The following is a 144179-nucleotide window of genomic DNA, read 5'->3' on the forward strand; positions in this document are numbered from 1 at the left end:
CTGTGTTAGACTGGATACTAATATTTCATACTACTAGTTAAACTGCAACATAATAATTATATTTAAAAGTTTTCTGTTCATTACAAACTGCAAATAAATGTGCATTTATTCTATGCTTCTTTGAAATAATTTGTGAGACAAACACAGTGTGGTTTATATTAAAACCTCTGTAAGCAATGATAGACATCATTAAATAAATACCAAAATATCATTGCATCTAACATTGTCAAATCTGTACACTAAAATGTTATTAGGTAGGCTGTTTTTGACTAATGTCAATAAATATTGTACAATTTTGGACTGTTCCAGATGGTTAAGGGCTAATGTATAACAATCAAAGTGATTTCTTGGTCATGGTTCCTAAATGATAGTCCTATATTGCACTATAAGAGGGGTTCAAAGACAGCCAGTGTCATGGTCTTGCGACCAAAGATAGACTGTGTCAGAAATTCCACAAATTGTTTCTATTGACTAGCTGATAAAAATGCAATATAATTGCATCACAGCCTGTCATATCCATCAATAGGTGTCATTACTGTAATTCTGCATACATCAAAACGAGGTTTATTAGAGCCACAGCGTGATTAATAATAATCTTATGAAATTTGTTGAAATCACAGTCTGTAGAAGACAAATAACACAGCTAAAACATCTTCTATAAGAGATTGCCATCATTCCCAGGTCTATTACTCTATTAAACTATGAGTCAGGTTATCTAGCAGGCTAATATAATCTTTTAAACTAAGCTAAAATAGTCTAGGCTACTAAATTGTGTAAACTGTTATCACTAGCAAGCTCTGCAATATTAGAGTACATACTAAATAAATCAAATATTAATGCATAAACAACCAACAATTAGTAGGTGAAGAAAACTCTCAACATGCTGAAAGATCCAGGTTGTTTTGACCAGCTACCACCTACCAAAACACTGAGCTAATTAAACAAGTAGAATGCCTTTGCTTTCATTTCCAGCGTCCATCTTATTATTAACACATTTTTTTGTTTAGATTTCTACTTTACTTTCCTGAGATTTTCTACCAAAAAAAACCCTAAAATAATTCTGTCTGTATTGCGCCTTTGGGTAACTCAAAAACTGGTTCGGTTTCCAAACACTTACTAGCTACTAAAGATGGTGTACCAGTTTGACTAGCTTGGTCTGGATAGCTGCAAAAACAGAGACCTATCTGATCAAACTGGTAAACATCTTTAGACTTTTCTTTACAGCTAATCAACTAGCATTTTGCTAACTATAACTTATTTTAAATAATAATATCTAGTAGGTTTGATAACAAGCTAACTATTATGTTGTGTGATATAAGTAGCTTAGTTTGCTATTTCAATTTAGAAGCAAATAGTGTTCCATTGTATTTGTAAACACTGACAATAAATACATGTTTATTTTCTGAGTATGTATCTAAAAATGCACATTTTCACTTTATTTTACTGCACAATTTTTTTAAATATTAATTTCTTAAATGGAGGGCTTTGTGTAATGATTGTGAAAAATGGCACATACAAGGTAAACAGGTGATGTGATCTTAAGTTAAAATAAAATATGAAAACATTCTCAGTTCCAAGCAAGACACTCCTATGCTTGGAACTGAGAATGTTTTCATATTTTAATTAACTTGTTTCTAAAGCAGAGGTAATTATTATGAAGAAGTAAACAGAATAGTGTTCAATAATTATATATGATTAATCAAGTTATTGTTTTAACACGATATTCAAATGTTCTAACTAAGATTTATATATTTATTTATATATAGATTTTAAAAAAATGTGTCGCTGTATGTTGAAATTGATATTATACTGAAATATACAGCATAATTCTGATACTGTACAGCCATGTATATTTGATTGCACTACATAAACAGACAAAACTATTTTACATGAACTAGTATGAATTTCAAGTTAAGGGCGTGTTTTCTTGGACTTTTTAAGGTTAAGAATTGCAAATTGCTACTTTAAATCTAATGCATCATTTGCTCAAACAATTACTAGTACTGTCCCATATAACAAGAAGAACAAACCAAGGGAAAGGAAATATTAATGTGGTGGTATTACATAGTGCAAAAATACTAAAGTCCTGCTCCTGTTTTTGCCCTTTCACTATTTTTCTAAGTCTGTACCAATAAAATAAATAAATAAATAAATAAATAAATAAATAAATAAATAAATAAATAAATTGCATCATTTTTTAGTTGTGGTCTGTATTGCCCTGCTTTTGCTTCACTATATGCTTATACTAAACCTCCATACAAGATCAGATATATTAACAATATATATATATATATATATATATATATATATATATATATATATATATATATATATATATATATATATATATATATATATATGCTAATGGCCAAGAAATCAATAATTCCAAAATGCCTTCCTACCACAAAACCCTGGCACACAACAGGAAAGTAAAACTGCCTGGGCCATTTTAAAGCTTTATTATTCCCAGAGCCCTGAAGGATGAGATGTGATAGAAGCCGCTGGCACTCATGACATGTTTACTACTGGTGGAAGACCTGGGGGAATGTAATGCTAGGAGCCCATTAGTAGACACAGGAGAAGTGTGCAATGTCTCCAGGAGGGCTTAGACTCTCTGGAAACTCTCAGGAGAAATGAGATCCTACTCACTATCTATTCACTATCAATTCAAACTCAGACACTAGTCACCAAACATGACAAACTGTCACTCGTGCTGATTCTAACTTTGTGGAATTAAAAGGCATGTGTTGCAATATAAATGTCTGGTTTATAAAAGGTAATAAACTATATACTTTGGTGGATTGTATATTTAGTAAAGAGAGCATGTGTTTGCATGTGTGATTGTATGTTCTTGTGTTTGTGTTTGTGTGTGTGAGAGTGTGTGTTTAGCCTTTTACCAGGTAGGTAAGAAGTGTGTCCAAACATTGAGAGTCTCATTGGTGAGCTGGAACAGGCTAAGGATGCAGTCGGTAGCAGAACTCCGAGGATGACGATACCCAGAAATAATAGAGTCCTCCTGGAAAGCCTGCAAAGCACACACGCTTCCCTTAAAATCACAGCAACCATCACAGAACATTTTATATTTACACCCTTTTTTGTTTCAAATATATATTTAGGTTTGATATGCAAACCCAATACATGTGTAATGGGATTTAATTTTACAGACAATTCTTCATTAAAGCAGTTGGTCAGATAGAAAATTTGTAGTTCTAATGTTTTTCTATACAGTCTCACTGAACACTTTTCTAGGAACACTAACATACTAATTCTAAGTGAAACAATCATTTATTCCCAAAACATAGATTTTTGGAATGGATTCAAAAGTATGTTAGAAACATTTTAACAAACAAACTTTAAGGCTCTGGTGCATGTCGACATGTTTGCATCACACAATTTCTGCTGAATTTTTTCAGGTGCACGTTCATGCTGCGCATCATCTATCTTACACACTCCAAAGGTGTTCTATAGAATTTATAACCAATGACTGGGAACAATGCTGAAGAGCTCATGGCCATATTCTGAAACCAGGTTAAGACACTACGTTTGATTTGTGATTTAGCGCATGATCATGCTTTAGGTAGCCATTGGAAGATAGTAAATTGTGGTTATATAAGCATTTACTAACATGTAAACTAAATGTTACTTTATTATGAACTAATAATGAGATAAGGCATATACTAATCAAGAACTAACCTTAACTATACCATGAATTATATGGATTCATGTGTGAACAACGGCAACTTTAAATACATGTTGTACATGTTTTTAATTAATGTATTAAATAAGCACTTTAGGTAAAGCTAAATTATTAATTATTAAAAGTGCACTATTTAAAATACATGACAAACACCATTGTTTGGTGCTGAATTATTCTCCTCATGAAACCCACAAGGGCATAATAATAAACATCTGTTTTCACCTGATTGTTCATACCTTTCTCATCAAATCTACCCACTGTGAGTGGTTACAGTGGCCTGGGCTCCAAGGCACTGCTGCATTGTTCTCATGGGTGAAGTACCACACTAACTTGATCAGTACTGACACAATAAACCAAACCACAGAATATGCCACAGTAAAGCAGGAGAAAACCATCATCTGTAGGCAAAAGCTGATTTGTAGTTTGGAAAGTAACGTCTGCTTCATAAATACATGTTAGTGATTGACTGAAGATAATTGAATGAACAGTTTGTCATTATTCTATTCATTCTATTTACATCCCTTTGTGTTAAAAAAAAAAAAACACGAAACACTTCATAACATGCTTTTGTAAAGAAAATTGTCTGTTGTTTGTGTTTATTCTGTAGCAAGATAAAACACAGCACCAAGATATACCGGCTCGAAACTTTAATCTTTTTATTATCACATTATCACAATCACCGTTTCTGCCACAGACAAATAAATATGACACAACATATGCACTCAATCAGAAATTTCAATTATTACAGGCTATAAACTATCACACTCAGATCTTGAGAGATCTCTCAGTGAGTGCTTTATTATGATAGTAGGTTTAATTGGCATGTAAAACCATTAAGCGTATAGCTAAAGGATTAACTGTAACATGTAAATGTGGTGTGCCGAGGAAATCATTTTACAGTCTAATTTGTATTATAATATTCTAAATGATTACATTTAATTCATTTTAATTAATGCATTGAATTTGAAATTATTTTGTTTGTATATTTTCCTAACAGGGTAAAATGTTCGAATCTGATAAAAAAAAAAAAATTGCTTAAAATTTAAGCCCAGGTAAATTCATTATTGTTACAACTTTGTATTTCTTATAAACTTCATAAATTTATTGAGGACCCATGGACACCCATGGAAGCCCCATTTCCTATGTGAAGGGGCACAACTGTATACCCTATGACCTGGACCAGACACATTTTAACTCCCACCTTTTTTATTCCCATGCTACAGTGACCTGCGATTTCCCTGAGTTAATGTTGAACATTTTAGTGTATCTGAAATCATCCCCATTCTCAGGGCTATGTTTAAACAATCACTCACATCTGAACAGAGGTTTATTTTGTTCTGCTTGGAAAAATACACTATAGCATTTGTCTACTGAAGGTCATGCAGATTATTTAATACCATGTTCAAAGATTTCTACGCCAAAATGAAATCTAATATCTTGTTCGTTTTCAGGAAAGAACTGTAGTGGAAATAGATAAATGAAAGGACTTACTTTAGGTACTTGGTGTACACTGAAGACAGGAGGCAGTTTGACTACACTCAACATGTTCTACAGGTTCCTGGCTGCTGGTGCCACCGCCACAGGTTACTGAGTTTAAGTGTAGAAAAAGACCAAGGTCTGGAAGACCAAGTTCAGCCTGGCCTGCCTTTTAACCCCACCCATTCTTAAAGCACACACCTTCTCACACACAGTCATTCAGCCATTCAGGAAACTATCTTGTAATCCGAATTGGCAATCTAAAGATGCCTAATTAGCCCACACACACACACCACACACACACACTCAAAAATATATGACTGCTTAGACTAATGCTGGGCAATATGACATTGGATAATGACTGCAAGGATGCATTGTCTTGTCCTGTCTGATACTCACAAGTCTCTACTAAAAAAAAAAAGATCTACATTTTTGACTTATCAAAGTTTTTAAGTGCATTAAACGTAAGTAGCTGATTTTTACAAAGATAGATTGTTTTACTTTCCCTCATTGTACTTGTTTAGGTATTCAATAACAGTTGCAAAATTCAACTAAATATAAGCACATAATTTTTATTCTACAATATTATAATAATGTCACAGAACAGATGGAGTTTCTTTACTCTCATGGGGGCAGGAGCAGGTTTTAGATGAGGGAGTGGAAAGAAACTCATAGGACAATAAAACATCACGTTCATTAACATGAGAATGTACAGAGAATGCGCTTGTGTGGAGCACTTCTGTGTTTCTGTTATTGGTTTTCAGGAGCTGCTTTCTCCAAGTCGAAGAACACTGTGCTTTAAAAATCTTAACCTTTGCTTTAAACGAGGGTCAATAAATCGTTAAGGCTTTCAAAACACTTTTCAAATATGATGTTATTTTTGTGGATTCTGGTGGATCTCTTTCACCCATTATAATGCGTATTGTGAAAATGTGCTCAGTTTTCTTCTATGTTCACCTTTATCTTAGTCTGGATTCAGAACCTACATCATTAAGGTGGTTAAGGCGCTGGATTACTGATCGGAAGGTCGGGGGTTCAAGCCCCGGTATTGCCAAGCTGCCACTCTTGGGCCCTTGAGCAAGGCCCTTAACCCTCTGTGTGCTCCAGGGGCGCCGTACTATGGCCGACCCTGCGCTCTGACCCCAGCTTCCAAGCAAGCTGGGATATGCGAAGAACAACATTTCACTGTGCTGTAATGTATATGTGACAAATAAAGGCTATTCTATTCTATTCTATTCTATTCTGGCTATTCCATCCTTTGACACCTATGCGCACCCGCTCTCCAACACACACCTAGGGGCAAGTTAGAGTACCACTTACAGGTGCAAGTTTTTGGGAGGTGGAATGAAACCAGAACACCTAGAGAAAAACATATTTGGCCACTCCTACTTTACAAACATGATACACTTTCTTACTTTGGCCTAAATAGTTGTAACTGCAAAAACACTGGCTACAGATGAAACACTGGTTTTTACAACAAACCTGAAAAGTTATTTTTTACTCAAGTTCACCTGGTCTTCATGCTCCTTCAGCTGACCTGGCCGTTTAAAGGGCTGTGGCCTTATCAGTTTCACTCAGCCCACAGAGAGTGATGTAAGAATAGAGGGTGTGAATGAAGCAAATGAATGACAGTAAAAAGTAAACAAATCATTCACTTTTCTAGCAACTCTCTCTCTCTCTCTCTCTCTCTCTCTCTCTCTCTCTCTCTCTCTCTCTCTCTCTCACACACACACACACACACACACACACACACACAGACACACACACACACACACACACACACACACTTTCGTGTGGCACGTGCTCTAGGTGCTGATTCAAACACTGGGAATGCAACACATGGGTCACGTTGCTGTAGAGATGTGTTATCTTGTGCACACTATATATTCATGCAAGCAAACCAGAAGAACGTATAATACATAAAATCTTCTATTGGCTGATTTTTTGTTTTTGTTTTTGTATCCTAAAAGACAACACATACTGTACACTGGGATAATTGTAAAATGTGTGCCAAAATCATTCAAGTAAAAGGGCACAGAGTAGTGTGTTATATAACCGGAGTGCTTTTATTTATGATTACAATATTAAATTAGGGTGATAAGTGGAGCCTCAACGAACATCAGAGGGCATGTTTAATCATGCATGGCAATTACTTTTTACATTACATTCATTCCTGTATTTTTTTTAATGATTAGGAAATATGGTTGGGCCTAAAAACCTAAACATATATATATATATATATATATATATATATATATATATATATATATATATATATATATATATATATATATATATATATATATATATATATATATATATATAAAACATTTTCATTTAATGAGGCTTTAATATTTTTTGAAACATGCAGCTTGTTTTGTTTTATACAGCATGTACAGTGAACATGTACAGTAGAAGTAAACAGGTGCCGGTTTCACAGGTCTAAGAGCAGGTGCACATTCCTAATGTAATTAACAACATAACCACACGATGTCAGTGTTCTCAAACACAACCATACAGAAATACCACGTCTATTCTCGACCTAAGTTTCTTTCTGTGACAATGTGTTTTTAATACATTGTTTAGTTAGAATACTTTTTGTAGTAATTGAAATGAAATGGGCTCATTTAAACCTTAATATCTTATTAAATCTACATCTGGATTATTGAAAAGCTCTGGAATAATGTTTTAATGCCTCCATTCCAGAAACCCCCGGTAAATCCATCCATCCATCCTCTTATCCATTCATCTATTGTTCATTCATTAAACAATGCTAGGACTTTATTTATATACAGTACATGCACACACATTATTAAAAAAATGGTTTGCATACTTATTTAAATTTGCACTTAGCTTTTAAATATTTTAAGTATCACTAAAAGATCATAAATTTTACATTTTCTTTTTTTATTATTTTTTTCTAGCATATGATTTGTACTTTCATGTTTCTCCATTTAAAGACATCCAAGTGTGAATTTGTTTTACAGATCGCTGCAATGGTTTGTGGCTACAGTAAGTGTGGCTAAGTCCATTGTTAAAAGTGCTATACAAATAAATAAAATGTAATTAAATAAGTGGTAAAACTAATTTAAGTATGGATACAAATTTTGTAAGCATACATACTGATTTTGCAGAAAATATTTTAGTATGTATAATTATTTAGTATTATGTAATCTGTATACATGACATGAACAACGGTATTGGATCACCTTACTTTTCCAGCCATAGGTTTCTCCCCAAACTGTTACCACAAAGTTGGAGGCATACAATTCAATAGCATGTCTTTCTGATGCAGTAGCATAAAATGTTTCCTTAAATTAAGAGACCCAAACTTGTTCGGAAAGACAATGCCCCTGTGCACAAAGCCAGCACAATCCAAAATCTAGTGGAACATCTTCCCAGAAGAGTGGAGAGCATTATAACAGGAAATGGGAACTACATGTGGAATGAGATGTTAAAAAAAAGTACACACATTTTATTTACACTGTCTAAACATTTAAACATTAACGTTTATACAATCATTTTCTAATGAGGACAAATCATAAAGCTGACTGATATGCAAGTCATTGTATTTTCCACACTAACCACAAGATGGCGATGATTTCAAATGAACCACAGCGTCAAAGGCGAACACAGACTGTCAAAATGAAACCAAAAAAAATATTTTGTAAGAAAAAATGAGAAAAATATAATTTTAATATAATTTTGCTATTAACCCTACACAGAATCTCTTTCAGACAACATGAATCTCGTAACAATGACCTTTTAGTTCAAGTGTTCATCGAGCAAATATTTAAGTGAAAGGTGGGCCTCACTTTAAATCTCCAAACCCATAAAACTGTCTGAATAGTGTGTGTGCAGCAGCCTAAAGCACTCGAACCCAAATAAAGCAGGGTGTTGCTGTGAGCAAATATTTGAGAAACAGTTTCATGTCAGTGAGGCATTGATTTCCTAAACACACACACACACACACACACACACACACACACACACACACACCTTTCTTCCTTAGTGGAGCAACCCAAGCTGAGCTGGACAGCAGGAAACACCAAGCCTAAAGGATCACACAGCTGTTGTTACTCATGCAAAGAGATGTGAAATCAAGTCAAGCCACCTTACTTGTCCCCTCTTTTCACACTCACAATGAAAAAGTACCTTTGGACAAAATAAAACAAGTGATCCAATCAAATATTTACTATGCAATTATCTGTAGAGAATTCTGTCATAATGACTGATTTTAAACAACTTTTACTTTGTTATTCACTTCAATTCTAAATGGGTTGAAGAACTGATTCAGAAATACATTATATATACAGATGTCCTGAATGTGGAACTTCCTAAGCTGCTGTCAGCACATGGTTATGCTTGTATGCTGTGGGCTTACAGTTTCCCTTCATCGAATATTAGAAAACTAAACTTGTTCCAGCATGACAACCCTCCTGTACACAGATTAAAGTCTATAGAAAAAATTGTGTTAATATTTTAACCCTAAAATCCAGTAAAAAAAAAAAAAAAACCTACCCAGAAGTGTATATTTTATAATATGTGTAATGGTCATTGAGTCATTGAGTGTAAATTCATGTTTGTAAACAGTTTTTGTACATTCTTGATATTAGAGAGCTTTGTAAATTTTTGGAAATGTGCTCTTTTCTACTTTTACACTAATACTTTCACACAGAAGACATGAAAAAAATCCACAGTGTCTTAGACATTTACAAAACAATACTACTGTGTTTGACTTTTCATCAATAGTATAATTGAAATTCTGTAATTTTATAAAATACAAAAAAAGTAAATCTCCCCTATTTCTACTTATAATTTTTTTTTTTTACTAAATTTTGTCTTATACTGTCTAAAAATTTACTTTCCATTAAACAATTGTTTGAAAAATGTTATAGCAAATGGAAAATTTCCATGCGTTTCCATTCCTAACGCAACCATCCCAATTTATCCGGTCTTGGAGCCGGCACTAAGAGTGGCTGGAGATGGTTCCCGGACCGGGGATCGAACCCGAGCCACAGCAGTGAGAGCTCCGCATCCTAACCACTAGACCACCAAGTTTACAATAGAATACAAAAAGTATACAGTTATCAATACATTCTCTTTGAAACGACTGAATGGTGAACAAATTCATGTATAATTTGTTCTGTATAAGATTTTTACTCATCATCCAGTTAAGAGGTAATGTATACATGTACATTACACTCAAACCAATGTTTATCACATGCATGCCTTTTAATATATTTTTTTATGTAAGGAAAATATCTAAACTATATAAGGGGGAATAATTGATTTCAACTTATAAATAAATAAATAACAGGTGCACACCTTAAAGGTCTGACTATCATGGATGAAATTGCAGAGAGCAATTGAGTTGATAAAATGTGCCATGAGCAGGAAAAGGCTAAGAGCCATATGCAGTAGTGTACTGACTTCAGACTGATTGAGCAAACAATCCTCTCTTTCTCTCTTTTCCACACACACACACACACACACACACACACACACACACACACACACACACACACACACACACACACACACACACACACACACAATACTTTAAAGGTAAAGTTCAACAATTTTTCAAAATTCCATTAAATTGTCACTCCAGAATGGAAGCATGAAGTTTAAAGCTGGGAATTGGAGCTGTAGTGGGAGTCAATCGACTCGTGTCAGATTTATCAGGAAGTATGTTTACTGCATTTCCTCCCTCTGCATTCTCACTGCGTCCTTGCCTACAGTGTTTAGTCTGCTCTCTGGAGTGTGTGTGTTTACTGCATATGCTGCAAGGTGAGAACGCTCAGGCAGTGTGAGAGTGTGTGAAAGTGTGAGTGTGTCTGTGTGTGTGTGTGTGTGTGTGTGTGTGTGAGAGAGCCTGTGCGTTTGGCTTGGTGAGGTCTCAGCCTGATGCATAATTAAGCAGCAGTAGTTTGGAGGCCAGACACAGACGAGTGAAAGGCGCTGAGGACTGAGGGCACAGCCTGCCTGGAACACACACACATTCGCACAATACACACTACACCCATCTCATATACAGCCTCTCAGGTACAATATGGCACGCTCCATTGCCAGTGCCACCCCTCCCACTGCCACATTCTGGAACCTCTCTGTTTCTTACAGAACGAGAAAAAAGATCATACAGAAAGAGAAAATACCCATCAGGAGGCAGCAGAGAAACTTTCTGTTCTGAACAGAAGAATTATTGGCATCCATAAAAAAAATGGGCAAAAAATACACAAAATTCTCTTTGATTCATATTTTCAACTTATAACTAAAAAAAAATGGGACTTTAGAAAGTTAAATTAAAAGGAATGAAGGATGAAAGCAAAAAATACTTAAAAAAAAAAAAAAAAAAAAAAGAATAAATAATATTTTCATCTTCTACCGCTTATCCGTAATTCGGGTTGCAGGGGCAGTAATCTAAGCAGATTCCCCAGACACTTCTCCGTGTCCAGGGATTGGGCTTTCAAGGCCCCCGCCTTCGACTGCTGCCCAATCCTCTCAGCACCGGTCCCTTACGGTCCCTCCTGCAGGTGGTGAGCCCACAGGAAGGCAGCCCCACGTCGCTCCAACGTCACGGTCCTTGATTTATTTTTCCCGTAAGGGGCCCCTGGAGCATAGAGGGTTAAGGGCCTTGCTCAAGGGCTCAAGAGTGGCAGCTTGGCGATACCGGGGCTTGAACCCCCGACCTTCCGATCGGTAACCCAGCGCCTTAACCGCTGGAGCCACCACTCCCCCATAATAATAATAATAATAATAATAATAATAATAATAATAATAATAATAATAATAATAATAATAATAATAATAATAATAATAATAATAATAATAATAATAATAATAATAATAATACCCCATTAATCATACAGGTGCCTTTGAAAAAAAAACATGACTTTCAAAGATCTGTCATGAATCATCACAGTTTTAAAAATTAAAGACAACAATATTTGTTGACCTGCACAATCATCCAACAAAAATCATTTTTCACGGAAGAACCATTCTTGATTTCCCAAAGAACCTTTCATTAAAATGTTAAAAGAACCACTTTTTTTTCTTTTTCCAAATCAATTTTCATGGTTCTTGAGTTTAACCCTTTAACAGTAACCTCATGGATCTTTAGACTGTTAATGTCGAGTGGTCTTCAATTAAAGAGCACTGTATCCAGAGGTAGGGCATCAGGATCAATCAGGCAGGTCCAGAAAGACGAAAGTGATACCTTAGGACCATGTCTTCTTCTCTCTCTCTCTCTCTCTCTCTCTCTCTCTGCCCCTATTGTTACATAATAATAAAGGCATATGAAATAATAATAAAAGCCGACATATGTGTGCTTCATCAGTCAGCTGTTTTTCAGTTTAAACTGCTTTATACAAGATTAGATTTAATCAGCATTAGAGATTATTGTGTGTGAAGAGCCTTTACGCTGAAGAACCTTTTCAAACATTAACAACCTTTTTCTGCAATGGAAAGGTTCAATGGATTTAAAATTTTCTTTACAGAACCAAACACCTTGACACAGGACCATATACGAACATTTAGAGTGTGATGCATAGAAAACTACATTCTTGAAATGGGAGTATAATAAAAGAAAAAAAAGAAAAAAGAAATACAAAGATTTATTATGAATTTATGAATTCACATTCAGTTCATTTCAAAATCACCTTTCTTCTGCTTCCTAAATGGTTTGCTTGACAGTGACAAGTTGCTGGTCTTCAGCAATCATAAGTGGAATTACAACAGGAAGTGTGCCTCATATTCGGATTAGTTTGAAATCCACATTATTGAACCTGCACACACCAACAAGAAGCTTTAAAAACAAAGAAACAGACAAAAAAAAAAAAGCATACACATCATGGCTTTAAGATGCTGGGTTTCTGATTCTGAAGGTTGTGAGTTCAAATCCCAACCAAGCTGCCAAAACCACCACCAAGCTGCCACTACTGGATCTTTGAGCAACACCTCAACTGCTTAGTTTATACATAAGATAATTGTAATTCGCTCTGGATAAAGGTGTGTGCCAAATGCCATAAATGTAAATATACTAACTATAAGGTGGTAGAGCATTCTCACATTTAGCCCCTAAATTTTGGAATAGGCTTCCTGATAGTGTTCAGGACTCAGACACACTCTCCCAGTTTAAGTGCAGATTAGTCCTACACATAACACATCACATGTCATAACCTTGTGCTCCAGTACATCTGATCACATGCACATTATCAACTTGTGCTTGTTAATATCATAATCAGCAGCTACGCTAATTCCTCTCCAAGGCTTCTCTTTCTCTACCCATCCCGAAGCATTCTGAGGTTGCTCCAGCCCCAGTCGTGTCCCACCTCATGAAGATCGAAAGGTGGACCTTTAAAGAAGTGGATGCCGACCACGCAAACATCTCGAACCATTTAGAGACTTACCAGCGCCAGTTGGATTCCACGTCATGTGGAGTTTGGACATTGGACCTGGAGAAGCTGGTGTCTCAAATGTTGAGCTATTTTATAAGTTGCTCAGTAGCTCTTGGTTTCATAACCTCAAATGACTGTATAAGACTGTAGAAATGACATTACTCACAATCTTACACTTCAGTGTTAATGTTAGTTCTCACTCTCCAGTGTTCTGTATTGTTTAAAGACTATAATCACACTCTTGATGTCACCCAGATGAGGATGGGTTCCCCTTTTGAGTCTGGGTCCTCTCGAGGTTTCTTCCTCATAACATCTAAGGGAGTTTTTCCTTGCCACAGTCGCCATGGCTGCTCATCAGGGATAAATGCACACATCGTTCACCTTCACTGTCAAATTCTGTAAAGCCGCTTTGAGAAAATGTCCGTTGTTAAAAGTGCTATAGATATAAACTTAGACATAAATGAAGCTTGAAGACACCATACAACGAAATGTACCTGAACATAAAATCTGTTGCATTAAAGAGGACAGTCCTTAAAAGTGAAACTAAGAATATAAGAGTGGTCAGGGATCTTCTATAAGTGTAGAGAAAGCTTTTATTTTTATTAACCATTATTTGTATTCACAAAATATTCATAACAGAGCACATGATCAGGGTTAAAAAAAAAAGTGTACTTTTTTGGGAAGGCAAAACATTAAATGAAAACAAGACTGCTTTCTTTACATTATTCAATTCTGCTTCTTTTATTTACAGCAATTGGCAGATGCCTTTATTCAGAACGATTATCTCATTCATACAACGAGCAGCTATGATATTAAGGGCCTTGCTCAGGGGCCCAGGTGCAGCAGCTTGGTGTAGCTGGGATTTGAACTTTTAACCTTCGGATGTAAAGTTCAACATCTTAACCACTAAGATACCACCTTCCCCTGTTTATTAAAGGGTACAGATTTTTCTGATGTTTAATGCAACATACTATCAAATAATTCATATAAAACAAAATTATCGTCAGAATAAAAAATGTTTGACAAATCTGTTGAATGGTGAGGGCAGGGTGTAGTGCGTTTCGCCTGGACGGTGTGAAGTGCTGCAATCCTGACGAGTTGAGATGTGATAAATCCACTTAACACGCTGCATGAACACCACCTCAGCTCCTTGATCCTGCTCTGGCTGATTTCTGCTGCCTCTGACACACACGCACACACACACACACGATGTTGGGGCTGGGCAGGTGATAATCTGATCAGTTAGTCATTAATCCGAGTCCCACGGGGTCAGTTCAGCTTCAGATCGGAGGAGAGCGGCGCCATGAACTACACTAATGTCCTGAAATAGAATGTAGTGGCTGGAGAAGACAGGTACTGATAAATAGCAGGAATGCAGGAGATGAGCACAGAGCAGATCGAATGAAGAACAAAAAGTGTCACGGTTTGATAAAGGAGATAAAGAGGGGGAAAGAAGAAAAGAGGAAGGTTAATCATGTGAAAGAAAGACAGAAAAAAAGGGCAGAGAAGAATACAGGCAGAAATACAATAGTCAGTGAGAATGGGACAAGAAAAGACAGTCTGAAGGTAAACACAAAAATAGAAAAAAAAAAAAAAAAAACAGAACAGGCGAGGTGTGAAAAGAGCAGCGAAGGCGAGAAGATGGACAGGTGAGGTGACAGCAAGAAAGGTTAAAAAGTGGCCAATGAGGAATTGAGGTGAAAACATTAGCAGGTGCCTTCCCGTGGGCTCACCACCTGCAGGAGGGACCGTAAGGGACGGTGCTGTGAGGATTGGGCAGCAGTCGAAGGCGGGGGCCTGCTTAGACTGCTGCCCCCGCGACCCGAATTACGGATAAGCGGGAAAAAATGAATGAATGAATGACATTAGCAGGTGAGATGAGATGCTGAGGTGAAGAATGCAGGTCAGGTGTTTAGGTATGGAGATTAGTTAAGATGTTGAACTGGAGATGGGCAGATGAAGAGAGGTGTTGAACTAGAGATGGGTAGGTTAGGTATTGAGAAATAGGTAGGCAGATGAGGTGTTGAGGTAGAAATGAGAAGGCAAGTTATGATGTTGAGGTAGAGAGGGGCAAGGTGAGGTGCTAAGGTAGAGAGGGGCAAGGTGAGGTGCTAAGGTAGAGAGGGGCAAGGTGAGGTGCTGAGGTAGAGAGGGGCAGGCGAGGCGTTGAGGTAGAGAGGGGCAGACGAGTTTTTAAGGTAGAGGGGGGGGCAGGCGAGGCGTTGAGGTAGAAGGGGGGCAGGCGAGGCGTTGAGGTAGAGGGGGGCAGAAGAGGTGTTAAGGTAGAGGGGGGCAGAAGAGGTGTTAAGGTAGAGAGGGGCAGAAGAGGTGTTGAGGTAAAGAGGGGCAGGCAAGGCGTTGACGTAGAGAGGGGAAGAAGAGATGTTAAGGTAGAGAGGGGCAGGAGATGCGTTGAGGTAGAGAGGGGCAGGAGATGCGTTGAGGAAGAGAGGGGCAGGTAGAGAGGGGCAGAAGAGGGGGTAGAAAGGGACAGGTGAGGTGTTGAGGTAGAAAGGGGCAGGTGAGGTGTTGAGGTAGAAAGGGGCAGGTGAGGTGTTGAGGTAGAAAGGGGCAGGTGAGGTGTTGAGGTAGAGAGGGGCAGGTGAGGTGTTGAGGTAGAGAGGGGCAGGTGAGGTGTTGAGGTAGAGAGGGGCAGGTGAGGTGTTGAGGTAGAGAGGGGCAGGAGATGTGTTGAGGTAGAGAGGGGCAGGAGAGGGGGTAGAGAGGGGCAGATGAGGTAAGAAGAGGGTTCAAACTGTGACTTGTTTGGGAAAAAAATAAAATAAAATACACTGAGGGTGACAGATTAAAAGCTAACAGCAAAAACAAGGAACCACACTATTCACTCCTTCCTATTAACTGCACAGTGATGAAGTGAGAGAACAGACACAGCACATTTAACAGGCACGAGAAGGTTTTAAGAAAAAAAAAAATGCCTTTATTTTACAACTTTAAAAAGCAATTTAAAGCACAAAGATTGAACTTTTTTAATATAAACATTTTTTTTTCCTGCATAAAAATGGTGGAGTGTGCACGTTGTGCTTGCATTGCAAACCGTGTCCAGCCTCTCGGGGCTCTCGCCGTCTCGCCTTTTTTATTGCATACGTCACATGTAACCGACTCCTCGTGGATCTGCTTCCAGTTCAGGACTGTGCAGAAGAGAAGGAAGAGGAGGAGATGACAAAAAAAACAAAAACATACACACGAAAAAAAACCAAAAAACAAAAAGACAAATGTACACAGCGAACACAGTAGCAGCTCTCTGATTAAGATCTTGCACATTGTCCAGAGGGGGAAAATAAACAATAATTATTAAAAGAAAAAATGATTAGAATAAATTAACAGACTGACAGTGTTTGTGCTTTACTGCTGTTTATACCAACAGCAACCATAATTCAAACCCCAAAGCAACTCAGGATATGAAACTGAGATTCCTGTGACAGATCGTCTGCCCCAAGTTTCTCATTATTTAGCGCATAATGCTAGCAGAACAGTTGCACACATCCCCATAGACGGCTGTGATTATTATAGTCTCTCCTCTGGATCTCTCTCTACTCTATAGAAATCTACTCTTACAAAACTAAACAGCATTACAAGGCCTTATAAAGGTAATCAGATTCACACTATTATTTATATCGCCACCATTCATCACATAACAATATACAAAAACAAAAAAGAACAAAATAATCTTTAAAGACTTTGGTATGAACAAAATAAGATTTTCGGATCCTTCTAGTGACAATGTTATTTCCCTTTTAAGACCGAAGTCCTGTTATTATGCCAAGTATGAAATGTGCATAGAAATCTTCGTAAGATGAATGTTTAAACCCGAACACTGATACAAAATTAATGTTTGAGGAAAAGACAGTCTAAAAAAAAAAAAAATATATATGTCCAACGATAAATCTGTCATGAGTTGACAAGTCTCTTGGTCTAAACTCCACCTAGCAAGCAGCGACACAATCCCAAGATCCCGAGTAAGACAGCTTCGCGTTTTCTCTAATAATAATAGTGTGTGCTGAGTGAAATGGCCAACAGGCAGCGCGTTGAGATGGGCAGAATACTGTACATGTCTGTGTCTTGGCTGAGACTGGATCGGATCGGGGAAAAGTGACCGAGCTCTCCAGGGTAAAGGTTTTGCTACTGAGCTTGAGACATCTGTGCTTCTGAGGAGCACAAGGTGATCGGGTCAAATGCTTCTACACACACTCTCGCACACACAAAACATCTCAATTGAAGCCGGAGCTATGGCGCACTGGGGAAGGCTTTACACATGGTATATTTATTCCAATAGCTTGCGTTTTCAGCTTTTTTTTTTTTTTTTTATTTATAGAAGAGAAAATCTTTCAGATACAAGACTTGAATTATAAATTCTCTGGCTTTTTTATATAATAATTGTGTACACAAAAAAAATAATTGCTCTCACGAGTTCTGGAAATATTAAACTTTCTTACAACTTTGGTAACTCCGATATTTTACCAGTAGATTAGGGCTAGATAAAACCTACAGAAGCCTATAAAAACAAAAATACGTTTAATAAAACGTATTTTCTATCAGGTGTCAGCTGTCGAAAACTGCGTTAATGTTGATATCAAGCTGACACTCAGTTTTTATTGACATACGGTTGTTCTGAAGAGAACGCCCAAACATCACTCATTCATAACTTTGGAGTTCAGAGTATGAGTATGTCAGAGTAAGTGTATATAACATTGATGTGAAGTCTGGGGAATTACAAAAAACTGACAATTATGGTGCTGAGACCATAATTAAAAAAATCTCAAACTGTAAAAGACTAAAGAACTGACAAGGGGGAAGAAATGATTAGTAGTGACAATGCAATGACATGCCAGAAGTATTTTTAAATATCTTATGAAAATAGTAACAGTGGGTTCAATGAGCTGAGTCAGTTGTCATGATGATCTCAAACAACCAAACCAACGAAAAATCTGCGACTTGAAACATTGCACCTGATTACACTGCATATGGGGTCATAAAGGGTTTTATGTAGGTTTCATATAGCCCTATAATAAGTTACCAAACTTTAAACACACTGTATAGCTTATGAGAATCAGTTGTTCTCTTCTGCTCCACTGAACACATTCAGTGCAGGCTGTACAGTCTGATGTACAGACAATATGCTTCACTTATATGAAGTATGAATTCAAGCCAGATGTTCTGTCAATCTGCATCCCCACGGGACGTTCATTCGGTTTAAGACTCAAACAGACGTCAAAACTAAAGTAATGGATTAAGAAAAGAAAAAAAAGAGAAGAGGAAAAGGAAAATCAATCAAGCTACAATGCTGCAATCAACAACCCAGCTGATTGCCTTATATGTTCAATTCAAACCTGTTAAACAGAATTAAGCCCACACACAGTTATGTGAAGGAACGCAATGATTCAATTACTTATAGGACGTGAATGAACAGAAAGTGACCGGCACCTAGTGCGGTTCAGACCATCAGCATTTAGGACTGTTTTATGACGACGACTTTTACGTCCTTGCACCTTTTAGCTTTTGGTTAAGGTTTACGGTTTGAGATGATGGGCAATGACAGCAAATGGTCAGTCATGCTACTGAAAAGTTTCCATAGAACTGCAGAGTCTGCAGTAAGCTGTTCTCAGTCACCCTTCCCCAGAGGAGCTCTGGGTAATTCATTGGCTCACGTTGCTGCTACATGCGGTTCACAAATCAATAAAAAAATAAAAAAAAAGAAAAAAAAAAAGAAAAACTTGTTATAAATTTTAAAACCTAATCAAGGACAACTTTCAGCCTGGCTAGCCTTTTATTTGATTAGAAAGTCATTCAAATGGCTATGTCTGTGGTGTGATATTCCTCAGGGTGGTAATGTTTAATATTGGTTCCTGTGTGCCTTTTGGCAAGCATGCAAAGATTGTGATTGTTATGTTCCCACATAATTCATCCTAAATTTCTGCCCATGATGTATCCAAACCCTACTGCAGGAACAGAGATGTACTTTAAGAGATAGCCCGCTTTTCAAATTCAGACACTTTCATTTCATTTCTAGAAACCACTTCTCCTACCAATTCACACAGATTAACTAATATGAAAGGTTGTGTTCAAACTCTTAGCATTAATCGAATTTCATCATAAGTAATTTGTATGAAATTGATTGAAATCCAACTACATCTTCCTCAATTGATTGTATTTAACAAATTTAATGAGAATGGGTTGAGAAAATATTTACTATATAGCCGAATGCTTCGAGACATCTGACCACACCCATGTGAGCCTTCCCACAGTCTGAATCCCACAAGTGTTTAGAAGAGTACTATCAATAAATACTTCTGTGTATTATACAACAGCAAACTTCTCTTCAATTGCACCAATAGTCCCAAACCTGTTCCAATGCCACTGTGGTTACTGTTGAAGATTTCAAGCCTACACAGAGAACTCACTGAACACTTTAGTGATGAACTAGACAGCAGACTGTGTGCCAGACCTTCTCGTTTAACACCAGTACCTGACCTCAATATTGCTATTGTGGCTAAATGAGCAAATCCTCAGACCCATGCGGCAAATATCTAGTAAAAGCATTTCCAGAATATATTATTATATAACAGGAAAGCGGTAAACAAATCTGGAATGGGAAGTTCAGTAAGCACCCATGGGTGTGATTGGTAAAGTGTTCACCTACTTGTCTCTATAGACTTATCATTTCTGCAAATCGACTGTTGAATTGTTTTTTATTTTTGTTATTATTCTTTATTTAACTTTAACTAACAAACTTTCTTTATTCAATCAGTAGTTTATTATAAGACTGGTCAGTGTATCTAGGCTTGTTTAAACATTTTAAGCCAAGCTCTAGGATCAATCTATAAGTTATATTATCTTTATTTTATTTTAAAAAAGACTCTGGTTTTAGAAATACACAGAGGTTTTAAAAGCCTGGAATTGCATTGGAAATAGGGTTTCCATCTTTACCAAACACACCAAGTGCAGTGGAGCACTCAAGCAGGGTAAGGAAGGGCACTAATTAAATTGGGGGCCTGAGGTTTGCTACTGACCTAAGCTAAAATTAGGGAGACAGGAAAAGGTTGGAAGCATTTGCCAGGCTACCTTTTCTTTTGACCAAAAGACTTATAGTGAGGATGCCTAAGAAGGCATTTGGTGTTGTATTTTCCCAATTATTAGTACTATTGTTATTATTAATGAGACTGATGTCTACACAAATAGCAAGAAAGAATTTTGGAAGAAAGTGATATCCCCGTGGCCAAGTGTGTGCGAACATATCTAATCATGCTGGATCCCTCACTGCCAGATTCAAGTCAAGCAAATCCCCACCCCATTAAAACCACACACACTTTTGCCATAAACACTTAATTTGTACTTAGTTAGGAGCTTCCAGTACAAATTAGTTTCAAGCCCAAACTCCCCGAGAGGTTAGCCATGGCCACTCTGGGCTTTCCTCTCAGTTTTTTCTTCATGGGCTAATTCAGCTTCCCTTTAGGGATTGAGGCGTTTATGCCGGCAGGTTTTTGTCCACCGTTGCCTCCAGCTCTAGTTGTGCTTGGCTCGCCCTCCCTTCATGTAGCTTTTCCAGCGCTTGGCAAAGTCCCTGAAGATCGGCGAGTCATCGATGGAAGCCAGCAGCTGCAACTGATTTATGTGCGTAGTGTGGTAGTCCCATCGTGCTAGGTTGGGTGCTGTGCCCAGCATGAAATGACGTAGATCATAAATAGTGCCTGAACCAGTGTCGTAAAGTGGCACCATTGCCTTGAGCGATTCCATGCCCTTGTCGTATAGTCGTGCTGCCTCGCGTCTGTCCCCTTCTTTTGCTGTCTGTGCCAGGTCATAGAGCCCAATCAGAGAGTAGATAAAGCCGTTGAGGACGAATGAACTTGGTGAGGTTGGATACTCTTCATACCAATCGTACTTGTTCATAAAGACGGCTTTTACGCCATGTTTTTCAGACGGTACTTTATAAGGCCCAGTGGCACTCACTGCTGCTTTCAGGTATGTCTCGTCTTTGGTGAGCAGATATGCCCTTACCAGGGTAGACATGGCCTGGCCTTGCGCCATTGCAGAGTACCAGCCAGGCTCCAGGGCCCGGAAGCCGTCGCCAAGTTTGCGGGTTACCAGTATTGGCCAGCCACCATGTTCATCTTGGTTCTTCACTAGCCAATCACTTGCAGCAAAAAAAGCAGCCATGTGGGCCGTAGTGGAGATGGTCACGTTGTCGATGGCACCTCGACCGTGCAAAATCATTTTGACCACACGCCGTGGCATGGTTTTGGTGGCCTTGACAGCCTTAGTGTTGGACAGGCCAATGCCCTTGCGCAGATCTGTGAGGAGGTCCCGAGTCACCGTGGTCCAGGCTGAACGAGGCCCAATGCCGTAAGTGATAGAGCGGTCTTTAAAGGCAATGAGCTGATTGCTAGTGACGTAGTGAATCACAAATGGTGGACCCTTCTCCGTCGTCTCTAGTATGACAGACACGCTGCCATTGGATGCAAATTTTAAATCAAAGGAGATAATGAAATCCTTTGTGTTGCCAAGAAAAAGAGAGATGCCCTCAGAGTTCTCTATAGAATAAAAGAAAAAAAGAAATCAAGGAGTTAAAGAGGTCTGCCCTCAGAATAAATGTCGTAGCAGTCAGTTTTTTGCTTGCTTTTAAAAAAGGACACACACACACACACACACACACACACACCTGCACTTTTTAATTGTATCAGAATGAAGTCTTTATGGTGCAGGGTTCACATATGTTACTGCTCCAAGGAGCTAATTAGATAGAAAGGTAGAACCGTGAAAAAATATCCACTTGGCCACGACCCTAATATGATAAGGAAAAAAAATTTCAGCAAACACTACTGGTGCAGGAGATTGAGGCAATTTTCTTTGGCTGAGTCTCCATTTTCCTGCCATCTCATCTGGGCGGCAAAAATTAGTCAAAACTTTTTCCAATAATCTGCTTTCTTTATTAAACATGATTTATATTAAAATGTGATTCTTCCTCTAATAACAAGCAGTAAAAGCTTTTTAAAAAAATGCCAATTTCCTAAGATAGGTAGGAAACGTGATAAAAGAAACAAACAAAGCGAGAAGAACTAAGGAGGAAAGGCCGAGAGAAATAAACCAGATCGTTGTGGTGAGATACTGGACAATCAGCCTCACAGTGTTTATTTGTTTTAGTATTCAATACACTTATACAGCTATTACTTAGGGCAATAAATAGATGTGTACCACTCTCCTCTGATTAGCTCCCAGTCAATAATAGATGAGTGGAGACTCCTGACAGTGAAGAAGGAGAGTGTGAGTGATATAAGAGACACAAAAGAAAGGGCAAGAGTCACTAAAACAAATGGGTCGAGCAGAAAATGAGTGAGAAACGAGTGACGAAGGGCAAAAAATCTAACGCTGGAGTGCTAGATCCTGTGCATCCCAGCAGGCTTTGTTCAAATCAATGCTTTAGGTGATGACACCAATTACAGTTTGCCTGCGCAACAGCCCGGCTAATTCTAACGCCTATTGATTAGATTAGTGCTAAAAAGCCACACTGTGTTATTACCAGCAAAATACATATTGCTGACCAGAGGGCTGTGTCTCCAGAGGTTCTGCCTGGTGTCTAGCTTTGTGTGCGTTCACTTTAATAGGGTACAGGTATTGATTTTGTGGAACAGACTACAAGATGCAATGCAAAGCTGCTGATTGGAGAATTAAACGAGGACAAGAATGAAAGTGCTCAGAGAGAGGAATTAAAAATAGGAAGAGTAAGAAAAGAACATCATTAAGTTTATGGACGGCTGGATGATAATAATTGTCATGAAAGGCACAATTAGGCGCGAATAAATATGCTGTCATAGTATGCGACCAAACAGGCGATGCAAATGTCAAGCTTTTGGGGGTGAGGGAGTGTTTTTAATTAAGATAATCCAAACTTCTCAGTCGTAATTAAAACGGATGACTTGTGGAAGGAAAAATGAACCAGAGAACAGGGAAGAGACACAATCTTCAACTGTCTGACAACCGTTTTAGTTTTCTGGGAAATGGTAGGAAGACAGACATGGAGAAAAATAATACTGAGGGCTTGAAATTCCCCCAGGGTTGGTACCTGGAGCGTTAAACAGATGGACGGTGGAGGCACGGGTCTTGTCGTAGCTTGTGATGAGAGTGCAGCCCTTGGGAATGCTCCATGAGTTCGGCTTGTTGTTGTGCTCCTCGGCCGTGTCATAGACCTCCACATGGGGGGCTCGCTCAGTCAGGTTTTTACTGTAGTGACTCAGACCATACTGCGCTATCTGAATGGCATAGAAATAACCCTGAGGACCCCACTGTGTTGACAGAGGCACTCCTGCAGAGAAGACAGAGGGAGACAACGTGAAATCAAGCTTATACATTCCATTGCAATTAAAGGATATGACGACGGTAACCATCTATTTTCATAGAGAATATAAGGTAAAGTGTTTTTTTTTTCTTCTTCAAATGGTCACATGTACTTCACATATCCCACCGATGTTAGGAATGGAGGTCGACCGATTCATCGGTTTTGCCCGATTAATTGCCACTAATTGTTGACAGATTGCAGGAACTAAAAAAATACATACCGCTAGGTTTTACGGATAGCATCTGTTGCTGAACCTTTTGAGAAGATCCGCTTTCGTAACGAGAGGGACCTCTAGGGTTGAATCACTGACAGCATGTGCTGTATGTTTATACACTGCACAGAATGAGTACTGTTGAGATTTAGCCATAGAAAGTGTTTATACATGCCTTATCCAATACAGCCAAAGGTTTGTGGACACCTCACCAGAACACTCAAATCTGCTTGTTTGAACTTATTCCATATTTAAGACAGATATATGCCGGAATTGTTTGTGGACCATCTGACCATCACACCGAAATGTGGTTCTTTCCTCATAAAATTGGGACCACACTCTTCTAGAAAGGCTTTTCACTAGATTTCGGAGCGTGGCTGAGAGAATTTGTGATCAAGTACATTAGTGAGGTTGAAGTGAAGAAGTCTGGAGTGCAGTCAAAGCTCGATTTTATCCAACACAATGATGTTCAGTGTAGTTGAGGTCTGTGCAGGACCAACCTTGACAGACCATGTCTTCATGTACCTTGCTTGTTGTTTGAATTGGAAGGCTCTTACTTCCACTAAAGAGACACGACAGCATAGAGAGACATTCTAGTTAGAGGTCGTCCAATTGATTGCAGTTTTCAGTTTTGGCATCTTTTATTTAAACGGGCATCGGCCGATTGTGCTACAAATTTCAAACAGGGAAACCGGAAGATCTAGAACTGTGAATATATTAAGCAAGCAGCGTTTACACATGCCGCTATCATTACTAATAGGTTTGTGTATCTTTTTGCAATCATGTCTGCTAAGTTGCAAAGGCAAGAGCAAGAATGACAGTGCGTTCCCTTTTTATTCCATCATTTAAGCAATTTTCTGCATCACTTCTTATTAATTAACTTTCAATTTAATTAGATGAATGAGGTAAAAAAAAAAAAAATTATAATCTGGCAAATGTATCGGCAAAAAAACTAATTGTATATATGTATATTGCCCGGATTTTTAAAAAGCAGCCAGAGAAAAACCCACATCAGTCGACCTCTAATTCTAATCCACTGTGTGCTTCTAATTATACTGACAACAGACTGAGGAAGAACCACATTTGGGTGTGATGGTCAAGGGTCCACAAACCTTTGCCACATATTTCAGTATTTCACAGCAAAAAAACAGACTCAAAATAGTTGAAATGTCCACTAACTTCAACTGTTTGCAATAGTTTTGCAACAACAAAAAAAATCTATTTAAAAAATTGGGTTTTTCATGTTCCAGGATAGAAACAGTATTTGAAATTCAATGACTTCACAATGCTCGACTGATCTACTGTCTTGTACAGAGGTACATGCCTCATCACTATGATAGGCACATGATAAGAGTGAAAGGTCACGGTCAATAAAGGATTCTTCTAGCTTTAGAAGTCTGATCTACAGCCGTGGATTGCCAAAATGCATAGCTCAATAATTTACAGCTGCTACACCTCTACATTATATAACTCTGGTTCAGATATTCAGGCGCACACACACACAAACACACGTACACACACTTTGATACTGACATTACTAATGTTATGCCTACACCAATATCTAAGCCTGACCTTGACTTCTGTAAGCAAACCATTGCCTCTCGGCTGTTTAAATATAGTTGTTTTTTTGTTAAAGAAAAAAGTTTTCCTCATAGGAACCAGTCAAATATTCATGCAACCGTAAAATAAAATTCCTATTCTTTTTAGCTACCTACCAGGAAATAAACTTAACCCCATACACTCAGCTACACCCCCACCCTAATGAGATCCACTGCATTCCTCAAGGCCATTTTCCATACCCATATGCTTACACACAAACAAGTAGTAAGTGGGACCCGCATTACGAGTTAAATGGAGGTCTGAGAAACAATATCTGGCCTAGATTCTATTCAGAGCCCAATATTAGTCTGGAACAGAGGAGGAAACTCTGCATCTCTTTAAAGTACATTCTGAATTTTTACCCCCTCCCTCTCTCTCTTTTCCATATTATTCTCATTATCCACCCTTCCTTTTCTCCAGCCGGCTTCCTCCTCATGAAGCACAGCCCTAAGTGTGTCCTACCATGCTAGTACTCTGCAGCACATGACTTGTCATTAGCGCTAGATGAACTACAACCGAACACGTATCATGTTGGAAAATAACAGCTGAAGCATCTCTAGCTGAGGTCACCATGACCAATACACACACACACACACACACACACACACACACACCCACCCACCCCAAATGTGTCTCCAATTTCAAAGGAAAAAACCTGGACACACCCTGCTCTATATTTTCCTGCTGTTACTCTGACTTTCTGTTCCAAATTTGCACAAAACCACTTAATCCCTTGATTTAGTCTCTCGAAAAAAGAAAAACCTTTAAGCAGCTGAAATGCTGATGACACACTTCTGTTCCTCTTCACATTCAACACAAAGGCTCTGAGAACTCACTGCTCTAAACAGACTCCTCACAGCAGAGAGGAGAATCAGGAGGAGTGTTTTGCAACCCTGAACAAGCCCCTTCTCTTCCCCTACCTCCTCCTCCTCTACCTCCACATCCTCCTCCTGCCTAGTGCTGTAATTAATAAGACAGAGCTCCTTAAAACTTACAGCACATATCCACGGGAAGCTTCTGGAGCCCACAGTCTCGGTTGTGAGTAATGGGCAGGGACCGGGTGCTGCGGGAAAACACGTCAGAGTCCCTGTGAAATCGCCCAGGGACGAAACAAGAGCACTGAAGTAATTCACACCCCATCAGGTTCACCTGGCTGACGGATTTATCTCCATTTAGAGACGACCCAATTTCTTCATCGAACACAAAAGATTACACTACAGACCTGCCCCTTCAACAGAGCCACACAGAGGAGAATGCATAGCCTTTTACCACTCCGAGTACACCAATGCAAATCTACTGACAGGATTGAGAATGAATAACAGTCTGAACACCATTTGCTTCATGTGACGTAGCTTCCTGTGTTTGACTTGTTTGCCGCGAGTTACGTGTTTGTATCTCTCGGCGTCTTTCAAACAAATTTTGCTATCTATCTATCCGTTTTTCCTCTTTTAATAATCCTTAATTGTTTTTGTCTTCCTGACTTGTGCCTGTAGTTAGTTAACTCGCCTATTACTAGTGTTGTTTATATTTATTTTCTCTCACTCACATCTCTGTATAATAAATCTGTTCGTGACGATAAGCACTATGCCGGTTGTTTGTCTGCATTCGAGCACAGGTGAGGACTCGTTCGAGTTGCAAACGGTGGCGTTGGAGATGGAGGCATTGGAGAAACAGATTCGCGAGCTGCATGTAAAGCATGACCGGCTGCGAGAGCGGAAAGCGGCGCTGGAAACATCCCGGGCGGACGCGCACTCATCCCAGGTAAACTCCCAGGTTGAACCTAACGCTCCCAGCACATCAACTCCGCGTGCTTCTATGCCCAGGCCCAGCGCACCTACAACTCCGGCACCGGTGCAACATGGACCCTGGATGCGACCGCGGCGGAAGAGACAAGCCAAGCCCCGATCGAGGACGTCTCCACCTCCACCACCGGCCTTCGAGATCTCGACCGAGAACCGCTTCGTCCCCCTCCGCGAGACGGAACGCGACACTGTTATTCTCGGAGATTCCATCGTCCGGCATGTCCGCGCTACCCGAGCTAAAGGTAAGGTGCACACTCGCTGTTTTCCTGGTGCTCGTGTTCTGGATGTCGCTGCGCAGGTACCCGCGATCCTGAACGAGAACTTCGGAGCGGTTGTTCTCCATGCCGGATCAAACGACACCAGGCTGCGGCAAACGGAGATCTTAAAGAGGGACTTCAGGATCCTGGTGGAGACGGTACGCAGCACATCACCCACAACGAGGATCATTGTGTCAGGACCTCTTCCCACTTACCAGCGAGGGGCTGAGAAGTTTAGTAGACTTTTAGCTCTAAATGAATGGTTACAGTCATGGTGTCGAGAACATAAACTTCTCTTTGTTAATAACTGGAACTGTTTCTGGGAGCGTCCTAGGTTCTTCCGCCCTGATGGCCTGCACCCCAGCAGAGTTGGAGCAGCAGTGCTATCAGATAACATCTCTAGGATACTACACACCATCTGACTGGTAAGACATCAAGAAATCTTCAACTATAAGAACACGCATACTACAGACCAAATAGTTACAAGTTCACACACAGCCCAGTTTATAGAAACCGTATCTATTCCTCGTGTAGTAAAACCAAGAATTACATACACAAGATCCAGAAATAATCTTATTGCAGTTAAAACTGAAAAATGCCAGATAAACAAACACAACAAAGTTCTAAAGTTCGGTCTTTTAAACATTAGATCACTTGCACCCAAAGCACTGATTGTAAATGAGATGATCACAGATAATAATCTCGATGCACTCTGTCTCACTGAGACCTGGATTAAACTAGGTGATTATATGGGTCTAAACGAGTCGACACCGTCAGGATATGTTTATAAGCATGAGCCCCGTCAGACTGGTCGTGGGGGGGGTGTAGGAACCATTTATAGTGCTTCTCTTAATGTTAGTCAGAGATTAGGATTCAGCTTTAAATCATTTGAAGTGCTCGTTCTTAAAATTGCACTTTCAGAGATGCATAGAAAACTCGCTCTGGTCACCGTGTACAGACCCCCAGGACCCTACGCTGATTTTCTTCATGAGTTTGCTTGTTTTCTCTCAGACCTCCTGATCAGCTTTGATAAAGTGCTGCTTGTAGGAGATTTTAATATTCATGTAGATGATGAAAACGATGCCCTAGGATTATCATTTGTCGATTTACTAAACTCTTTTGGAGTTAAACAAAACGTCACCAGACCAACCCACCGTTTTAACCACACACTAGACTTAATAATATCCCACGGAGCAGACGTCACTGATATAGATATTTTACCCCAGAGTGATGACATCACAGACCATTATCTCCTACTGTACACACTACCGGTAGAGCAGATTAACCGTGTTTCACCACGTTATCGACCTGGTAGGACTATTATTCCAACCACTAAGGACAGATTCATAAATAACCTGCCTGATTTATCTCAGTTTCACATTAAACCCATAAATGCTGATCATCTTGATGAGATGGCGAACAACATAGACCTTATCCTCACTAGCACTTTAGACACTGTTGCCCCCATCCGGTTAAAAAAGGTTCGAGAACAAGCACCTGCACCTTGGTATAATAGTCATACGCATGCCCTAAAGAGAACAACACGTAATCTGGAGAGAAAATGGAGGAAAACTAAATTGGAGGTATTTAGAATTGCGTATAAAGACAGTATGCTTAGCTACAGACAGGCGCTAAAAGCTGCTAGAGCTAAACACCTGAGCAAACTCATAGAAAATAACAAAAACAATCCCAGGTTCCTTTTCAGTACAGTCGCTAAATTAACAACAAATCAGGGATCTGAAAAATGTGTTCCATCACAGTTTAGTAGTGAAGACTTTATGAATTTCTTCACTGAAAAAATAGATAACATTCGAAAAACAATTGTGGCAGTTCAACCTCTGACAGCATCTCCCGACACAATCGTACTTACAACCCCACAACTACACTGTTTTACATGTATAGGACAGGAAGAGCTGTATGATGCTATTATGAAAGCTAAATCAACAACATGTCAGTTAGATCCAATTCCCACTAAACTACTGAAGGAAGTGTTATATACAGCTGGTGAGCATCTTTTAAATATTATTAACTCCTCACTATCGTTAGGTCATGTCCCTAAATCCCTCAAGTTAGCAGTTATTAAGCCCCTCATTAAAAAACCTAATCTGGATCCAAACACGCTATCGAATTACAGACCAATTTCAAATCTCCCATTTATGTCTAAGATTTTAGAAAAGATTGTCGCTGCCCAGTTATGTAACCACTTGCAGGAGAACAATATCTTTGAAGAGTTTCAGTCAGGTTTTAGGCCCCATCATAGCACAGAAACTGCTCTAGTTAAAATCACTAACGACCTGTTTTTAGCTTCAGACCAAGGCTACATCTCCCTATTAGTTTTACTAGATCTTAGTGCTGCGTTCGACACTATAGATCATGATCTTCTCCTCGATCGCTTACAGAATTACATCGGTATTCAGGGACAGGCATTAAGCTGGTTTAAATCCTACCTGTCCAATCGTTACCATTTCGTAGATTTAAATGGAGAGCTATCCAGGATAATGCTAGTAAATTATGGCGTGCCACAAGGGTCAGTTCTGGGACCCCTGCTTTTTACAATATACATGCTTCCATTAGGAAATATTATTAGAAGGCATGGAATTAGCTTCCATTGTTATGCTGATGATACCCAGCTATATATTTCATCCAAACCAGGCGATACAGCTCAATTAGCTCGCATAACTGAGTGTGTTGAAGAAATAAGAGATTGGATGACCCATAACTTTCTGCTATTAAATCCTGATAAAACGGAGATTTTGCTCATCGGCCCAAAAAATAGTACACAGAAGCTCCAGCATCTCAGCCTGCATTTAGACGGTTGTTCTGTAACTACTAGTTCAACGGTAAAAGACCTGGGAGTTATTTTAGACAGCAACTTATCTTTTAAAAATCACATCAATCAAGTTACAAAAACAGCCTTCTTTCACCTTAGAAATATTTCTAAGCTAAGAAATATGTTATCTATATCTGATGCAGAGAAGCTCGTCCATGCGTTTATGACCTCTAGAATAGACTACTGTAATGCATTACTAGGTGGATGTCCTGCATCATTAATAAACAAGCTTCAGTTAGTTCAGAATGCCGCAGCAAGAGTTCTTACTAGGTCAAGAAAATACGATCATATAACCCCAATCTTATCGTCCCTACATTGGCTTCCTATTAAGTTTCGAATAGACTACAAACTACTGCTACTCACTTATAAAGCACTAAATGGTTTGGCTCCCATGTATCTATCCAGTCTCTTAACACGCTACAATCCGTCACGCTCCCTGAGATCTCAAAACTCTGGGCTTCTAGTAGTTCCTAGAATAGCAAAGTCCACTAAAGGCGGTAGAGCATTTTCACATTTAGCTCCTAAACTCTGGAATAGTCTTCCTGACAGTGTTCGGGGTTCAGATACACTCTCCCAGTTTAAGTGCAGATTAAAAACATATCTTTTTAGCAAAGCCTACACATAACACACATCACACACATCACATCACAACCTTGTGCTCCAGAACATCTGATCACATGCACATTATCAACTTGTGCTGTTAATATCATGAACAGCAGCTACGCTAATTCCTCTCCACTGCTTCTCTTTCTCTCCCCATCCCGAGGCTTCCTGAGGTTTGGCCAGCTCCAGTCACGTCCCACCTCGTGAAGATTATGGACCTATGGATGATCATGGAGAAGTAGATGCCGAGTGTTTAAAGGCCCTGGCATGGAGAAGCTGATGCTGGATCTATGATGATCACAAATTGTTCTGTATTGTTGAAAGATTTATGACCAAACTTTTGATGTCACCCATATGAGGATGGGTTCCCCTTTGAGTCTGGTTCCTCTCAAGGTTTCTTCCTCATATCATCTAAGGGAGTTTTTCCTTGCCACTGTCGCCACGGCTGCTCATCAGGGACAAACGCACACCATTCACCTTCACTGTTGTTTTCTGTAAAGCTGCTTTGAGACAATGTCTGTTGTGAAAAGCGCTATACAAATAAACTTGACTTGACTTGACTTGACTCTGATGACTCGAAAAATGGTTTTGTTGTGAATAAATGACAAAGTGAACATTGCCAGGAAGAACACATAACGTTTCAGCCCCATCCCCTATGCCACTGTATTAATATCACACACTATAACCTGTTTCGTTTGATTTGTCCTATAGGTCGCAATTCCAGTCTCAGGGTCTCACTGCTCTGAAGAGTTTCACGTTTTCATTTAGCGCTACGGATGTCAAGAAACTGTAGAAATTATAATAATTTTGCATTCATGTGTAAATCAAACTATGATGGGTCAATAACATTATAATCATTTGTTGCTTATTTCAGACTACTGAATTGATTTCTTTAATTACTTAGATGGTGCTTTAGGTTCCCTGGTGGTCTAGTGGTTAGGATGCGGCGCTCTCACCACTGCGTCCCGGGTTCGATCCCGGGTTCCCTGACCGGATAAATGGGGAGGGTTGCATTAGGAAGGGCATCTAGCGTAAAAACGTGCCAAATCAAACATGCGGATGGTCCGCTGTAGCGACCCCCTGATGGGAGAAGCCGAAAGAAAGAATACTTAGATGGTGCTTTATTACACTACATTTATGCTTATCCACATTACAAAATTAATACAAAAAGAACTATAAACATTTAAATATATACACTGATCAGGCATAACATTATCACATTATCACATTATAACCGGTGAAGTGAATAACACTGATTATCTCTTCATCATTGCACCTGTTGGGTGGGATTTATTCGGCAGCAAGTGAACATTTTGGTCTCAAAGTTGATGTGTTGGAAGCAGGAAAAATGGGCAAGCGAAAGATTTGAGCGAGTTTGACAAGGTACAAACTGTGAGGGCTAAACGACTGGGTCAGAGCATCTCCAAAACTGCAGCTCTTGTGGGCTGTATCAATAAAAAGTGGTACAAGAAAGGAACAGTGGTGAACCGGCGACAGGGTCCTGAGCAGCCAAGGCTCACTGATGCACGTGGGGAGCGAAGGCTGGTCCGCGAGGGTCCGATCCAACAGTTGAGCAACTGTAGTTTAAATTGTTAAAAAAAGTAAATTGTGTTAATGCTCGGCAGGTCAGGAGAGGGATCAACACGATATTTGGAAGGTGGTCATAAAGTTATGCCTGATCTTTGTATATTTTTTTAAATTGCAAATCACAATTTGGGGTAATTTGAAAACAAAAGACAAAAAGAAAAGCGGAATGCGATCTTTGTCTGAATAATTACATTCAAATAATGTTTAAACGAACTGCCCTGCATGTTTTATTAAATTTATTTTGGTAACAATAATGTCCAGTTCCCTATAAAAACATATCAATTTGGGGCATAAATTAGACAGTAAGAATTTTTTTTGGACATTTTTACTAAGCATAGAGAAAACAACAGGCTTTCCTGAGCTTATAGTGAGTTATAGCACTTTAAATTCCCCCAAAAGCATCACTGACATTCCGCGCCTGACTACAAACAAATCTGATTAAGCCAAATCATGATGTATGTTAAGAAATCACACACAGATAGCAAGGATGTAGATGTCTTTAGACACACTGATTGCTTTTACTACTACACTTCTTGAACCAGCTCTTTAACACAATCTCAGCAATAAAGCCTACGCCGGGGGTGTCCAATCTACTGCCTGATTGGAATAAAAACCTGCACCCACACTAGCTGTTTGTAGAAGACAACTCTCACAGCCCCTTAGGTCTAGGTAAAATTAAAAAGTAAATAAGCACTCATGCCATTTTAATAAAACTTGTAGTTTCTTTAAATAGCCGTGTCAAAACTCCACTCAAGAGCTACTATTCAGGTTCCGTTAACACGACTGAATGGAAATCTGAAAGCCTGATCATTTTTATTTATTCCTTTCCTCAGCAATAAACGTTGATTAGTTTGTAGCTGCAGAAACCCGAACCTGAATACGATGCTGTTTAATGGTCATATTTTAAGGTAATGGTGTACAGTGTGGAAAGTCGCCAGCATTAAAGGATAATGGATTCGTTTGCATTTTTGACAGCAACAGAAAGAGAAATCATTTTGAGTACCTCGCAAGTAATTACCGATTCACCCACAGCACAACAGGCTCTCGAAACCTGTAAATATTATATCTGGCAGTTTGTGTACTATGCTGAAGTATTTTATTTTTATTTCTTTTAAGAAGAGAAGAATGAGGTCAAGCGAAACAGTTCAGACTGTACTCTGCATTTACATTTTCTCGTTCTGCTTTAAACTGCATGTGCATGTGGGTTGTGTAGTGGGACCTCAGAGCCTGCATACGGCAAAAGGAAAGAGTGGGAGGCGGATGTGTCAGAGTGAAGGACAAAGCAGGAGTCCGAAGAGAGCCGCTCCTCCTCTTATTTGGCTCTGTGCTTGTGTTAAAGAGGGACTTCCAAAAAGAGAGAGAACGAGCGAGAGAGAGAGAGAGCGAGAGCGAGAGAGAGATGTCCTAAACAGCAGGCAGGAGATAAATGTGAGGGGAACTTCACTCTCAGTGCTCATTGACAGTGATGGATCACTGTGACGGAAATGTCTGATTACACCACTGACAATGCCAAAGAGAAAAATGTGTTTCTTGGACAGAGTGATGGCGATGCCAAAGGACAAGACTGAGGAAGCAAAGCAGACCAATCGGAGCAGCCTCTCTTCCTCCTCTCCTCTCCTCCACGGCTCACCACAGTGAAATGGAAGATGCATGTTCATACAAGAACAAAAAGGTTCTCCATTAGGTTTGGGGTCACCACAATCAACTCCTGTAATCTAGTTGGATCAATCTCAGTTTAATTTGCTTAATGTGAGTCCATTGATGGTCCATTACTCATTGGAGGCTCGGAGTGGATTTACTTAAGCCTGCCTTCCCGGAAAACTCTTAGCAGGGCTCCTGGGCTAAATAACTATTTATAACCCACCGGCAACCTCAGGCCTCGAGTTCTTCTCTTTATCCCCGTCTTACTTTTCTCACCTACACACCGCAATGAAGTGCCATATCCGAGGAACAACTGCTGGGAGACAGGGGAGTATCAGATAATCTTTACACATAAAGAAACTAAAACACACAGGCAACAGGCAAACAAAAAAGATCTACAAAATACCAAATGAAAGAGAGAAAAAAAAAAAAAAAAGTAAGATGGTGGTTCTAAGAATGTAACGTACAAATTCATAATTCATTTACCAAACAGAACTATTCAACAATAGTCACAAATAAATATCACTACTTAACATCAATCTAACATGTTCTTGGCTAAATGCCTTTTTGTAATCTATAGTGAAACTCTTTAAATCCTGAGGAAATTCATATTATTAGCCACCAAGAATCTCAGTTTGTCTGGTCACAAACCTTCAAATTGAGCTTTTTGTCACCCTGTGTCAGGATTTAAGTCACCCTCAAAACAATCCTATTATAAGGCTATATATTTCCTGAGAATATAGTATAAAATATTTAAAATGTCATGTTATCAACCTAAATGAACATTAAATATCCAGCCATTTTTTAACTTGGGGGAGAAAAAAAAAATGCACAAGACAAATGTCCTGTGAAACTGCCATCGTTTGATTTGTTGGTGGTATAAGCAGCACATCGGCCAACTTTACGTATGGAAGATGAGATCTTCCGGCATGGGAAACGCAGATATGGAGAAGCCACCAATTATTTATTTAGTAGAGATGCTCTTGTAGTCTAGCTCCTGTAAGAACTCTGTCCATTCTACCCACTCCTAAATCTATTGGTTCTATCTGCCCAACATCTAAAAAAAGTTTTATTTCACATACATTTCCATGCACCCTAACCAGAATAAATAAGAAACTAAAATATTAATAAAATTACCAAAATAAAATGTGTTCTTGTGTTCTTCCTTTGTCTGACAATTTTCAGAAATCTGCCCACTTCAGTAACTCATTTTTGTATTCCATGAGGACTTAGACCAAATATTTACTTTGGATTGCAAAGCCTTATAAGAAGGCAATCAGAGATTGGGTTCTCAGAGACTTTATTTAAATTGTTCCTTAAAATCTAAAAACAGTTGCTGATTGAAAAAACACTGCAGTAGCTGGTTAAAGCACCAAAAATGTATCTGCCTGGCACAATTATTAGGACCTGTAGTCATGTAATACAACCATCCTGTCCTTTTTCATTAAGCACAGATCCGGCATTGATAACCTTATTATAACATTGATAAGTCTTTTAACACTGAGATAAATATGCATTGCTTTACTGGTATAAGAAGATATAAGGTAGGTAAGACATGGACACTATTGCTTTTCTTGATTAAGTAATTAATATGAGAACACACCTTCTACACCACTGATGCACTTCACTCGGTCACGGACCTCCACATTGTAGCCTTCGAAGGACATAAAGACTCCGTTGGGCCGGTAAGGTTCCCTCTGCGCATACACTTTGGAATAGCTGTGTGAGAACTCGAAGCGATCATAGCCGTCATACTGGACCACTTTGCCGTACACCTCAAAGTATTTCTCCATCCAGGTGAAAGGCATGTAGACCTCCGTGCCCTCGCGTCTGCCTTTAATAGTGATGTCATCGTTGATGAGGCAGTCGATCTCCTCGTATCTGACTCCGCCTCCGACCACCGGTGGGGCCTCAGGGGGCTGGGCCTCCTGCTGAATTCTGGCCACTCCTGGGCTGGGCGGGGCTAAAAAGGTCCTAGGTAAAGAATGCAACACCTTCTCATTGGTGCATCTGTTCCACAGGATTACGGTGACTAGAGTGAGAAGGGTGCAGATCACCATAAGGGTCTTGTAATGGACCCGGGAGGCCAGAAAACGCATTCTCACTCCTCACCTAAAAAGATAAAACGTATATTATATATAATCATCAGTTTGATCATCAAAGAAAAAAAAACAGCACAAGTCTCATTTGACCAAAACGTTTGGGGAAAGAAAATGCATTTCTATTGAAACGATAAAATATAGAGAAAAAAAACATGGATTTTCTAGTGAAATGTGCTTCGACAGTCCTAATATGAAACCCTGAATTCATGTCAGCCACAAGTCCAATTATCGCAAAGCAATCAAACAAGGGCTTTCAAATATTATTGCTTTCATACAGAAATGCTTTCAAATGTTTCCTTTTTAATTCAGACATCTGATTTTTTTATTCCTGGGCAAGCGATTTCAATTCCATGGAGACAAAGACAGGGAAAAGCTTCTTATAAGCATGGCTTGCTATATACTCATTGGTGCCACCTCTGTCTCCATCCTTATTTCACTGATCTGAAAAACAACAAAAACAAAGATCTGAAGACTGCAATGACATCACTGCAGTAAAGCAGTGCTACTCTTGATGTGCAGATGCTACTTAAAATGCATTCCACTCTTTTCAGGATCTCATTAAGTACCTTTTTATAATGCAGCATTAAAAGGAAAGAAAATAAATTCACACTTTCTGAATAGGAAAATCCAACATCTACATACCCTAACTCTTTAGTGGCAATCAGCAATAGAATTAAAGACATTCTGATGCATATCTACATCATATTACGCGTAGTTTAAATGGTCTAATCAATATCAGTCCTTACCGCATGAATACTCGATGAACAAGTCCCTAGAGAAAAAAAAAATTCAATATCTGCCCACCGTCTTAGCATACACCTCCAGAAATCTGCGCTCCCAGCAGCATACTGAGCAGTTTACCTTGTCGGAGTGCGAAGCAGCCTCCAGTGATGGAGAGTTATTATTCTGTTTGCTAAATTTGTCTTTGAGAAAGAGCAATCTGTTGCGCCGCACGCACGTTGCAGCATCAGAGACTAGCGGAGTCTCAGGAGAGACTAAATTATAATGGTTGGATATGCACCAGGTCAAAGTCACCCCTGTGTGTCCTGCAGCTCTCACACATGTCACTGAGAAACCAGTCAAACTGGCAAGACTAACAAACACAACAGATGCACTTCCAGCTGCGCCGTATTCACAGGCTTTCACGTGTTGAAAGGCCGCAGCTCTCGTTCTGATTTGAGGGCGGCCTGTTATTCGAACAAAGTGGCAAACAATGGCAATCAGCAGCGGTGGATTTTCCCGCCCATCATCTCCATGGCATTTCATTTGCCTGGCTAGGAACAAAAATCAATAGAGCGAACTCCCACCACTGCTAATTACTGAACCCGCTCCGGCAGAGCCTGACTCACCGACAACAAAGGCATCACTGTGAAAATCGTTACGTCTACACACCTGTGTCCAGGCTGAAGCAAAGCCTAAGGTGAGAAGCCGAAGAACGAGCATCAATCACACAACGGGCTCGATCCGTCTAGCCAAACAACGAGCTCTGTACACACTAAATTAAAGTGATTGACCTGGCAGGCTTAGCGAAAGACTGATTAAGGATTAACTGCAGATAGATCAACATTGTTCCGAGTTTGTATTCATTCGTTCCGATCATTTCTAACTTCGCTAAAGGATGCAGAGGCTCCTTCAGACCACGCATTAACTGCATTCAGATCTACAGCTCAGTGTTCTACCAGCAACCTGTCAGAGTGAAAAACCATAAAATATTGCCTCATAAAAAAAGGATCACTCATATTTGGCAAAAAGGGATTGCATTTAGAGAAAATAAAAGATTAGAGCAGACAGCGTGATCTTTCACTCTCATTTCCATTCAAACCCTTTCTCGAACCGCTGCTGAGGTCCCATGGAGCCAGCAAAGCAAAAGCAAAAGATAAGCAGCTCGTCTTCTTTCCAAAGAACTATAAATAATTTGATCTTTTCACAGTTTCCTCAGGAAAAAGAGATAGAGTTCAGACTTCACCACTTGCACAAGCGGTAGGGGGGGAGACACTCAGGCCGCCCCGCAGATGCTGTGGCCTTAACCGCCGATGTGCCCCGTCACGGGAATCACTTGTATTCAGCCCTGCTAATATGCGAGAGCTATGCCTGAGCTCGGTGTGATCCTGAGATCACAGCACAGCAATGTTGTGCGGCTGTAATCCCCAATTTGAACAAGCTGCATTGTCGAGAACAAACTAGAATGTTTTCTGAGGACTCTTTAATTTAAAACTATTTTCATCGATATTGACAGTGAAAAAGATCTGTAAAAAGGAAACAGATTTCTAATATAGAAACCATTATATTGTCACAATTTAGTCATACTTATATGATTTATGTAGTCTTGCAATGATTCCGGCGTTGCTACAGAGTCTGGTACTTTGTCACTGTCAAAAACAACCTACCTTAATATAAAAAAAGAGATTTGACATTTTTCCTGTAGTATGTTGCCAAATACGCCATGGTCTCTCCTCTCCGTGAAAAACTGTTCCAAATGCAGATATCAAAGGGTTTTTTTTTTGTTTTTTTAAGTGACTGTCAGGCGATGTAAATCTTGTTTCACGATGTTGAGAAATGAATGAATCTTCGTGTTAAAAAAAAAAAAGGTGCAAACTACAAATAAAAACAAAATGTACATTCATGCTGTTCTGCAGATATCCTTCTCCAGGGCAATTTATAATTATCTTATTTATACAAGTAAACAGTTGAGGATTAAAGGGCCGTGCTGAAGGGCCCAGTAATGTCAGCGTGACATTTAGCTTTTTTCAAATCATGTCTGACACGTTGCAACAACAAGAGCAAGAATGACAAGTGTCTCTGCGTTCTTTATTTGCTCGATGTTTGCTTTCGTCAGTAGTGCTCATTCGCTAAGCGGGGGGGGGGGGGAGTCGGGGGGAATGCTATTTAACCTTTAACTTCGATATTTCTTCATGAACCATAGAATATTGTAGTCACTGATCGATTGTTCAGAAGAAAAAGTTGATAAAATCTTTCCTTGACACTTGTTTGCCGCCCTTACCACATCCCTTGATCGCGGGCAGATAACGATTTGTGCTGTTATCATCGTACAAATCTTCAAGTAGACAGCAGAAAACTTTTCCATCTGAGCGCTGAATGCACCTGAATTATTTATCATGCACTCTTTCAGGAAGCAGCTCGTCCCCTTTTCAACCTCATCTGATTCCTGCTCATCTCCTCCTTCACAGGATCCACGAAAACTCACATAGCTGGCGGTCCATCGCCTTTCCCGAACCTTTGTTTCTAATTTAGATTTAAGTCAAAAGATTTCCACTAGGGGGATAAACAACCAATCTGTACCCTGCCACAGCTCCACTACCCCCAGCTGTGCTCTTATTCTGGCACCCTGGGCTCTGGGAACACTGGGAGGTATTGAGGGCTGATAATGGCTGTCAGTAAGGGGGACGGTATGAAGCTGGCACGCAGGAAGCGGGAGAAGTGAATGCCTAGCTTTCAGCGTGGATGGCACCACCGGCCCCACAGATTTGCACCAGAGACTCCATGCCTGTCCCATCCACTTAGAGCAGCAGCATGCTCTCTTCGCTCTGAGAAATAATGCAAAGAGGGCTCAGGGCCACAGCTCTAAATACAGGCTTATGAATGGCAGAGCTTGTACTGACAGCTCTATTGTTTTCGAGACACGATCATATAAAACCGGAGCTCTACGGCAATCAAAACCCATTTTGCTCAAGGGAATAAAGGGATCTAGAGAAGGACTGTATAATTAAAAACTTTACAGTGTGAGCTCGGTTAAGAGTGGATGCTGATTACTCATGCAAACGTTCCTCAGAAAAATTTAAGGCGTTACAATGCTTGCCAAGGAGAAACTATATCCAGCTATGCCGAATTCTAATACCACGGGTAAACAAATCCAGCTCATTTGTCTCACGAGGCTGCAAGCACTGTCGAGGTGAAGCACACTGCCAAGACCAGGATGGTCTTAGAAACTGGACCTTAACCAAAGACATTTTTGCTGGGTTTTTTTTTTCCCCAGCACAAAAAATTCTCCCAGTGCCCCTAGAGAAAATGTTGAGTTCTGTGGAACAATTATTTACAGCATGTATGGCCATCTCTCCTGTCAAGACACAACCGAGGACATGTGCAAGAGTGCTGAGTTAGCATAGAGTTCTGATAGCTCTTACTTTTCCAATCCTGCTCTGGAATGTTCACCGTGCCACACAGCTGTTCTCCTTCGTGCAAAGGGCTGCAACCCTTGTTGCACTAGGCCTGAAAATAGACCCACTTCCAGCAAGATGGATTTTCATGGATGGATGTCATCGCATGTGAGAATTATTAGCTAATTTCCTCCTCTCGTGACAACAAACCAACGTGGCTTAGTGCTTCATCACCTACCTGTGGGATGCTTCAAAGTGACAATTCATTGAAAGCCTCCAGCAACAAATCGTGGCACTCAATAATCATTTAGCAATGTCAGACTCAAATTATATCCGTATCGCAAAACCTGCCATATTCCTTCTATCTCAGAACTGTGGGGGGAAATGTTATATAGCCTGTATGATAGCGTAAACAACGGCACGAGCATTTGAGAGAAATGGTTGGGAATGCTACTCGTAAATATCATGGAGCTTAACGTCACACACATTCTCCAGGGCCACAGCCCTTCCAGCGAAATAGCTAAATGAAGCTAAGATCAGTATGGATACAAAGCAGTTACTGCTTCTGCTTTTAGCTTTACTGTGCTCACATTTGTAAAAGCCTATTTATGACTCTGATGGCCCTTTTTTTTTTTTTTTTTTTTTACACAATACACAGCCATCTAGGGCATGTGATATAAATTCAATGCAATAGTCTCACAACAGTCCAGCTACTCTGTTAATTCTCATTCTCTTCTGTTGTTTGAAGGCTATTTTTACAATAGCTAACCCTAAAAAGTTAACATTAGCCTTTGGGTTTTACTTCATGGTGGATTACGGTATTTGTAAGCATTTATGTAAATCTGCACATAGCATCATGTGCACTGATGTCATGTGTACTTACAAAATTCTGTAATCTGATTTTTTGTAAAAAAAAATAAATAAAAATACAAATAAAAATAATACACATAATAGGCAGAAAGCTCACCAAACTTGTTTTTTTCATAAAGATATGCTGTCAGGAATATTGCTTTCACACCCATTAGTCTGGGCTATGTGACCAAACTGGAGCAAATTTGGATAGTTTTGTTTTTATATGCAATTTTGGTACATTTGTTTTACATGTAATACAAACAAACCAAGGGGCAAAAAACACAAGAACTAATTTTTTTTAGGGGTTTAGGGGCATGTAGTGTAGAAGTGTCTATCTTTTAAAAAAAATTTCATTCATTGACAAACCTAACACAAAGACCACAGATTAATTACAGGAATAATTATTATTATTTTTTTTTTTCTTCTTCCTCGGTTGTAGTATCATCTGCCGTAAAAAAAAAAAAATCCACAACCCAAGATGTGTGATGCTTGGTTTACATTCTGATTTGAAGAAAAATCTTATTATTTGTTATGTGTGTGATTGCTGTATTTTGATAAGCATACCTGAGGCCGATGCGATTTACATCGCGATGCATAGCCAACGATATGATACAATAAAGATACATATAAAGCTGCTACTGATGCTTTGAGATTCACCCCATTACGATGCAGTGAGATACGATTCAATTTAATTTAACTCAATGCGATTCAATGCAATACTATTAGGATGCTATGCAATTCAATCAATCTACATCTTAATCAATCTACATCTTAAATATTGGTTACAAATTATTGGTCAGTTTCTAAATAACAGAAGTATAGCGCATCTACAAATAATTATATATAATTAAATATTTTTTTTCTTACCGATGCAGATCTGCTAAAAATGATGCATAGCGATACAAATGGCAACCTGTATCTGATGTACACTTGTTTTAAAACGATGCATCACATCGTTAACTATTATATATATATATATAAAATGCAAGTGAAAACACTACTCTGAATGAATTGAAATCATGCTACTTAAGTTTCTCTGGCAAAGACAATGGCAGACACACATGCGCCTCATTATGTACTGTGAACATCATCTTGCTTTTCCAATACTCCAGCACTCCTCTCAGACTAGAACTCTTTAACTGAAACAAATCCATTCTCCCTTTAGTCAATAGCAAGCTCACCACTAAAAAACCCTTTGACTACTCATGACTGCAGACTGACAGCAGCTTTAAGGTGCTCATATTCAAATATTCCACTTGTCAAATATGCCTGAAAGGAACAATGGTCACACATTGCTCCCGGCAGGCTTCTCGCAGGTCAGAGCAGCAGCCTGATCAGGCGTGTATGAAAACACACTCCGGCCGTGCTGAATGGCCTCGGAGCGAAATGCAGTCAGAGTGCTGGAGCTCAGGTGTGTCAGCACTAACTAAACCCCTGACATTTTCACTTCTCTTGCTTACCTCAGGAAGTGGATTGAGTCGAGTAAATCAGCTCCTCTGCTGCAGCTCTGAGGCTTGTTATCACTCAAACCAGGCAAGGGCCAGATGAGGCAACAAGCGTCAAGCTAAATGCAGGAAAAGCCAAACACATTACTATTTTAAGAGCTTTGCGAGCCTTGTTTATAATAGATCACCGGAGAAAATTGCTCTCCGTCGCCTGTTCGTTGGCAACCAGGATGACATTAGCAGACTCATTAGTGAGACAAATTTAATACAGACAGTCCTTTGCCAACAAGAAGCTATTGCTGGTTTGTCCACAAAACAGACTATAATACCCTCTGACAACGCACAGATAATGCTCTTTTCACTGCCTGTGTGTCACTGAGACCAATATTCATTAGAAATGCTGTAAAGATGAACTCCCTTATCAACAGAACCATTCAATTTCACACACACACACACACACACACACACACACACACACACACACACACACACACACACACACACACACTAAAGAGTACAAAAAACCAAAGCCTACAACTGTCTCTTACTATAAAAAAGCCAAAGGGAACAGATGTACTTGTGACATGTGACCAGATTCATATGCGGCTTTTTAAACTTTCCATTCCGCATTTAGTTCCTATTTTCCTTTATATTAAGCTCCAATGCTCTGGGAAGATTTTCGTAACGTTCCAATTTATCCCATAGTTCAAAGTGTTCAATAGAATTGCGGTCAGAGCTCCACAGCTCTACTTTGCTTGTTAAAGAGAAATACTAAATATACAAGAGAAAACAAGACGGGTCTATTTAAATGAACAACTCATTTGTTAGCTTTTTAGAAAAATGTAACTTTTTCTTGCTAGTTAAATGCATTGTACCGTGTTTTCTTTAGGTCTTAGAATGTAACGATCCCAAACTTCCCGATCATCCATTAACAATTCTGCAGCGTCTTCTGTGTTTACCTGTTCATAGCACCCACACAGTGCTTCAGTAATAATAGTCTGTGGGGAAACAATACTCTGCGTAGTTAAATGGACAAAACAAAGCAAATAATTTGCCTTTTTAGCATTCTAATTACTCGAGAAATCGTTTCAGACCTACAGTAATGCATATGATTCTTCTGGGGACAGAGAGCATGGTCAGCCATGACAGTCCTCCAGGAGCAGTGAAGGTTAAGGACCTTGCTCAAAGCTCAGCTTGGTAATGCTGGGGGGCTTGAACCGCGACCTTCCGATCAGTAACCCCCGAGCCAGCACTGGCGAATGTCCAATCTTCATGCAGTTGGCTTTGTGCACTGGGCAGTGCCATGCTGGTTTGGGTCTCCTAGTTCACATGAGACAATTTATGTCACAGCTTCCAGAATGTTGTGCCTCCAACTTTGTGGGAACAGTTTGTGGTAGAACCACTAATGGCTGGAAAAGTCAGGTGTCCCAATACTTTTGACATACATAATAGCTAGAACTAAATCACCTAATATTTTTCCCTTTGACACATGACTGATGGGTTAGCTAACCCTAACCAAGGGGAAGCTAACATTTAGTGGACAAGTCAAGTGTCCGAGTGTTTTCCCCACTACAAAGAAAGCCCTAGAAATGGCTTTGTAACATTTTCTATACTGATGCATGTTGTTATTTCATTTGTTTCTCACCTGTTCTTGAATTTCTTTAGAACGCAGAATTTTTTAGCATGCTTTGCTTTGTTGGACAGGTTGTATTAAGTGATTTCTTGATTAAACAGGTCTGATTAAAAACTGGATTTGGTATTTACTTGAGTTATCTTGGGCTATCTCATGTAATAAAAATTTGATTGATGATCTGAATCATTTAAGGGTGAAAAATATCAGAAAAAATATATTGTTCACAGCACTGTTTTTCAATCTATTTTCACAAGTTGTTTGCCTTCAAACGTTTCACTTAAAACCAATGCTTCGTATTTAGTATTTTTTTTTAGCTTGCATGTCTGTCTTACAAAAGAAACTTTCTTCGCATTAGCATAACAGCGGTAACGAAATTCTAAATTTTCCTCAAATATTAACATCTGAAAACCTCCATTGTTCATTTTCAATGGCGTTAACAGTGGCACGTTGCTTTTGCTGTTGTCATGGTGAAAAGATGGCCCTGAAGCTCTGGCATCACCAGTTCTTCAGGTCCAGAGCTGAACATTTTTGATGCTGGAACTAAAGTGATTTAGTTGGCAGAGAACCGACGGATTTGTCATGAAAATTAGCTGAAAGTAGCTATAAAAAACCCACAATCTTGCAAAACAAAAACAAAAAAAACGTGACTAACAGAATCGTTTAAATTAGTGATGCACACTGAAATGGTGCTAAGTATCTCCTGAAGCAGTGGAGGGACGGAGAAAATTGCTTTTAAGCTAATGCCCCTTTTCTAATTCATCAGTAGTCAGGGGGATTAGGGCTGTTACTGGAAAAAGCTTTGAATATTATGGTCTGGGATTTCTCATCAACTGGAGGCAAGCAAGAAACAAACTGGCCAGTGGAGCCATTACTGTCTATGGGTTCAATTTTTTAACTGTTGACTTAAATGTTCGGTTCTGACCCGAGATCCGGATTCCTGCATCGGGTCGCTTCTGATGCGTTTATAGCCACGGGAAATACGTGCGCAGCTGGAGAGTAAGGCTCGGGCATGGAGAAGCGAGTCATAACAGTTTCCTGTGGATGAAATGTTAGTGCAGCTCGGTCTGATTAAAGCATAATCCTTACACTCCCTGCAGCTCCATGTACACACACACACACACACACACACACAATGAGGCTCTCCTGACAAAGTGCCAAGCTGCACTAATGAACACTGCTTTTAGCTCTTCTCTACTATTGGTTTTCCCCTCTCTCTCTCGCTCTTTCTCTCCCCCTCTCTCTCACACTCACATCCTCGTTTTTTTCTTTGGGGAAATCTACCAAGTCTATAAAGATTAAAAGATATGGAGGCTTGAGATTGAAAGCGGATTCCATCCATCTTTATTTGTAGGCCTCTTCAGAAAACCCAAACTGCACAGCTGGAGAAATGACCACAGAAACAGTGCAGTGTGTTTGTGTGGTTCTAGTGTCTTACCCCTGCTCTAGTCACAAGAGAACAAGTGTGTGAGCCCTCATCTCTCGTGGCCAGTGCTTCGGGCTTCACTGTTAGTCCATCTGGACGAGTGCTCGAGCGTGCGTCCTCCTTTCAACCTGAAATGAAAACAAACTGTGGTTATTTTGCCGAAAATATCTTTTTTTTTTTTTACCCCGGGACTTTTATTGCAGTACTACACAACGTCAAAGTGCAACTTCTCCAACATTGCAAGCAACATTCAGACCTGGAGTTAGAATTTGACTTTCAAATCATTTGGGTTTCTTTCATTGGTTTCAAGAAAACATTCATATTAAACTTAATTTGTTCCATTACAAATCTGGATCTGATTCACAGATGGTTCCTGTAAGTGTTTTGACCACATGCAGGCCAAAAGAAAAAAAAAAATAATAGCGAGATTAACACAAATAATTAAATGTTTCACCCTTCAAATTTTTTTGCAATGTTCATTAACGCTACAGTGCAAAGCAATATGATCCCAACCACACTTGCAGGTTTGAACCTGAAGTCAGGTTATTTTATGGAGTCTCACATATTCTCCCTGTATCCATTTGGGTTTCCTCAGGGTTCCCTGGTTTCTTCCTGCCTTCCAAAACTTTACCAGTGTGTGGATTGGTTATGCTCTATTGCCACAGTGATCTCAATTGCTTTAATTTGTATGACTGATGTCCTATAAAAGGTGTCACTAAGCACTGGCTAAAAATGGTTGAAGAAGTAACTAGAGGTCGACCGATTAATTGGCAAAACCGATTATTCGACACTGATATTTGGTCGTTGGAACCATCAGCAAAAATCCATACTGATGGCTTGTGGCCTTTGCTGGAGCGGCTGAGAAGGTCAGCTGTAATTACAAGAGTGGCCACTAGAGGCAAATCACTGAAGGTCCATTGTTTTTACACGTGAAACTGCGCGCTGCAAGGAGAGCGCACAATGCCTGGAGAGTGCTATATTATAACTTAATTATACAATTATATTTATTATTTCATATATATATATATATATATATATATATATATATATATATATATATATATATATATTTTTTTTTTTTTTTTTTTTTACCACATTTTCAAGATTCAGTGCTGTTTTTGTGTTTGTTGTTTTAAATCCATTTTCTATTTTAAAAACTATGGGTTGATTAATCACAAGTACAATCCAACCTAGCTATGGGTAAAAATCCACTATCGGGCAACATTTATAATTAACTACACAAATTGTGGAAGTGTACTTTATTTTCATTGAAAAAAGAAACACAACTTTGTGATTTTTACATGCGGGCGTATTGACTGAGGCCTAAACGGCTCGTAATCTATGGCGTAGAAACAAATACATATGTGTAATTGTGTCCGTGATGAATTTACAGGCTCGCCTGACAGCCAGATCATTAATGTCCTGATGATCCATCAATCACAATCTGCTGGGCCTGGCTGAAGCTCTTCCGCCAGCAATTCATCTCCACCGTATAACCTTCAACCAGCAACCCGAGGAGAGAGCTGTTTATGAAAACGCTGCTCTAAATCACAAAGCAGAAAGTGTGTCTTTCTTTTTTTTTTTTTTTTTTTAATGAAATAAATTGCGTTTATTGACTTTTTGACAAAGCACTTGGGGTAAATCAGGTATTAGAAAAATTTATAACCCTGTGTCAGATACAAGGCATGGCAATTAGAACAGTGTTATATGAAATGAAATATGTGGGACAAGTTTATGATCACAGCACACACACACACAGACACACACACACACACACACACACACACACACACACACACACACACACACCTCAGTATAACTAATAACAGCACAAAACAGCAACATTTCAGAGGATTCAAAAGCCTTGTGGATTGTTTTTCTGTCCAATTAACCTAATTAACCCTAAGAGATGACAAACAGCATCGTATCTTATCAGCAGCATTAAACTGATCTTTTTTGTTTTCTTTTTTGCTGGATTACAGAAGATATAAATCATAAATGAACATAAAATGTCAGCAGTATAGCTTTCAAAAAGCCTGGGAAAAATAAAATAAATAAATAACACCTCAGAGAGCTGCTTCCTTGAACTGCAGTGATGATGGTTTAAATTGCCTTCCTGTTTTATCACCCAAATTACAGCCGGCCGCTGACGCAAGTGCGCTTATTTAGGCATTCCTGCAGGCAGCACTTAACTGACACTCTGGAAGGGGAAGTAGGGGAGGAGGGAAGTGCACTTGACGAGCGTTTGCCGATTGCCTTCGTAAGGTCACAATAGCTTAAGCTTGTTTCACCTTTGGGGAGCAACACGGCGAATACCAGAGCTGTGCTTCAGAGTGTTTAGAAAGCACGACGTGAAGTTAAGCCACTGGAAGAGGTCGAGCGGCGTGTACTGAGCAGATGCATCGACGATTAGATACACGGCTAAAAAATTTGCCGTGAAAGTTGATCCACAGGAATCCTCTATTCCAAAAAAAAATCAGCAGGGGGTGGAAGCTACACTGGAAGGCCTAAAGTATGTGAACACCTGTTGATCATATCCATATATGTCTGCTGAACATCCCATTCCAGATTTAACTTTCTTTACTAATAATAACCTCCATTTGTCTCTTCTGGGAAGCCTTTCCACTTCAGCCGTGGCCAAATGTTTTGAGAATGACACAAATATTAATTTTCACAAAATTAGTAAGTTTTAATGATGGCATTTTGCATATAATCCAGAATGTTATGAAGAGTGATCAAATGAACTGCAATTAATTACAAAGTCCCTCTTTAGCATGAAAATACATTTTATCTCATAAAAAAAAAAAAAATAAAAAACATTCACAGGCAAGGATATTGCTGATGGTAAGATTGCACCTCAATCAACTGTTTATCGGATCATCAAGAAACTTAAACTTGCTGAACTTGCACCTGGTGAGGGAGGTGGGAGCTCAGTGGATAAGGCATTGCACTTTATATCAGAAGGTCACGAGTTCAAATCCCACCACCACCACCACCACCAAGCTGAGACTGCTGGGCCCTTGATCAAGGCCCTTAACCTTCCCTTGCTCAGTTGTGAGGCGCTTTGGAGAACGACGTCTACAAAATAAATAAATCAAGAGAGAGTCGATTGTTATGAAAAAGGCTACAGGATGCCCAAGAATGTCCACTAAGTGCCAAAAGTCTACACTTTGAGAAGTGGCTGTGGGCATTTGGGTTCAACTGCTAGAGCATTAGTGAGATCAGGCACTGATGTTAAATGAGGAGGGTTTGGGGTTTAGTTATGTGTTTCTTTTAATCCCAAAAGTGTTCAGTGTGGTTAAGATCAGAGATCTGTGCAGGACACTCAAGTTCTTCCACACCAGCCTTGGCAAAGAATAGTTTCATGGAGCCCGATTTGTGTTACTATGCTGAAAAAAAGACTTGGTTAAAGGTATTTTACTTTGTGGGATCTGTTTGAAGAAGAACCTCATGTACACTGTATGGACAAAAGTATTGAGACACCTGCCTTTTTTCAGCCATATTTGGTTCCTTTCTAAAACCGAAAGCAAAGTAAGCAACGTTTCTTAAACGAGCCCTATATTATTTTTTAAAGCCAATTTTCGCTAAACTTGCACTTCGCTATAACTGAAAAATAAAATCCGTTTTACATCTGTGGTACAATCCTATTTGCACCAATAACAGAAAGCTGATTGGTTGATCAAGATTTTGGTCTCATTTTTAGTCTTAATACAGTGAATGAAATTTCGACCAACAAAAGAAAAACAGCACGGAACCAAACAAACAAAAAAACACGTCGTTACAAGGACATCAGAAGTTTTATACCTGCTAAAACGATTTAAGACCTAGAACAGCGGATTTAAAACATTTAAATATCTAAAAATGTAGATTTGAGACTTTTTAAAGACCTCACGTTAACCCTATGAAACTGTTACCACAAAGTTGGAGGCAATTATATAGGATGTGGTAGCTCAAACTTTTCCTGTCACTTGAATTGGGAGCCCCAAACCTATTCCAGCATTACAATATTCCTGTGCATAAAGTTAGCTCCATGAAGATATGCTTCACATTGTTTGGAGTGAAAGATCTTCACTGGTCTGCTATAAAGCTACTGAACACCTTTAGTATTAATAAAAATTCTGACTGAACACCAGGCTTCCTTATAATATATTGCTATTGCCCTAGTGGCTGCATCATCACAAATCCCCACATCATCTTCCCAGAGATTATTTGAGGTTATTCGAAATTAGCACTAGGACTAGATGAGGAATGTTTAACAAGCACATACAAATATTATGGTGATCTGCCCACAAATATTTGTCCATATAGTGTAGGTGTAATGGTTAGATGTTCACATACCTTTGGCCTTAGATCTTACTGAGTCTACTTAGGAAGAAATCTCTCGTTCCAGTCTACATGACAGTAGAATGTTTTCCTTACAGGTCAAACAGCTCAGGTATTCTTCATCCCAAATCGCAGTATCCTTCGTCGATTGAATTTTATTTTTTTTAAGAAAAGAAAACAATAATAAAAATTTATAGAGATTTGCAAACCCGCATGCACAAAAGTGACGTATGGAATCGCAATCTGGATCCATTTCCAATCTCTTTTATGAGGAAGCAAACAGACTCCAGAAAAAGGAGATGCTCCAGCCTCCCACCACCACTCTGTTCAAAGTGATCAATATCACAAAAATATCCTGCTTGCAAGCCAGAGCACTGCTTCACTTTGTTTGTGTATGCATGTGATCGCAGAAATAAAAGCACACACAAACACAAAAAGCCAGCATGGCTTAGATAGTGTTAGAAAGACTTGACCAGAAATACCAGCATAGCAAAAAAATGTTACAACAGAGGCAAGTCAGAACGAAGGCAGAAAAAAAAAAAAAGTGTGAGGGCTTATTGGTGTTGCTCGCGTGGCAATTCTCTGAGGATAACTGGCCCTGGTATGTACATCTGGAGGAACTGAGGGAGTTGAAAATGGTGCTGCAAGGCAAATCTTGCGCACTAACAGGACCGAGCATGTTGTAATGATCAAAGCCAGGACAGAGGGAGATGATGACCTCAAACAATAATGAGCACAGCAGCCATTTAAGATAAATAGGAATAAAATGTAAATAAATACAAGCCAAGATGTTGAGCTAAATGACAATAATGAACAAAAAGTATAATGGCACCGGGTAAGGCTGCTGTTTTGCGGTGCTGCAAGTGCGTGTGTGTGTGTGTGTGTGTGTGTGTGTGTGTGTGTATACGCAATGTGCAGCATCTGTTTCACAGCTGCAATCATGTTCCTTACACCATCCATTTTATCTACTGATACTTTGCTTCCAGTAGTTTGCTGAATCTCAAAAATGCTTCAGCGTGATGATTCGACTGTGTCAAACCGTACGTTTTGTTATGCTTCAAAAAAAGACACAATGTCACGATTCTCAAGATTATATCTACATTTGATGTGCAACAGTCACAAACAAGTTGGTTCCCGTCATCGCTTACATTCGGCGGTTAGAAATAACAGCAAACAACAACCAAACACAGCTCATCATGTTGCTAAAGCTACGAACACATTAATCCAGATCGATCTGAAATCTGGGTTTTCGTTTAAAAGTAAAGTTTTCCGTCTACTCGAAGTTTTCAAACTGTTTCCATGTATTGCTCGTCCACACTGAAATGTCTGAAAATCTCTATACTGTGAATGCAAAAACACATAAGCAGCTTTGGCCTGCGTAGATTCTGCCAGGAGTGTAACTTCGATCTCTCTGAATTGATGCAGTTGTAAGCAAACGCTCAGTTCCTTATAATAAAAAAGCGATCAGTGACATCAGTACAAAATCGTCCACAACCTCTTTGTTTTGTCATGACTGCTTCACATGACTAAAAATAGCCACAGATGGATTGCGTCAATTTCTCAGTCCACAGTAGGGCATAAAAACGGAATTATCAAACTTTTCCACTTGGGCACAAAGCCCTTTCAGAAAAGAGCTGTTGTGCTTTCAACCTGATTCCTGACCTGAAAGCGAGTGTCCTTACAGGGGAAAAGAAAATCATTGATAAATGACTGCATTTTACTTTTCTGAGGAACAAACCTGAATCGTTTGAAATAGGGTTACTGTACAATACTGTATCTGCTGTACGTCTTTCTGAAAGAGTTACTATAGAAGTGTTAACTTTTCTATTAACACCAGCTCTGAGTGATAAACGCCTTCTGATCAATCATATTTCAAATCAGACTCTAAACTACAGATCAACTACACTTTTGATGAACAGTGTGTATCTGGCATTACATTATAACATGATGAGCGGTGAAGTGAATAACACTGATTATCTCCATCATGGCACCTGATGGTGGGTGGTTCTACCAGGCAGCAAGTGAACATTTTGTCCTCAAAGTTGACGTGTTAGAAGCAGGAAAAATGGGCGAGCGTAAGAACTTGAGCGAGGGCCAAATTGTAATGTCTAGACGACCGGGTCGGAGCATCTCCAAAACTGCAGCTGTTGTGGGATTTTGCTGGTCTGCAGTAATCAGTATCTATCAAAAGTGGTCCAAGGAAGGAACAGTGGTGAACCGGTGACAGGTTCATGAGCAGGTGAGGCTCATTGATGCACGTGAGGAGCTAAAGTTCCCCCGTGTGGTCCGATTCAACAGACAAACTCCTGTAGCTCAAATTGCTGAAGATGTTAATGCTGTTAATGCTCGACAGGTCAGAACTGTTTGACAGCAAAATGGGGACCAACACAATATTAGGCAGGTGGTAAAAAATGTTCTGCTTAATCGGTGTATGCGTATTCAGCAGTGGCAGTCTATGTTACTGAATGTTATTGAAATGTTCTGCACTAAATATATTTGGCTTGGAGTGAAGTGATAAAGCCCCAGGAGAAGGGCTGCATGCCTTACAGGTACACATGTATAAAACAATATTTATATGGCACTGCATTACATCATCCGACACTGCCTCGTATCACAGCCCTCTATTGGGATTGGCCTGTCGAAGACAGCCAGACGGAGAGATGAAGAGCAAAGAAACCAGCTAACTCACTTCAGAAACAGAGCAAAAAAAAAAAAAAGAGGAAAAACAGACACGATTAAAAAGTGTTCACGGGCGGTGTGTCGATTGAGCTTCTCCGAGCAGGGACGTCCCTCAAGCAGGATAAACATCTCATTCTAAATCCCTGTTGTGCCATCTGGAGCAGGTTCAATACACACATCCATACATACCTCCATCCATATGTCTTCCCACACTGCGTTCTGGATTAGCAGTGTTTAAAAAAAAAATGAATATGTAAAAAATGAAGGATTCAAACCATGACGCTGTTTAATTTGTTTCGATTCTTGGAGGGGGATAAAAAAATAAATAAAAAATCCAAAGTTACTTCAGAATCTCTATGAAGGATCACCACTTCTCACTTGTTCTTTAGGGATAAATGTATAGGGGTACATTAATAAACTTATTCTTATATTTACAATAATTAATTTTGATAAAGCTGCTTTGTGACAATGTCCAGGAAAAGCATAACGCAAATAAAATGTTACTGCAGTGAATCAATGACTATAGAAGTTATCATACCTGTAAGTAGCGGACAAAAGAAACAGGGAAGATATAATATCGGAAAGCTGTGAAAAAATACTAAAAACGCAACACATTTATCTTAAACGCTGATTCGACATAAAAAAGAACACACCACAAAAACCCGGTTTTGGCATTCAGCCATTTCAGGGTTCCAGACATCCGGCTGATAGACAGATTTTTACAAACCACTTTTCTCTGATCAGCCATAACAACATAACACTTACCTTTGTGACACCAAAACAGCTTTGACTCTTAAAACCCTAAACTGCCCAAGACCTCTGGAGGTGTGCTGTGGTATCTGACACCATGATATCAGCAGCAGATCCTATAAGCTGCCAGGTTGTGAGTTGTTTGTCCAATAGTTCTGACAGATCTGGGGACTTTGGAGGCCAAATCAAGTGTAGCAGAACACATTATCCTGCAGTAAGCAACTACTACTGCTACTAGGGAATAGGGGTGGACCTGGTTTACAACAATTGCCCGTTTGTGCGGTTTCCAACATCACATTTAAAATGCAGCTTAATATACATCTACATTTTGCAGCCAGTTGAGCGTTAAAGGCTTTGCTCAAACTGACGTATTGGTGATGTTGAGATTTAAACGCACAACTTTCCGATCAGAAGTCCATCAGGTTGACCACGGAGTTATGGCTGATTGATGAATGAAAGTCTGCTTTAAAGAAAACAAGCACAATTGTACACAAGTAGAAGGTTGTACACAATCTCACAAGCCTCTCTTAGTATGCAGAAGAGGGCAAAAAGCACTTTTCTATGAGTGTCAGGAACAGTTTATATAGAAAACAGCAGGCTGGTTTCACATGTCTTGGAGGAAGCACATGTATTGTCGTCGCCCTGCTGAGTTAAAAGCCGTCATGAGAATTGGCAAATAACCAAGCGAGAAAAAGATGATGTAAACATCCTATTCACATCCAAGTTCACCAGCAAGTTAATGCTATAATAAACAGCAGTTATATTAAGGTCCAGATTTTGAGTTTTCACATACATACTAGTGTGTCGGTGAGTCTAGATATAATCGTGATGCTTAGAAAAAAAAGAAAAAGAAAATCATGTCTCCTTCGAGTCTACTGTCCTCAGATACTGCAGACCAGATAAATACATTCACAACAGATCATCTCACACTCCATCATTCAATTTTTGTCTTTCAGAGCATTAAAGATTCATACAAGCATTTTCAACACGACTAAGGCGAGGATACCAAGAGCTATTTTTGTGGCTGAGAAAAAAAAAAAAAAAGCTACAGAGAGAAAGAAAGAGAGACGGAGTGAAGCACCATGTTGCTATAAAACCTGATTAGCCACGAGGCAGGGAATACTTGCAGACAGACAGGCGGCTATGTAATGCATTCAAGTCTATACGCGCGCATAATGACCACAAAGACACAAAGACTGGATTAAGAAAAAATAATTGATCTGAAAAGTACACCACTGCTATTCGCAATAATAAAAGATCGAAATAAACGAGTTTGAGAAACAAGAGGGGGGAAAAAACAAGACATAACCCTGAGCTCGTAGTGTCCGACAATAAACAGCATTTCCACTCAGTCAATCTTGCAGCATATAAAGTCCTGTGAGGGAAAGTGTCTTTTTCTCAGCTTATTTCCGTTTTTGCATAAAATATGACCTCATTAATAATAGATATTCACTTGAAAGGAAAATGCCTTCTGTCTCATTCGTGATTTATAGCTCTGCCAGATAACCGAGCTGCTGGAAAGAATGGTCAGGCAAAGAACATCTTAATGGAAATGCCATTTTATTGCCCCCTAGTCCCTCAACTAATCTGTTCTGAAAAAAAACAGTATGACTTCGTCAGAATAGACTTTCCATCCACCTACACCAGTCCGATTCTTACTTTGTATTGTGTGCACGAGACAACCTAAATTTAAAGAGAGTGGGGGAAAAAATGATAAGAAAACTTATCACATAAGGGTTGGTGCCTCCAATGATTTTTTTTTAAATGCACAAAAAAAAAACCCACCCAACTTTATTTTAAGTGATTAAGCAGGTCACAGTTTCTCATTAAATGCACTGGGCTGGAACTATAAACTCTTTGGGATTAATCAATGAAAATGAATGAATAAATAAATGAATGAATGAAAACCACAGTTGCTGACAAACAAAAGTACTCACACTAAAAAATGTAATTGCTTGGAATTTATCAAAAACTTGGACTTTTCTATAAAGCACTCTCAGCTGCTGTAGTTGCTGGAGGTTCTCCATAGACTCTCCTAAAAAGCTATTAAAAAAGTGAAGATAAAACCACAATGATGATGTTTTAACAGAACAAAAAAAACAAAAAAGAACAAAGCTTTTTGTGGATTACCAGATGGATGTCTTTAAGGCCCCCTAAACGTTCTGGTTATAAAAGTGGTCTTGGTGATGTGTGTTCGCCTCTGACCCGGGAAAAGCTCACTGCTCAGTCATGGTGAATTATGGACACAAAAATAAAGCTGAAGCGAAGCTGAGGGTGGAGGGGGCGTGTTGTGGTCAGCGTGATGCAGTAAGCGATCTGAGGCCGTGTCTATACCTATTCTATGGGTACATATTTCTAACTGGATAATGTATCATCTGATAGTGATACACATTTACACGTAACAGGGATATTCTGGATTAAAAGCATGTACATTTAAACGAACACCTTTTTCTGAAGAGTTCTTACCAGTTTTAATTAAAGTGATAAAAATCCCTATACAGGCATTAGTTTCGTCTTCATGACTCCAGGTAACTCATAGCAAATGCCCCAATTTTTTGGCAGCATGTGAGCTAATACAGCTTTAGCTTCAGCTTGACCCTGACTCAAACAATTATGCATGAACCATAACGGAAACTAAATGCAAATGCCATCACAGCTAGGGGTCAGAAAAGCTAGCTAAAAGTACAGAAAGAGTCCGAAATGGCTAAAGTGCACTAAAGACATTACGTTTAAGTGTATGTAGGAAGCCGGCTGAGGATTTAGTCTTCCTTTAGATCCGAGAGTCACAATTACCATAAACAGAGATGAAGAAACATGGTGTCATTAACAGGAATCGCTCTATGCACGGTGTCTGGAGTAATAAGAACCCAATTTTTTTCTGTATTATTGGAACAAACAAGTACAAATTGCTCGTGTCATTATTTGAAAATGTCAGCTTAGTGATCTTTTTAGTGTTTATGGGTCTCCTATGTGTACATATTAGTGCTCTTGTAATGTGTTTCAAATCTAATTGAGAACACAGTGATACTAATTGCTATATGTGGCTTTCCTCAAAGTTGGAGGCACACAATTGTGTCTCTCTGGATGTGATCGCAATACATTTTTCTTTCAGTTGCACCAGGAGACCCAAACCAGTTCCAGCAGGACAATACCCTTCTGCATAATGCCAGCTCCAGCTCAATGCCAGCTGGTTTACATGGGCAGAAGTGGAAGATCTTCAGTGGCCTGCTATAGAGCTCGGACATCAACCCTAATGAACACCTTTTGGGATGAACTGGAACACTGACTGCACATCCATACAATACATACACATCTATGTCAAATATTAAAACTGTTCACATGTTGTTTTACACCTCTACTGGATTGCTGCTGCTTTTTTTTGTACATGTTTACAAGTACGGTTCCCTTTTTTTGCACATTGTATAACATTATACAGTAAAGAAAAGATATTTAGCAAATAAAAAAAAAATGGTAACGTTTTCCCATTCGCTGTGGTATAACAAGAATAAAATTTTCCAGACCTGCCGTTGTGAGAAAACCAATACAATTTGTTGTGATAAAGGCATCAAACCACCTGTGACTGACTATTTTTCCACTTAGTCTTTACATAACTGCCTGAGCGCTTTGCAGAAATGGCTGCCAAGTAGACGGACTTTACTATAGAGACTTTGTTGGGTCTCATGTCTCCCATGCAATATGCAAATAAGATAACTAGCAAGACTGTGTGTGGGAGTCAGCCAGCTGTCAGGATGCAGGAATAGGCTCACCCGAGATTCTATTGCATAAAAAGTCATTCGTTTCATTTCCCCCCTCAAGATCTTTCGCTATTTGGGCTTCTGCTGAAAACAAATGTAATGTCAATCCATTTTGTAGGCATTTACTTTCTGCTGAATGTCAGCCTGATGTGCTGCGTTTCCACCTGCCGGATATTCGCGTGACCTACACAAGCGATAGACTGATTCGACAGTGTTCCGATTGCAAGGCGTGCTTTTATAAATGTGGACAAAAGCTGTCCGAGAGCGGAAAAGAAAGCATGTTAATGCAAGGTCTAAGCAGGGCCTGGAGCTCAGCTGCACATTTTGTACACTTCTCCAAAAGGCTTTACATACATTGTGAGCAAGACAGAGAGCCCAATATCCCCCCTACACATCTACAGCCCACACAACCCATTTAATAGGCACTAAATAGTCGTGCCCCGCGTCCCTACCAAAAAAAATAAATAAAGCTAGTTTTATTATTAGGCTAATCCAGGGGCAGCTATAAAACAGGGAACACTATTAGCTGTGAGCTTGCATGATGGATTTGAGCTCCCACACTCCAGCGGTGCTTTCAGCATTCCGCGCTATTTGAATGCGCATGATAGCTTGGCGTATCTGTCAAAGTGTCCTGTCTCACATCCTCAGCAGGTCAGAGGAATGATGCTACTACATCTTCACAGCACCGCTGACAAACAGGAAAAAAAATGCAAATAGCAAAAGCTTCGCTCAAAGTGGAGCCAAAAGCTTTTTTATAGCTCAAAGTGGAGCCAAAAGGTACAAATATCATCTCAGAAGGAAACGAGGAAAAAGGAAAAACCAACGAGCGGCAGAAAACTAAGAGAGACCTTTTCCACGCAGAAGGTACCGCTGGAGCATTAACGAACGCTTACAGTGCACACTGAAGTCAATGCAAATGAAGTCTTTTAAAGGATCTCCTAAACTAGGCCACCTAAGAAGGAGAGCTCTGGGCTATAGAACGCGCTCGGCTCTAGAGGAATTCGGGAGGCTTCAGAGAGAGAGAGAGAGCGCTGACCTGTCAGAGTCACCCGGCTTGGATTAAAACCAACACCCTGGAGCTTGCGCACTTAAAAGGGGAAAGAGTTGAAAGCTTGATGCGGACTTGCTGCATTTTGTGGTGCACGGATAAAGCAGACGAAGCGGTGATTTTCAAAAGTGCAGACGAAAAAAATGGTTGCGAGGCTGAAAGCTGGTGTCTGACTGCAAAGCATGTATGCGCGCGTGTGCAATTATTCATTGATGATAAATGCCTGGCGCACACGGGCTAATGATTCGGTGATGGCATTTGACAAACCCACACAGCATCAGGGAGCCCAGGGAGTGTGTTACTCACTGCAGAGCTCCTGCTGTGAAAACAGAGATACAGCAACACACCATGAGATGTACACAAACATGAAATGGTTTTCATCATCATGAAGGGTGATGATTTTTTTTTTTTCCGTTTTCAGGCACCCACAGCCCCCATGTTGGGGTTGAGAGTGAGGGTTTGAGCCACCTGTCAGTCAAAAGAGCATCTTGTTGCTTTTTTTGGACTAAGAATCCCAAAAGTGCCAAGGAAAAAAGCCTTTTTAATGAGGAGTGCGTCGTGATCTTGCTTCACCGTGATGGAGGGGAAAAAAAAAAAAAAATGCAGGATAGGGGGGAAAAATTGTAGATAAGGAGAAGTCTCTGAGGAGGAAAGGGGAAGGATTAGTCACCCGCATCTCAACTGTGCATATGCACAAGATATTATACGCTAATCGAAAGCGTCCCTTTCATATCAGGATTATGATTCATGCTCTGCGAGGAGCGACAGAGTAAAGAGGGAGAGAGAAAAAAAACGAGAGACGCACAGAAGCAGAGAGAGAGAGGGGTTCAGGCTTGAAGAGGCAGAAAGAGAGCGATGTGAGAAAGTAGGACAGCGGGAGGCTGTTTCAGGACATCCATCACTCTTCTACGTCTGAAACGCGCTGGCTGACGACTATCTGAGGCAGGCGGGCAAAACCGCGTCTTTCCTCAAATCTCCGGTGCAGTGCTCCGCCCACTAACATGTTAGGAAAGCGTGTTCACGGCTTTGGATCAGACACCGTGTAAATCAAGATGTATGTTCAACAGAAGTCTCGGATGCTGCTCTGATTCATTCACAGCCTCATACGTACACTCTTCTGGCCACGAGCTTCAAAATCCTGAAGTACAAATCGTCAACACTAACACTGCGACACAATAAGCTTGTCAGAGGAACATGTAGTCAGTAGGACGGTGTAGGATGGTGCTCATCCCAAGGTGTCTCATACGCACCTTCCACCAACATCCTTTTCCCACACTCAGATTTTACTCCTTCACATATTCACACACATTGTACTAATTTAGCAACCGGTCATCGCGGTGTCACCCAGAAAAGGACGCTTGAATTGTTTTAAATCCGGTTCCTCTCAAGGTGTCTTCCTTACATCGTTTAAGGAATTTTTCCTCGACAGTCATGCCTCAGGGCTTGCTCATTAGGGATCTGGATTTCTGTAAAGCTACTTTGTGACGATGGTGTCACGGTTAGTCACGCCGTATGATCGGACGGGGGCATGATTAATTTTGACAGAAGCTGCGAAGAGAAGAATTTCACTGTACTGTAGGTGGGTGTATGTGACAATAACAGCGTTGTATCTCACCGCTGACTTTTTCAAAATGGATCAGGATTTATTTTATCCTGAGGTATTTCCTTACTCCGATTCTCATCACCAGACTGACTGATTTTGTGATGACGCCGGTTAAAAAAAATAAATAAATCCCCCCCTGAGTAATTACATATCATACGTTAAAATGTTAGTGCAGAGGTTGCCAATTTAAAATGTCAGTTCATGTCTTTTCCTATGAGAACAGACCATGAACATGTATTTCCCCAAACAAAGTGCCAGACACTCTAGAATGTAGACTAGAAAACATTGAAACACTTAATCCTACTGGTGTCCTTTTTCAACAGCTAACCGGTGCTATATCAGGAATCAGAAGCAGCTCTGCATAGACACATTTTTACTCATTTTGTTTCTGGATTTTATGATTCAGCATAAATTTTCCTCGTAAGAGCATTCAGGATTTAATGGAGCTTTCCATATCTTGTTTCCACAGTCTAAGCAGAAGGATTGCCATGAAACCGATTCCTCGAGTTTGTTGTTAAAGAGGATTGCATCACGTTCCGAGTCTGGAGAACCGTATAATTGCCACTCAAAAAAAAAGGTGGCGTAAAGCTTTGTCTCAGGTTTAGTGACTTATAAATTGGATAATCTGAAGTGCTTTCGGAAATCGTTTCCTTTTTCGGTAAAGGATCGCTTTTATCCTGCGCCGTTGCCGACTTCCTGAGAGTTTGTAATTCATTTGACTCGGAGTGTTTTTTTTCACCTCTCCGTTTACACTGAAGTATCAGGATTATATCCAGATCGGGAGTAATGAAATGTAGAGTTGCACCCAAGAGGCCTTTAAAACTGATTAAAATCGGATTGCTCAAATCACTTTTTGAGACCTGGGACGCATTTAAGCTGCATGGTTGACACGTGTAAGTGCATCTGTCCCTCCAGGGCACGTTTAATAACCGAACCAACTTTTGATGTACAACATCATAGCACACAAAAGGAAATAAAAAAAAATAAATGATGCTGGACCATAAAATCACCGAAGAAGTGACTACGGTGTACGTGTCAGGAAGTCCATGCCGAGCTGCTCTCCACTCCTGAAATAGTGTTTGCTAGTCTACATTCTACAGAGTCTGGCACATTTTTTGAAAGTAAATGTGATCATGGATCTCCTGTTCCAACATGAATAGACATGGACTGACATTTTCAGGTGGGAACTACATGCATCTGCTTTAAAAAAGCATGATATAGAATTATCTAGTTCAATTGTATGCATATTTAGGTGTTTACAAAAAAGACACCACATTTGACAACGCAATTTATTAAAAAAAATAATGAACTGCAGCACAAACACAATTAAAACAAGGGGCATGTTTACTTTTACGGCATACGGCAGACACCCGTAACACAGAGACAACAAGGGCTTAGAAGTCTCCATCAATAAATACACTGTATGGACAAATGTTTGTACAAACGCAGAACGATTTGGTGCAGTGACTACGAGCAGGAGGAGAGCACACCTTGATCCGACTCCTGATTCGCTGGCTGCTGATCCAATGATAAAAATTCCTATGGCAACCAGTAGCAAAAACGCCTTCTGGCAACTTCGTAGTACAGCGACTTTTTTTTTGTGTGTGAATGTGATATTTGAAGTCAAGATGCAAAACTTCAGTAATGAAGAAATGAGACCATCAGTCAAAAGAAAACAGATGTTCTCATGCTTAATCAACTCTGACTGGCAGCAACAAAAAAGGAACCATTCTATGCAAACATTTTTGTTTTTATTCGAATGTGCCTCATTGTTTTTCTCATTACATTTGCATGTCATTTATTTCCATTCCTCCTGTTTTTCTCACAAATTTCCTCATCCTGCTTTTCTCTAGTTCCCTTTTAATCTTTCTTCTTCTGATAGACAATACAAATCTGGTTCTCAGTGTAGCACAGATTAATACTGATGTCACCAACAGGAGTCAATGTATGATTTGGAGAATAAGTAAAATAATAAAGTGATCTATCTATCTATCTATCTATAGATATATCTCTTTATATAGATATCTCTCTCTCTCTCTCTCCATAGATATCCATCCATCCATCCATCCATCCATCCATCTATCTATCCATCTATAGATATCCATCCATCTCTATATCGATATCCATCTATCTATCTCTATATAGATATCCATCCATCCATTTCACTCACTCACTCACTCACTCACTCACTCACACACTCACACACTCACACACTCACACACTCACACACTCACACACACACCTATATCTATATCCATCTCTATATCTATCCATCTCTATATCTATATATCTCTCTAGATCATCTATATCTATTATATATATTTATATATAGGGGTGTAACGGTACACGCATTCGTACATAAATATTTCGGTACAGGGCTTTTGGTTTGGTACACACGTGTACAGAATGCAATCCTTTTTATGTTTTTTTTTTTATTTTTTTATTCCGCAATACACATTTTTTTTGTTGTTTACTGCCTGATTGAAAAATATGGCAAGTTCATGCAGGCAATTTATCAACAGTGCATGCAGTTTGCCAGTCAGGAGCCCAAATCCTGACAGTGAAACATGCCAAATCTGCTGTACGTTACAAAAGTTCCAAATTTCCACGTACACGCCTGCCATACGCTTCCATCGCTCCAGATTAGGCCTAACCAGTAATAAGAAACCACTTTTTCAGTGCTTCACCTGAAATATAAAATAAAACAAAAACATTTGTGGAGCAGGAAAAGCAGAGGCTTTGTAATATCTGCCGAGTCAAACGTGTTCTACGGCTGCTCTTTAAAGCCATTAAAGCAACGCTGAGCTGCAGATGCAGGTCTCTGAACCTTTCCCGGAAATCTACTCCAGCCTGGTTGATCTTTAACACTCGACCTTTCTGCCTTCTACCGCTGGCGTCGGAGAGAAAATGCTCGTAAAGGGCATGTGTGAAACTCTGTGTGCCCGTCCGCGAGCAAAGACAGCACCGAGCCAGGCTTTCAAACAGCACCATTAGTCCACTGGGAAACAGAGGATCTGTAGAAAAAAAACTAGAAGTGACCCAGGTGGAAGTGAGGGCTGTATGAAGTCTCCTGTTTGATGTGGAACACGTTTAAAGACGACAGTGCACAATTTTCTCTAGGATTTTTTTTCACGAAGATCAAAATAATTTCCTCTTAGCTTCTCAATATATGGTGGCATGACGAGGAAAAAATATAAATATATATTTTTGACAATTATGAATATGGTTATGCGTCTCTAATATTACAAAGCTAGAAAGCAATGCAGCATAAATATCCTGCACTTTGGAACTAATGCGTTCCACTGCCCTGCGACATGGCATGGGCAGCGATGTAAAAAGATGTAATGTTCAGCTAAGGAAGCACCCTACGCAAAACAGCTATTTGACTTACCCGAATTGCATCTGTATTCAACTGGACGTTTTCGTACTTTCGTATTTTAGCACTTCTCTTTCGAATCTGGTTTCAATCAAGACAACTTCTTAAAACTATGTTTTGTAACACGCCAACAGATATCAGCACAAGGCTGCACGGACAGTCACAGGAAGCACCCACCTTTATAAGTCAGTGTGCCAAAAGACATAGTCCTGTGTACATCGGGAGCTGTGCAACCAAATCTATTCTGGCCACTTATGTTACCACATCTGCGATATCATGAAAAAACTGGATGCTCCATGACGGCAATGCACAGTCAATGAGCTCTTCTCACACCATAAACTGCATAATCTCACTTCTGCAGCCCACCATACTCGCCAAATTTGCCTCCTGTAGACTAAGCCTTCTTCCTGAAGCTCGAAGGTCGTTGTTTTGACAGCAGTGCGGAGATTTATTGTGAATCGCAGAAGACTTCCAGGACACAATCCAGAAGTGGAAGGAACGCTGGGAGCGCTGTATTGCTTTGCAATGAGACTATTTTTAAAGTGATTGTGTATAAACAAATAAATAAAGTATGCTTTCAGTAAACAGAGCGAGACTCGAATTTATTGATACCATATAAATTACTAAATTATTCGTTGAAAATGCATATTCTTTATTTATTACTGTAAAGCTGCTTTGTCCCTTGAACACAAAAAAATTACAATCAAATATGTGTGATAATGTAAATCACACTGCCACAACGATAAAATCAGATCTATAAAAAGGTTAGTGTTGGAAAACTGTTGTGGCACATAAATATTAATCCATAACCGCAATCAATTCGGTCGTGTTAACAGTAAATCTGCTTCACATCGAGCCACAGAACCTGCTCACTGATTATAAGTAAGGAATAAAACCCTGACTGGGTTCTTGTGGGGAAAATACACTTCAGTGTGTAAAGACACAAAATAAGGAGTATTGTGCAAAGAGTTTGTATTCCACAATCAGGCATGCACAAGCACTACACAGCACAATGCATTGTTTATTAGGCTACAGGTGAATTCAAGTCCATTCAGGTTTATTTGTATGGTACTTTTAGCAATAGGGATTATCCCAAAGTAGCTCTACAGAAAAAAATATATATTATATATAGTAATTGCATTTCAATATATATATAAATAAAAAAAAAACCTAAGGTAAAAATTTAAGGTTTCAAAAATTAAAGAGTTAGAGACAGAAATTGCATTTATTTTTTTTTTTTCTCCAACCCGGTTTATCAGAAAGCTTGCCTGGAGCCTGTTAAAGGTCAGAATGCTCACAAAACACAAAGGCATGTCTGGTTCATTTGCATTCTGCAGCCCTCTGAAAGGATCTATGCAGCAAATACACATCAGCCACAAAGGCAGGTAATGATGTAGGTGAGCTGAGGAGGCATGTGGTGCAGTTAGCGTTCCAATTCATCCCAGAGGTGTTCAGTAGGGTTGAGTAGAGTGCTACAGCAGGCCATTTAAGATCTTCCACTCTAACCCATGGAAAGCACATCTTTATAGAGCTGGTTTTGTGCATGCACATTGTCATGTTGGAACAGGTTTGGGTCTCTGAGCTCAAGAGGGAAAATGTAAATGCTACCGGCATCCTAAACAATTGGTGCCTCCAAAAATCTGTGGTGTAAATGACAGGAATTTAAACAAAACAAGGCAAATCTGTACTTTTGACATGTGAAGAAAAAAAGATTCAATCCAGGGCACGAGCGGCGGTGTGGCTCGAAAGCCTGCAACAAACAACTGAAATCCAGAAAGTAAACAAATGACGTCCAAACATGATATTAGCATCCTGACTCAATAGAGACCTTTGTTCTCAGAGCTTTCTCTGCACTCTTTGATGTGAAGTGTTGTAATTGAAAGGAAATCCAGAAGGCTCTGCGATGCGAGGTTTAAAATAAATAAATAAATAAACACAAATAAATAAATAAAAACCTGTTTTTAGAGCATGCTCCAAACAAGCAGATGGTTAAGGTGCTGCTCTTCTTCAAACGAGTCCATGCTTGGCTTGCATCAGTGGTACGAGAGAAGCTTCCAGATTGGGAGCTGACAGGAGAGGAGTGCAATACACACACGCTTGTTTGTGGTGGCATGTGTGTGGCGTGTGGATGTGTGTGGGCATCCAAGCATGTGTGCATCAGTGAGCACGAAAATGATCGTTTTCTGGACGCCGCTGATTGTATTTAATGACCGCATGCACAGAAACAACCTTCCACAATGAGCAACAGATGAGCATGTGTCTATTACGTATATGTATATACATTCGTCTAGTCTTTTCCTAGCTGTGATATTTGGTGATTTCTATTTACAGTTGGAAGAACTGTTTTACTAGACATAAAAAAAAAAAAAATAATAATAATAAAAAAAAAATAATAATAATAATTCACATACTCTGTAGACTATCATTTAGTTGATAAAATATTGATTACTGATTTGTTGGGTTATATTTGGGATTATTTCCACATCAGCTTCAATGGCATATACATACAAGCACACTATATTAATCGTAGATTAAAAACATATCTTTTTAGCAAAGCCTACACATAACACACATCACACACATCACATCACAACCTTGTGCTCCAGAATATATGATCACATGCACATTATCAACTTGTGCTGTTAATATCATGAACAGCAGCTACGCTAATTTCTCTCCACTGCTTCTCTTTCTCTCCCCATCCCGAGGCATCCTGAGGTTTGGCCAGCTCCAGTCACGTCCCACCTCGTGAAGATTATGGACCTATGGATGATCATGGAGAAGTAGATGCCGAGTGTATAAAGGCCCTGGCATGGAGAAGCTGATGCTGGATCTATGATCACAAATGTTGAGCTTTTTATACCAAAGACTGGAGAAAGAACATTCACTTATAATCTTATACTCCAGTACTCATGTTAGTTCTCACTCTCCAGTGTTCTGTATTGTTGAAAGATTTATGATCAAACTCTTGATGTCACCCATATGAGGATGGGTTCCCCTTTAAGTCTGGTTCCTCTAAAGGTTTCTTCCTCATATCATCTAAGGGAGTTTTTCCTTGCCACTGTCGCCACGGCTGCTCATCAGGGACAAACGCACACCATTCACCTTCACTGTTGTTTTCTGTAAAGCTGCTTTGAGACAATGTCTGTTGCGAAAAGCGCTATACAAATAAACTTGACTTGACTTGACTATATGGAAAAAAGCACTGGAACACCTGACTTTTCCAGCCATACGTATAGGATGTCTCTTAATGTGGTAGCATTAAATTTCCCTTTAATTTATTCAGGAGGCCCAATCCCGGTTTCACCCACTATCACAATACTCCTCTGCACAAAGCCAGCTCCATGAAGATATGGTTTACATGGGTTGACGTGGAAGATCTCTTGCTTTAAAGCTCTGACCTCAACCAAGCTGAACAGCTTTGGGATGAACTGGAATGCTGACTGCACCCGAGGCCTCCTTATCTCACCTACACCACCACCCTTGGGGCTGAATGAGCACAAATCTCCAGAAGCCCACTCCAAAATCTAGTGGAACATCTTCCCAGAAAAGTGGAGGTTATTCAAACAGGAAATGTGGACTACATGTGGAATGGGAAGTTCAAAAGACACTGATTTGAATCTTGCCCACAAACTTTTGTCCATGTAGTGCATTTATCAACAGCTCTATTACAGATTATTAGTGCCTGTGAGGAGAAAAAAGCACTTATTTTTAGCTCTGTCTAATAAAACATGTCTTGAGCCTGACAAATAAAACTTTAAATCATGATTTTTATAACTTTTGATAAATTGGGGCAGGTCAAAACATATGTTTTGCAGTCCAGGAAGCATTAGAATATTGATAATATGGTGGTTCGCCACCGTTCGATAAATATCCTTCCGACAGTCTGCTTATGCCCGACAGAAAGTTATTTATTATATGCAGTGTTAACACTAAATCAGAAAGTATACAGTAAGTCGAATAAGCACTCTTTACACCTGTGGTGAGCAGAAAGGCATCTCGGAATGCACAAACGCGCTAAAGCTTGAGGTGGGTCTGCTAACAAGAGCAAGAAACTGCATCAGGTTCTACTTTCTTCAGCCGGAGATTTTAAGCTATAGTGGGAGCTATAGAGAGGGGGTCACCCAAACAGCACAGCTGAAGCCTGGAAAAAAGCCAGAGCATGACTTGATGCATTTTCCTGCTGCCACATGATTGGCAGTTCGATATTTCTCATGAACCATCACATGTTGTAGAACACAGCACAATTTTTCAGGAAAAACTTTAACTCCAGACATCCATTCAAACCTCAAGGCATGTGCAAGGCAGAACAGAAAAATCTGAATGAACACTTGGTATAGCCATCCATTTGTGTGTGGGTAAAGAATTTTTTTTTAAATAATAAAAAAATAAAATTTAAAATTATAAAAAAAAAAAAAAAAAAGGGGCAAAAACAGCTGAGGACCAAAGCTCTCGTCCCCTGACAGTTTTTATTTCTAACCTGTCAGCAAGAGAGGTCCTAAAAACCATGTTTTCTTGACAACTCTTTCCTTTACAATGAAGGCAGCAAAAATGATCTGTTCAAATAGAAAAAAATGTCTAAAAAAAAAATCCGCAAAGACGAATGTGTTAATCCTGTAATGCGGAACAGCGGCGCAGCATCAAGCGCTACTGACGCACAGGAAATAAAGCACTGAGGAAATTAATAACATTTTTAGCTAAATTAAACAAAAGCATATCTGCCCAACATCATTTACACATCATATGTGGTTCTTCCCCAAACTGCAACCATAAAGGTGTAAACAATTGTATGTGCATTAAATGATGATGATTAAATGATAAATTTTCACTTCACTTGAACTAAGAGACAAAAACCTATAGCCTGACTTAAAGCACAAACCTTCACAAGCAGCCTCCAAAGTCTAGTGGAACATCATCCCTGAGGAGTCGAGGTTATTATACAGTGAGGAAAATAAGTATTTGAACACCCTGCTATTTTGCAAGTTCTCCCACTTAGAAATGATGGAGGAGTCTGAAATTGTCATCGTAGGTGCATGTCCACTGTGAGAGACATAATCTAAAAAAAAAAAAAATCCAGAAATCACAATGTATGATTTTTTAACTATTTATTTGTATGATACAGCTGCAAATAAGTATTTGAACACCTAAGAAAGTCAAATGTTAATATTTGGTACAGTAGCCTTTGTTTGCAATTACAGAGGTCAAACATTTCCTGTAGTTTTTCACCAGGATTGCACACACTGCAGGAGGGATTTTGGCCCACTCCTCCACACAGATCTTCTCTAGATCAGTCAGGTTTCTGGCCTGTCGCTGAGAAACACGGAGTTTGAGCTCCCTCCAAAGATTCTCTATTGGGTTTAGGTCTGGAGACTGGCTAGGCCACGGCAGAAACTTGATATGCTTCTTACAGAGCCACTCCTTGGTTATCCTGGCTGTGTGCTTCGGCTCAATGTCATGTTGGAAGACCCAGCCTCGACCCATCTTCAATGCTCTAACTGAGGGAAGGAGGTTGTTCACCAAAATCTCACAATACACGGCCCCGGTCATCCTCTCCTTAATACAGTGCAGTCGCCCTGTCCCATGTGCAGAAAAACACCCCCAAAGCATGATGCTACCCCCCCCCCATGCTTCACAGAAGGGATGGTGTTCTTGGGATGGTACTCATCATTCTTCTTCCTCCAAACACGTTTAGTGGAATTATGACCCAAAAGCTATTTTGGTCTCATCTGACCACATGACTTTCTCCTATGACTCCTCTGGATCATCCAAATTCATCATCTTAGTGTATTACCAACAGTAACCTTGGAAACGGTGGTCCCAGCTCTTTTCAGGTCATTGACCAGCTCCTCCCGTGTAGTTCTGGGCTGATTTCTCACCTTCCTTAGGATCATTGAGACCCCATGAGGTGAGAGCTTGCATGGAGCCCCAGTCCGAGGGAGATTGACAGTCATGTTTAGCTTCTTCCATTTTCTAATGATTGCTCCAACAGTGGACCTTTTTTCACCAAGCTGCTTGGCAATTTCCCCATAGCCCTTTCCAGCCTTGTGGAGGTGTACAATTTTGTCTCTAGTGTCTTTGGACAGCTTTTTGGTCTTGGCCATGTTAGTAGTTTTATTCCTACTGATTGTATGGGGTGGACAGGTGTCTTTATGCAGCTAACGACCTCAAACAGGTGCATCTAATTTAGGATAATAAATGTAGTGGAGGTGGACATTTTAAAGGCAGACTAACAGGTCTTTGAGGGTCAGAATTCTAGCTGATAGACAGGTGTTTAAATACTTATTTGCAGCTGTATCATACAAATAGTTTAAAAATCATATATTGTGATTTCGGGATTTTTTTTGTTGATTATGTCTCTTACAGTGGACATGCACCTACGATGACAATTTCAGACCCCTCCATGATTTCTAAGTGGGAGAACTTGCAAAATAGCAGGGTGTTCAAATACTTATTTTCCTCACTGTAACAGCAAATGAGAACTAAGTGTGGAATGGATTTGGATTGTATTTAATGTTAACAGTCTGCTACACTGACTCAGGACTACAGTTTGGTTCTGATCACTATCACTGTACCCTGCATCAATGTTTATCTGTAATAATGGACATTCGGTGCAACCCAGATGAGGATAATGTTCCCTCTTGAGTCTGGTTCCTCTCAGGGTTTTTTCCTTCTGCCATCTCAGCCATTGCCACAATCGCCACCGGTTTACTCATTAGGAACAAACCTACACTTATAAAGTACATATTCGTTTTTATCACCACATTATCTGTGTATAGCTGCTTAGAGACAATGTTCATTGTTAAACGCGCAATACAAATAAGAATGAATTGAATAGGATTTAAAAAAAAGGCTCATACGAATCGTATGGTCAGGGGTCCACAAACCTTTGCCTGTATATCTCCTGAACTACAATCTAACCAATAACAAGCCGAACCAGCGTTAACTCCCCCCTAAAAAAAACCCACAGGCATGAGATGATCACTAGCAGTCTACATTGCTGTGCTATTCAGTTTGCCAATTGCAGTTGCCCAGTAGACAAGTGGCATCATGAAAGAGAGGAAAAAAAGAAAACTTCAAGAACAGTCTAGACCTGGCAGACGTTTTTGTGTGGATTTAATGACAAATGGTGGTGCCTGTGACCTCAAAGCTCTTTACGAGTCTGAAGAGCTGCAGAAACACAAAGGTTGTTGGGAAATGGCCCATTGTGTGACAGAAGAGACAGGGAATTAAACACAAATGATTGAGCAGCACCCGGGGAGGACACACTACAGACTACTCCTGAAGGGCACTCGAGAAATTTTATTTTATTTCCATTTTTTGTGGAAGAAACATGACAAGAAGGTCTCTCGGGAATAACTGTTCTGAGAAATGTATGTTAGTTATCAAGAATTTGAAAGATGTTTCTAGTTTGGGAACTAGAATTGTTGAATAAGATAAAAAAAAAGAAAAAATAATTAAAAGGCAACTTTTAATGCTAGCAGATGTTCAACTTTTTGAAATTGAACCCATAAGAAAAATATCTATGATTTTTTTTATTAAATCAGTGTTCTCTAAATTCCACCTATACAACAAGTAAACAGAGGAATGAAAGGGCAAAACGGATAAAAAATTTTTTTTTGGTCTCAGAATCCTTGCCATGCATTCTCCAAACTCATCAGGCATTATAGAAGAAAACTCGAAGTTGACAAAAGGAAGTAACACCAAGTATTGACTTCAGAGGTGCCAATAACTGGGACACAAATACTTAAAGATATTTTTCTAAAGAGCATTTGTGTGATTTTTTTTTTTTAAACAAAAGAACAAAAAAACAATACATTTTCACCCTTCTTTGCTCATATTAACCAAGGATGCCAGTATTACAGAAAGTATATAAAAAAATAAAATAAAAAAAAAACCCTTTCTTTCAGCTTCTCCCATTAGGGGTCGCCACAGTGGATCATCCGTATTCATGATCCGCATGTTCGATTTGGCACGTTTTTACGCTGGATGTCCTTCCTAACGCAACCCTCGCCATTTATCCGAGCTTGGGACCGGCACTAAGAGTGCACTGGCTTGTGAAACTTTAATAACTGGGGTTGGTTCCCTGACCGGGAATCAAACTCGGCCCGCAGCGGTGAGAACGCCGCATCCTAACCACTAGACCACCAGTGAACCATATTACAGAAAGTATATGAACTCTAAATATTGGTCTGATTCAACATTTACATGGGTAATTTATTTTTTTTATTTCCTAGATGATTTCTGATCTAAACAACTCTTTTCAATCCAACTGAAGTTTCCTTTGAGTTTACATCAATGAGACTTATTGACATGTTTACATAAAGGCTTTTCAGTCTGATTCAGCCATCATTCTGATTGTTCGCATGTATATGCACCTACGGATAATTCCATATACAACAAACATTCAATCAACCGTTCTTGAAACATCATAATGCGATTCCTGAAAATGTGATGAAAATCCTCAGCCCCCCCGAAAATAAAAATGAAGAAAAAAAAAACAAGCTTTTCTGATTTTTTATTCCAAAAATCTATAAAAATGGAACAGAAAAAAGTGCAGCAAGAAGTTTTATGGAGTTAATAAGACACAGAGTTTCTCAAATTGCACACTCTTTGATATCTTCATTTCACTTGAAATCCCACTTTATAATTTATTCAGAGCTTGGCAGCCCTACATAATTATTCCTCCTGAAATAATGAAATGACATTAGATTAGTTCTCAAACAATAAGTGAAAAATGCTCAGGTAGGCCGTGTTGACGCTCAGGTATGCAGAGTTCAATGGTGATGGTTATGCCAAATCTTCCAAACACATTTAAAATTGTCTGAAATTTGATTATTACATAATATACTTATTATTACATAATGTGTCTTTTACATGTCTTATTAGGCATCGATTTGATAGTTCAGTAAGAGGTTTCAGGCAGGCTTGAATAGAGGCAAAAGAAAAAAATATCCTGCTTCCGAAAAAAAAAAAAAAAAAAAAGATTATGAAATGACTTATTAGTCCACTGCTCTCTATCACCCCCATGTTTTTCCTTTACTAAATCTTTTCCAGGCCTTCTGACTCACTAGATTACGACATGTAGGGGAGTAAAGCTTCCACAGAATTGTCCATTAAGACCAGCAAAAAAATATAAAGCATTCTGAGCTTGACATTAAAATCTAACGTAGCAGGCAGCATAATAGTTATCGTTTTCAAAAGCAAAAACGTTTTACACCCCGACCCATGCAGTCTTCTGACCTGAGGTGCGGAATCCATGTTAATTAGATTATTTTCTGCTATTTATAAAAGAACGTCTAAATTCAGGACCCACGCAAAGTAACGTTCACCTGCTTCCTCTGATTACTCAGCAACTCTAAATGCAGATCTAAAGTGTGGCTTTCTTTTAGCCATTGGACAAGAACTGCAGGAGTTGGATCGCATACAAAGAAATACACTCTCTTTTTATATGACGATGCAAGAAAACTGACTGATTTACCAATATCAATGATGCAAAATCAATACAAATGAAATTTGTATTGGCATATTCTCCTCTGTCAATCAGAGCAACATTATCCAATCATAGTCACCTGTGAGCTCATGTATGTTGAAGAGGGCAGATAGCATTTGTACACGGAGTGTACAGTCCAAAATGATGTGCTGTCGGCTTTCACACGTGCCAAAGAAAATGCATTGATGTTGTACGATCAGGGAAAGCTGACAGATGGAAATTGACAAGGGACCAGATTTGGGAAAGAGAAGCCCCAACTGTTTGAACAGAGCATGAACAGTGCTACTTTTCAGACGAACCAAAGCGATCGCAGTTCCACCTTCTTGTTTTTAAATGCAGATGGATTTCTTTTGACACCCTGCATCCTTTGTCCTTCAGCGAATTTGCTTTCCTCTGAGTGACATTTTAATTCACAATTGTTCTGACCCAAAATTGCACATGCTTCCACTGTAAATGCTGGTGCCTGTTTCCATGCCGAACAGGAGAGAAGCTCACAAAATCAGAAACGACAAGACGACTTAAAAGCCACTCTTATCCTTTTAAAAGTGCAGGGAATGTGGGGTAAGGTATTAATATTCGCATTTACTATACTTGTACCTCTCTGGACTGACGCTTTTATCTAATTGACACACCACAGCAGGAGAGTCTGACCAGAAGCCCAATGCATTAACTACTAAACTTCCCCTGCCCGCATTTTGTTTAATGACATGACTTAAAAGTCAATAAAGATTTACATTTATATTCATTTTGTTGTACATTAGCATTTAGACTTAATGGAAAAACAAACCGGAAAGAAAAAAAACTGACAGTTCAAAGCCCTTTAATATATCTCGTGTAGTTAATACTTCAAACGAATAGCAGAACGTTTCTTAAACACACCTCATTCATTCAGCTCGTGGAAAGAAAGCAAGAGAGGGAAAGTGCAGTAACTCGACACAGATACACCTCATTTCTTTCAATTTCCTCTTGCAAAAAGAAAATTCAAGCCAATTTAAAGTAATATGCATGTAGCACAGACTTTTAAACGTGTCTGAAAGCCTACAAAAATTGCTCTACATTCAAAGAAATCCAAGAGAGAGCGTGTATAAATCAAGTCGGAGGTCTAAAAAAGAATCAGTACAGTAAGTAACAAAAGTAGAATTGGCCTTCCAGGACCCTCTTTCGTGATGCAGAAAGAAATAAAATAGGAAGGAACGAATCCCTTTGGTCACAGTGCTGAATTACGACTAAAGGCTAAATCACACCTAAGAATCAGTGCGTGCTCGGATCATCTTGCACAGCTGCGAGCGTGATTCTCCGGCTGCTCGGATTTGAACGGTGACATAAAGCAGAGCGCTTGTGGAAGGCTTCTGATGATACCCTTGTACACAGCTAGGGGTTTGTCCATCACCAGTGTGTCAGAAATAACAATGAACCATGAATCGGAAAACTTCAAAAGCATTCGCAGACTATAACTGGGTCCCGTCCTTTGGGCACAACGTGCACTCTGCAATCAATAAGGGTCTGTACATCCTCACATGGTTGAGAGATTTCAGCATCTGCGGTCTGGAGGCAGAGAGGCGGTGAAGGGAAAGAAATGGAAGCTCGAACACATAGGTGCAAACACAAACAGAAAGAACAGTCACGTTAGGAACCATTATAAATCTATTAAAGTGGCAGGAAATGGAGCGTAAAATGAAAAAATGATGCTGAACTTGAGTGCTAAATCATGCATGAGGTAAAGTTTGGGGATATTTCTCTCTCTATGAAGAAAAAAAATGCAAATAAAAACTCTTTTCAACAATGAATGTGCTCAAGTTTTACTCAGTAGTATTTAGTGCAATAACAAGAGTGATTTGTGACAAAGTCTTGTGAATCAAAAGAAATAGAATTCTGAGGCTAAAAACTAATGCTGCTAAACATCAAATCTCAAGTCTACACTATATGGACAAAAGTATTGGGCCAACTGACTTTTCCAGTCATATGTTGTCTTTTTCATATATATGATCATTTTGGCCCCACGGGGTGAGATCTTGCGTGGAGCCCCAGATCGAGGGAGATTATCAGTGGTCTTGTCTTGTATGTCTTCCATTTTCTAATAATTGCTCCCACAGTTGATTTATTCACACCAAGCTGCTTACCTATTGCAGATTCAGTCTTCCCAGCCTGGTGCAGGTCTACAATTTTGTTTCTGGTGTCCTTTGACAGCTCTTTGGTCTTGGCCATAGTGGAGTTTGGAGTCTGACTGTTTGAGGTTGTGGACAGGTGTCTTTTATACTGATAACGAGTTCAAAGAGGTGCCATTAATACAGGTAACAAGTGGAGGACAAAGAAGCCTCTTAAAGAAGAAGTTACAGGTCTGTGAGAGCCAGAAATCTTGCTTTTTTGTAGGTGACCAAATACTTATTTTCCACAATAATTTGCAAATAAATTCTTTAAAAATCAGACAATGTGATTTTCGGGATATTGTTTTGTCTCTCATAGTTGGTGTACCTATGATTTTTGCCCCAATGTATATACATATATACACATACATACATTACATACATATAATTTTAGTTTTTTATTAGAAGTGTGTATATAACATTTAAAATAGTTTGTAAAACAAAAATATGGTTAAAAAAAAAAAATAATTTTAAAATCATATTTTATAAAAAATAATAATTAATGCAATACACTTATTATAGTAATTAAATTGAGTCATTAATTAAATTGACAAATTAAATAGATTAAATAGTTTACATTTGTTAGACTGAATTTGGTTAAAACAGATGTGCAAGTAAGTATCTGTTTCACATTTAATATTTAATTTTTGAAACGATATGATCTACTTAATTCAGCATACTTAAACAAACGTCTTCTTTCCTTCCCAGATGTGGGAAGTAATGAATTATAAATCCTTTGTTACTGAAGTAGATTTTTTTTTGGTATCAGTACTTTACTTCATTTATTTTTCTGACAACTTTTTACTTTTACTCGTAAAATATTTACACAAATATATATACTTTCTACTTCTTTCATTTTAAAAACAGCTCATTACTTTAGTTTTGATCTATTTGGTGACGTGTCAATTTTTTCTCCTTCTCATTGCACCGTTTTCAGACCATCAGCCTATTTCCTGTCATTCTGTAGCTTTTTCAATCTACCACTGGTGTATCATTTCCTGGCTCTCACACACCACAGATGTGCACTAGTTTTTGAAGCAAACAATTTGCAGTCAGACGGCAACAAGAAGTATGGAGTTAATGTGGATGAGACAGAGGGAGTCAGTGACGTAAACATGACTGACAACAGAGCCATTTCTGATCACATGATCATCATCATCTTTTCTCTGCTTGTGATCTACATGGTGGCTGTTCAGACTGGATAAATTTTTTTGGGAAACAAAATGTTTTATTCGTTTTTATTTATATATTTTATATATATATATATTTATTTATTTAAGGCTGTCAAAATGCTAATTCATTTTAATGGCACTGGTTTTATTAACGTCCTATGAATGCAGCGTGCATTTCTGTTTAACCATTTTTAATGAGGTGTGGAAACAAAGGTTCTGTTCGGTGTCCTGATAATTTACATAATTAAAAACACCGTTAAAAACATTTACAAGAATATTTTGTCTGCATGGTCTATGTTGAGTATGGTTTCACAAATAATAACCATTCATTTGCATAAAGTCAATATCAATATTTGTCCATGGGCATGTTCATTAGAGTATTAAAAAAATATTAATTCAAGGTACATTTAGAACAGCGCGATTAAATATTTCAATCGATTGACAGCCCTAATAAAACTATATAAAAACTTTATAAATAAAACTACACCTGATAAAACAGGTAGTCGTTATGGCTACTTTTTACTTAAGTACATGTCAGAGCTCAAACCTCTTTACTTTAACGCGAGTAAAAAAAAGTATAGTCAGTACTTCAACTTTTACCAGTCTTTTTTAAACATGAGTATCTGTACTTCTACTTAAGTGAAGGATGTGTGTACTTTTGCCACCTCTGTTGCTTCCATCCTTCATTCATTTACTCTCTTGATATGTGGAATTGTCAGGATTTTCTCCTTTTAAAAGAAATTCTTGAAGCTGGACATTAAGTGCTAAAGAATTTTGTAGCGTTTTCATGCATGCGCAAAATAAATCTTATTTCCGGTACGGAGCAAGTTGCGAAGGTGGAGAGCAAACAAACTTGCGGTCCGGCACTTAATACGTTTCTGAGGGAACTCGGATTTGAACTTGGTTCCGCACATAAAAAGGATTGCCAAAAATTTCGGTACGAATACTTGTATATTTTTTATTACAATACAATATACTGACTGATGATAAGCAACTTAACGAGAGAAAATTAAATCCTTTGGATCGGAATCATCTTGAAGCTGTGCCTTAGGGGACGTCTTGTATCATGGCTTTAGTGTATGTTCAACCAACTTCATTCACACCTAAAGGCATTTTAGATTAGCCGGTGGGAGGGAGGAGGAAAAAAAAAAAAAAAAAAAAAAGAATCCAGAGGAAACCCACACAGACCATGTGGAATTGAGTCATGTTTAATTGTGCCAATGCAAACAGCCAAGACAAAGCCTTTGCATTCAAAGCTGAAAAAGCTCACCAAGCAAGACAGAAGAGGAACGAGGCTCAAGTCTGAGTCTTGAGAGGGATTTTCGCTTCCATAAAAGACAGAGAAGAGTGTTTCAACAATGCAGCTTTGAAAAGATAAAGCATTAGTGTCAAGCATGGCAAATGCAGCAAGAAGCCTGAAATTCATGTTGATACGTTGCCTTTACTCCCTAAAATGTGGAGTTCATAGGAATGCAGGATTTGCTGCACGGGACAACGTAAAATAAAAAAAGCAGAAAATTTTATTTTCAATGATAACAGACATGCATGTTTGATGTAACAATAATGTCATTTTTATATAACCAATTAATAATTAACAGGATTTTTTAAACATGGATTATAATGAAGTTCTTAGTAAATAGTCAGTATGATTTTTCCACCACAGGTCTTTAAGACCTCCGGTTAAGACCTCCAGTCAGTTCTCCATAACATGGTCAACTATGGGCTTTTTTGGGGTGCTTCATTAAAAAGAAAAAAACGCAGGAAACGACTGCCTGTTGGGAGATTAGTAAGTGATAAGAAATTAGTGAAACCTTATAAACAGTATGATGCGGAACAGTATGATTATTATTATTAACAATAATTGCTGTGGCATATGAGAAATAAAACTTTGACAGTGTGTTATAAGACGAAGCTCAACATTAGGTGGATAAAATCATTACATCAGGCTGCTATTCATTTCCTACAAAAGGAAACTAATAAATATGTGCTACTTCTTAATTAAATAATTAATTAAAACCAATTTACATACATTTTTTTAGCTGCAATTATATCAGGAGCTCGTTGACTTGAAACAGCAAACTTCTCGAGTTTCCGCTGTTCCTGTCCTGCTCAAGGTGACCTGCTGTCAAATTTTCTTTAGAACTCATCTTAATGTATGTGTATGAAATATTGTCTGGGGACAAGATAAATACATTTTTATAAAACAAAATGTAATTTTTCTGATCCAGATCCTGATCTTGGGGAGCAGAGAAGGGTTTCAATAATTGCCTCAAACAAGCACAGACAAGGGATGGGTCAAGGCAAAGGCCAGCAGCTGCAGCCATCAATACAACAGCTTGTCATGTTCCCATCTACTAATCCATAATGAGAAAAAAAAGGTCAAGAGCTGATGCTTTCACTGTTATGACAAGACATTAATTAAATGCCAACATTTATCTTTTGTAAAGAGACTTCTTTTTGTTGAAAAAAGAAATTGAAATAGGATTTTAAATAGGTCAAACATATCATGGCCCTGTGACTTCAGAAAGGTAGCATGATATGATATGGCCATATCACTCAGCCCTACTAGATAGATCAATGTACACTTTATTCATCCTGGATGAAATGTTTTTATGTATAATCAATTCTAATCCTAATTTTTATTAGATTATTTACGACTCTAAAAATGAATGACCCGGTTATAATTAATAAAGACTTATATATATATATATATATGTATATATATATATATATATATATATATAAAAAAAAAAAAAAAAAAAAAAAGCAACAGGAAAAACTCTTCTCTTGTCTTTAATTTATCTGGGGATGAAAAGCCAGGCCTCTTCTTTTATTTTTTTGGATAACTAAGCTTCATTCGATGCATGCTCTAATTAAAGAAGTCTAGTCTCAAGAAAAAAAAGAAAGAAAAACCCACAGGAACTGACAAACAAAAATCCTTCAGTGAATAACACCATAAAAATGTGAAACAGCAATTTGCTTAAAATATCTATCCTCTAAAAAGAACTTACAGAACTGTAAGAAATGCAAGTAGAAAGAGTTTGGGTTTGATCCAAACACTCCCAGACCTGATCTCAGCTGGACACCAGATGAGAGCAGGTGGGGTGAGACACGTCCAACAGTCATGTCAAAAGCCTGGCAGTTTATTGGGCAGCAGGGAGCACAGCAGGTTTGTGAGAGTAGCCCACTTCTTCCTGAGAACCAAAGTCTGGGAAGTCTAATCACCACCATCACTCTGGCTGCTTCACAAAGCTGGCACACGGAGAAAAAGTCTGGCTGGTCACTACGTTGCCAAATAACAACCGCAAGATCAGATTAGGGTGAAGGATAAAAAAACGTTGATGATGGAGTGAAAATCCGAAAATCACTGTTATGATTGTTTGACTGTCAGGGCAAGCAGCATAGAATAGGAGTTGGGTTTTTTTCTCGAGTGTGTTGGGGCATGCCCTTGAGTTAACACAGAAGGATTCAACCGCCAGGACAAATAATCCCCCACAGGCTAAGCAGCAAGGAACCCCATGGACTTCATAACCATGTGTAAGCAGAGCATGACATCGATTTTCTCGCAAAGGAACCAAAAAAAAAAAAGTAACAAAAAAAAAAAAAAAAAAAAAAAAAAAGGACACTGAATGAACTAAAAAAAAAAAAAACACTCGGAATGAAGTGGATCGGCACGGTGAGTAAAGCGAGGCCTCCTTCACAAATGTCCTTTCAACTTTCACAGCAGGTTGGAAATTTCTCACAAATTTCAAGGAGGACAACATGGTGTCTGAGGAGACTTTTCGAAGAAAAGTTCGCCCCGATACAATAAAAGGACGCAAGGTTGTGGACACCTGACGATAAGATTTATATGTGCTTTCTGAATTTCCAATTCCACATTTGGTCCCCATATGCCATTATAATAACCTCCAATCTTCTGGAAATTCTAGAGTGTGCTTGTGGAGGTTTGTGCTCATTCAGTAGTAAAGTCAGGTACTAATGTAGGGTGAGGAAGCCTGGGGGTGCAGTCAGCGTTCCCAAAGCTGTTCACTAGAGATGAGGTCAGAGTTTTATAGCAGGCCACTCAAGATCTTTCCTTACAACCGATTCAAATTATATCTTCATGGAGCTGGCTGTAAATCTAGGGGGATTGTCATGCTGGAACAGGTTTGGGTCTCCTAGTTCTAGAAAAGGGAAACTGTAATGCTTCTGCATCCAAAGACATTCTACACCGTCAATTTTGAGGAAGCAATTTGAGAAAGAACCACATATGGCCTCACATCTAAAAACCAACAGCACGTGGTTGCGGACCGAAAGCCGGAAAAACTATCAGTATCGATTTTTGCAGATAATTCCAGGAATCAACTCTAATAAAAACAGTCTTAGCACCATTTAATCATGCCTACAGGATGGTACTCTTACACGCTGTACAGTGACGTTAAAATGAATTATATTAAATAACACATAATGCATTTGCTTTTAAATTTTGATCGCACTCTTTTAAAACTTTAACATGCACTTTTTTCTGGCTCACTTTGCACGTGCTATTCAACACAACCAATCAGCTGTATCCAGAATTATTATAATAAATAAATAAATAAATAAATAAATAAATAAAAAAGTAGTTCAGACTACAGAAAGTCTAGCCACGTACTGGCAGTAGTATTGAAAGCTTAAAAACTATAAGCAAAAGGAAAAGGTGACCTTGTTAAAAAATAAAAAATAAATAAACTTAAAACCCATTCTCCAGAAAAGGGAAAAAAAAAAAAAAAAAACACCTTTGCATGCGCCAGGCTGAATTCTTTTATTCAACTGCGCCACACAATTTGGGAAAATCCAGAAGACAAACAGGTAATGAGAACATCACAAATCTTCGGCTATCACCTACAATCCACCATCCCACAGAGTTTGGTACCTGCCTCTGCTAGAAAGCAGCTCCTGACCCATTTCCCATTGATAACACTCAATTATAAGTGACTTCATTAAGATTTAATACACTGATTCATAAAACAATAATATTCAATAGCGACTCTACATGGCCTTTTTAACGTTTGATGAAACTGTTATACAAATACTTGTAGCACTTTATACACATACTGGATTATAATAAAACAAAATGTAAAAGTCATGTCATTATAGCGAAATAATCAAGTCATGTATCTATATTCCGAATGAGTCACTTACTCTCTGTGACATTTTAAAGACTATTCATATAAAGTTGTATTTAATTATAACAGGGTTTTCACGTAGAAACAAAGACTGCACTTGGAGAAAAAAAATAAATAATTCGGGTTGAACTAGTTAGATCTTGACATTACTCAGAGGTTCATGAGAATTACCCAGGAGCCCTCAGAAAGCAGCGCCCAGGGCCACGGCACAAAACAGAAAGAGCTCTGTGTTCAGAGTCTTAGATCACCAGCCAGAGACACCGATACACACTCGAAAACGGGCAGTAAAGCGACATCTGTGGGAGCCCGGTACTGAAGTTTATGGATTTTAGATCCTTGGTATAAACAATCCCACAACAAACCCTCTCTAGACCAGAACATTATGCTTTCTTTGCATCTTGACTCCCGTCCAACTTGAAACAACACACATACACACACACACACACAGTAGTTAAACTTGAAGCAGATTGAAGGACAAAATTAACAAAGTAGCATTTTAGTGCAAGTTATAACTCAAATACACTAAAACAGCAGATTTCTTCCCTGCCCACAATAAAAACAGGACATGACTGTTGAACAATATTCAGCATTTCGGTAAATAAGCCACGCCAACTTTCTACAAACTGAACCCTTTCCTACCCCCTTTAAGCCAACCAATCTCTCAACTGGACATGTAGGGACCTTACTTTCAGATAAAATTTTAACTATGGTAATTTCTATAATAAGCAATAAAAAAGTCCTAAAAAAAACCCCAAAAATAATAAGTGGCAAATCTAACAATTTAGAAATAATGACAATAAAAAGGAGAAAGCAATCGGATATACTGCTTTCCTTTAAGCATATTTGCAGAAAACAAACCCGTCGTGGAACAGCGGTAAAAATCTATTGTGTTCTTGTTAAATGTTCAATCAAGAGCAAGGAAAATATGAGCTACACGTAGGTTTCCATCAGGAGCATCTTAAATCATTGAGCTACAGAGATGTGTACAAATAAGCCTCAAACAAGTTCCTCATCTGAAATCTTTCCTGAAAGAAAGAAAAAATAAATCCTGTCTACTCAGATAAACAAATAAACAAAAGGCTTTGTACGCAAGTGTGTGCAGGTAAATATGACATCCAATACAACATTGCTAAAGTCACCTTTGGAGATCTCCATAAAAACAAGCGGATCCATATTACACATTTTTTTAACAACAATTTTTTAAGTTTTTTGAATAAAACCCACAACAATTTTTTTTAGTTTTTTGAATAAAACCCACATTGTTGATGTGAGACGCAGCAATCAACCAAAAAAAAAAAAAAAAAACCACTGGTTCCGTGTTTCCAAAAAAACCTTCAACACAGCCCGCATATTGATTACAAGGACGCCATAAACCCACGCTGTCTCCAGGTTTTATTGATCTCGGACGCCTGAAATCCATTAGCGCCCTTTACATTCATAGTGCTTTGTGTCCCCGCTAGGAACAAGAGAGTTCTCCTTCGTGTTTTCTTTAAACACCGCTATGTCGAGACGGAATAGTGGTGGCAGTGGATTAGCCGCGAGTTGGCCGAGGGCCGGGCGGCGCTGCTCTTTGGCTGGCTCGACGCTCATCGAGGGCATCCAAGTGCTCCAAATTACCAGAGCGGATTCTGCGTCTGACGGCTCCAGGAAGTGTCAAGCTGAGAGCTGGGCGATACCGACTTCCCGCGTTTGACCATTATTAGTGCCCACAGGAAGCCTTGGCTTTGAGATACGGTGCTGGGAATAGCACACAACATCCCCTTATATTGAGTCAAAAATGTAGAGAAGCAACGGAACAGGAATAGAAACAAACAGAAACCTCTGAAGGACAGCACAGCAACAAAGCCTCATGAACTGACTACGGGTGGGTAAAGGTTTCACGTCTGCGCTTGACGGCTCTCCAAATAACATCGTGCGCACTGTTTATGTGCAGGCGGATTATATGTATCATTTCTCATATTAGAATAAACATGTGGATAGGATAATGATTATAGCGGTGCCTGTGGCACCTGTGGCATTTCATTGCAATCGATGGCTGCAGGCCAGTTTAGTCTCCTTCCTGTCTCCTTGCTTACTCGCAGTGAGCCGAGTTCGAGACAGATAAAAATCAGAACCTCGAAAATCCCAGAGCACCTGCATCCACGACAAGCACTGCGGAATATCTTTTAAATCAAATTGCTCCATGGAGCTGCACCGCAGTAATAAAGGCTGATAAAGGAGACCGATATTGCTGCATTACGGAAAGGTTTATCTTAAGCGAGTGCGCCGTTTAATGACACATTTAAAAAAAAATAAAAATAAAAAAAGACAGCTGTACAATGCGGACGAGTACAGGTCATTTCGCACGGAGAACAAATGCATTAGATAGGAGAGAAATAGACTACAACATCCTGGATGGGTGGAATGGTGGTGGGGAAACATCTCCAGAGACCCCGTTTCGATCCTGGGATCTCTGGTGTCCTCCCACCTCACAGCGAAAACATGCCGTTGGATGGATTAGTTACATCAAACTGTCCCTCGAGAGGAGAGAAGGATGAATAAACACAATATACACACATGCTGCCCAGCGATGGACGGGTGTTCCATCCTGTGTGTATTCCCGTTTCGCAGATATTCCTGGGATAGTCTCCAAATTCTATAAAGATCCTCTGGCTGGATTACTCGCATATTCTCCGTGCCAAAAAACGTCCCAGTTAAATTATTCCAAACTAGTGTAGTTTCCTGCTCGAATTCATTCAGAAATTCAAAAAACATAATAAATCAGCTGAAACAGTGGAGAGCGTCGCTGCTTTTACAAGCAGCAATTAACCCCCAGGCTGAAGCTCCTAAGTCACAAACTTCAGATTAGCCACAAATGACCGCCGAACAGTCAGGAGGTTTCTGGGTGGATTTTATAACCGAGCTGCAGTACGTGCAGATATATTTAGAGCTAATTAACCCCCAGGCACCTCTATAGAGACTCTAGGAAGTGGGAAAAAGAGGATTTGGTCTTCAGCGGCTGAGGAGGAACAGCCTGCGCTGACCATCTGTTTCTGTCACAAGACAGCGGAGCAGAAGCAGCAACGCATCACATGATAAAAGGAAACAATCGGTTCGGAGACAAAAAAAAATTATGCGGCTCGGCACCACTACAATTACTGTAAAAGAGACCAGAATGGCATAATAATTCAAGATCGCGGCCTCGATAAAAGTCACCTTTAAATCTAAGTTTTGTTCTAATAACATTTCTGGATGCTATAAACAGAAAAAACTGTTTTCACTGGTAATTAGAAGTGGAAAGTTGTATAAATATGATGATTTTAAGGCACTCTGGATAAAGACACTTGCTAAATGTTATGTATGCAAATTCGAGCACCATTTCTCCTTTATTAAACTCCAGATGAACAGAAAAACTGAGAATTTAATACAAAGTTCCACACTTGTCCATGTAGCATGAACTTACCATACATACCTTACCCCACACACACACACACACACACACACACACACACACACACACACACACACACACACACACACACACACACACACACACACACACACACACACACACACACACACACACACACACACACGGAATTTTTCAGAATCCTTCCCACATCTGATGGGTTTTCCCAAACCACCACAACACACACATCCAATTAGATCTGCATACACGTTCCAGTAACATGTGCAGATTTACTCAGAGCCTGTACACTGTTCTAAACTGCACGCTATAAATTTCCTTTATTCGTTAGTGTCACTCGCATCTTCGCTTCAACGCAAAACTAAAACACACAGTTCTGGCATTGTCACTGCGGGGGGAGAGAGAGAGAGACGGTTTAAGTTATTTTTGGATGAACTGTTCTTTCCATTAAGCACATTGTGCTATGCTATGTGATTAAGATTCCAATGTGTCCACTCCAGAGCACAGGAATGAGTCAGATGAAGCACAATGCATTATGCATTCAGAGAAGCGCAGCTGTCAACACGTCACTTATTAAATCAGAGTGTGGGAACCAGTGGTTTAGAGAAATTCAGCGTCGTTACATAACTGCCTGCGTTTTTTTTTATTTTTATAATTATTATGAAAAGGTGGTGGCTTGAAAGCTTTTTTGGTCTATTCTACGATTATGTCTTCCTTCGTCCTTCAAGATACATACTGATGCTCTCTGAAAACAAAAGAGAAACGGAGAAAACATCTTACACAATTGAGGAATGCGCAGAGCTCTAGCGAGCTTTAGTAAGCTCTAGTTCAGAAAATGGATGTGAAGCAACTTTTGAGACCTGCTGAAAAATTGTTAAAAAAAAAAGAAAAAAGAAAACAAACTTGTACTTATTGATCTCTGAAGATTTTTTTTTTTTAAGATGTGCCTGGATTATGTTTATGAATGAGCCTGCAACAATCGATAGTTCAAAAGCTTTAAACGTCTCCAAAGAATAAATTATCTAATGAAGAAAACTGAATATCCTATCAGGTCCTTGCTGTGAGATGGTCCGTGTTTTACAATTACAGAGCACGGTTTCTCAGTAGCACCACTAAGCAATAACTTACAAACGGAGAGGCTGAGGATATGAATAAAATCTTGAATTTTTGAAGAGATCTGCATAATACATAACTGCCAGCAATACAAGTGTCGCATGAAAAAATAAATAAATAAATACACAAACAAATAAAATATAAAAAACAAAAAATGCAAGAAAAAAATATTTGACAGAAAGGTAAAATTCCAATTGGTTTATAATTATGTCATTTGTGCTTTTTTAATTGGTGTAGTCTGGCATCATTTTTAATACATTGTAAATAACATTATATGACATCATCCAGCACTCTGGTTTTTATTTTTTTTTTATATATAGATTAGCTATTAGATGGTGGATTCCAGAAATACAGTTTTAATCTGTTTGAAATACTCAAAAAATATTTTATTTCTGATGTAGACGTTTACCTCCAACAGCATGTCACACGTTTTATTGCTCTCACCCAACAGCAAAAGGGCAATCTCTATCAGTTAAAAGAATGACATTTTTATCCATTAAGAGCTACATTTAACCCTCCTGAGTATCTGTGAAATAAATTCAATACATTCCTCTCCAAAGACTCTGTATCCTGAAAACTTGCCCAAGCTGGAAAATGTAATCAAAATGTACAGCATCACCTCTTGGATCCTCCAAAAAAATCCAACACAAATATTCCCCAAAAAAGGTACCTTATTTTTCAGACTATAAGACGCTACTTTTTCCCCACGCTTTGAACCACGCAGCTTAAACAACAAAGCGGCTAATTTATGGATTTTTCCTGGGTTTTTCCCGGTTTTAAAAGCTTCAAGACAAAAAACTGATCCCCATAACATTAGACCAATGAAATTGCTTAACGGGTTCGGGTGAACCAATGAAACTCTTTATAATAAATCAGATGCGCTCCCACTGAATCGGGCCGCACCACATCATAAATATGGATGATGTTCCTCTGATGTTTGACCTGCCACTCACTCGGACTGTCAACAGGAAATGCGAATCATTCGTCACGCTGAAAACAACCGGGCATGAAAAAAACGCACTTCACCTGTGTTCTGAGCTGCACGGCATCGGGAGAAAAGCTTCACCGATGGTGATTTTTAAACGCACGACGATGCCAAAAGATAAACTCCTGAGAAAAATTGTTTGTGAAAGGAAGGAGGAAGACAGTGAACAATGACTTTCTTGGTAGGCTACTCTTTAGATACAAGCCGTGTAAGGGACACTGTCTTTCATTAAAGCCTGTGTAAAGTTCATTAGTTTCAGTGTAGACACCTGCGGCTTATAGACAGGTGCGGCTTATTTATGTTCAAAATAAAAATCTTTGTCAAATTCAGTGCTTAATTCAGGCTTATATTTGGGTGCACTTAATAGTCCGGAAATTACGGTAACCATAATGATAATACTACACACGTTTATATCGAGCATTGTAATAAACGCCTTCTAGCCCAGAAATATTTCAAAGCTGTAAGAGAGAATTTTTTCAGGGCTCAGAGGTGAATCATGAACACCAACACAACCTCAACACGGCTTTTTCGGCAGCACAGGACTACATCTTAGTTCACTTTAACGATTTTCTTGATCGTCTTTCTCCAGCTCGTCTGTGTGGTGCAAAGACAAAACAGGATTGTTTTTATAATCTACAATCATTACAGACATTAATGAAATTAATGAAACTAAACCAGGTCTTTAAATCCCTTTAAACCGATATCAGTTGTCATCTTGGAGCAGCCGTGTTTTTAAAGTGGATCTGGATGGCAAGCAGCTGTAATAATTCATTCACAGAGATGACAACGTGCCAAACTCGATGTGAAATGGTCTGATCGTGATGCAGAGCAGGTTACGTTACAGCTGCAGAAAGGAAGAGGTTCGGCGACGATTTTCCTTTCTTAATGAGGGCGAGGCATTTAAATATTTGCTGCTTGTACGACGTACACCCGATCGACCTTTACTCCTCATTTAGGACAAATCATCTCGTCATATAATCTCGAAAGAAAATACATAGAGGGAACGAATTGTACTTGTTCTTGCACAGTAATGCAGTGTTTTGCAGCATTTGCATGAACAGTTCGCCTGGGAAACACTAACATAAGAGCGTAATACAGTTTAAACGTAATTTGAGGTAGAGAACTGACCACCATATCAACCTTCCATGTTAAATAAAAAAAGCACACAAAAATCTCGAAGAGATCGAAGATATCGGTGACAAATAGAGGGTCCTACTGTTAATTCTGAAATTCAGCAATGGGAAATATCGTATCTGAAGGACAAGCTTTATTAATATCTGTGCTTTTATGGGGGAAAGCATTTTATTAGAGCGACAGCCAACACACTGGTGTACAATGTCACGGTGTGAGATCAGATGGCTCACTTATATACTACTACATATACACAAATATTTACACACACTCTCGCTCTCTCTCACTCATACAAATACATTGATTTACAAACACACATTTACACGCATGTATATCATTCCAACCAAATATGGGAAAGTGTACAGTAAGATAAAAATAAATAAATAAAAACACACACAGCTAACAAAAACACATATCTATCAGAGCACCAATTTCCCACCCTACGTTCTACTTCGTCTAATGACGGCCAAGTTATAGACGGTCACCGACAAAAGGTTTTACAGAAATTTTATAAAGACGGTCAAGTATGTGCTCGTTCATTTCTACGATCTGTCACTACAAACAAACCAAATGCAAGCGCTGAAAGCATTTACAATGCACAGCATTCATCCATCCATCATCTAAACTTCCTACACTGGGTCACTGAGTAGAGCCTGTCCTGGGGGAACTCGTGGGAACAAGAGGGGGGGATTCTGGACAGGGTGCTGAGGATTTTACCCATCGCAAGACACAATCTCACACACACACACACACACACACACACACACACACAACTGCAGATTTGGAGAGCCAATCTTTCTATAACAAATGACTGTCCAAGGACACTGAAAATTTCAGATGCACATGGAGAGCATGAAAACTCCCATGCGAATCTTCGACGCCTGGACATGACCACTCTGTTGACTCAAGCTGTTGAGTCCATGCATGTGATAGTCATGTGATCAAAATCACATGTTGTACATACTGTGAAATATGGAGGAACAAGGGTAAACACGATGGCATCATGGATACAGATCAAGTAATTTAGCTCACATCGAGTATATATCTGCAGAAATCATGTGCATGACATCCTTTTTCTTTTCAGCTGCATATTTAAGGAGGTTTGCAAATGCACGAGCCCATGCACGAGAACTAGTTCCTTGGGCTCGTGCATGGTAGGGACATGATTTGATAGCCAAGCAGCAAAATAAAGATGAAACCGTGCACCATGTACAAATCATCTCGCTGCACTTTAATGGATTTCCCTGCATCTGTTGCATTGCTGATGGAGTTTGTACACAAGTTGAGAAGTTTATCTCATGGCAACTTCTCTGCAGCCTTCACCGGTGCACAAGGGCAAAGTCCTGCACGCGGCATGCATGAAAACCACCTCCACTTTTATCCCATTCTAGTGCATTTTCCATCCGAAGCCCCACACACACACACACACACACACACACACACACACACACACACACACACACACACACACACACACACAGTCGACACGTTAGCATTACACTCCACACTAAACGCTCCAAAAGCTCTCCACTACGCCCTGCTGCTTTCACTCACCCTGGTTTGGCTCCTCGCACCGTGTCACGGCTCCACGCGGGTGAATGAGGGTCAGAAAGCGGCAGGCAGGAACGCTTCACTGGGACACACAGAGGAAGAGGGAGCGAGAGAGAGACGCGGCGTCCGTTCTGCTTCAGCCAACAACACCGGAGTGAACACACTCCACTGTAGCGTTGCAGAAGAAGCGGAACACACTGACAAACACCGCGAGAAAACACGAGACTCAACGCAAGTCTTTCTGGCCAATCAGAGGGCAGGATTTTATTAACCCATTCGAGTTGGGACGGAAGTGAATTCTGTGTTAGGATTGGACAGTTATCTTGTGATTGACACTGAGGACAGCCAATCAGCTTCCGCTATCGTGTATTTAATAGTGGAGATGTGGAAAACTACAGAAAATTGATGATGATGATGATGATGATGATGATGATGATGATGATAGATAGATAGATAGATAGATAGATAGATAGATAGATAGATAGATAGATAGATAGATAGATAGATAGATAGATAGATAGATAGATAGATAGATAGATAGATAGATGGATGGATGGATGGATGATCAGGGTGATTGGTGCCCAACGCTTTTTTATGCAAAGGCTATCCTGTCAGGTGTAGATGCTAAAAAAGATCAGATCATAGTGCATCCCCTTGCAGACCATTCAAAGTTTCCCTGCTGACTCCTATCTATTGCTAAAAGTACTTACAAATGGTAAACATCAAAACTGGACCACTGAGCAATAGAAAAGGGTGGCCACTGTATTTTACATCATGTGAATATTTAATAATCAGTGAGTGGTTGACCGTTTACAGCTACTCTAAAAGTTCGTTTGTAGACATTGGAAAAGTGGCGGAACACGAAGAAGAAGAAAACAATTTAAGATAAGATATACCTTTAATCGTCCCACACTGTAGAGATATGTGTGTGTGTGCAAATGTATAAAAAAATATATATATAGAGAGAGAGAGACATAGTAAAATATTTACAGTACAGTGTATAAATACAAAAGAAAAAGAAACATCCAAGTAGTTAAGCTTCCAAACATATTGCAAATTGGTAATATTGCACATACATGGATAATATTGTACACTTTTAAATTAGTGTATTGAACATTTTTGGTAACTAGTTCACTGTCTAATAGCAGCAGGGAGAAAAGACCTTCTGTATCACTTCTTCAGACACTTAGGATGTAACAGTCTGTCACTGAAGGAGATGTTCATAGAGGAAACTGTTTCATACAGGGGGTGGAAGTCATTCTGCAGCAATGATTATAGTTTAGCTACCATCCTCCTTTCTCCCACCTCCTGTACAATGTCCAGGGGAATCCCCAGGACTGAGCTGGCCTTCCTGGTCAGCTTGTCAAGTCTCTTCCTGTCTGCAATAGAGATGCTGCCACACCAGCAGACCACACCATAGAAGATGGCTGAGGCCACCAGAGAGTCAAAAAAGGTCTGTAGTAGCTCTCCTTGTACTCCAAAAAACCTTAGTCTCCTCAGCAGAAAGAGTCTGCTCTGACCTTTCTTTTAAATTGCCTCAGTATTATCTGTCCAGTCCAGTTTGTAAAGTTTAAAGTGTGCTTTATATATATCCTTATACTCTATAAACATTTCTATATACTTTTTATAATCCATATAATTATTAACTGTGGCTATTTTCCTTTCAAATAAGTTAGCATGGTTTTCAAACATATTATACTACATTATTATTATTATATTAACACCACATTTTAGAGAAAGGGTAAACGTTTCGGTAAGCCGGTCATACATATAAAAAAGCAAATGACCTTTCATTTAAGAGGAAATTTAAACATTTGCTTTGTGAATATGTAAAAAGAACCAGATAACCAAATCAGGCATCAACTTAGAACTGGATAATGATATTCATTTTTGGTAGCTAATTATGATAACACATTGTAGATAAGACTTAGATTTAGGCAGTTTAGGCTTGACAAATAGTCATGTTTTAGTTATTTTTATAGCATAGTTGCAAAACAGTTGCATTTGGTTTGAACAGAAAAAAGGAAATGTGGTGTATCTTCTACCAAGCAACTAATTAAAAACAAAAAATGTTTGTCTTTTTAAGTATCTTTTAGTTTGTATTGTTACTCTCACTGAAGGATTCACTGCCTCATTGCATAGTCAATACTGACTTTTACTTGACATTCACAACACTGAATTTTAATATATTCTAATATTTCTGTCCCTGCAATCCATTGTGTGTTGTGTTTACAAGAGCAGTTTGGTGGGGTGCCATTGTAGTGAGGATTTTGCAAAAGATTTCAGACTTGACAAACTTGATGACACCATCCCAAAAATGATAAATTCTCAACTACTCAGGTTTGACAATTGTGTCTAAAAGGTAGCACCAATGGATGACTTGGCATCTTGGAAAATTTTGTCAGATACACTACACACATTCTAGTTTGTTGAGAAACTGGTCTTAGAATACAGGGTCAGGCATAATTGAGGGTCTTGTTTACAAACACATCAGTGACAAATTGTTGGTTCGTGGACTAATTCAACCCAGCCTTTTTTATACTAAACCACCACAAAGACATAAAGCCACACAATTGCATAGGAGGTCTTTGGATGTTGTAGCATTAAATATTACTTTTATTTCAACAAGGAAACCCAAACTTGTTTCAGCATGACAATTCCTGTTAAGCAACATTCGCAATAACCTATTCAGTTATTATACCGGGAGTAATTTACATAATTTGTGTGACTTCTTATTATTATCTTTCCTTGTGTATTGTCATGCTGTGACTGTCATATCTTTATGATAGGTGCTTATGTTTGAAATGAGAACAGCATGACCGTCAACAATGGTTGGGTTGGTCATGTTCTGATATGTAATGCAATGGTCTTATATTTCATACCCGTCCTGTTGTCTGTGTAAGTGATATTCCCGAATCGGTATTAGAACAAGAATGAGTGGGATCAGACTCTCAGAGTCGCAGCTAGCTGAGAGACAAACCTATCAATGCCCCATGCACAAAGCCAGCGCCACGAAGATACAGTTTACATGAGTTAAAGTGGAAAACACTACACTGCTCCTTTTCCTGCCGTCTCTGTAGACGCCTTCCTCCTCTCCTTCTCCTCCTTCGGCCAACAGTAGCCCAATTTCCACCGGTACCCTGTCGGCTAACGATACCTGTGGCGGTCGTTGTTAACCCGGGCCTCGACCGATCCGGTATGAAATTCTCATTTGTGATCCACATATTTGATTTGGCACATGTTTTACGCTGGATGCCCTTCCTAACGCAACCCTCCCCATTTACCCGGGCTTGGGACTGGCACTAAGAGTACACTGGCTTGTGCCCCCCTAATGGCTGGGTTGTATAACCTCCATATTAAACATCTAAAAAAATACCCCAGGTCTCCTACCCTCACATCATTACCTGCTTTTATCAACACTCGTGTGTATAATCAGGTGTCCACAATTTTTGTCCTTATAGTGTATATTTTAGTAAACAGTGTAGGGTAATAAGAGGCACCATATGAAGAAAGTATTTTGGAACTGAGTTTCACTGCTTTTTTTTTTTTTTCAGAATCGGATTTTAAATGAACATGCAGTCAGTGGAAAAAAGTGCTTTCCTTATTCATTAGATGTACTTAAACCAATACATAATAAAAACTCTAAAGGTCTTTAATAATCCTGGCAAGACATTTTCTGATTTAAATTTTACACCAATCTTTTCACTTGAAGACAGAAACCAATATAATGACACCAGGGAGCTTCATGTTTTGCAGCTAACTGTCCAAGTTTACAAGGGCTCTAATTCCCTGATAAAAGAAAAAAAACTATTTATAAACAGTTCAGTATATCCTGGGAATAATCGTAGTGGGTAAAATGACCAGCATGTGTACAATTAATCAAATAAAATGTTATTCCTCATCAAAGTGCCAAATTATATAATGTGAATCTACTTCCAAAAGTAAATAATTAACATGAAATATAATGAAAATTAAATGAAGCAGCTTTTGCACACGTAGCCAGCCATTCTCTAAAGAATATAAAAAAAGGAATATATTCCTGCTGATATTTCAGAATATAAAGTTCCTGCAGTGTTTATCAGGCACACTTACATCCACGCTATTGTTTACACAAACCCGATCTCATTTTAAAGCAAACACTGTGTTATTGGCACCCATCACAAAATGAATAGGAAATATATGATATACAATATGCAATAAAAAGTATTCTTCAACAAGTAATAGTTGGAGTTCGAGCATATAGGGATATTTCTATTTGATTTCCTAAAAAAGATGGATTTCTGGATTTATCTGCACATCCATAATTGGTGTTTTCTTAAAACCCTTCTAGAAAGATTAGCATGAAAAATAGACATTTGCATAGGATTGTGGATCACACAACATTTCAATCTTCTGAATGGTCTTGAAAGTTGCAGCTTCATGTCAGCCAGAGGTACCAGGCTTAGACTTTAAACAATTCTAAAATAATTTACTAGCATACAATAATTTACACTGGAACATGTCAACTGACCAATTTACAAGGAACAGCTGATCACTTATGCATACGTAATCATTGCAATTAATATATTCAAGTGCTTTTGTATTCTCATTCCTCTATATAATTACACAGAAACAAAATGTCCTTTCTCCTAGACCATGGTGGATACACATATGGACAAACGTATTGGGACACCTGACCTTTCCCAGGAATATGTGGTTCTTTTCCAAACTGTTACTACAAAGTTGAAGGAACACTAAAAATGTCTCTGGATGTGATAACATTACATTTTCCTTTGATTTAAACTTGGAGACCCAGAACTGTTCCAGCATGACAATTCTCATGTGCACAAAGCCAGCTTCATGAAGATATGGTTTGCATGGCTTGTAGTGGAAGATTTTGATTGGCCTGCCATAGATCTATGGACTCCTCTACTGAACACCTTTGAGATGAATTGAAACGCTGACTGCACCCCAGGCTTCCTCACCTCACCTACATCAGTACCTGACTTTACTAACACCCTTGTGGCTGAATGAGCACAAATCTCCACAAGCAAACTTCAAAATCTAGGGAAACATTTTGCTAGAAGAGTGGAGGTTATTATAACAGGAACTGTGACAAAATAATAAATAAAAGCACCAAAAGCACAAGCGAATCTCATGATCAGATGTCCACAAATAGTACATAAGGTGACATAACACACAACATAAGTACAACAATGTGAGAGGAGTGTAGGACAATAAATACACAGGACCATAAATCATGTAGGTTCAAAGCTTTCAACAAAGGTCACACCAAAAATAAGAAGTATATGACATGAAGTGGGTGGATTTTAATCCTCCTTTTAATGAGTTAAATCTCAGGGAATGCAAAGTTTTTTATTACTGTTGTTTGTTGAGTTTGATTTTGAGATATTATTAGTACAGTTTACAAGAACTGGCGAAAATAGTCATTTCTAACTGTAGTGTACTGCCTTATTAAATTAAAAATATTATTATTCAAATATCTTTTTTGAAGGTCATGGATATATTTTAAGTATTATGTATAAATTAAGTACATTTATGATTTCTGTTTGAAGAATGTTAAATTGTCCCTATACATTTACAGTACCTGTGAGCTTTGCCTATTCTTTCAAGGCGCCAATATTATGGTTGGGTTGTATAGCCACTAAAATTCCTCTAGCTTCCTCTGAGGCATCTGCTCCCTAAGATTTTGACATCAGCCATGCATTATAGCCATGCACTCGTCTCATTAGCACATGTCTCTATGATAAAGATAACAGTGACCACCCTGCGACCCTCATCGCTTTCACGCAACAGCACGTCTGTCTGCGCGAATTGAAAAATGGCGGTGATTATGCGTCCACTCTTCTTTCTTTTTTTTTCTTTGCCAATACCTGATCTTATTTTAAATTGTCTGGCTAATGTTGGAAGAGAAAAAAAAAACACAAAAAAAAATCAACATGCTGTGAGAAAGAAGAGAATCTAATCCCGTGTCCTGGCAGTCGTCTTCTAGAGACATCGCTAGAAAACACGGTGTCCTCATTAGGCAAGGGAGTCTTTTTATCACGGTCCAGCTTCTGCTGCCTGACAGCACACTTCATCTCAAGCAGTCAGAATGTATTCCATGTGGCATCACAGCTAAAAATACACCTGCATCTACACACAGAAAATATTTTATTTTTATTTTTATATATACATATTATTTGCATATGATTTGCAGCTTATAGGGTGTTGACTGTACAATATACCCTGGACTTCAGTGGGAAGTTGCTGTGTTTTTTTTTTTTTTTTTTTTTTCGCACTTCTTTTGTCACCGCTTACCATAATTAGAACTGAGTCTACATCAAGTGTAGCAACGACGCACAGTGCAGAGGAGTGCCTTGCTAAAAATCTGACTGAATATGGAAAATAGTCTATTCAGTGCTAATCCCTAAAGACGTCTCATCCTGCAGTCTCTCACCTCACTTCCACTGCAGCGGAATTACAAGAAAGAAGAGTTTGGAAACACTCAGTGTGAGCTGGTTGATGCTATCTCTCTCACAGACTGTGCTGTGTGTGTGTGTGTCCTGCTTCTCCTGCTCTTTGTAGTTTGACTGATTCAACGGAGACTGACTGAGCAAGATAACATACCCATTCCATTCCTTCCTGCTTATTTGTATGCTGCTGTGGTTTCTCAATCTCTCTCTGCTGAGACGGAGCTGGACGCCTTTTTTAATGCACCACTGTCCATATCTGATATCCAACTCTGTGCAAGAAGAAAAATGAAGAGAGTGTCAAAAAAAGAGCAAAGGTGGTCTTCCAGGAGACCTGGATAGAGATATTTAAGGGTAAACATCTGTATAATGGTGATAACATTTTGATGTCACAAGACATTACTGTGGAAGCTGCTGGAACAGGATAGGGAATGTGAATACTGATGAAATAGTGTGCTTGTTTGGTTAGTGCTATATTGTTTTTTTTGTTTTCAATAATGAGTACTGTATGGAATGTGTGGAACAGTTATGGGCCGTCTAGCAAAGCTTCTTCTCTTCTGGCCTTAACTCGAAATTGGAATGACTTACTTATGTTTTAATACATTTTTGTCTATAAAAATGTATAAAATTATTCCCAATAGTCTATTCTCTTCATTTTAGCTAAGTAAGTTTTGGTTTGAGGTTCTATCCAATCAGATTTTTGCCATCACCACAAATGGAATTGCCATAAGGCACGCACTGTGAACACTGCATGTGTCCTATTGATTTAAATCTATGTTGCTTGAAGCTGTTGCTTTAACCAATCAGACTGCAAATTGCTTCCCCAAGGCCCTCTAGAAAATGCCCAAACACGTTGGCCTTTTCATGTCCTTTGACTGGATTGGTCAGAAAGTGTGCTAGTCATAGACCTCAAACTACATCTGCTGCAAAATGCACAAACTCAAATATATTCATGTGGAGTAATTAATTTGTAATTAATTTGATCTCAGATCTTACAAGGAATTTTCAAGAACAGCTGGATATCTTGAGGAAAGGTCGGTCAAAACTATTTGAAAAAAGCTAAACTATTTATACTTTTGTGCTTTGTTTCCTGTAGAATTAGAAATCTTTTTTCTTAATTTAAGTCTCATGGAAAACTCTAATGCACACAAAAATGGCTGGAAAACCTGTGGTTATGAGGTTAATATCGAAGCTTCTGCTAGAGATGATGTATGCGGACGGTGCAGCTGTAAAAAGAGGCTTGTTGTATTGTGTTAAAGTATTAGGTTTCTTGCTTTAGGAAGGACAATCATTCTCACTACATGAGATACCTGTCTCTGATGCAGCAGTTATACTGCATTTGTGTATAATATTGATAGTTTCTATAACCGTGGTGTCATAATGGTGGTATTAAAAGGTGGATTAGATATATAAAGATGTAGATTTTTATCCCTAATGAGCAAATTAGGGCAGGTGTGACAAGGCAGAACTCCCTGAGACAAAACTCCCCCAAGACACGAGACTCGAACATTGGCCTTTTTTCAGGTGATACCAAAGAGCTTGACTATAAATCATCACATCATAGAGGAGGGGAGGTGATCAGTGATTAAGGCTCTGTTTTTTTTTTTATTTAAAGGAGTTCAAGCTTAGGTAAGACCAAGCTGCCACTCTTGGGGCCACTAAGCAAACCCCTTAACCCTCAGTGTTCCAGGGGCACTGTATCATGGCTGACCCTGCAGAAGAAATATTTCATGGAAGTAATGAAGTACAAATACTTTGTTACTGTACTTAAGTAGATTTTTCTGGTATCAGTACTTCACTATTTCTTTTTCTGACAACTTTTTACTTTCACTCATTAAATTTTTTACACAAATATCTTTACTTACTGTTTTTTACAGTTTTAAAACCATGTTTGTTACTCTAATTTTAATCTATTTGTTGGCATGATCAATATTTTTCTTCACATTGTGTGCCATTTTAAGCCCATCAACATGTCACTGTGTGACTTTTTCAGCCTACCACTAGTCTATCATTTCCAGGCTATTAGCCTGCGAAGCTAACAACGAGCACAGCAGAAGGCAACAAGAAGTCTGGGGTTAACATGGATGAGACAGAGGGAGTCAGCAATGTAAACATGACTAAAAACAGAGACATTCCTGATTACCTGATCATCATCATCTTTTCTCTGCTTGTGTTCTATATGGTGGTTGTTCAGCCTGGATAACTTCATTAAGTAACAAAATTGTTAATTCTTTTGTATCAATATATTAATATGATGTGAGGTCCTAGTTAAAGTACACGTCAGGGCCCAAACTTCTTTACTTTAATTTGTGTTAAAATGTAGTCAGTACTTCAACTTTTACCAGAGTCTTTTAAAATATGAGTATCTGTACTTCTACTTAAGTAAAGGATGCATGTATTTTTGCCATCTCTGATTAGGATTACAGCAGTTCTTTTGAATTTGTGTGTGTTAGAAGCAATTGTATTACAAGAAATTATTCATTTTAAATCATTTTATACAATGTGTTGCAAGATGTTTTCCTCTAATATCATGATTTTCTTTAATAAACACTTACACCACTATTGTACACCAGTGCTGGCCATTCCTGATGCACTCTCAGGAAGTGTAGCTGTCTGCTTTCGACTGCAGAACTGCAGAGAGCACAGGAGGAGACCCGCGGCTGATTGATTTCCGAGTTACAGCATGCGTTTGCTGCAACCCTTTTGTTGTCTTTCATTCTCTCTGACCACCGAGCTTATAAAAGATTCATGTGCTCTCCTTACGGTGGTTGTTAATGCATCCTAAGGCCAGCAGCCTCACTGAACCGGGTAGAGCCTGCCTTTTGCATTTATACATATTTACCAACCCTGCCGTTCACTTCTGCACCCCTCTCGCAGCTTTACACTCATTCTGCATGATGATTTTAATAAGATGTGACACTAGGGGATAGAACATGGTGAGAGGATAGCGTATGTTATAGCGTATGTTAATGAGGGAATGTGTGCGATCATTCACAAAATAATCTGAAAGCAAATTAATAGGATGTTATAAAATGTAGAAAAGACACAAAAAAAAGACACAATTTCACAATATTTACTGAGATATATACATATATATATATATATATATATATATATATATATATATATAGTGTAGGGTATTTATATAAAGCTATATCTCAACAGACAGACAGACAGACAGACAGACAGACAGACAGACAGACAGACAGACAGACAGACAGACAGACAGGCAGGCAAATAGAACTAGATAGATAGATAGATAGAACTAGATAGATAGATAGATAGATAGATAGATAGATAGATAGATAGATAGATAGATAGATAGATAGATAGATAGATAGATAGATAGATAGATAGATAGATAGATAGATAGATTTTTGTACCCGCTGCATCTTAAGCAGACCTGCACTTGGCGTCTGGCTGTCATGTTGACTTCGGGCTGCAGAGAGAAAAAGTAGGAAAAAGAGAAAGCAAGAGAGAGAGAGAGAGAGAGAGAGAGAGAGAGAGAGAGAGAGAGAGAGAGAGAGAGAGAGAGAGAGAGAGAGAGAGAGAGAGAGAGAGAGAGAGAGAAAGAACAACAGCAGGACCAGTGGGAGTAAATTGCACCAGAGAAATAGCTACTGAAAAACCTCTTGCTTTCTCTCTCTCTATCTCTCTCTCTCTTTCTATCTATCAGGACAGTCTCCTGAGTCTTTTGCATCTAAAGCAGGCAAATGCAGTTCTTCTTTTTTCCCAGGAGACAGAGGGGAGAGCCATAAGGTGTGTCACTGGGATCTTGGCTGGGAGGTACAAACATCTGTGTGTCAGCAAGGACATGAAAATTGTCTTGTTATCCAATGAGTATGTGTAATAGTACTTGTTAAGATTTGCACTGTCCTGTTATTGCAGCCTTGTTTATGAAAAGCCACATTTTGTCTTCAGTGGCTGTTAGAATGAGCTCCACTCTTCTAAGATGTTCCACTAGATCTGTAGAGTGTATTATGGAGATTTGTGCTCATTTTGCTACAAGGGCGTTAGTGAAGTCAAGTCTTAATGTAGGTGAGGTAAGGAGGACTGGGGTGCAGTCAGTGTTACAATTCATCCCAAAGGTGTTTAATCTATAGCAGGCTACACAAGATCTTCTTCTACAAGTCATGTAATCTATATCTTCATGAAGCTCACTTTGTGCACAGGACACTGTATAATGTGGTCAGTGCTGCTGAGGTAGATTTCAGGGACATTGAGCACAAATCATGAATTCATGCACAGCCTAAATACTACATCACACGATCTCACACTCACCCACACACACACACACACACACACACACACACACACACACACACACACACACACACACACACACACACTTCATTTTACCTAAGGGTAATTAAGAGCATCCAGTCCACCTACTGGCAAGTCTTTATGAGAGTTTGGAGAAAACTGGAGAGCCAATGAAACACTACAAAGTGAGGTGAAGAACATCTGATGAAATAGTCACCATGGTGTACGTACAGTTTTTATGGCCTGGAAGTATTGCATATAGCAGTGGTTTTATAGTCAGGTCTGTGAATCAGAGGTGTTTATAATTTATTTATTTAGTTAGTTATTGAGGTATTGAATTAGGTTTCTCTATTAATTCTTACGTTCTTTAAGTTATAAGACATTTTAATTACATGCTTTGACCTGAATCCAAACCAACACAAGTAGGCCTATAAATAATGCCAATTTAAACTCTAATGTATTCTGTTGTTGGGCAATAAAAAGCTTTAGGGTTTTTTAAAAAGAGTGGAATGTTATAAAACATTTATGTGGTGAGCCTAATATTTAAATAATTGAATTATGGTCATGAAATAAATCTGTATTTAAGTTTAATTTACAACTAAAAGAGTCATTGGTTGCAAAATGTATGCCAAAACCCCTGGCATAAGAGCTGTAACAAAACAGTCTAATAAATCTGTATTGGCACAGGATGTTTGAAAGGACGATACAAACTAAATCTACAGTCACAAGCCTGTAAATGCTTACAAGACATCTGATAAATTTTTCTGACATTCAAACTCAAATCGAGATGGCTGGAGATATACGAAGAGTAAAATTTAAACATATTAGAAGACACATTTCATTCATCAGCAAAGGCAATGTACCCTTTTTTCCTTTAATCTTTACTTTATTGAATAAATGGAACAAAGGCCACTTTGGTTGCCTGGATTTAGAGTATCATTCGTACAGTGTGGGATCGTCTTTGGAAAAAATAGGGTAACAGTTCTCAATGGAGACCAGGCCTACATTATTTTCCTTGACTATCTGCAATGCTGTCGTTTAGAAGAAAAGGCCTGCGATATATCTATGTCTAAAAGTAGAACTAGCGCGTAAACTTTTTTCAACCTGAATACATAAAACATGCGACGATGTAAATAAAGGCAGCAAAGCTCAGCCAGGATCATATACATATTTACTTTATATCTCCTATCTATGCACACTTGCTGGAAGTGGTGTTCACATTAGCATAACACCTGGAATGATACACGATACACTTGCACTAAGAGAAATATATCACAGTGCTTATGAATCAGGCTGCTTGTAAAAGTGAATCACAGCGTCATGATAGCACTTAATAGTAAAGCTGGGAGAAAGTGGAGTTGAGCCAGACCCGGCAGTAAAGCTGTGAGGGACCAAGAGCAAACGTTTCGTGACTCATCACACAAGAATCTTTTCTGCCCTCACGTAGAGGAGCGAGCCGAATTTATTACCGTAAGGAGTAGTGTGGAGTCTTGGCAGTAGTTGGAGAGAGCGCAAGAAGTTCTTTGGATCAAATCAGCTCTTTTTCTCATTCTCTATTCTATCCAATAGCCATAAATATATTCAGGATATAACATGCTGCTTCCTCTTTAAATGACTGTCAGGGAGGATTCCTGAACTGAAACAGTGTCCATTAAATAAATAAAGCCAGCTGGTTTATCAATGTGGATTGCACCTGCGTGGGTGAATAACTGGAAATGCAATGAAAATAGCTATAAATGCTTTTCTCCCTGGCATATTACCAGGGAGAGCTAGACTCCCGCCTTACAGAGAGCCTGCTCAGTTACCCACTGGCACCAGCATGCCACATCAGACAGTAAATATGTAATTATAAATCCTCTGCTGTGTTGCAATGTGATTAGCTGCAGACTGGGAGAAACAAAGAACAAAAGCAACGAGACGGAAAAGCAAAGCCCAGTGAGGTGAGAAAACAAATGGAGCAGTCACCGAAGCCATAAACCATCAATACAGCAGCCTCATCACCAAGCAACTCAATAATTTATCAGTGATTGCTGACAAAACGTTACTGGATAAAGAATTCAGACTGTCAGGAAGGTATTTTCCTTAAAGTAAACTCAAAATAGATGTGGCTGAGGCAGAGCAACAGAAGCTGCATATCAATGCGTCCATAGCGTGGAAGAAACTGTGACACGATTGCACTGTGATTGCATTGTCGCAGCCAGTTGTTTGGAGCTGCGGTGGTGTGTATGGCTCACTCTTGATACGGTAGATACTGTAGATTTTTACCATGCGCTTATGCAAGGAATCATATTGACAATATCCTCTTGCTGAAATGTTAATATTCACTCTTTTTTTACCTGTATAATGTAACTATTTATAATCTGACCTACCTGGTGTCACGCACGGATGTTTCCATTTGAGTCTGGTTCCTCTCAAAGTTCCTTCTTCATAGCAACTTCTTGAAGGGCATATTTTTCCTTGTCAGTTAACTCTGGCTTGTTTATTTCTGTCCTGATTTCGGAAAACCTGTGTTAAGTCACTTTACTTAAAAACTATGCAATAAAAATTTAATTGAAATTAAATAGAAGCTAAAAGAAAACAGGACCTTAAGCTCAAGATTAAACAGTTATGCAGCAACACTGCCTGGGTCTCCCTGTGCTGTCATAAAATAGATAACAAATAGAAAAAAAAAACCACTTTCTAAATTGAATTATATAAATCAATTGCCATTCTGTGTGCTCTATGTAAGGGGCAATAGTCCTTATTTCAATTCATTATCCAACACCAGGTCACAGATGAGTCTGGAGCCTATTTCAGGTAATTTATGGCACAATGTTTGGGAGATGCTGGACAAGGTACCAACACAATTACAGGATTACACAAATGCATAACCACAATTATACGCTCATTTACGCTACACAAAAATGGCATTCAGCCTACAACACATCTTTTGTCTTGGAGAAGAAACCAGAGTACCCACATGAAACCCCCAAAACACAGGGCAAGCATTCAACTATACACACACACACACACACACACACACACACACACACACACACACACACACACACACACACACACACAGAGTGGAGGCGATTAATATAAATAATTTTCTATTCTATATATATATATATATATATATATATATATATATATATATATATATATATATATATATATATATATATATATATATATATATACAAATCAAAGTAGCAATGTTCTAAACACATGTACACAAAATCACACATGAAAAACATACTCTGACATGGATTTCTATTGATATACACACACGCATATAAGCATATGCCAAACCATCAGAACGACGCTATCGATCTGAGGCATGCCAAGATTGCACGCATGGTCAAGTGGCTGCAAGGATCCACTGTTGGAGATAATCCAAGGTAATGGACAGAGTCTTCATTGGAGGGCATCGGAATGACAATGTATTTCCTGGGAACAGCTGTGGCATACAAACTGAGAATACATACGCAATGACTTTTTAATAGTGACAATGGCAAATGAAATGAGAATGCTCAGCTTGATACTGCACAACCTCCCACATTATCTTTGTATTGCCATTAAATTAGAGCCTACATGCTTTGTCTTTCTAGTTTTTTAAATATTTTTTTTTATCTTGCCTACAGTGTATTTATTGTTTATGCACAATTGAAATTGAAACCACTCGAGTTATTTGTGAGAGCCAGTATTTATTTTCCAGCTTATTATTTATTAATCTGAAGGTATTTTCTTAAGAACTTATTTATTATTTTCTTTCAGCTCCTTTAGATGTCTCTTTTTTTGTCTCTAGAGTTGCTGAGACTACTTTTTGGGCAACTCTTTTGTGTTAAGGACCCAGTAAATAGCACTATTTACAGCATCACCTTTAGCCTGTTGATGCTAGAATAGTACTTTTAGATAGGTCAATAATCACTATGCATTAAGCAAAATATATTTTATTAATAATTAATTAAAGTCCTCTGTGACTAATAAAAATAATGAATAATATACAGGGTAATAATATTAACAATCAGAGACCTAAGTTCAGGTAGGATTTATTAAAATAGACTTTTAATAAATGAATTAATTACATTCCCATAATTATTTTCTATGATCAGTACCTTTCTACCATAAAGTTATAATTGACTACAAAAGAATGAATGATTTTGTTGTTCTGCTTGGTTTGTGGTGAATGAGATTTTTCTACACGACCTCAGGTCTGATCTAGCCATTTGTTTACCTCAGGTTTCTAGCAGCTTTTTTAAAGTTTTCTATATATATGTTTGGAAATGGCAGGTGGTTTGTTTTCACATTTTTTTTTTTTTTGCAAGCTGGCAAGAGGTATATAAGAATAACCAGACTGGATATGTTATAATGATATGAACACTTCTACACTTAGCAAAAGTAGACAAGCTGCTTTTTTATGTATAATTACTACCAATTACTTAATATAATAATTTAAAAGCTGAGACTATGAGGTTTGCTGCATTGTATTAAACCTATAAATGGCATAATTTGCAGATTTGAATGATTAATATGTTTGTAGTTTCTGTTTCTATTTTAAACAGCAAAACCTGGACAACATTTTCAACCTCATGTGATGAGTGTATTTTTCACTACTGCAACAAAATAAGCCTTCAATTCCCATGAAATAACACATTTTAATACTATGCTAGTTTGTTTATTTTTAGGTTAATAAATGATGAGGTTAATGATGAATGACATCTTATTGTAATGCTTTCTTTTAGTAAGCTGCTGAGTTCATCTGCCAAATCTCTAAATGCAAGTCTATCTATAATACAGTGAACAGAAAAAGAAAGGAAAAGAACAAAGGAGAGACACAACAGAGGCTAAGATGCCTGACTTGATGAACTTGTTGAGGCAGACAGGGCGAGCCTTCACTAATGTTTGATTACAGATGGCGGAGCTGAGTTGTGCCATTAGTCATATGGAACACGACCTTGCAGCCACTATCATCCCTCCTACGTGTCTTTTTCTCATCCCTATCTTTCTCTCACTGACTGTTTATTTCCTCCTCTTGTGTGTCCCACTTTGACCATCTGGCTCCTCACCATGTGGCACTATAAAAGATGAGGCCAAGGACCACAGCAACAGAGATCAGCGCACTGCTTATGAATTAAAAAGCTGGTGGAGTGTGTCGTAATTGGCAAAAGAGGAATTGCATTCGTTTACAGGCTGTCAGCTTGGATGCTTTAAAACTGAGTAATAAACATCATCCAAAGAAATCGTCAGGAATTTATAGCTACAGTAAAAAACATATAGTGGACATCAGCATATACAGTATTTTGCAATGTAATCAGCATTGGACTCAGTTTACTCAGGTCTACATCTCCCCTGATTAGAAATAATGGAATAACTACAGAGTACATATAGGTAATTTCATTGCAATGCAAGGGAAAAGGAATCTGCATATCTGCAGGAAATGTGTGATACCCAAGAAAAATATTTCCTGTTTCGAGATAATAACTGAAAGCTTGCTGACTCTCTTATAAAGGGGCAGTTGTTAAACTCGATTTTTACAATGATGAAAGCGATACAACAACATTTTAGCAATTTTTTTCTGTCCTCTGATTGGTTCGACTGGCAAAACATGTGTGCAGCACACATTAATACATCTGAGTTAGACCTTTTTATGCCTACGGAGGAAGTGAAATTGATTTGGTCTCGGACATACTTAAAAATAAATTTTGAAGAAAAGCTAGACGTCGTGAGGAGGTCGGCAAACCCCAAAGCTAGCTAGCTTGTCTCAGCCCGAGAAAGGGTTTGTTTGCTGCTTCCAGACCAGTGAATACGAGCGGTACCACTGGCTTACAGCCTCTGAGGAGCGGTGCAATATGCATCTCTGGTGAGTAGGTTGGATTTTATTTACATTTTTATGTTTTGTCATGTTATTAGACAAATATTGATTCTGAACTGGTCCAGATGCTGTAGGTGGCACAGTTGCGGTTGTAGTGTAGAGGTTTGGAGTCTTAACTGGGTTTATTGCTTTAGTAAAATTTAATTTTCCCCTCCATATGTGAAATGCCTCTCTCTCTGTAATGGCGTGCATTGTTATATTGCGTTTTTGTATAGTATTGATGGTTTCTATAATTGCAACGTGATAGTGGTGGTATTAAGAGGTGGATCAAGTCGTTCACAGTACTGTTAAGTCCCCCCTAAAGGCCCAGGTACCAAGTGCATGGCCCACCACTGGTTTATACAATACAGTACTGAAAATTTCTGCCCACACTGATCACTATTCTTTAAGAATCCTTGGTATGCTAGCCCATCTCTTGACTTACGCTATTTTTAATGATGTAATGATAAGGTCATTAAAAGGCATCTCCATTGTAAGTCAGGGATTTCCTGTATTTGCAAACGTTTTCCACATTGAAATGCCTGCAAACGCTCACATACCTATGCTATGAATGTGCAAAAAATTTAAGAGGCATTGACCATAATTTTCATCAGGCATTGTGATTGCGAGTGAATATTTCATCCCCTTTAAAAAATGCAATCTTAAGCTTGGGCAAAGTGTCATTATTAATGTGTCTTAAAGTAGTGCCTGCTATCAAAGCTAACATCATCCACCATCTTATTTTCAGTATTCAGCATGATTACTGCTGCTGTAATCATACACTTAGCCCTGTGTTTGTCCCAGGACCCTGAACCACTATAAGCCATGTTAAGATTGGGTCTAAAAATTATGTTTCAGCAGCAAAGTTAACACTTTGAGCCACCAAAGGGTCAAATCTGGGCCCTTTTATAGGCATAACTTTTCAACTACAGGGCCAATATTCAATAGCCGTAGTTATATTTCCTGGTTCAAAACTTGCTTAACACACATCAGTTTACGCCAACTCAAATTTTTGCTACTCCGGTACAAAATTCTTCCATTGGCCACAAAATCTGGTATGTCAACATGAGAGAAAGCCTTACAAAGTTATCGAAAGAATTTTGAAACTGTTTTCCCATAATGGTTCAAACATTTGAATCTAACAGTAAAACCACAAAACAGGAAACGAGGCTATATTTCGAACATATACCCTTGTCAGGCAATGACCTAAATACTATGCAAAAGAAGTAGCAATGGCACCTTTCTGCCCATTTGCTCATGTAGACCATTTATACAACAGTCAGGGTATTCCTCTCACTGTAAACACCCAAAATACCCATCATAAATGAAATGAAAAGAACACTCTTAAATATCTTTGTTTAAACTTATGATAATGCTTTCCTGTGATCTCTTTCTGTGATCACTAAGATGTGTGGCTCAGCAAGTTTGGATGTTTGGCCCCTGAAAATTATTTTAAACTTAAAATTACAGTTTTAACAAAGCAGGAAAGATTCTTTAGAGTGTTCAGTGTGTTATTTCTCAATAATATTTTATTATTACAACTGGTATTAATTTTTTCTTTTTTTTTTTTAAGTTAGTTTGTCATTTTACATCAGTACAAATAATCGAGCAAATGATTTCAATTACACTACAGTCATAATAGGTCAGTTTGAAACCCTCCCTTCCTGCAGGGCTCCTTTAATACTTTGCAAAATATGTTACATAATTTCACAACCGAGTTCATTGACATTTTAAAGTGAGACAAGGTTTACGTGAAAGTTAGAAGCTAAAGTGTGTTTAAGACTTAAAGAAATCCTCTGGGGCTTAATATTCTTTCAGTGCTGGAACATTTTGGGGTTGAGCTTAATATATCCTCAAAGACATATTTGTCAGAGAAAGCAGTACTGCTTATATAGGGATTAAGTTTAAGCTTTTAAATCCTAATCTTTATGTTTGGAGTGTGTGTGTGTGTGTGTGTGTGTGTGTGTGTGTGTGTAGCTTTATTGGGACATGATAGTGACAGTTCATATGTTAAAGAGAGAGAAATTATGAGATGGCTTGGACATGTATTCCATCCATGCTGGTGTTTTCTGATTTGTAAATGAAACCAAGATGAAAATGTGTACACTCTGGATGGATGAGGTCATAGCCTAGTGTGTGTGTGTGTGTGTGTGTGTGTGTGTGTGTGTTATTGTGCATATCTGGTACTATAACCATTCAACAAGCAATGCAGACTGCAAATAAGGTTTTTACTCAAGACGTTTATAATGTTACACAGTGTAGTGATATGTATAAAGAACACTGCCTCTTCATGACAAAAAAACTCAATTTTTATCTTAGTCTGTATTATTATTTTTTTTGCACCTGGTTCTTATTGCTTTTTCTCCAGATGGCTATCAAATTCCACTCTGCTGCCCTGAGCGCTGACTGTCCCAATCAACATTAATAATAAATGCTTCAGTTTATTTCTTTATCTGACAAGCCCCATGCCTCTCCTACTGCTGCTGTGTATTACTCTATACCTCAGCGTTAAAGCAGCACTCAGTCAGAGCTGGATTTGAAGAAGTAGATTAGCAGAAAATGTATCTGTGCATACGTGCAGGTTCTCGGTTTCACTGGATAATCATTGTGCGTGTCGTTGTCTTGTACACACACACACACACACACACCCAAAATTATTGAGCACTTTAAAATGATCCACACCGTCGACAGCCTGAGGGAAGAGATGGTTTCAATGAGAGGGTGGAGTTATTAAAGACAGAAAGAGTGAGTGAGAAATAGAGAGACGAAGATTTGATCAAAAGAAACCATATAGTGCACATTAAGGTCATCTTTCATGATGCTGTGCTTCTCACTAAATTGCCTTCTTTAGGATTTTACTTATTACCACTTTATTCTGAAGTGCTTTGATGAGAGTTTATCACAAGAAAACACGTTCAAGCTAAATTATTCACTAATAGAATGATAACCTCCTTTTTGTATTTACAATTATCACAATAAACAACATCATCTGACAGCATCTATAACCTCTATAAGCTCCTTTACTAGAAGGAGGCTGTGTACAATCTTTTTACTGAACCTCTTCCATAATTTCACTGATGATGATGCTTATATGTACAGTGCTACACCCCACATCCCACAACCCACTCTCGCACTTTATTCTTATATTCAGTTCAATTCAATTCAATTTAAATGTATTTCTATAGCATTTTACGATGTTCATTTCACAATGATCAATGTTTCAAAGCAGCTTTTCAGAAGGTAAGAATTATAAAACAAAATTATAAAACAAAATTCACTTTTATTAAAATGTATGTGCATTTATCCCCAATGAGCAGCCTGGGGCAACCATGGCAAGGAAAAACTCCTTTAGATGGTATGAGGAAGAAATCTTGAGAGAAACCAGACTCAAAAGAGAAAACCATTCTCATTTGGGTGACAACAAGATTGCAATTATAAATCTTTTAACCATCACAAAACACTGAAAAGTGAAAAGTGTTTTCTGAGGAAACAGCATATGTTGAATGTTATTTAGGGTAAGGATTAAGAAGTTGTTAATCCTCAAAGCCCAATGTCTGGAATTTTCATGAAGTGGATTCATGTATGTATTATATGTATATAGAAATATATATATATAATCTCTCTCTCTCTCTCTCTCTCTCTCTCTGTGCATATCAGCTTAATACAAATGAAATACAGGTAGTCGCACAGCACAAGCAGATTGTTCGACTCTATTTATTTTATACTCAATATAATTTCAGACAGACTAACAGAAGACAGACAGAATTTTGGCACGCAGGCCGCTTTTATACAGCAGTACAGGTAAAGTAATTGTTCGCCCGGTGGGCGGAGCTACTGCGTATCCATAGTTACTCGCCGTAACAAACCTGACGAATGTAAAAATAAGAAACAAAATGGTGTAAAGATGATACAAATGGCATAAAATTATGAAAGGAAAATTATACAGTACTGTGAAATGATGTTATATAAATCTTTAAGTAGTATTTTATCATAATTTTCTTATCATTTCTACACCATTTTGTTTCTTATTTTTACATTCGTCAGGTTTGTTACTGCGAGTAACTATGGATGCGCAGTAGCTCCGCCCACCGGGCGAACAATTACTGTACCTGTACTGCTGTATAAAAGCGGCCTGCGTGCCAAAATTCTGTCTGTCTTCTGTCTGAAATTAAATTGAGTATAAAATAAATAGAGCCTAACAAACTGTTAGTGCTGTACAACTGGTTTAATATTTGCAAAACATGCAAAATTACAAAATACAGGTTAAAAAAATACCATGGGAAACATTTTCCCAATGCCAAAACATAACATATCAAAATATATAGACATGTACGAAACATTTTATTGTCCGCTGGTGCTTGGCTTGATGTCGTCCTCTGAGGCAGCAGTTGGGGTTACCGGAGTTGTTTTTTTCATAAACATGTTGAGCTTTGTCTGAATTGTATGTTTCTTTTTTTCTTCATAAATTTCACAATAAGGACGAAACACATCATGCGCCATCCGTTCAATTCTCGCAAATCGTCCGATGTTTGGGTCCATTGCACTGAAATGTATAAGAAGTTTATTCAGTAAAGATAAACCTTCTGATAATCCCTTAGTGGTGAACTTTCTTTCTGGCTCCTCCTCTTCTTTCTCTGCTTCTCTTCTTTCTTCCTCCACCACTCTTTCTTCTTCCAGTTCGATTAGCTCTTCATTTGTAAGTTCTCCGGGTTCTTTGTCTAGCAACTCTTTGACATCTTCCATTTCACACTCCAAAGAAAGGTCTTTAGCGAGTTTGACTATTTTTACCTGAATCGTTTCAAGTTCATGTGCACTATGAAATCCGTCAAAATCGTTAACATAGCGCTTAACACAATTTTTCCAGATGCCATTCATGCACTTTGTCGTCACAGCCTCCCAGGCAGTAGCGATGTTCTTGATACTCATCAAAATGTTGTAGCGTTTCCAAAAATCTCGCAATGTTAGTTCTGAGTCAGCATCTATAGCGGATATTGCTTGAGCGAAGGTGGTTCGGAGATAGTTGGCCTTTAATGTAGCAATCGAACCTTGGTCCATAGGCTGGATGAGTGGAGTCGTGTTTGGCGGAAGAAAAACAAATTTTACATCTGGATAGAGATCGCCTATATGTGGTGGGTGTCCAGGCGCATTATCGAGTAGCATTAAAATCTTGAAAGGAATATCTTTCTCCAAACAATATTCTCGAACTTGAGGAATAAAACAGTTCATAAACCAGTCTTCAAACAATTCTTGTGTCATCCATGCTTTACGTTGAGAACGAAAGTAGACGGGCAGTGTGTGCTTGTTGACATTTTTGAACGCACGTGGGTTCTCTGAGTGATAAATTAAGAACGGCTTCAGCTTGAACCCTGCGACGTTCCCGCCGAGCAGCAGAGTTAGCCTATCCTTATATGCTTTAAATCCTGGCATGCTTTTGGCCTCTTTGTGAATATAAGTGCGTGCTGGCATCCGTTTCCAAAATAATCCAGTTTCATCAACATTGAAAATCTGTTCTGCTAGATATCCCTCATCTGTAATTAATTTATCCAGACTATCAACAAACGTACATGTTCCTTCCTCATCTGCACTCGCTGCTTCTCCACTATGCATTTGGAATCTTTTCTTGAATCTCTGGAACCAGCCAGTGCTTGCTACAAATTCTTGACTGTAGTAATCTTCTCCAGCACGCTCCTTCAGAGTCTGAAATAAACTTCTCGCCTTCATCTGCACAGTAAAAAGACTTAATGGTGTCCGTTTTTTAATTTGCTCTTCCATCCAAATATATAGCAATTGCTCCATTTCGTGGATGTGCCCGCTTCGTTGCTTTGTTATAACTGTTGATCGCATGGGTGCAGAACCTTTCACAGCTTCACGAATTCTTTCTTTATCTTTCAAAATCGTCGACACAGTCGAGTGTGATAACTTCATATAACGTGCGATCACATTCACTTTCTTTCCTCCTTCGTACTGCTTAATTATCTTCATTTTCGTGTCGAGATCAATGGCCTTTCTTTCCTTCTTTGCAGGCTGAGGAGTAGATAAAGACAATTTCCTCTTGGTAGACATCTTTGGGGGGATTGGATGAAAAATATCAAAGACAGCTAGGATAACAGTTGAAATGATACACGCGGAGATGGTAGTGCTGCCGGAAGCTGGTACGCACTGTCGTACGCCGCGGCTAGCGATTGTGGTCGTAAAGCCGAATGGTCGTAAGTTGTAAGTCGTAAGTCGACTACTACCTGTAATATTCTTTGAGCCCATGGGCTATGCTGTGACTTATTATACACCGCCATCTAGTGGTATATTTACTGTACTGCTATGTTGTTGTATATAATCAAATGTTCATTATTTTTGTGAATAATCCGTAACCACGTGTAAAAACCATGTCAAAGTGCATTTGAACACTACACCTACACGACATGATCGGGATCATATATGAGAAATCACACGTGGAAAATATCCAGCATAAAAGCAACGTTTGGCTAGCGTTAGCATTTTGGTCATATTTTTTTGAATGAAAATCATTTTACAATGTTGTGAAAATCTTATATGCCTTCGTGTATTTTGGTTCATAAAGTCAGCACTGTCTCAGAATGTAACTTGAACTAACTTTCATGCAAAAACAAAATTATATTTTCCCAAGGTTTTCATATTTAAGTTTTATATAAGTTTGTAGTTGTAATTTTTTTTTTTATAAATAAATTAACATTTAAATGTACATTTGATACATTTTATAAAATGTGATAAAAATTGGTTTTCTATTACTTATTTAGTTTGGGAACCCTTTCATAAGGTTCGGATAACATTGAATTTTGTTAAGGAAAGTCAATACTTATAGTTAAATGCCAGAAGGGGTACGTTTTTTATAAGGTATAAAATAATTTTCTCAAACTCAACATGAGAAAGTTAAAGAAAACTTTCTCTGAGCCCAACATTAGCACTTGGCTCCCTTTTGGATAGTTTTATTAGAAGCATTCCAAACGATTCTATTTTGGTTACCCACAAACAAAAATATTTCTCTAGCATTCTGTTATTATAAAATTTGAAATGGTCGAGGGAAATCTTCTCTGAACCGTAGTGCACAAGAGAATCTGAATAATCTATAAAGGAAAATACTGGAAAAACACTAAAAAAGAAACAAACATAAAAAAAAAAAACCTCCTCTCACAGTTTTAGGAACTGAAACAATATTGAAAATGTTTGAGAATGATTGCAGCCATTCTGTAAATGGTCTGTTTAAAAATTTTTCCCAAGTGTTAAGGTTCTATAACAACTGACAGAATGTACAAACCTTTTTGTATTTTTGTGTTATATTTACACCTACAAACTAATGTTCTGGAAATGTTCCTGCAATGTCCATTTAGAGTCTTCTTCTTCTTTTATCCGTCTCCTGACACTACTCTGTCCTCTACATCTGCCTCTTTCAAACCAATTACCTGCATGTCTTCCTTCACCACATCCATGAACCTCCTCTTTGGCCTTCCACTTTTCCTCCTTCCAAACTATCCCAATCGTGCCTGAGAAAAGGTGGCAGAAGCACAAGAAGCGGCAGCAAGTAAAGAGGGATGTGGCAAAAACCAAGTAAAAGTCATATGAGGAGCTGTATATGAAGTTGAACACCAAGGAAGGAGAAAGGATTTGTACCGATTGGCCAGGCAGAGGGACAGAGGTGGGAAGGATGTGCTGCAAGTTAGAGCAATAAAGGATGGAGATGGAAATGTGTTTACTAGTGAGGAGAGTGTGTTGAGAGGATGGGAGTATTTTGAGCAGCTGATGAATGAGGAAAATGAGAGAGAGAGAAGGTTGGATGGTGTAGAGATGGTGAAGCAGGAAGTGGATAGGATTAGTAAGGAGGAAGTGATAGCAGTTATTAAGAGGATGAAGAGTGGAAAGCTGGTAGGACCAGATGACATACCGGTAGAAGTTTGAAGGTGTTTAGAAAAGATGGCAGTTGAGTTTTTAACAAGATTTTGGAAGGTGAGAGGATGCCTGAGGAATGGAGAAGGAGTTTGCTGGAACCAGTTTTAAAGAATAAGGGAGATGTGCACATCATCCAACCTCCTCTTTTTCTAATTTTCCTCATTCATCAGCTACTCAAAATACCCCTGTCTGACCTCTTCCCAGAATTTCACACTACAGTCTTCCTCCTTTAGTTTCTTTTTCGTCTTCAGTCCTCACTCTCCTCTTTTTCTTCACCTCCAAAGCCATCCTACAGACCACCATCCGAAGCTGTCTAGCTACACTTGTCCTCTGCCAACACCTTACAGTCTCCAATCTCCTTCAGATTGCATCTTTACATAGAATATAGTCCACCTGTGTCCTTCCTCTGCTCTTATACGTCACCCTATGCTCCTCCTTCTTCTTAGAATAAGTATTTACCACTGCCATTTTTATCCTTTAGCAAAATCTTCCACCATCTACATTCTTTTCCCTAAGACCATATCTACCCATCACTTTCTCATCATCTTCTCATCACCTCCTTATAACCTTCTCATCAACTCTGTTCCGTTTATCAACATGGCCACTGAAGTCTGCCCCAATCACCAATCGCTCTTTCCATAGGTACACCTTCTTCTACTTCATCTAACTCACCCCAGAATTTTTCCTTCTCCTCCATCTTACAACCCACTTGTGGAGCATAAGCACTGATGACTTCCAGCTTCTTGTTCATCACCCTCGGAAACTCTCTTCACCTCCACTACACTCTTACTGTATTCTTCCTTCAGGATCACCCCTACACCATTTCTCTTTCCATCCACACATGATAGATCAGTTTAAATCCCCTCCAATGTTTTTGGCCTTACTCCCTGTCTACCTTTCCCCTCTCCATCATATCAGCTATCTCTCTCCCTTTACCAGTCATAGTACCAACATTTTAAGTACCAACCCAAACCTCCACTCTCTGTAGACGTCTTTCTTCTCTCCTTCTCCTCCTTCAGCCAACAGTAGACCAATTTTCAGGGGTACCTTGTTGGCTAACAATACCGTTAGCCAACACTGGTACCTTGTCGTTGGTAACTCGGGCCTCGACTGATCTGGTATGAAATTCTGGTTTGTCATCCGAATATTTTATTTTATTATTTTTCCTAACCCAACCCACCCCATTTACCCGGACTTGGGACCAGTACTAAGAGTGCACTGGCTTGTGAAACCCTAATGGCTGGGTTCATTTAGAGTTTTCTTCTAGCAAACACTGAATGTTTCCCTAATATTTCCCTAATCATATCACCTCGGCTGTTCCCTTGCTATTTATCTCCTGCTATTGGGCCATAGCTATTCATAACCATATGTCAAAAATCAAAGCACATGTCCTATGACAAGACCATGTGTTTAAATTGTAATAAATATAATATAATAATATTTGAAGTGACAAAAAACCCCACAAAATCCTTTTATAAATCAATTTTTTTTTTTTTTCATAAGGGTTGTGTGTGTGAAAAGTTTTTGTCAGAAGAGCGTCATCTTGAAATCTAAAATGATTTCTTGGTCACGCTAGTTTGAGAGACACTTGCTGGCATACAGGTAGCTGTTACTTGATGTTTCTCGACATGTAAAAGTCAGCATTCTGCTTTGCGATTTCTGTGTAGCACAACAAGAGAGAGTAAAAGAGAGGCAACATTCAATTCAATTCAATTCATTTTTATTTGTAAAGCGCTTTTGAAAATGAACATTGTCTCAAAACAGCTTTACACAGATAATGCGGTGATTAAAAATAAATATGTTCTTTATGAGTAAGTTTGTCCCTGATGAGCAAGCCGGTGGCGACTGGCGACTGTGGCAAGGAAAAACTCCCCGAGATGGCATAAGGAAGAAACCTTGAGAGGAACCAGACTCAAGAGGGAACCCATCCTCATCTGGGTTACACCGAATGTCCATTTGTGGCGGGTATACAATGTTGCGGGGTGCAGTGATGCAGGAACATGCTTCCTCCATGTTGCTTTACAGGACAGTGTAACACTCTTAGAGGTGTTGGGGTTATGGAATGGAACTACAGGTACCATCAGCCACCTTGCACCTTCAACCATTGCCTGATGTTCCACAACATTAAATAATACTCTAAAGTAATTACGAATATGTATACATTTTCATGGTGCTTTACTGTTTTCTGTGTGCCTAATAGGCTTCTATTTCTTACATATTTGCCATAAAAGTTATTATTATTATATATATTTTTTTGGCTATTTGAATTTATTTTAGATTGAATCATGAATGAACCAACTTGTAGGTTACTTGTTTATTTTGTGCAAAGCAAGTATGTGTGTCAAATGTAACCTTTTAATATTATTAGAATATATTTGAATTTTTTTACTTTAATGAATAAGAAGTAAATTATTTTAAATAATCTAGTCCCCGTTTTTATCCCATTACATTTCAGCCGTCACATTATGTGTCACCGGGGTCAAAGGTAACCACCGGTGACACATGTTTCCTTCAGAAATTAGCAGGCAGCTGCGGGCAGACAATGGGCAGCTGGTCACATATACAGGTACATCGCAATAAATTAGAATATCATTAAAAAGATTTATTTTAGTAATTCAATACAAAAAGTGAAACTTGTATATTTTATAGATTCATCACACACAGACTGATATATTTTTGTGTGTTTATTTCTTTTAATTTTGATGATTTTAGTTCACATTTAACAAAAACCCACCAATTCACTATCTCACTAAATTTGAATACTTAATAGAACCAATCCAAAAAAAATTTTTTTGTGAATTGTTGGTCTTCTGGAAAGTATGTTCATTTACTATATATGTACTCGGTCACGGATTGACCCGGCTTCAGGAACCGGGAGTAGAACAAGGTTGTTATTTATTGCTCTTGGATAAACCAACACGAAAGAGTCACACACGAAACTGCAGGAAATGACAAACTTAACTAATAGCGTGGAGCATGGGAAACACAGGTGGTAGTCCAGATGATCTATAGCCATAAACTGTTGATAGGACGGTGAGTGAAGGGGAAGAGGGGCCTTATGAAGGGGATGGGTAAATGGAGGACAGGTGTAGGTGATTATTTGGAGGGAGAGGCTGGGCGAGAGTGTGGGCGTTGGAGGGAGGTGTGACTGGTTGTGACTGGTGGCTCTCTGACTACTCAATACTTGGTAGGGGCTCCTCCTGCTTTAATTACTGTCTAAATTCGGCGTAACATGGAGGTGATCAGTCTTTGGCACTGCTGAGGTGGTATGGAAGCCCAGGTTCAGGTCTTTGACAGTGGCCTTCAGCGTATTTGCATTTTTTGGTCTCTTGTTTCTCATTTTTCTCTTAACAATACCCCATAAATTCTCTATGAGGTTCAGGTCTGGTGAGACATTTAACCAACTTTTGGTGCTTTTGTCAATGTGGACAGGTGCCAAACACTGCTGGAAAATGAAATCAGCATCTCCATAAAGCTGATCAGCAGAGGGAAGCATGAAGTGCCCTAAAACTTCCTGGTAGACCAACACCAGCAGATGACATGACTCCCCAAACCACCACTGACTGTACTGTAGATTTATTCATTGCTAGAGACTCAAAGCACTTTTGTACGTCGCTCTGGATAAGGGTGTCTGATAAATGCCGCAAATGTAAATGCAAATGTATGTAAATGTACAAACTTTACACTGGATCTCAAACAACTTGGATTCTCTCCTTCCAGACTCTGGGACCTTGATTTCCAAATTAAATGCAAAATCTTCTTTCCTTTCATCCGACAATACGACTTTAGCCCACTGAGCAACAGTCCAGTCCTTTTTGTCCTTTGCCCAGGTAATTCACCTCTGACATTGTCTCTGGCTCAGGAGTGTCTTGACACAAGGAATGCGTCACTTGTTGCCCATGGATACGTCTGTGCCTGGTGCCTCTTGAAGCACTATCTCCAGCTGCAGTCTCCTCTTTTTGTGAATCTCCCCCTAATTCTTAAATGGGCTCCGTTTCCCCTTTTTCTACCACATTTTTTCCTTCCAGTTAAATTTCCATTAATGTGCTTGGATACGGCACTCTGTGAACAGCAGCTTCTTTAGCGATGACCTTTTATGTCTTACCCTCCATGTGCAGGGTGTCAATGCTCATCTTCTGGACAACAGCCAAGTCAGCAGTCTTCCTTCCTGATTGTGTAGCCTGAACAGACTCAGTTGTCAGTTAAAAAGTTGTCATTTGCTATATGTGCTGGCACGGCAACACACACCATTCTATACAGCGGTGGCTTCTTTTGGGAACTGTTTCCATTGTCAGAGCCAAAAAAACTATATATTCATCCATATTGTGTCAAAATGTAAGCTACTATATAATAATTTTTTGTTTATAGAAAATGCTGTGTTACTGAATATGTGTGATTGCCTACATTCTCATCAGTCACAGACTCTCATGTGATGCTGATTAATTATCGTTTATTTTCAGTCACTGTTTGATACGGGTCAGGGTGCACTGGATGCCAAATCTATACAAGGAACAAAGGGGCATGAGATAAGAAGACAACCAGGACACACATTGTGGAGAAGCAATGGTACCCTATATTACTGTAAAAATAAGTGACAATGTCAAATTGTAACATTTATATAATCAAAATTATACCAAATCAAAGGTATATCTGTTTCTTTTCTGATTGTAATATTCTATAGAAAATTGAGGGCAAACTCATTTTATAACTGTGTTATAGCATCTAATTCCCCTGAACAGTGAGGTTATGACACACCCGCCTTCTTCCTTTTAATCAGGTCTGGAAACAAACGGATAATGATGCAACTTTTTTACTTTTGTCTTATTTCTGTTGATCTTATTTATTCAATATGTAATAAGTACTGTAGCAGTTATTGTCGCACAGCTCGGGGTCTCTGATTCCTGAAAACGTACATTTTTGGGATACAATTTGTATAGCTTCTCTGTGGATGTTCTCCACATATCCATGTGTGGTTTCTATTGGGATCACTCGTTTCCTCCTACCTTCTGATAAAAAAGCATGAATGAGTAAATATGGAACCCCACTCAGGGTCAGTGTTCATGAGACAGGCTCAGGATCCAGCAAGATTGAATAAATGTTGTACTGCTGCCTTGTTGCAGCATATATCAACATTTCATTCATATTTATTCGAATTTGCAGATGACCTGGCGTTGGAAGTGACGCATGTAATCCTTTCTGCCATTCAGAAACCGTTTTTACAAGGTTTTTACACAGAACTGTGTTTCTACTGAACTTGAAATTTTTGAGGTGTGAAGTAGCGCCATCTGGTGGTTTCACTTAACACTGCACAGTGTGACAAAGTGTTTATGAAACTACCAAAGAGAAAGCAAAATGTCCACCTGCCCCAGGCATATGTCGGAATGATCATAAGTAATACACATTTAGACAGTTTCTCACACATTTCTGTAGTAGTACATTATAAGAGTATATTACTTTTTTATTATAAAATATGCAAAGAAATGAAATAGTGCATGCATAAATGTACAAATGTAAAGTATTTTATATACCTGTCTAATAGGTTTAATAAGTATGCAATTACACTGGTTGGATCGTTTCATTAAAATGAATGTATAGTCATAGATTTATAAGAAAACACACAAACAAGCTGTATTATATAACATAGCAGCAGAGGGTGTTGGTCCTTAGATTGCACTGGGTGAATCACCGTCTTGGTTGATGGTGACACGTCATTCAAATCTCCTTTGCATCACCCTCAGCGCTTTTGCAGATGCATTTTTTTTTTTTTTTTTTTTTGCGTAGGTGCGTCCTTTGCATGCTGAGGTTGCGTCTCAGACCACCATTTTTGCATTGACGCTCTACACAAACGTGCTTTGTATATTTTTTAAAGCGACCACGTGCCCTTTTTTTTTTGCCATTGTGCGATCCTAATTCGTCCACTCATCCCAGGGCAGACACTTTTTTTTATTTATTTTTTTCCCCTTACGACGGCCATCAAAATGTGGTGCGGCGTCTCCATGCTTCCACGCTCTATACCCGCGTGACGTGACCACCCGTTCACGTTCGCGCAAGGACAAGAGCGAGCGCGTGCCCCCCCAACGCCTAGCGAACGCCGCGGCACCTTCGCGCACGCGGCGTGGCTCCAGCGCAGGGGCGCACGCGGGCTGCAGACACACCCAGAGGAGAAAATGCTCTCCACTAATGCGCAAGTGCACTCCAAAAACGCTGGAGATCAGCCTTGCTTTGCACGAGTCGGAATAAGTAGCCAGATCGAAGGGAGGAAGATTTGATTTGATGCTGATGAAAAAAAAAAAAAGAAAAAAAGATTTCATGATTAAAAAAAAAAAAACAAAAAAAAAAACCCGAGAGTCGTCTGTGCAGGGCGCGCGCTCCAGCCGCCGCGTTTTGTGCAAACAATCACGCGCCACGTTATTGCACTTTTTTTCTTTTTTCTAATGGGGTAGCGGAGCGACACACAGAAATCACCACAATCATAGGTAACGTCTATTATTATATGTTTTTTGTTCGTTTGTAACCGGAAATAAATGGTATTTCTCATAATTTTTAGAATGCGTTGTGTTTTACGGGCAAGATGGCGCCGAGCAGTCAGGTGACCTTGTGTGTGTTTTTTTTTTTCCTCCCGTATAATGCGGAAGTGCCCCCCTCCCCTCCCTGGATAAATCCTATTGGCTGGTTTGAACTTGGTAGTGATAAGAATGGGTTCGTGGTTGGAGTGTGCCATGTGGCAGTCAAATGCACGTGACAACAAAAAAAAAAGAGACAGGTTTTAAAGACAGACGGTGGTGGAGGTGGGGGATCTTGTTGGATCTGTTCTGCCACCGAGGGCACCAAAGATAAAAGAGGAGTGATCATGTGCATGCGATCGCTTATAAGTCAGTGTTAGTTAACAAGCGCTGGGAGTTTTCAAGGTTAGGAAATGTGCAACTCGGTGCAGCCATGCTTTATTTTTCATACGCATCAGGATGGATTTATTACAGCATTGCTGATCATGTGTTTGCATTGCACCCCGGTTTCTTGAAAAAGCAAAAGTTAAACTGGTGGTTGCCATTGTGCACTCCCTCTCTCTCTATCTCTCTCTCTCTCCATCCATCATCGACTTTCAAAGGGGGAGAATTCCGTTTTTTTTTTATCATGACCCTGTGCTATATAACATCCTAAACTGATTGCTGTAATAAATCATTTTCTTCTTCTTTCCAAAACACGCTCGCGCCGAAACATGCGCAAAAATAACATTTTTTTCTGTCTGGATTAATGCGATTTCTGAAGCGTTTCATCCCTGCGCTGGTGCACTGAATTTATTTGTTATTTTAAAAAACAAAAAAAAAACAATAATGTAAATATTTGTAGTCTAGCAATTAAAGAGCGACCTAAGAGTTGACTTGAACCTTTGGCGCCTTCGCCACTCTGGCTTGATTTTAACGCATAGATGTCACCCTAAAACAGACTTTACTTGGATCAACCAAACCCTCCTCCTCTCCTCCCCTCCTCCTCCTCCTCCCCCCATCTTGTAAACCCCACCCGATTTCAGCTCGGGCGCTTATTGGTGGCTCGAGCTTTCCAGAGCGGATCGCGCGCCTCCGATTGGCCCGCGGTGACGACAATCGCACACCCAAGTCCCGCCTCCTGCAGGCGTCAAGTTTGGCAGACGGGCAAAAGCTCTAGTTTGTAAAGGGGCTCTAGCTGAATGTGCGGTGAAGACTCCCGAGTCTTAACTGCGCTCTTTTTTATTTTAAATACACATTAAACCCGGCGCTCAGACAGACCCCCAGCATGGATATGAAGAAGAGGATTCATCTGGAATTGCGTAACCGGACGCCGTCGGATGTAAGCTTGCGTGTGCTTTACCATTTTGGATGGGGAGATGTGTATATATATTTTTTGTAAGTGTGTGTGAGTGATAAAAAGAATATACACTTGCTAGAATAAACCCCCGGCGCCGCACACCGGGCTGGTTGGACCGCCTCGGGATGGTGCCGCTTCACCGTCAACTTGATGCGTTGAATGAAAAGTTTTGAGGTGACTTTGTTAACGTGGGGCCGCGGAGTCAGGAGCAATGAAGTCGACGTGTTTACACACGCGGACCTTCACGGCTTACTCGTTTTTTACAACTTTTATTGGAGGTTTTTTTTTTTAAATAAGACATTATTATTATTATTAATATTATTATTCTGGGGATTGGCTTTCGACTGAACGCCCGCTCGCTCAGAGCCGTGAAACTCGAACAGTAACGCGCATTGTGCAGCCCGCGTATAAACAAGGGAAGCGGCGTGAGGAGCCATATTTGTAACTTTGGAGCCCCGAGCGCGCCCTTTTTCCTTTTGCATCCCCGCAGCTGTAGACAAAAAATAATAAATCACATCATGTGTGTGTATATATATATATTTTTTTACACATAAATACTAGTGTTTAACCTGGAGACCTGGGGCAACTTGTGGGACGAATTTGTGAAATCGTGGTGCAGGCGTATGGACTGGTCGCAGTCTGGTGTGTGTGTGTGTGTGTTATTAGAATTAGATGCAGTTATTATTTTTAGGTCGAATTGGTCGACCAGACATATCTGCACCAAAGCCGAACGGGGGGGCACGTTAGGAGTGTGTGTGTATATGTATTTAAATATATATGTGTGTGTGTGTGTGTATGTACATAAATGTGAGCGCGCGCGCGCGCGCGAGAGAGAGAGCGTGCACGCGGTACGGAGCACGCGATTTTCGGTCTCCTCTTTACATCGAGGTCGCGCGGAGGCGGCGCGAGACCCCCCCCCAGTTAGAACGGCGTTATGTCGGCGCTGAAGATGTAAACGAGAAAACGAGCGCTTGTAACAACAACATCCTCCTCCTCCCTTCTTTATCCCTCTCCGACGCGCGTTTGGTCGCAGAATGGGTCCCGATGCGACGTTAACGGAAGTCTCGACGCCTCCGTGTGGGCAGACCGCGGCTTGCGCGTCGTGCTTCCCGAGCGTGTCCTGTGGAGATCCTCCTGCCCGTTACTAACGTGCTGGGGATGTTTTGAGTCGCATGGTCGTGCTCGGTATTTATATGGAGAGAGTGTGTGTGTGTGTGTGAGAGAGAGAGAGAGAGAGGGGAGCGCGGCGCTGCTCCAGTTCCGACATCTAGGACAAGCCGCCATTTTAACCAGCAACAAAGGCACACGGCGTTTAGTCAACTAACCGGAGTTGGGGTTTTTTTTCTCCTCACATCCAGCTTCCTGTAAGGAAAAACGCAAAATATTTGTGCCAAATTTTCGCTTTAACAATTTAACAATATCAATAAAATAAATAATGAGTCGTTTTGGGCAGCTGCGAACATTTCGGTTATGGCGTTACCTGCCCCTCCTACTCCTGAATTCTTTAGCCCGGGTCTGGACTCCTGGGACAATTTAAGGCGATTTGAAGTTAAAACCCACCCTGGTCTGCCTGCTCTGTGCCATTTTCCGGGATTTCTTTTCGTTGTTCTATTGTTGTACACTTTAAAAACATTTTAATCGCTGGAACGCCAACAGACGCTGCTCGTTGCGGAGACGCCATTTTGTTGCGCGTGAGAGGGAAAAAAGTGAAGCATCGAGTGAAGCTCACGATTAATCGGTCACCGCTATAGACTGCTGATTACTGTAATCGACACGATGTAATGGTTTTTAGAGTCAGCCCACTCCTATTGCTTCACCTAGTGTATTTATTTGAGCTATTAAGCCGTAATATTTACCCCTTAATTAAAAATGTGGATATTTTCGTTTCACTTTCATAGTATAATGCAGTAATAGGCCCCCCCCCCCCCTTTTCTGAGGCATTAAGTGATTCCTCAGTCTCCACTGAGGTTCATTAAAATATTACTGATACTTGTTAAAATCAGCAAATGGGAAGGAAAAAAAAAAGTTGAACATTTTTATTTTAATCGTAGAACCAGAAAGACCACAAAATAACACATTCTAAGGATATAGTACAAAAGGTGCATTTATGGTGTTTGAGTTATTAAAAGATGTCTTATGTCTTGTTTGGGTGTAATCTCAGCAAGCTACACTCTGAGTCAAAAGCTGGCAACGGCGGTGATGTGACTCAATTTAAGCTTGCAACATGAACCAGAAGCCAGTCCAACACCAAGCACTCTTGACTGATGGAGAGCTGCAGAGTTGGACACTTGTACACAACTTCAGCTTGGTTTTTATTTTCAGCTTTCTCGGTTTTATTCCCACGTTAACACCCTCTTTATTGGTTTTTAGGTGAAAGAACTTGTGCTCGACAACTGTCGGTCAAATGAAGGCAAAATCGAAGGCCTTACAGACGAATTCGAGGAGTTGGAGTTTCTGAGCACAATCAACGTCGGCTTAACCTCGGTCGCCAACTTGCCCAAGCTTAACAAACTCAAAAAGGTACAGAAATTGTCCATCTTGATTTTGGAAACCAATTATTATTATAATTTTTTATTTTTTGCATCTTTTAATACGACGATTCTGTTTTGAAATAGCTCGAACTCAGCGATAACAGAATCTCAGGTGGTTTGGAGGTACTGGCAGAGAAATGTCCCAATCTTACCCATCTCAACCTCAGCGGCAACAAGATCAAAGATCTCAGCACCATCGAACCCTTGGTGAGTTTTATAGCCAAAGAGGCCACATTTATGCAATTTAATGAGAATTCTTTAGCGGAGTCCTGAGCTGTCATATGTGTCTGTGCCGCAGCATAGAATAAATATTAACTGGTGTACACCTGCGGGTTCATGTGTACCCATCCTTTGTACTTTGTCAGTAAACCCATGTGCCAACGTTGTAACGAAGCAGTCGTGTGACATCAACATTCCATTTTTTTTTTTTTTTTTTTTTTGGTACACTGGAGAGGCTAAAAAAAAAAAAAAAAATTATAAATAAAATAGACCAAAAGACTGTACAATGTGCCTGTGGTGAGGCAAAGAAATTCTAAATGTTTTAATGTGGTATAATAAATGCATTAGATGTATCTGGATGGTCCTGACAACTAAATATATTGACTTTAATTACAAAATGTTTCCTTTTCCAACAGAAAAAATTGGAAAGCCTCAAAAGTTTAGACCTCTTCAACTGTGAGGTGACAAACTTAAACGACTATAGAGAAAATGTCTTTAAGCTGCTGCCTCAGTTGACGTATCTTGACGGCTATGACAAAGAGGATAAAGAGGCACCCGATTCTGACGCAGAGGCCTACGTCGAGGGATTGGACGACGATGAAGACGAAGACGATGGTATTGTTTATTCATTCCTGTATTGGTCGTCGTTCTATGTGATATGACCACTCGTCCAATCTTTCCATCCCTGTGTACGTGATTTATTATTTTTTTTTAAATAACTGTGAATTGACAAGTTTTTACATTTGCCAGAAGTAGAAGAGGAGGAGTATGATGAAGATGCAGCTCCAGGAGATGAAGATGAAGAGGAAGTAGATGAGGAAGATGAAGAGGAAGGGGAAGAAGAAGAGGAGGAAGATGTCAGCGGAGAGGTGAATGCTGCAGCACTTGCATAATATTTACAGTATTTAAAGAAGGAAAGGGATTTTGACTCGGCTCTCTTGTGTTAGGAGGAGGAGGAGGAAGACTTAAACGATGGGGAAGTTGACGACGAGGATGAGTACGGTAAGCTAGCCAGCCGTTTTTGAGCCATTTTGAATTTTGCTACAGAACGCTGAGTTTTTAGAATTGTAATAATTTATGCAGTTATTTGTTAATGATGAAAATAAAGCTTGTGTATTAACATTTCTTTATTATTACCAAAGTTATAGATTACGGCACAAAAGTGTGTTGGCATTTGGTTTTTAGTATTTTATAGCTCATAGAACTGCAAAATTACTGCAGGATAAAATTCTATCGAGGTCAATCGTCCAAAAGTTTTTAGATAAAAATGACAAGTGGAATTTTGCTTTTAGATCCATTTATTTTTGTTGTTGTTCAGTGGAAAGAAAATGTGTTAGCTATTTATTTATTTATTTTATCTTGCAGTGGAGGAGAGGGGACAGAAAAGGAAAAGGGATTTGGATGAAGAGGGAGAGGAGGAGGAGGATGACTGAACATGCACTCTCGGGTTCCCTTTGTGATCTGACTGTTTTAATCCTCTATTTCTATGTCCTAATGTAATTTTGCGGTGGTTTGGGGAGGTATGCAAATGGTAGGGGTGGGTTAGTAGATATAAAAGGACACAGTTTAAATATTAGGTTTTTTTTGTTTGTTTGGTTTTTTTAAAAACTTTGTTTTCCCCCCTATTCGTTTTCTCTTAATCCTCTACAGACGGCTGGCAACACAGTAGTGGAAATTTCCAATTGTCTGCAACAAAACTGAGTTTGCTTTTTCTATTTGTTTTTTTTTTCTTTTTCTTTTTCCTCTTTACTGTTGATGCCTATACAGATTGCTTATACAGATTGCTGGGTATGACTTATGTATTTAAATGACAAAAAAATACCAAAAACCTTTTAAAAACAGCATGTCTGGCTCTATTTTAAATTTGACTACTGGATTTCAAGAGGGTTTTCTTACCCGCCTTTTTTTAAAAATCACACCTTTCCCCCCCTGTTTGTGTACGTTTGCGTCTCTTTAAGTGTTCTCTTCATCATGTGATGTGCTGTTCAGGCACAGAGGAGGCATCGGAAACCTGCACAGTACAACCTCTCAATGTGATTATTATATTATTATTTTTTTTAATGTTTAGAACTGAATGTCTGCCCTTGTCAAACGACTCCTAGAAACCCCTTTCTCCTTCTTGCGTGGGTAGTTCAGAGGTCTCGTGTTCTTTGTAAATAATGACCAAATATATTTTTTTCTATTCCCTTTGATAACGGCAGACATTTTTTTCACCATTAATCTGTTGTAACCGTTAACTGTAATAAAACGAATGAAAACACGTGCAGCTGCAAAGTAATTTTGGCAAACGGTGATCTAGGAGCATGTACTGAGCTCATGCTCCCACTGAAACCACTTTGATTTCTCCGTCCAGGTCATTCATTTTCTTACATTTAATGTGTAAATACTTAAACAGCTTTGTTTAGTCTTAATTGCTTAGAAGTTTTAGACATTTCAAAAACTCAGCCTTTCAATGAAATTGTAATTGTAAGCTCAGGGAAAGGATATTAGCTTGTAATTGTGTGCGTGCGTGTGTATGTTCTTTTTGTCTGGATATTTGTGAATATTCAGAGATACTTTGGGGATATTTAAAGCGAAAGAAGTCAGCTGTTGAGTGGTTCAAAATTCAACATTTTTGTGATTTTCTTTTCTTTTCTTTTTTTTTTTTTTTCTTCTTTTTCCCCCCTTCAGTCTGAATATTTTGTAAATATTCAGAGATGGCTGGAATGATTTCAAGCGAAAGGCGTTCTGACCTGTATTTGGTGGTTCTAAATTATACCTTTTTTTTGTTTTGTTATTAAAATGGGAAAAATTAGATGTGGTTTGAAAAAGAAGTCAAGCTTTTTTGTTGATAAGGAGTAAATTGGAGATGTATCATGTGAAGAAAAAAAAACTGTTCAGTGATATACCACAGTGCCATTGCTGTTAAAAAAAAAATTAATCATGTGATTATCCACAAACTTTGACTGATAAAATAGCAAAGAATATTTAAGGCCAATATCCGCTTCCCTGGTTGAATTTTCTCTTCTGCGTGGGACAGATGGACTCTGACTTCTCCCTGCATAATGCTGATGTCACCTAGTGGAGAAAATGGTAACTGCACAAGTAGGAGTCCCATAAGGCATTACACAGAACAAAAATGTATACACGAACATAATGAAGAAGAACGTGAGTTAGTGACACTGAGTTTATTCCTCCTGCCCACCAGTTTCCTTTTTATATTCACCTCTTTGAAAGGGATACGGGTATATGTGTAGTGATGGAGTTTTTCCTCTAAGGAGAACAGGAAAGCTACCGGTTAACACAATGTTAAATTTATATATTTATTTTATTTATTAATGAATAACTTGGCACTAAAAATCTATTAGTTTATAGAATTAATCTCGTTGGAACATCTCTGCAAGACAACTTAATCTTATGACTGTTCCCTCACTAGCCTTTTCTCAGACTGGGAAGAAAAATGCACCTTATCAGGTTTTCAAGAAACAAGAAAACGCTAAAACGCTCCATCCAAAGGTTCAATAAACTCCTTATGAAAATTATAACTGTATCAAGGATCAGACCTTGTTCTTTGTTAACTAACAGTTTTAGCCTGTGTATTATATGGCATAGATATGATAGATCATCCAGTCTGCAAGTCATTATTGAATTAGCCTTAAATATATAAATGCATTCATGTGAACTGATGATTTGCCTTGGAGCTTGTTTGCAGAAAAGGAGGATTAATCTGCACTTTCTGACCAATCTGATTTGAGAAATCAACAGCACATTGGCATAAACAATAGTAGTACATGTCTATGGGGTTGTTCTTATTGGATGGCCTACAGAATTAAGTTTGTTAAGAGCAGTAGCTTATTGGGCCTCCTAAGTCTGGAGCTGACATGCAACAGGATGGGAATTCATCGTTTCATGCGTTGTTTTCATGTTTATTCTGAATATAGCAGGAACAATCCAAAACTAAAAAAAAAAAAAAAAGTGAGATTGGTTTGAGGCATTAATTTATGAGAATACTGTTTTCAGACATCAACCTCCTGAATGTGTCTTATCAGTCCACTGGTTTTCTAGGTGTGGATCGGAGGTAAGGCCTCACTCTAATCACTCATACACAAATCACCTATTTCCTTATGAGCATACCAAATGATATGTCAGGGATCACTCTGGGAATCTGGGATTAGTCTGGCAGGATTCCTGATCTCCTTATAACAGTGCAATTCCAATGACATGGGTTTACTTACATGAAATTAGTATAAAACGTATACTGTATATGCTGGTTATAGCATTTACATTATTATAATGAATTTAATCATTGAATTATAATAGGGTCAAGAAAGAATTAACTACTAACAGTATCCTTTCATATAACAAAAAACAAAAAGCCAGACAGAGGTTCAAAAGTACAATTATTATCTACCTATGCACAATAAACACTTCCAGCTGTTATTTTGTTTGCCCTACAAAGCAATCTTAAAATAAGTCTCATTTAATTCTACATGCTGTTATCCATTCGTGCTTAGTAATCCTTCCTGATTTTCACATTTCGTCTCATCAAACAGTTGCTAAATATGCGTGTTGGTTCTCTATCATCAATACATTTTATTACACACTGAAAAACAGTACCCGACTTTTCTCTGGGGCGACATGTTCAAGAAGACATTTTTTTGTTCATTTAATGTGTAGGCTACATGTCTTTAGGATACGATTGGGCTTTTTAAAAATTGTATTAGCTGTTAGTAGCGCTTTAAAGCATTACATACACGTCTTTACGTTAAAGATAAACAAATAGAAAAGGAAAGTGTGCTCTTGACCTTATCACCCCAGATAAAGGTACCCTTTTATGTTTCACTTGCAGTCAAACATAGACACACAACATAAAGATTAATTTAGGGAAAACACTTATGTTAGATTATGTTCTAAGTCTATATAATGTTACTGCATTAAGTATGTTAAGTTGCACTGTGTCATGAATGATTTCCTCATTCATTCAGCTTGGCACTGTGCATATAATCAGACCTGAGCCTGTGAACAAGCCATTTATGGTGAAGATACATTAAGTACTGGATTGTGTTTCACTAGAATGCACTTATAAGCTGCTTTGGCTCAGAATGGAAGCTTGAACACTAGAGTGGAGAAATCTTTTAAGCCAGAGGCTCAGCATTGACATTTTATATTTTAAAGGAGCAGTTTCTGATTTTTAGTTTCCTCTGCTGACTGCAAGGAGAATTAGGATAAACAATTAACCATTGCCTTTTGTTGAGATGTATTGTAAGTAAATTCTAAGTAAAAAGCTGCAAAGCTGAGAAACTCTGTTCTGTTTGGGAATGCAGCCTGTTTCCGGGCCAGAAAAACAGGTCATAAACTACAGGATTACCAAGAACAATTACACAACATATGAAATTAATAATTACAAACTGCGTCTAAAATCAAAATCCCTTTGCAACTAAATACTTATTGCATCTTTATGCCCTTAAGACGAAAAAAAGACGAGACAACGAAATTACTTTTCGAAGAGTTATTTGGTTGACCAGCTAACAGGCTCCGTCTCTACATCCATGGTTAAAGATTAGATAAATTGTTTTGTTGTTTTTAACAATGTGTAATTGTGGATATCACAAAATAAATAACGACAATTATTAAGAAAACACACCCAAACATAACACAATACAGATAATGGCTTGTATCTCATTAACCTGTCAAAACTATTCCAATACTGCAAATACGGCAGGCCACATATCCACAACAGAGGAGATAATTGAATGAAAGTGAAAGACAAAGGGTTTGTGTGTAAAAATTTGTAAAATACAGTTAACAGAGTTAAATAGAAAGAAAGAAATATTTTGTCCATTTGATCTACATTTCTCCTCCATGAATCTTCGAGTTTGTTTGTGAATGTGAGCTTTAGGTTTACTGAAACTGCTGGGCAAGCAGCCAGTAAACACAGGCCATTAGGTGCAAGAGGTTTTAGTGATGAAGGGGTCGACTTACACCCCACTAGAGTCTGACAGCATTAAAGGCATCAACAGTAAGGGTCAGACTGAGACATTGGTTGGTGGGGACAAACGCTCGGCCTTTTGGTACATAAGACAGGGGGTACCCAGGAAGTTGTTCAGCAGTACAGGGAATTATTATTTATTTGTATTTTTTATAAGGGCTTGACCCTGGTCACATGCTGTTGTCACTGCTATTGTTATTGCGGTTATTAATGTTCGGACTGTTTCTCAGGTTGTTCAGCTCCAGCTCCAGCTGTCGTATTTTAACGTCCTTCTGCGCTAGCTCGTCCTTCAGCCGCCGCAACTCATCCTGCTGCCTGAAGAACATCCGCAAGAGCTGAAAATAAGAATACATATATATATATATATAGAAGAACACACATGACCAGATTAAAACCTAACAGTGCAACAAGCTTAACACAATTTGCTTACATTTGCTACTATAAACTCAGAGATTAACAAAAATCAAAGACTTAAAATCCCAGGATTGGTGGGGGGTGGTGGTTGTTGATTATTGTGGGGTTTTTGGAGTGCTGAGTGGGATATGGCATCCCTTGTGAATTGTCAAGAACTCTAATCCCAACTACAATAAGAATTAGAGGACGCACCAATCAATTGCACTCTTCCTCCTAATGAAACATAAAATATCCACCTGCAGGCATGTTCAGATGCTAAAGTGAAAAAAGATTTATTATATAATCGGCATACTGCGTTCCTAATTGCAAGGCTTGAATAACAAAAGTTCATGTTGTAAACTGGCTCTCTGCATGTGCACATTCCCATTTTTAGCTGCTTTTGTTGCTGTTATTACAGATCCCATTAAAAACAACACAACAGAACAGTTCATTTGCCTTAATTTGCTAAATTCAACAATACATTCACAAATATAAACTCTCAGAATAACTAACTGGTGACATTGCTTGTTTTTCTCTGGGGTGCTATTTCTCAAGATGATGCACTTGGTGGCATGGTGTTGTCATATATTACCTCTATACTAAAGGTGAATATGAAAAGGTGAATACAAAGCTGTGAATTTAAATTCTTATGCCTTGGAATATGTTATATGTCATTTGCTTCCATAATGTTTTGTATTTATAGGAAACATCACATTGACTCTTAAGAACTATAAATTTTGATTCACAACTGAATCTTAAAAACAGTGTCTGCACCATGGTACTGTAGGCTGGAAAGTTCTTTACTCTATATGCAATACGCATCAAAATAATGCATGTTGTGCTAGAGTTATCAAGAGTGCAAGATTAAGGGGTGCTGAAATGTCAGGGGTGTACTTACTTTTGTAAGATACTGTACATAAGATTTTAGTGCATTAAAGAACTTTTTTTTTTTTCTTATTATTTCATGCATGCAGTGAACAGGCACCTCGTTCTCTGTGCGGGGAGGCACATTTTCCAGCAGGTCAATCCCATTTACCACCACACTCTTCTTCTCCTTCACCGGGGCCTTGAATACCAGCTTACTGGGCCTGCTGTAGCCCTCCTTCAGGGACATTAACACTGGGCCTGTAGTCACAATGAACACACACAAACACATCCACAAACAGATACTCAACATCCTTTCTCCTACTTGGAGATCATCATATAAAGATAGCTTTGCGTCCACTCAGGATACCTCAAACATGTCCCTAAATGGACAAATGATGTACAGATGGACAAGAAAAATGTGACAAATGTAAGAAGTGCATAAAATTAATTCAGTTGCTCAATTCAGTTATTTGTCTTCCTATTTCTAAAAGTGATACAAATATTTTCTAATAACTAATACACACATGCCTCTAACCTTTGTTGTAACTTCTCAAATGTTTGTAACATGCATTATATGGCCACCAATAGTATGTGGATACCAGACAATCACATCCATATGAAGGTTCATACAGTATCTCACAGAACTTAAAATACAGCCATTATTGTCAATAGCTTGCAAAAAAAGTAAGTACAACCTAAGTAATAACAGCTGTACATACCTATGCAAAGCCACATGTCCTATTCATCATGTTCATGTTTTTGTCTGCTTGACAGGACCATATAAATTTGTGTATCTTGTATTAGAGCAATAAGAATTTGGTGCTTTGGGTACAATTCTCTCATACTGACCTCTGGATGTTCAACATGGAACCTCATGGCAAAGATTCTCTTAGGATTTAATAATTAGAATTGTTACTCTCTACAAAGATGGCCGAGGCTATAAGAAGACCGGTAACACCCTGAAACTGAGTTACAGGACAGTTGCCAGGTTCATACAGAGGTTTTTTCAAGACAGGTTCCATTCGGAACAGGACTCGCAAGAGTCGATCAAAGAAGTGTGTCAGGTACAGAAGTTGCTTTAAAAAACAGATGGATGAGTGCTGCCAATATTGCTTTAGACCAATATTGCTTTAGAGCAATATATATATATATATATATATATATATATATATATATATATATATATATATATATATATATATACATACACATACATACAGTGAGGAAAATAAGTATTTAAACACCCTGCTATTTTGCAAGTTCTACCACTTAGAAATCATGGAGGGGTCTGAAATTGTCATCGTATGTGCATGTCCACATGTCCACTGTGAGAGACATAATCTAAAACAAAAAAATCCAGAAATCACAATATATGATTTTTAAACTATTTATTTGTATGATACAGCTGCAAATAAGTATTTGAACACCTGTCTATCAGCTAGAATTCTGACCTTCAAAAACCTGTTATTCTGCCTTTAAAATGTCCACCTCCACTACATTTATTATCCTAAATTAGATGCACCTGTTTAAGGTAAAGACACCTGTCCACCCCATACAATCAGTAAGAATCCAACTACTAACATGGCCAAGACCAAAAAGCTGTCCAAAGACACTAGAGACAAAATTGTACACCTCCACAAGGCTGGAAAGGGCTACGGGGAAATTGCCAAGCAGCTTGATGAAAAAAGGTCCACTGTTGGAGCAATCATTAGAAAATGGAAGAAGCTAAACATGACTGTCAATCTCCCTCGGACTGGGGCTCCATGCAAGATCTCACCTCGTGGGGTCTCAATGATCCTAAGGAAGGTGAGAAATCAGCCCAGACCTACACGGGAGGAGCTGGTCAATGACCTGAAAAGAGCTGGGACCACCGTTTCCAAGGTTACTGTTGGTAATACACTAAGACGTCATGGTTTAAAATCATGCATGGCATGGAAGGTTCCCAAGCTTAAACCAGCACATGTCCAGGCATGTCTTAAGTTTGCCAATGACCATTTGGATGATCCAGAGGAGTCATGGGAGAAAGTCATGTTGTCAGATGAGACCAAAATAAAACTTTTGGGTCATAATTCCACTAAACGTGTTTGGAGGAAGAAGAATGATGAGTACCATCCCAAGAACACCATCCCTACTGTGAAGCATGGGGGTGGTAGCATCATGCTTTGGGGGTGATTTTCTGCACATAGGACAGGGCAACTGCACTGTATTAAGGAGAGGATGACCGGGGCCATGTATTGCGAGATTTTGGGGAACAACCTCCTTCCCCCTCTCCTTAAACTGCCACCTTAACGTGGTGGAGGGGTTTGAGTACCCGAATGACCCTAGGAGCTATGTTGTCCGGGGCTATATGCCCCTGGTAGGGTCTCCCTAGGCAAACAGGTCCTGGGCGACGGGTCAGACTAAGAGCGGTTCAAAACCCCTTATGAGAGATACTACATCAGGGACCGTGACGTCGCCTGGTATGGCGCAGCCGGGGCCCCACCCTGGAGCCAGGCCCGGGGTTGGGGCTCGTATGCGAGCGCCTGGTGGCCGGGCCTTCCCCCACAGGGTCCGGCCGGGCACAGCCCGAAGGAGCGACGTGGGGCCGCCTTCCAGTGGGCTCACCACCTGCAGGAGGGACCGTAAGGGGCCGGTGCTAAGAGGATCGGGCAGCAGTGGAAGGCGGAGGCCTCGACAACCCGATCCCTGGACACGGAAGCTAGCTCTAGGGACGTGGAATGTCACCTCGCTGGCGGGGAAGGAGCCTGAGATTGTGCGTGAGGTTGAGAGGTTCCGACTAGAGATAGTCGGGATGACCTCTACGCACGGCCTGGGCTCTGGAACCACACTCCTCGAGAGAGGATGGACTCTTTACAACTCTGGAGCTGCACATGGTGAAAGGCGTCGGGCTGGTGTGGGTTTGCTTATAGCCCCCCAGCTCAGCCGCCATGTGTTGGAGTTTACCCCGGTGAACGAGAGGGTTGTTTCCCTGCGACTACGGGTCGGGGATAGGTCTCTCACTGTCGTGTGTGCCTACGGGCCAAACGGCAGTATAGAGTACCCGGCCTTTTTGGGGTCTCTGGGAGGGGTGCTGGACAGTGCTCCGACTGGGGACTCCGTCGTTCTACTGGGAGACTTCAATGCACACGTGGGCAGCGACAGTGACACCTGGAGGGGCGTGATTGGGAGGAACGGCCCCCCTGATCTGAACCCGAGCGGTGTTCAGTTATTGGACTTCTGTGCTAATTACAGTTTGTCCATAACGAACACCATGTTCAAGTATAAGGGTGTCCATCAGTACACGTGGCACCGGGACACCCTAGGCCGTAGGTCGATGATCGACTTTGTGGTCGTTTCATCTGACCTGCGGCCGTATGTCTTGGACACCCGGGTAAAGAGAGGGGCGAAGCTGTCAACTGATCACCACCTGGTGGTAAATTGGATCCGATGGCGGGGGAGGAAGCTGGACAGACTCGGCAGACCCAAGCGTACTGTGAGGGTCTGCTGGGAACGTTTGGCCGAGCCTCCTGTCAGAGAGATCTTCAACTCCCACCTCCGGTGGAGCTTTAACCAGATCCCGAGGGAGGCCGGAGATATTGAGTCCGAGTGGACCATGTTCTCCACCTCCATTGTCGAAGCGGCCGCTCGGAGCTGTGGCAGTAAGGTCTCCGGTGCCTGTCGAGGCGGCAATCCCCGAACCCGGTGGTGGAAACCGGAAGTAAGGGATGCCGTCAAGCTGAAGAAGGAGTCCTACCGGGCCTGGTTGGCTTGTGGGACTCCTGAGGCAGCTGACGGGTACCGGCAGGCCAAGCGAACTGCAGCACGGGTGGTTATCGAGGCAAAAACTCGGCCCTGGGAGGAGTTCGGTGAGGCCATAAAGAAGGACTATCGGCTGGCCTCGAAGAGATTCTGGCAAACCGTCCGGCGCCTCAGGAGGGGAAAGCAGTGCCCCACCAATGCTGTTTACAGTAGAGGTGGGGAGCTGTTGACCTCAACTGGGGATGTCGTTGGACGGTGGAAGGAATACTTCGAGGATCTCCTCAATCCCACCGTCACGTCTTCCATTGAGGAAGCAGAGGCTGAGGGCTCAGAGGCGGACTCGTCCATCACCCAAGCTGAAGTCACCGAGGTAGTAAAGAAACTCCTCGATGGCAAGGCACCGGGGGTGGATGAGATCCGCCCTGAGTACCTCAAGTCTCTGGATGTTGTGGGGCTGTCTTGGCTGACACGCCTCTGCAGCATCGCATGGCGGTCGGGGACAGTGCCTCTGGAATGGCAGACCGGGGTGGTGGTCCCTCTTTTTAAGAAGGGGGACCGGAGGGTGTGTTCCAACTATAGGGGGATCACACTTCTCAGCCTACCTGGGAAAGTCTATGCCAGGGTACTGGAGAGGAGAATACGGCCGATAGTAGAACCTCGGATTCAGGAGGAACAATGTGGTTTTCGTCCAGGCCGTGGAACACTGGACCAGCTCTATACCCTCTACAGGGTGCTGGAGGGTTCATGGGAGTTTGCCCAACCAGTCCACATGTGCTTTGTGGATTTGGAAAAGGCATTTGACTGTGTCCCTCGCGGCGGCCTGTGGAGGGTGCTCTGGGAGTATGGGATCGGGGGCCCTTTACTAAGGGCTGTCTGGTCCCTGTATGACCGAAGCAGGAGCTTGGTTCGCATTGCCGGCAGTAAGTCAGACATGTTCCCGGTGCATGTTGGACTCCGGCAGGGCTGCCCTTTGTCACCGGTTCTGTTCATAACTTTTAAGGACAGAATTTCTAGGCGCAGCCAGGGGTCGGAGGGTGTCCGGTTTCGTGACGACACGATTTCGTCTTTGCTCTTTGCAGATGATGTTGTCGTGTTGGCTTCATCAGACCAGGGCCTTCAGCATGCACTGGGACGGTTTGCAGCCGAGTGTGAAGCGGCTGGGATGAGAATCAGCACCTCCAAATCCGAGGCCATGGTCCTCAGTCGGAAAAGGGTGGCTTGCCCACTTCAGGTTGGTGGGGAGTTCCTGCCGCAAGTGGAGGAGTTTAAGTATCTTGGGGTTTTGTTCACGAGTGAGGGAAGGGTGGAACGGGAGATTGACAGACGGATCGGTGCAGCTTCTGCAGTAATGCGGTCGATGTACCGGTCTGTCGTGGTGAAGAAGGAGCTGAGCCGCAAGGCGAAACTCTCGATTTACCGGTCAATCTACGTTCCTACTCTCACCTATGGTCATGAGCTCTGGGTCATGACCGAAAGGACAAGATCCCGGATACAGGCGGCCGAAATGTGCTTTCTCCGCAGGGTGGCTGGGCGATCCCTTAGAGATAGGGTGAGAAGCTCAGTCACTCGGGAGGAGCTCAGAGTAGATCCGCTGCTCCTCCACATCGAGAGGGGTCAGCTGAGGTGGCTCGGGCATCTGTTCCGGATGCCTCCTGGACGCCTTCCTGGGAAGGTGTTCCGGGAGCATCCCACTGGGAAGAGACCCCGGGGAAGACCTAGGACACGCTGGAGAGACTATGTCTCCCGGCTGGCCTGGGAACGCCTTGGTGTCCCCCCGGAAGAGCTGGAAGAAGTGTCTAGGGAGAGGGAAGTCTGGGCATCTTTGCTTAGACTGCCGCCCCCGCGACCCGGCATCGGATAAGCGGGAGAAGATGGATGGAACCTCCTTCCCCTCAGTTACAGCATTGAAGATGGGTTGAGGCTGGGTCTTCCAACATGACAATGACCCGAAGCACACAGCCAGGATAACCAAGGAGTGTCTCTGTAAGAAGCATATCAAGGTTCTGACGTGGCCTAGCCAGTCTCCAGACCTAAACCCAATAGAGAATCTTTGGAGGGACCTCAAACTCCGTGTTTCTCAGCGACAGGCCAGAAACCTGACTGATCTAGAGAAGATCTGTGTGGAGGAGTGGGCCAAAATCCCTCCTGCAGTGTGTGCAAACCTAGTTAAAAACTACAGGAAATGTTTGACCTCTGTAATTGCAAACAAAGGCTACTGTACCACATATTAACATTGACTTTCTCAGGTGTTCAAAAACTTATTTGCAGCTGTATCATACAAATAAATAGTTAAAAAAATCATACATTGTGATTTCTGGATTTTTTTTTTTTTAGATTATGTCTCTTACAATTGACATGCACCTACGATGACAATTTCAGACCCCTTCTTGATTTCTAAGTGGGAGAACTTGCAAAATAGCAGGGTGTTCAAATACTTATTTTCCTCACTGTATATATATATATATATATATATATATATATATATATATATATATATATATATATATATATATATATATATATATATATATATGCATACACACACACATACACACACACACATACATAGATTTTTGTCTTCCTAAAACTTATATATAAATTGATATATGTCTGTATGTACATATTCTTATTAGTCATGTATGCACAGATCTTAATTTTGACCCAATTTGAAGAGCAACCATTTTGCCATTTGAATAACTTATTACGGTCTCTTTCTAAATATACATCATTGCAAATAAAGAAATATTGTATGATGCCAGCATTAATAGATCACATTTTTCAAATAAAGGTTAAACACAACAAGAATGTGCAGCATGGAGCAGTCAGACATATTTGTACTTTTGAATGCTAGTGTGAACTTTACCTCGATTTACCCCACTGAGCCACTCATCAGCCGAGAGAGCAGGTTCTATTCCTGCAGTCATGGGGTAGATGTCCTCCTGATATGTTTCTGACTGCAAACAGCACATGCACACAGTGATTATACATACTCTGAATAAACTTCATATAGATTTCTAAAGCTTTTACACAGGGTGTTTAATGTATCTGATAACTTAAAGGTGCAATGAATGACATTGACATAAAGCCATGCTATATAAAGCTACTATGAAACCTACACATACACAAGGCAAGGCAGACTTTTCTGAATTGACACGATTGAATAGATTAATTTGGTCCACATCCCTTTATTTTGGTAGCTTCTTAATATTGCATGTCGGGAAACACCTAGAAGATCCTAGCCCTTATAATTTAACCCTTGTTAAAGCCGCTCAGATCCTTACACTTGCCTGTTTTACCTGTTTTCAAAAAATCCAATTTGAAAACTTAGTGTTTATTTATCCCACCCCTTGACAGGTGCCCCTGTAACTAAGACTGTATAATGTTATTCACTAGACCTGTCAGTGGTTCTAATATTATGGCTAATGTTTTTCTTTGTTGTGACATGATTTTGAATCAATTCGCTATTTGTCTTATGTTATGCATCTGTCATGCAAATCTCCATCAGTCATTACTATAAAAACATATTACATATTAAAACAACCAACATTCATATAAACGTATCATTTGTTTTACCACTGGCACCACTGTCATATCTGCTATTGTAGAAAATGTACACCTTTTGACCAATCTGAGGTAAAGATTCTGCTGATGAGTCTGTTGTGAAAGGATACTGAGAAATGGCTAATATGCGATATTATACTAGATTTGATAGGGTAATGAGATAAAAGGTATCTCTTTTTTTTAGTACTGTTGGGAAGTTATATATAAATTTACCCTTAACCACTTTTCAAAGCTCTTAGGCACGTTAAGTTTTTTCCTTCCCAGATGACATTCAGTGTGTTTTTATGTGTATATGTGTGTGCTTATGTGTGTGATGAGGTGCAACCTAACATTAACACCACTGTGTGTGTAATGCTCAGAAAGTGAGACAGGCTTTGTGTGTCAGTATAATTACACACTCGCAGTTTGCTTGGTGCACTGATAAACATGTAGTCCACCGCCAGTTACCCCATAATGTTAGACAATTAAAGCCTTATTTGCAGAGGATGCAGGCTGACTATTGTTTGATTGTAGAAGAAAGATGTAATGAAAAATAAAATACTCTTCAGTGACGTAGAAATGTGCTGCTTGGCACTATGGGCTTAATGCTTACTGCTGGGTTTAACTTTTGGGTTTGAATCCCTGTCATATGTGGGTTATTTCGAGAAACCTTTTTTACCATCACGAAATAGGCCATGTGGCTGATTTATGCAAATTATATGTAGACCAGGAACATACAACAACATGGAGCACATTCAACAGAGCTAGCATATGCCTCACCCATTTTAAGCTCAGTGTTCACAGAGCTAGAGAACACTTAGATAAGCACTTTGTGGTAACTGACCGAAGTCTATATATAGGCTAGTTCCAATTGAAATAAATTGTCTTCTAGAATAGTTCATGGATATGGACATTTCTTTTAACGGGTATGTTAGAATACTTTCCAGGTGAATCTGCATTAAAATTTTATGAAAAGTCTTTGACAGCTGGTGTATATTAAATAAAAGCTTTATGATTAGAATGTTAATGAAGGTTTATTGTTAGATGACTTACAAAAAGGTCATTAACATTGATGCTAAAATGGGCATGCATTGCATTAAACACAATTTTTTTCCTCTCAAATTTAGCAAATACATTTTAGCAAACATTTGTTTTGCTTACCCTTCTAGGCACAATCATGGAGATAGGCTCGATCAATCCCTTTAGTGTCACCAGCTTATAAAACCTAAATACTTCACAGGACGCCACGTCCAAGCCATGTTTAGGCATTATACCTAGCAGACAACAATGGACACTTAATGATGTAAGATAAGATAAAGCATTATAAATCCTGCTTGGAGAAAATAAACCAATAATAGGAATAGTAAAACAGAATATCATCAACATATAATAAATAGCTGCAGGTACAAGTTATTAATTATTTTTTTTTTTTACACACACAAAACTTACCCAGTCCTTTCTGAGGTGCAGGGGACCTGAACTCCATGAGATACTGCAAGTAAGGCTTCTCTGTAGTCACTTCATAGTAGCGAATGTTACCATCACCCTGAAATAACCCCCGTAGGTCATTTATTTAAGACTTAAAATGAAAATGAAAACAATGCAAATATAAACCGAAAACATCCATTCATCATTCAGATCATATGTAAATGTCTAGTCCAACTCCCCTACCTTTATGCCCGTTCTAAACAAGGCACAAGGCTGGAATTGCACTACAGTGACAAATTAAAAACACCTCAGTTGTGCTAATCTGCTTACCTTGCCTGCCAGATACAACATATGTGTATCTGCATCATAGAACGGGAAGAGCAACCCTGAGAGGCCGTCTATCTCCTCCTCGGTTATTGGCATAGACAAATCCTCCTGAGGGTCAGAGATATACTGAGTTCACTAGATTATAAAAACATCATGCAAAACAAAATACTAAACGGAATGCTGGGAAATGAACGAGATCATTCAGAAAAGGATTGTAATGGATGCACGTGCACTATAAACACTTTGAAAATAATAATAAAAAAAATTCATGTAATGTTTTATTTTTTGTGCAACAGTGCACAATGTGATCACATTAAACCAGTAATAGAAACCATACTGATTTGAACTTGTGTGAAAACTTCAGTTGGCCATAGACACCAGGGAACATAGATATTTATAGAAAGTCTGGTTTGTGCATTTGCTCGGCCCCTACACACTTACATATAAAAACATGCTTTACAAACACTGGATGTTCTCTTCACCTGATCCCAGAGTGCAATCTGTCGCGTGTTCCAGCGGGACATCCCCGTTGTTAGGAGTCGTTTCATGTTGCCCAGGAACACAACACGGTATACTTTGTGGTTCTTGCAGCTAGCCTCCTGCTCGGAGAAGAACACACACACACACACACACACACACACACACACACACACACACACACACACACACACACACACTTTAAATATTTAAACGTTGCAAAAAAGATGAATGGGTAATACATCCTGGTCCTCTCAATGTAGCTTAAATTCTAATTTACTGTGTATAAATGTAATGCAAACCTTTGTTTCTGTTTCGGAGAATAAGCAGTACACTGTAACATGGATGAAAATAAAAGAAATACTACCTCAACACAGGGTTGAAGGATTCTTTAACACTCCTTTAAATGAGAGACAATTTGATGATACATAGCATGATTTTTTTTTGTTTATGTGTGTGTTTTTCACAAGTGAGTTTCAGTGCACAATATATAAATAAAGAAATGGGATAAGCTGGATCAAATGCTATCTTATAAGCTGCTAAATAATAATGAATGGAAGCCATATGGTTATATTTGGATGAATGAATACAATAATTACAACTAGGACCACTCAATTAGCAATATATCAGCAATCTTTTTAGATTCCTTTATAGATTATTTATTTAGTATGAAGCCTGTCAATGTATAGATCATTTTATTAAAATTCTTAAAATGTTATAAAATCCAGTTCAACTATCTTGTTTGTAAAAGCAAGTCCTTTTGTATAAAGGTGGTACATGTAAATAATTGGTTTAAGCTAAGGTGCAGAACATGACTCTGAATATGTGCAAATTTCCCTGCATTAACTCTGCAATATTTTAAATGAAAACTATTATAACCTTCATGGAGGTGAAACACCAATAAAGCCAAAAGGTGTCCTTACAGGTTATTAAGGAACTCACCTGCAGCACCTGGCCTGATCGGGGTTCGATGACACGCAGCCTCTTGTCCTTGCAGCTGGTGGCCAGCAGGCTTCCATCAGTGTTGAAGGACATACAGAGGATCACATCTGTGTGGCAATCGATCATCTTCACAGGCTCGCCAATCTCCAAGTTCCAGATCAGGATCTATAAGTGAAAGGTGAAGGTTGACAATCAGATTCATTAAACAAATGTTAAAGAAATCCCTTGGCTAAATTTACACATTGTTTCTCAAGGTCAGATTTGCTTCTTTACTGTGAGTTTAAGCTGAACTTTTTCATTATGTTAAAGTAATTAAGAAATGATGAAAGAATTAGTAGGATGTAGTTTGTTAGTTAATTTATTCAGCACAAATCAACACTCATTTTGATATAGTGGGTACACCTCCTTCTACACCCTCACTCAAATTTGGGTTTGTTTTTGAACTTTGCATAGTGCCTCAGCACACCTTGTAGTCGTATCCCGCGCTAAACAGGATGCCACTGCTGGTCGGGTGCCATTCTATAAGACCCACTCGTCTACTGTGACCATACAACTCCAATATGGCTTCAGTCATGTTCCTCTTCAGGCCACCATCTGGAATCTCCCATATTCGCACCTAACAAAGAAACACACACACACACACACACACACACACACACACACACACACACACACACACACACACACACACACAAACACACACGCACACACAAAAACCGGTAGTAGAAGTAAGGCAACATCACTTACATCATTTCATAGCACTTTTGTATTTTATTTGGTTTTAGTTTGGCTATCATAAATGCAGGCAATTTTCAATTATTTTAATTTATTAATGATATTGTTAATAAACAAATAGCATTATTCCAGACATTTTTCTAAAATTTTTCAAGCACCCATTTTGTTAAATGTAAATGTTTCATTACATCATAAATGTAGTCACATGTAATATTTCAAGCAGAATTTTTTTGCAAAATGATTTCTCATCATTGTATCCAGCAAATAAATCATAAAATAACAAATTATTAGCTTGTGTTTTGCTCTAAATCAGATATGCCTAAATTAGGGCCCATGGGCCAGACATGAGAAAAAGAAAAAAGGTGCGAAAAATGTCATTCTGAAAAACGTATGAAAAATAATTGATAAACTAAAATCTCATTAGAGGTCACTGTATAGCAAAACTGGAATGTTTCTCATTGTACCACAACTTGAACTTCGAAAATAAGACTGTGTTAGTTAAGCAGAATACAGAGTAATGTTTTCTATTTATGTATATATTTTAATTTTTTTGTTTCTATTTATTTTGAAGCTATGGCAACTTTAATTTGAATATAATGTTTGATATAATCTAACATTTATTTTTAAGTATTAAGCAAAGCTATATAGGACTTTATTAGTACATTTTATTATTATTGGGTTTTTTTTTTTTATTTTTTTTAAATACCAGTTTATTTGACACTGTTTTGGTTCAGAGATGCAACTTCATAAATGCAACAGGAAAATATCAAATAATCTCCTGCTGGCTGATGTACTGGGATTTGAAGGGATTAGTGTTATTATGGAAAGATTTTCTTTGATTAGAGCAACTGACCCAAAATGACTGACAAATACATACACCGGGGCTTTGTGACAACAATTGTGTCAGCTTGTAGGAAAGTTTAAGAACATGTTGGTTGGTCTACTGGTGTGTGTTTTTTGGTATGTCTGTTTTCATTTGCTAATTTTTATTTAACAATGTTTGACAGCAAA

At 39.3% G+C, this 144179-nt stretch overlaps 4 protein-coding genes and 1 long non-coding RNA gene across 11 annotated transcripts in view; 1 reads left to right on the top strand and 4 right to left on the bottom strand.

Moving 5' to 3' along the window:
- paqr5b (progestin and adipoQ receptor family member Vb) overlaps window positions 1-5322 on the bottom strand; it is a 14855-nt gene extending 9533 nt beyond the window's left edge. For both annotated transcript variants that reach the window (XM_083550050.1, XM_083550049.1), the window contains exons 1-2: window positions 5189-5322; window positions 2898-3025 (exon numbers count right to left, since the gene is read on the bottom strand). In XM_083550050.1, coding sequence (XP_083406176.1) covers window positions 2898-3025; window positions 5189-5242 — 182 coding nt within the window. In that variant the 5' untranslated portion in view covers window positions 5243-5322. The remainder of the gene's footprint in view (window positions 1-2897; window positions 3026-5188) is intronic.
- Window positions 5323-16487: 11165 nt separating this feature from the next.
- On the bottom strand, window positions 16488-89895 carry glceb (glucuronic acid epimerase b). 3 transcript variants are annotated; one of them, XM_083549978.1, is made up of 5 exons: window positions 89697-89895; window positions 46033-46148; window positions 36054-36562; window positions 23648-23887; window positions 16488-22118 (listed from the first exon to the last, which is right to left on the bottom strand). In XM_083549978.1, the coding sequence occupies exons 3-5, from the start codon at window positions 36547-36549 to the stop codon at window positions 21094-21096; spliced, it is 1761 nt and encodes a 586-aa protein (XP_083406104.1). In that variant the 5' UTR covers window positions 36550-36562; window positions 46033-46148; window positions 89697-89895; the 3' UTR covers window positions 16488-21093. The 3 variants fall into 3 exon arrangements, with proteins under 3 accessions (XP_083406104.1, XP_083406105.1, XP_083406106.1); XM_083549979.1 differs by lacking the exon at window positions 89697-89895 and adding an exon at window positions 50359-50790; XM_083549980.1 differs by lacking the exon at window positions 46033-46148 and having other exon boundaries at window positions 89697-89887.
- LOC310730721 lies at window positions 71451-75467 on the bottom strand. Its single transcript, XR_014534929.1, has 2 exons — window positions 71708-75467; window positions 71451-71601 (listed from the first exon to the last, which is right to left on the bottom strand). It is a non-coding gene; the product is annotated as an uncharacterized lncRNA (long non-coding RNA).
- Window positions 89896-121715: 31820 nt separating the features above from the next.
- anp32a (acidic (leucine-rich) nuclear phosphoprotein 32 family, member A) lies at window positions 121716-127013 on the top strand. Of its 3 annotated transcripts, none has more exons than XM_083550075.1 (7): window positions 121716-121985; window positions 124374-124523; window positions 124619-124741; window positions 125170-125368; window positions 125510-125622; window positions 125701-125755; window positions 126119-127013. In XM_083550075.1, the coding sequence occupies exons 1-7, from the start codon at window positions 121932-121934 to the stop codon at window positions 126184-126186; spliced, it is 762 nt and encodes a 253-aa protein (XP_083406201.1). In that variant the 5' UTR covers window positions 121716-121931; the 3' UTR covers window positions 126187-127013. The 3 variants fall into 3 exon arrangements, with proteins under 3 accessions (XP_083406201.1, XP_083406200.1, XP_083406199.1); XM_083550074.1 differs by having other exon boundaries at window positions 121717-121985; window positions 125507-125622; XM_083550073.1 differs by having other exon boundaries at window positions 121730-121985; window positions 125504-125622.
- Window positions 126456-144179, bottom strand: part of coro2ba (coronin, actin binding protein, 2Ba) — a 53850-nt gene continuing 36126 nt past the window's right edge. For both annotated transcript variants that reach the window (XM_083550020.1, XM_083550021.1), the window contains exons 4-12: window positions 142900-143049; window positions 142434-142598; window positions 141497-141613; window positions 141018-141122; window positions 140709-140805; window positions 140421-140533; window positions 138583-138673; window positions 132100-132239; window positions 126456-131056 (exon numbers count right to left, since the gene is read on the bottom strand). In XM_083550020.1, the coding sequence (XP_083406146.1) occupies window positions 130892-131056; window positions 132100-132239; window positions 138583-138673; window positions 140421-140533; window positions 140709-140805; window positions 141018-141122; window positions 141497-141613; window positions 142434-142598; window positions 142900-143049 (1143 nt within the window). In that variant the 3' untranslated portion in view covers window positions 126456-130891. The remainder of the gene's footprint in view (window positions 131057-132099; window positions 132240-138582; window positions 138674-140420; window positions 140534-140708; window positions 140806-141017; window positions 141123-141496; window positions 141614-142433; window positions 142599-142899; window positions 143050-144179) is intronic.

This window comes from Silurus aristotelis (assembly GCF_946808225.1).
Source record: "Silurus aristotelis genome assembly, chromosome: 9".
Lineage (NCBI taxonomy): Eukaryota > Metazoa > Chordata > Actinopteri > Siluriformes > Siluridae > Silurus > Silurus aristotelis.

Excerpts from the sequence above, each read along its gene's own strand:
- glceb (XM_083549978.1), bottom strand. The coding sequence starts at position 36,549 with ATGCGTTTTCTGGCCTCCCGGGTCCATTACAAGACCCTTATGGTGATC. Across the intron at positions 23,888-36,053 it reads GTGCATCAGTGGTGTAGAAG|GAGTGCCTCTGTCAACACAG; the intron begins GTGTGTTCTCAT and ends TCTTCTCTGCAG. Across the intron at positions 22,119-23,647 it reads CCATCTGTTTAACGCTCCAG|AGAACTCTGAGGGCATCTCT; the intron begins GTACCAACCCTG and ends TTTATTCTATAG.
- anp32a (XM_083550073.1), top strand. The coding sequence starts at position 121,932 with ATGGATATGAAGAAGAGGATTCATCTGGAATTGCGTAACCGGACGCCG. Across the intron at positions 121,986-124,373 it reads GTAACCGGACGCCGTCGGAT|GTGAAAGAACTTGTGCTCGA; the intron begins GTAAGCTTGCGT and ends ATTGGTTTTTAG. Across the intron at positions 125,369-125,503 it reads CGATGAAGACGAAGACGATG|AAGTAGAAGAGGAGGAGTAT; the intron begins GTATTGTTTATT and ends TACATTTGCCAG.